Source organism: Lolium perenne, chromosome 1 (genome assembly GCF_019359855.2).
Source record: "Lolium perenne isolate Kyuss_39 chromosome 1, Kyuss_2.0, whole genome shotgun sequence".
Classification (NCBI taxonomy): domain Eukaryota; kingdom Viridiplantae; phylum Streptophyta; class Magnoliopsida; order Poales; family Poaceae; genus Lolium; species Lolium perenne.
The window spans coordinates 224,892,730-225,034,044 of record NC_067244.2 but is presented as its reverse complement, the minus strand read 5'-3'; the positions used below and the strand labels follow the sequence as shown (position 1 = coordinate 225,034,044).

The 141,315-nt window shown below is 47.5% G+C and overlaps 14 protein-coding genes across 14 annotated transcripts in view; 6 read left to right on the top strand and 8 right to left on the bottom strand.

The window, feature by feature from the left end:
* Positions 1 to 2,776, bottom strand: part of LOC139834230 (uncharacterized) — a 3,481-nt gene extending 705 nt beyond the window's left edge. The window contains exons 1-3 of the mRNA XM_071824704.1: positions 2,605 to 2,776; positions 1,292 to 2,511; positions 1 to 229 (exon numbers count right to left, since the gene is read on the bottom strand). The exon at positions 1 to 229 is cut by the window's left edge and continues 328 nt beyond it. Of these exons, the coding sequence (XP_071680805.1) occupies positions 1 to 229; positions 1,292 to 2,511; positions 2,605 to 2,776 (1,621 nt within the window). The remainder of the gene's footprint in view (positions 230 to 1,291; positions 2,512 to 2,604) is intronic.
* Positions 2,777 to 22,870: 20,094 nt separating this feature from the next.
* LOC127327237 (B3 domain-containing protein Os03g0212300-like) lies at positions 22,871 to 24,191 on the top strand. The gene is made up of 2 exons (XM_051354013.2): positions 22,871 to 23,319; positions 23,647 to 24,191. Exon 2 carries the CDS (start codon positions 23,648 to 23,650, stop codon positions 24,134 to 24,136), a length of 489 nt encoding a protein of 162 aa, XP_051209973.1. The 5' UTR covers positions 22,871 to 23,319; position 23,647; the 3' UTR covers positions 24,137 to 24,191.
* Positions 24,192 to 33,182: 8,991 nt separating this feature from the next.
* Positions 33,183 to 34,561, top strand: LOC127327240 (protein LURP-one-related 5-like). Its single transcript, XM_051354015.2, has one exon. The coding sequence runs from the start codon at positions 33,531 to 33,533 to the stop codon at positions 34,272 to 34,274; it is 744 nt and encodes a 247-aa protein (XP_051209975.1). The 5' UTR covers positions 33,183 to 33,530; the 3' UTR covers positions 34,275 to 34,561.
* Positions 34,562 to 35,254: 693 nt separating this feature from the next.
* LOC127327239 (outer envelope protein 39, chloroplastic) lies at positions 35,255 to 40,505 on the bottom strand. Its single transcript, XM_051354014.2, has 11 exons — positions 40,267 to 40,505; positions 40,094 to 40,160; positions 39,952 to 39,987; positions 39,445 to 39,589; positions 38,476 to 38,634; positions 38,324 to 38,394; positions 38,165 to 38,243; positions 37,972 to 38,087; positions 37,753 to 37,900; positions 36,369 to 36,438; positions 35,255 to 35,709 (listed from the first exon to the last, which is right to left on the bottom strand). The coding sequence occupies exons 1-11, from the start codon at positions 40,298 to 40,300 to the stop codon at positions 35,549 to 35,551; spliced, it is 1,086 nt and encodes a 361-aa protein (XP_051209974.1). The 5' UTR covers positions 40,301 to 40,505; the 3' UTR covers positions 35,255 to 35,548.
* Positions 40,506 to 42,654: 2,149 nt separating this feature from the next.
* LOC127327241 (ubiquitin carboxyl-terminal hydrolase 25) lies at positions 42,655 to 49,556 on the top strand. The gene is made up of 9 exons (XM_051354016.1): positions 42,655 to 43,176; positions 43,291 to 43,783; positions 44,376 to 44,451; positions 44,567 to 44,659; positions 46,505 to 46,591; positions 46,710 to 47,479; positions 47,969 to 48,097; positions 48,901 to 49,046; positions 49,222 to 49,556. Exons 1-8 carry the CDS (start codon positions 43,002 to 43,004, stop codon positions 49,007 to 49,009), a joined length of 1,932 nt encoding a protein of 643 aa, XP_051209976.1. The 5' UTR covers positions 42,655 to 43,001; the 3' UTR covers positions 49,010 to 49,046; positions 49,222 to 49,556.
* Positions 49,557 to 53,507: 3,951 nt separating this feature from the next.
* Positions 53,508 to 57,286, top strand: LOC127327242 (F-box protein At5g46170). Its single transcript, XM_051354018.2, has 2 exons — positions 53,508 to 54,867; positions 56,730 to 57,286. Exon 1 carries the CDS (start codon positions 53,617 to 53,619, stop codon positions 54,823 to 54,825), a length of 1,209 nt encoding a protein of 402 aa, XP_051209978.1. The 5' UTR covers positions 53,508 to 53,616; the 3' UTR covers positions 54,826 to 54,867; positions 56,730 to 57,286.
* A 1,352-nt stretch (positions 57,287 to 58,638) lies between these two features.
* Positions 58,639 to 60,368, bottom strand: LOC127327243 (3-ketoacyl-CoA synthase 5-like). Its single transcript, XM_051354019.2, has one exon. It carries the CDS (start codon positions 60,297 to 60,299, stop codon positions 58,860 to 58,862), a length of 1,440 nt encoding a protein of 479 aa, XP_051209979.1. The 5' UTR covers positions 60,300 to 60,368; the 3' UTR covers positions 58,639 to 58,859.
* A 3,633-nt stretch (positions 60,369 to 64,001) lies between these two features.
* Positions 64,002 to 69,772, bottom strand: LOC127327244 (protein BREAST CANCER SUSCEPTIBILITY 1 homolog). Its single transcript, XM_051354020.2, has 14 exons — positions 69,595 to 69,772; positions 69,391 to 69,444; positions 69,212 to 69,282; positions 68,268 to 68,381; positions 67,543 to 68,015; positions 67,355 to 67,453; positions 66,244 to 67,230; positions 66,058 to 66,158; positions 65,773 to 65,959; positions 65,530 to 65,630; positions 65,326 to 65,434; positions 65,067 to 65,232; positions 64,860 to 64,978; positions 64,002 to 64,657 (listed from the first exon to the last, which is right to left on the bottom strand). The coding sequence occupies exons 1-14, from the start codon at positions 69,648 to 69,650 to the stop codon at positions 64,325 to 64,327; spliced, it is 2,970 nt and encodes a 989-aa protein (XP_051209980.1). The 5' UTR covers positions 69,651 to 69,772; the 3' UTR covers positions 64,002 to 64,324.
* Positions 69,773 to 73,491: 3,719 nt separating this feature from the next.
* Positions 73,492 to 75,511, top strand: LOC127327245 (tRNA dimethylallyltransferase 9). The gene is made up of 2 exons (XM_051354021.2): positions 73,492 to 73,726; positions 73,966 to 75,511. The coding sequence occupies exon 2, from the start codon at positions 73,980 to 73,982 to the stop codon at positions 75,303 to 75,305; it is 1,326 nt and encodes a 441-aa protein (XP_051209981.1). The 5' UTR covers positions 73,492 to 73,726; positions 73,966 to 73,979; the 3' UTR covers positions 75,306 to 75,511.
* Positions 75,512 to 76,773: 1,262 nt separating this feature from the next.
* On the bottom strand, positions 76,774 to 79,206 carry LOC127327246 (tRNA (mnm(5)s(2)U34)-methyltransferase, chloroplastic). The gene is made up of 6 exons (XM_051354022.2): positions 78,922 to 79,206; positions 78,766 to 78,829; positions 78,264 to 78,456; positions 77,861 to 77,934; positions 77,594 to 77,749; positions 76,774 to 77,379 (listed from the first exon to the last, which is right to left on the bottom strand). Exons 1-6 carry the CDS (start codon positions 79,157 to 79,159, stop codon positions 77,256 to 77,258), a joined length of 849 nt encoding a protein of 282 aa, XP_051209982.1. The 5' UTR covers positions 79,160 to 79,206; the 3' UTR covers positions 76,774 to 77,255.
* Positions 79,207 to 80,110: 904 nt separating this feature from the next.
* On the top strand, positions 80,111 to 81,367 carry LOC127338402 (uncharacterized). The gene is made up of 2 exons (XM_051364522.2): positions 80,111 to 80,896; positions 80,972 to 81,367. Exons 1-2 carry the CDS (start codon positions 80,678 to 80,680, stop codon positions 81,350 to 81,352), a joined length of 600 nt encoding a protein of 199 aa, XP_051220482.2. The 5' UTR covers positions 80,111 to 80,677; the 3' UTR covers positions 81,353 to 81,367.
* Positions 81,368 to 86,259: 4,892 nt separating this feature from the next.
* On the bottom strand, positions 86,260 to 89,137 carry LOC127327247 (uncharacterized). Its single transcript, XM_051354023.2, has 2 exons — positions 88,938 to 89,137; positions 86,260 to 87,757 (listed from the first exon to the last, which is right to left on the bottom strand). Exon 2 carries the CDS (start codon positions 87,703 to 87,705, stop codon positions 86,470 to 86,472), a length of 1,236 nt encoding a protein of 411 aa, XP_051209983.1. The 5' UTR covers positions 87,706 to 87,757; positions 88,938 to 89,137; the 3' UTR covers positions 86,260 to 86,469.
* A 906-nt stretch (positions 89,138 to 90,043) lies between these two features.
* LOC127338414 (uncharacterized mitochondrial protein AtMg00810-like) lies at positions 90,044 to 90,791 on the bottom strand. The gene is made up of 2 exons (XM_051364529.1): positions 90,318 to 90,791; positions 90,044 to 90,070 (listed from the first exon to the last, which is right to left on the bottom strand). The coding sequence occupies exons 1-2, from the start codon at positions 90,789 to 90,791 to the stop codon at positions 90,044 to 90,046; spliced, it is 501 nt and encodes a 166-aa protein (XP_051220489.1).
* Positions 90,792 to 99,494: 8,703 nt separating this feature from the next.
* LOC139834227 (ethylene-responsive transcription factor RAP2-3-like) lies at positions 99,495 to 99,872 on the bottom strand. The gene has a single exon (XM_071824702.1). It carries the CDS (start codon positions 99,870 to 99,872, stop codon positions 99,495 to 99,497), a length of 378 nt encoding a protein of 125 aa, XP_071680803.1.
* Between the last annotated feature and the right edge of the window lie 41,443 nt (positions 99,873 to 141,315).

Genomic DNA, 141,315 nt, shown 5'->3' with positions numbered 1-141,315 from the left:
TCTGCCTCATGTTCAGCTCCCTCTGGGTGAAGATGTATTTCAAACTCTTGTGGTCGGTGTAGATTTCACAACGATTTCCCACTAGGTAGTGGCGCCAGGTCTTCAGGGCGTGAACTACTGCGGCAAGTTCTAAGTCATGAGTAGGGTAGTTCATCTCGTGCGGTCGAAGTTGCCTTGACAAATAGGCTATCACCTTTCCTTCTTGCATCAGCACACTTCCCAATCCAAGCTTTGATGCATCACAGTACACATCAAAATCCTTGGTAATATCGGGCATGGTCAAGACGGGGGCTGTGACTAACCTCTTCTTGAGTTCCTGAAAACTGGCCTCACATTTTTCGGTCCACTCGAACTTCTTATCCTTCTTCAATAGCTGTGTTAAGGGTCTCGCAATGCTGGAGAATCCCTCAACAAACTTGCGGTAATATCCCGCCAATCCTAAAAAGGCGCGGACTTCGGTCTGATTGGTAGGGGCTTTCTTCTCCATGATGGACTGAATTTTGGACGGGTCGACAGACACTCCTCCGGCAGATATGACATGACCTAAAAATCCTACCTCTTTCAGCCAAAATTCACACTTACTAAACTTGGCGTAAAGCTTATGGTCTCTGAGCGTCCCCAAAACTATTCGCAGATGTTCAGCATGCTCTTCTTCACTCTTGGAGTAGATCAGAATATCGTCGATGAAAACCACAACGAATTTGTCGAGGTACTTCATGAACACCTTATTCATGAGGTTCATGAAATAGGCAGGGGCATTGGTCAGTCCGAAAGACATCACGGTATATTCAAAAAGTCCATACCGTGTGGTGAAGGCAGTCTTGGGAATGTCTGACTCTCGAACCTTGAGTTGATGATAACCAGTTCGGAGGTCTATTTTAGAGAAAACGCGGGCGCCATTCATCTGGTCGAATAGATCTTCAATCTTCGGGAGGGGGTATTTGTTTTTGATGGTGACATCATTCAGTTTCCGGTAATCCACGCACAGGCGGATAGTACCGTCCCGCTTATCCACAAAGATAACGGGAGATCCCCAGGGAGATGCACTCGGGCGAATCAAACCTTTCCTCAACATATCATTCAACTGCTTCTTCAACTCAACTAATTCTTGGGGGTTCATCCGGTAAGGTCGCTGAGCGATGGGGGCGGTTCCGGGGACTAGTTCGATGATAAACTCGATATCCCGATCAGGGGGCATACCGGGTAGCTCATCGGGAAAAACCTCAGGATACTCACAAGCTATGGGTACTTCATGCAGGGCTGGACTGGCGACACTCGTCTTGCATAAGACCTTCGATGAAGGTATGGTCGCCACATGCTCAACTATTTCTCCGTCCTCAGCAGCCAATGTTATGGCTCGGCGAACACAATCTATGTGACCCTTGTACTTCACCATCCAATTCATCCCAAGGATAACTTCTAAACCTTGTTCTCCTAATACGATCAGATCCGCGTGGAAACGCTTCCCCTGAATATCTATAGGAACATCCTTGCAGGATAGATCCGTTTTGGTGGTGGATCCCGGAATTTGGACTAACATAGGACGTTGCATGATCGTAGGTCTCAAACCACTCTTCCTAGCAAACGGCTTGGTAACAAAAGAGTGGGATGCTCCGGAATCAAACAAGACAGCGGCGGGTATTGAGTTGACAGGGAACGTACCCAGGACAATATCCGGAGCTTCCTGAGCTTGTTCAGCATTGACGTGGTTGAGGTGTCCCCTAGTTGGTCCAGCTGGCTTCTTCTGATTCGGGTTCCTTCCAGTAGCAGTGCGAGCTTGTCCCGGATTAGGCTTGGGCGCATTGGGGCGCTGTCCGGAAGTGGCTCGGTTGGGGCACTCCTTGGAGAAATGACCCGGCTGACCGCAGGTATAGCATCCAGTGGTGGCGGGGCGAACAGTGTTGTTCTGGCGATTGTAGTTGGGGTTGTAGTTGCTTCCTCCAGAACGCTGAGGGTTGTAGTTGCGATTGGGGTTGTTGGGGCGAGGTGCAGGGGGTGGTGCCCTCTGCTGCTGGGGCGCCGGCCTTGGAGGAGGAAAGTTGCGGGGTCGCTGAGTGCTGGAGCTGCCTTGCTGCATCATCGCCTTGCGCTTGCGGTTCTCAAATGCACTCTTGCGCTTGCTCTCCACCATGATAGAGGCATCAACCAGCGACTCAAGGTCAGGGTATGGAACGGCCACCAAGATGCTCTGCATTTCATCATGTAGACCATTCAAGAAGCGATCTTTCTTCTTCTCTTCAGTGTCGGTGTCTTCTGGAGCATAACGGGACAGAGTGGTGAATTTGTCCATGTAGTCCACCACAGACATGCTCCCCTGCTTCAAATTCATGAACTTATCCTTCATGAGCTTGATCAGTCCTGAAGGGATGTGGGTCTTGCGGAACTTGGTCTTGAATTCTTCCCAGCCGATGACGTGTCCTTCGGCTTGAATAGCCTTGACATTTTCCCACCAAGCGCGGGCAGGTCCGGAGAGGTAATGAGTGGCAAACAGAACCTTCTCATCATTGCCGACTCCGGCAACCTCCAAGTTGTTCTCAATGGTGCGAAGCCAATCATCGGCGTCGAGGGGTTCAGTGCACTTGGAGAAGATAGGTGGGTTGGTGCTTTGAAAATCCTTCAGCTTGGAGCGGGGGTCTCCATTTCCATCCCCGCCATTATTGTTGTTGGCGTTACCAGTAGCAAGCTGAGTGAGGTGCTGAAGAGTAGCAAGATTAGCTTGACGCTCCGCACGGGCTGCCTCACGGTCTTCCAACATAATGCGCAGGAGTTGAGCCATAGTTGGTTCCGGAGGTGGAGGTGGAGGGGGGTCTCGGTTTGCCCCGCTATGGTCTCCTCTACGGGTTTCCACCATCCTGAAGAAGGGTGGATTCAGATTTACAAAAAGGAACAAGTAGATGGGCAGCTACTTAAAAGGGGAGGGATTGCAAATAAAAATGGAAATTCAAAAACGGGCGCAACAAATGCAAAGTAAGCAAACGGTAGCATAGCATAGTAGGGGTGCCGATGGCACAATGTAGCATACATCATCACACATAAGTCTCATACAACACAGCCAAAAGAATGGTTTCATAGAACCATCATCACAAGTCTACTCGCATCGCAAAAGGGGGCCTATCTCATCGCCCTAAGGTAAGGTGGTGCGAGTCCAAGGTGGTGCTCTAGAAGTCATCGAGGTCCACAACAGGAACCTCAGGTGCAGGTGGGGCGTCCTCCTCAACAAAGGCTGGCTCCTCGGGGTCCTCCTCGGACATCAGTGGCTCGGGCTCCTCATCTTCATCGTTGATGAAGGCCTCATCCTCAGTATCAGGCTCCATATCGAAGTCCTCGTCCTCGTAGTCATCGTCGTCACTAAGGAGAGCCTCGTTCTCCTTGCGGAGATCCTCACCGTCGTCCTCAAGCTCCTCAATAGTGGCCTCCATCTCAGGCGCCAGGGCCTCCAGCGAAGTCACCTTCGCCTTCAGGCGAGTAACCCTCCGGCGTGCGGCAACCCTCAGCTTGCGCTCACTGGCAAGGTCAGCCTGTGTAGCAGCAAGCTGAGCGCGAAGTGTAGCGATCTCATCCTCCTGCAGATCGCACCTCTCACGGGCGCGGTCCTGCTGAGTCTGAGTGTGGTGAAGCAGGTACTCCATGTGGTGCAGCTGGTGTGCGGTGTCGGCGTGTGGGGCGCCGGCCACGGGCTGGCCCGCGAGGTCGCGCTGGCCAAGGTACTGGTAGCCAGTGTCAGCGACAACCTCCGGGTGAAGAAAGGCAAGGCGTGCAAGTGCCTCCTGAGAGACTCGAATCATCCCGTCGAGCCACGTGCGCTCCATCACGTCGATGGTGAACTCCTCAGTAGCGGGGGAAATCCCGCTCCCCCTGACGACGCAGGTGACCAGCCAGGCCATCTCCGAGTCTGTGGACCTCTCAGTACGGACGCCCTTAATCTCGGGCACCATACGCCCGCAGCGAATAGCCAGGTCGGCTAAGGCCCGCTCGAAGAAGTAGAGGGGCGGCCTCACTCCAACCTGACGGACGTGCGTGTACTCGATCGGCATCTACACAAATTTTAAAGTAGATTAAGTTAGTGACCACAGTGTGCAAAATTTTAAGCATAATAAAACAGTAATGCAAGTAAAGTTTCTGGAAAATAGAAGGAGGTAAGGGACTTAAGCATTTTCAGCATTTAGTCAACCTTTTTTTGTTTAAGAAAATAATTTTTGTTCTATTTCTAACGCCCATGCTAACTAAGGTCTCCTACAGTCAGGATGGCTCTGATACCAGCTCTGTGGGGCCCCGGACTTACCAGTCCAGAACTCCTGTTATGCATACAATTTCACGATCCCAAGATCATTCCATCGTGAATACATAACCGAACTGATACCAGAATACATCATCCATTACAGTACCGAATTTAAGTAATACGAAGTCTTACATCATAGGCCATCAAGGCCGTAGTTCACCAAACAGCAATGAAACAACTTGACTCCAAAAGCGGTGGAACCCAAGTCAGGCCTTTACCCTACAAAGGCCGATCGGGAGAGCGTCCTAGTTCGCGTCTTCGGCGTCGTACTCCTCTTCTTCGAAGTACTCTTCTTCAAAGTCTGGTCAAGTAGATAACCAGGACAACAATGCCAGTGAGTACTTTTGAATGTACTCGCAAACCACCTTAGAGAGAAATAAAGGATATGCAATATGGCAGTAGCAAGGAAAAGGCACTATCTAGGGCGACAAGGAGCGAGAGGTGGTTCCTCTCGAGAACAAGACATTTCCATAACTTGGTTGAAAACTTTTTGGTAAACCATATCATTTGCAGACTAACAGGTAAGGGTGACCCAATTTAATTTCAGCCATCTCACATGGCCATTTCCTTTCCAACTTTCCACCGTACCTCGCAGGTACCTTTCCACCAGTCCCACTGGCATCACTTTCCCAAAACAATATTTGAGAAAACATTTTTAGAAACCAAAAACTCTTTAATGCCAAGCAGCTTCCATTCCCACGTCCGTAATCATGACACGGCTATTCGAATAGTTTCACACTCTGCAGAGGTTGTACACTTTCCCCACAAGATCCGAGTATTTAGCGTGTGGGCATCATCCCTGCATAATAACATATGCCACGACAAATACTCGATCGTAGTTTTTCGCCTGCTCGCCTTAGCCTAAGACATGCCGCCTAGAGTTGTACCTCCCAACACCAGAGTCCGAGGGGTCGTTTACCCAGGAGTAGCAAATTCCCCGACCAGCTCGACCCTCCGGAATGCCGCGACCAACTGCGGGGCATTATTCAATGGGAGCTCATAGGTTGTACCCCTGCCATCGATACGCAATGGAAAGGCGTTCCCCGTTCGTCGGGAAGGCCACGGTCGATAGGTGTCCATGCTCGGACTACCCCTTACATTTGCAGGACCCAAACTAAGGCGAGACAAACTACTACGCTACGCCCCGTCCCACAAAAGGGTAATGTGGTTGTACTGGCTAGGTCCGGTTCAGGTACTTAGTCACCAAAGTTTTTCGAAAACAAATTTTCTTCACTTGCCTCCAGCAAAACTTCTTTTCATAAACATCTTTCCTTCCATAAATTCACACTTGGGCAGGGCTACCCCATTCCAAGGTTTTCGAAACACTTCTTTTCTTGAAAACAATTTTCGTAAACATTTTTCCAGGGCTCCCGACCTATAGTCCACTTCTTCTTCGGAAAATGGCGACAAGGATGACAAGGTGATAAGCACCATATCACTAATTGAGATGTGTTCAGTAGGTACCAACGAGGGCTGCACCCTAAGGGTGGAATAATAAAACTCCAGGTGGCACTAACCACCGATAAAATAAATAGAAGACATGCACCTTTGTAAAACTTGTAATAATGCAAGAATAAGATGTATAGGATCAGAGATGCATCAAGAGGTGGCTTGCCTTGCTCAGCAAAGTGTCCCTGGTCTTCTTCTTCAAATCCCCCAAAGTCACCTCCTCCTTCGTCTCCGGCGGCGTTCGAATCTATCGTCGCAAAAATAAAAGAAACACACCATACCAATCAACAAACTATCTCCAGAATAATGCACACAAAAATTTGATAAAATCACAGTAGGTAGAGGTTGACAAATGCAAGCTACTGAAAGTGGTTTCACCCATTTATGATTTTTAAAACAAAAGATATGATTTTTGCAATTCCAGAATTGACTTATGCACCATTTAAATGACCTAAATGTTTCTGGAAGTCACAAAAATGCATGCAGCATATCTACAGAAAGCTATTGACATGGAGAACACACCTGCACAAGAATCATATGCAAATAAAATTTCTACTGTCCTAAACAATTCAATCAAGTCAGAAACCAGAGTGCTCCAAAACTTAAAACAGTGCTAATCAGAGCATCTCCTACAAAAACCAAACATACCCCTGGATAGCTAAGAACAAATGTGAACTAACCCCACTGGATTTGTATTTTTCTGATTTGTGAGTGATTTTATAAAAATCAAACACTAAAAAGGTATACTGTTTCAGTAATTAAATTCTTGGAAAAAAACTATAATTCTTAAAAATATTTCCTTTGGCACAGAATTAGCCTATAGGTATATCTACCAGTATAACTTGGTTTTGTTTCAAAAACATTATTATTTTTCAAATAAAAAAACATTTACTCTCCCTCTGGACAGATCTTGTTTTCTAAAACAGTTTAAATACATGAAGCTCCTACATGTGGGACTAGTGCCAAAATGAAGCTATCTACATACACTGCACAACCAGATTGACCTCATGCAGAAAGGTTGCATAAATATCACACAATAAATAAAGTACACAATCAGACACTTTTTAGGTTTATTTTCTTCAGCACATATCCAGAGCACAAAATGACATGCATGCAATTATTTGTGGTAGAGATTTCATTTGTGAGCATTTAGAACTTTGAACCAACTCATTTGGTTACTGGATGAATTTATGGAATTTCAAAAACGAGACAAAGGTTTACTGGCAGATTTATAAACGAAAAGAATTAAAAGGGGGTCGGGCCGGGAGGACTGGGCTTGGCCAGATCCGGCCCAGATCGGCTGAGATCTGGCGCTGGGCGGCCCAGCTCCATCCGCGACGCGCGGGAGCCGGGATTTGAACGGGGGGGGGGGGGGGGCGCGCGTGGAGGCCACGCTGGCGTGCGGGGCCAGGGGCGCATGCGGCCGTCCGATCAAGGGAGGATCGACGGCCGCTGTGCGTCGTCCTCCTCGCCCATGCACGAGTGCACGACGTGCACAGGCGGACTCTGGGAACTGGCGGAGTGGAGGGTGCTCACCTCGGGGCAAGGCCGACGACGGGATCTGGTGCGCTCGAAGCTGCGGAGCGAGGGCTTCCGAATGATGGTCGGGGCGGCCGAAACAGAGACGGGATTTCCGGCGGACGTCGACGGCGGCGGAAACGCTGTTCGGCGCGGCGTCGTCTACGGGCAACCCTGGGAAGAGAACGAAGGTGCGTTAGAACTAGGGGAGCAGGGTGCGCATATTTAACAAGGAGGGAGAGGCAACTGCGGCGGTTCCCGGCGTCAACCTTCACCGGAACCCGTGCGTGGTCGAGCTCGCGCACGAGCAGCAGGGAGGGGCGGGGCTCCTCTCCGCCCAGGGCGGTGAACTGGTGGTGTTCTGAGAGATGGTGGCGAGGAAATGAGAGAAGGGAGGGAGCGGTGCCCTCTTTATAGAGCTCAGGCCGGTGCACCGTGCGCTCGGTCTGCGCACCGACGGGGGAAAACGGGCGGCAGCGAGGGATTGGCCGCGTTGGGCGGCGTCGCTGCAGGGTTGCAAGGCGGTGCCGCGGCTTGGAAGCTAGCGCGCGGCTCGCAGTGGAACAGAGAGGAGGGATGCGACGGGGCGGGCGGCCTGCCAGATGCTCGACACGGGACAGGGCGGAGCGGCGTCGGCGGCAGCGTCGGTGGGTCAAGGGCGGGGTCCGCGGGCATGTCTCCGAGGCTCGGTCGAGCAGTGCACGTCCAGATGACAAGGCTAGCGCCACCGGGACGGATTGGTGGAGTGGGCGACGTGGCCGTGGTCGGTCAGACGTGGTCACCGGCCATTGGGGGTTGCCAAGCGGGTAAGAAGAGGAAGGGCGAACTGAGGGCGTGTACGCGGGGTCAAAGATGGAGAGGGTTTGCTGGGAGTCGTGCAGGACACCAGGAAGCTGCCAAAGATGGGGGAGGGAAGGAGATCCCATGGATCTTGTGTTGGTTCCCGAGGTGGTGATCATGGGAAGAGAAGGAGAGAGGGAGGTCGAATGCCAGGGATAGGGAGGGTGCAGAATGGTGCTGGGGTTTCCCTCTGGTCGTGGGTGAGTGTGGTGAGGAGATGGAGTGGGAAGAATGATCATATGAGAGGGGTTTGGGTCATGGCCGGCATGGCCATTTTCATCTACTCCCCATTTTCGAAAATTTTGGAGAAGCTCCATAAAGATGATCCAAGTAACTTCTTGGTACTCAATTTGACAGGTCAAAAGGGGTACTATCTTGGTGAATTTTCAGAGGTTAAAATTGAGAAGGGAACAAATTGATATGGAGGAGAGAGTTTTGAAGAAAACTTGATCTAAGAAGATCACATGTGAGCATGATCACATGCACTAGGGTGTGGGTGTGGAGAAGGGGGTGAAAAGAATGAACAAGAGAGAGGGAAAGATCATGGCCGGCATGACTCTTCACACCTAATCCTAATTTTTGAAAAAGAAATTAAATTGATCACATAGAATGATCCATGACAATTCTGGGTACAAAATGTGATGAGTCAAAGGTACTCATCCTTAGAAAGATTTCAGATTTAAAAATTGAGGAAAGAAGAAGAAAATATGGAGGAGGGAAATTTGAAAGGAACTTGATCTAGTAAGATCACATGCTCAAAGGGCTTATGGAAATTTAATTGCTCAACTAATAGGAAAAAGGGATTCTCAAAAAAAAATAATAGGTAGGTTTAGGGTTTTAAGGATCCACACACAACACAACATTCACAAGCAATTAACACACAATCTCTACAATGCATGAGCATGATGAACTATATGCATGCAACTTTGAGAAACAGAAAAAGTTTTTGTTAGCCCAAAATTTTGTATTTCAAAGATTAAAACAATGCACAAAAAGTTGGGTTGTTACATCCCCCGAGATGGGATTGGCGGCGGCGGTGTCTCAGTAAGGTTTTCCGTATCGTGGCTCTCGGTACTAGGGGTTTCGCGACGGAGGCTTTAAGTAGGCGGAAGGGCAGGTCAAAGGGCGTCACGGGGGCCCCACACAGCAGGGCCGCGTGGCCAGGGCCCAGGCCACGCCGCCCTGGCGTGTCGTCGCCCCGTGGCCCCACTTCGTCTTCTTTTCGGTCTTCTGGAAGCTTCGTGGCAAAATAGGCCCCTGGGCGTTGATTTCGTCCAATTCCGAGAATATTTCTTTTGTAGGATTTCTGAAACCAAAAACAGCAGAAAACAGCAACTGGCTCTTCGGCATCTTGTTAATAGGTTAGTGCTAGAAAATGCATAAATATGACATAAAGTATGCATAAAACATGTAGATATCATCAATAATGTGGCATGGAACATAAGAAATTATCGATACGTCGGAGACGTATCAATGACACTTATGCATTATGTTTTCTTCAGAGAAAAACAGAGAACTATGTCTCCTCTATACTAAACAAGCGACATTGACCGAAGAAAATGTTCGTTGCACTTAATGTAGATGCTGAGGCCCCAATTTTTTCAGATGGACAAAACTCATTTTGAATATTTGTTCAATATGTGAGCATGCTCAAAACAATGAAAACGAATCATTTACTGGTATTTTCTTTAGCTATGTAGAAAACCAGCTGCATTTTTCTATAAAAACGAAGCCATTTAGGCCGAACCGATATGCGCCGGTAGTTACAATTTCCCCAATTAAAGGAACAATCAGTGGTTGCTTGATATAAATTTCTATGTTAGATCCTTGAGGATGAATTCTAGGGCAAAAACAGTACTAATTTTGTTGGCGCCCTGCATATTCTAGTACATGTTAGAGGTTCTTTCCCGTAATACAATGTTTGGCGACGCGGTCAGGCATGCGTTAGCAACGAGATTAGCACACAAGTGATACTAATTTACACTGCAGTAGTATTGTTTTTTTGTACTCCAAGTGATCGTGTCACACACACATTCGTTTTGGGGCACTACCAGTTGGAGCTATCTGGAGTTCTGGACTGGGCACTTTCGACGGCTTCCTCTTCTCGCGTCTCAAGTTGGCGTGTCACTTACACGTCTCTCCCTACTCCTGGTGATCGTCGGGATTCCTCCTTCCTCGACGGAGTCCTTGTGGTGCATCAAAAAGCGTCGAGGCATCTCCTCCTTCTCGACGACAAAGAGAGGATTAGGGACTCGCGCCTGCTTAGGGGGGGCGGGGGGGGGGGGGGTGACGTTCCTTTATGATGATGCGTGTATTCTGGTGAGAGCTCTGCTGCCGGAGTCTCTTTTCAATAATGACAAGTATGGAGATTCTCCTTCGGCGGCACGACGTGGCACCCCCTGCGCCGTGGATTTCCAGGTCGGAACTCATCAGGTGCATTTAACAGCACCGCCGTTAGGTACTAGGGTAACGTCTCCCCCATATCCATTGTTGCGCCGTTAAGTGCTTCGACAGTGACAGTAACACCTACGGAGGGGAATATCCACGACATCTTCCTCGTCCCTTTTAGTCCCCAATTCCGATTTATGGGGAATATCCACGACATCTTCCGCTGTTTAGCCATTTCTGGTGGACTCCTAGGGTTCCACCTCCTCTCTACCGAGAGTCGTTTGGCTGGTGGCCAGGAAAAATCGACAGGATCGTCGCTCCTTTGCGTAGGTGGCGGCTACTCCACCCTTCGTGTCGCATCCGGATCGGGCTCGTTCGCCTGCTATGGGAGATCATGGCGGAGGGCGTGGCACAACCGGTGGAGGTGGGCGAGGGGCTCCTGCTGGAAGTTGTGTTGGTGGTCGATTTGGCAACGGAATCGCTCGTGAGGTGTGCTCCGGTGTCCCCCCCCTCTCTAAATTTTGAACCAAGTGAACGGCTAGGATCTTCTGATACCCTTTCGTGACTAACTTAGAAAAAAAATCTATATAACCCTAGATGTTTTATGTTTTCGACACATCGCTCCTTAAATTAAAAGTGGCATAACTTCAACAGCAGTGCCAGGCAAGACTAGTTGTGCTGCCCGTGTGGTATGATGTCCTTATCGTGGGAATGGCAAGCACCAGACCAGTAGCAGCGAGCGGCAGGCTTGGGTGGGGGACCGCGTCAAAGGCGTGCACTCGTCGCCGAACGTCATGGACCCGGAGCTCGCGTCTAGTATGAAGGTTACCTACCGTGGACCTGTGCGTGCAAGTTTCCGGCACCGCCACAGCCTATTAGCTCAGATCGGGTAGTACCTTCGCCAGGGCTTTCAGTGGAGTCGCGCGGGAAAAAACTAGGCAAACCTTCGGCAATACGCCACATATAAAATCTACCAAACTAGCAGACAACTTGATGATCAAAACCAGACGACAGATGCTAGCTAGCAAGTTCACGAATTAGTTACTAGGAACAAACGCACGCACGAGCCCTACGGCGCCACCAGCGTGGGACCTGCTGATGAAGGCCACTAAGCTGGCGTAGATGTCCAGACTGCCCGCTGCGATGCTCGCCGCCGTGCTCACGACCTCTCGTGGCGCTACAGAGCAACAAGTAGGAGTACGCCAGGCTCGAGCAGTGCTACTGTAGTCTCCACGTGCAGCTACATTGGCTGACGACGGGCGCCATTAGGTTGCGGATGCTGCATACTGAGATGGGAGATCCCATCGGCAAGGCGCTGGGCGAGGCGGCCGGGCTCATCGACTCCTACAAGAAACAAGCAGAGCATGCTCCGGTGCCACGTCCGGGCGACGGGAGCATGGCGATTTGCAGGACGCCATCAAATCCTACTGTAGCCTCCTGCTGTTCGCGCCGGCGACGGCATGTCGGAGCCGTGGCTACCTCTTTAACCTCCTCGTCCCCAGTGTGGCCGTTTTAAGTTGAGGGGTGTTGTGTCAAAACTTGAAACATCTGGACTTCTTTTGTTAACTTACCCATTCAACGAGGGGGGGACACCGGAGCACAGTCCATCGCTCGTACCCGGAACCACGTCTGGCAACGCGAACTCCAGGAGGGTTCTAGCCAGAACTCCTCCGTTGGTGGTGGCCAGCGCGCGTCTAACGAGCGCCGCGATGCTGCTGTTCAAGGTGGGCATGGTAATTAGGTTGCAAACCGTCAAATACTCCCTAATAAAAGGAGTGAAGGGCGTGATGATCCTAGTCCTTGTGCGAAGTGCAATTTAGCTGGACATCTTCCTGCTTATTGCCCTAAAATTTGTTGTGCTTGGTGTATGCCAAGTGCTCCTTCCTTGGCAGTGTGGGGCATCTATGTGCGCATTTCAGTCACCTGGGCAAGGATTCGTCTATTTCACTGATAGCAGTTCGCCTTAGCATGTGAAAGAGAAAGCAAGTACTGTAATCATAACTGTGAAAAGAGAAAGCAAGTATTGTGATCATGCATGTTCTTGTGTTGTACGGTTTTGGTGTGCGCTTTGCATATGTGTATTGTAACTCTTGATATAACTCCTAGACGGTTGACGATTTAGTTAATTTAAAACCGGAGCTTTCGTCTAAAAAAAGGTCCATATCTTCTTCCGGATTGCCTCGCGTGGAAACACCAGGATGAGCGCTCTCCTCCAGCGCCACGTTTGTCTCCTCCCGATGGCTGCCCTGCAATGACGATGGCATGCGCCACGTTTTCTTTCCATGCCCCTGGTTGGCGCCCCTCCTCGACACTACTAGCGTGTCGGCGTCCACCCCCATCATTGCCTCCGAAGATGTGTGCGCGGATGTGGGCACACCCTTCAACAACCACGCGCCCCTGATGTGCAACACCGTGTTGCTGTTGGTCTTGGACACGCAATGGTTGCACCGCCAACTCTTTTGGCTCCTCATCGATCACTGCGAGTTGTGGTTTCTTCGCCTTACAGGCCACCTCTCGCGTCATTGGGTAGATGCTTGTGTCTTGCCCAGTTGAGGACAATCTGAATCTTCTGTGAATTTTCGACAATCTCATGTCGGATTTCTTGTTGTATCCCTAAAATCTTGTGATGTTGTCACTTGCTTTTATTTTAAAAAAGTACAACAGGTGGGGGATTTCCCCACCGAGTCATTACAAAATAGATAACATTAATTTTGATGCATTTACATAACATGTCACTAGTAAGAAAAGTAACTTTTGCGTTTATAAGCTCAACTTGTCAAAGTCATTTGACCTATTGACTGTTAAAAGGATCTGGCCAATTAAGCTTGGCTCCAATAACAAGTGGTTGTGTGCCTGATGGTGTGTGTGAAATCGGTCATTTTTTCGAAATGGGGGATATATCACCCAGCTTCTGCATCTAAACGATGCACACGGTTTTTTTTTTAGAGTATGGATTTTGTACACGCAGGTATGAGTAAGAAAGCAATCTGTACCGTCCAGAATGGGTTTGCTTTAAGATCCGGAGAAGAGTAGGGGAAGAGGAATTCTTGTGCGTGCACTTGTTCCGTCGTGTGGGGTCGCTCCTTTCCCCTGCTTTTACTCCGGCAGACACAGAGATTCTGTCTCGGAGGAGACAAGAAAGAGCGACTACGGCGGATACAGTTGACTCTGTGGCCATTGCCCACATCGCCCTCGCAAATCTCTCGCTCAAAAAATCCCCCACTCCAGATCCTGTGTCGCCGCCGCCGCCGTGCCTGCTCCGTCGACGACCCTCTCCGCTACGCGCGCCCTTTCTTTTCTGGCCGGTAGCGGCTGATCTGCGAGCGGCGGCTGCTCTGTCTCCCGGCCTGTCCGCCACCAGTCGCCGTCGTCGGGGCTACCGGCGTTGCCTCCTCTTGCAGGCAATGTCAGGCGGGTCTAAGTCCAGGAAGAGTACCCTCCAATCCTTTGGTGGGGGCAGTATGCACAGATGATTTCTACCCCCTGCCCGAGTACGTTGCCTCTCTGATACCTCCCGCCGGCGAGCCGGTATCCTTTGGCCGTTCTGTGGCCGAGCATGGGCTTGAGGACGAGAGAGAGGAGGTCTCCTTCTTCATCGGGCCACAAGATGGCAGCAGCGGCGTCGATGAACGAGGCGACAAAGGAATTGGTAGCAGCGTCGAAGACGGCGGCGAACAAGAAAGGGGCAGCGACATCGACGACCGATGCGCCGAAGATTTGGGGAGCGTCGCCGGCGGCGCGCACAATTTGGACCAAATCCTCACTCGCCGCCGCCGGCAAGAAACAAGTTTTTCTCTCAAAGTTCCTCCACGGCAAGATCCCACCCCGATTCCTACATCGAGCCGAGCATTAAGTTGGAGAAGGAGTGGATCGACTTCACAGCGTGCCGCGGGGCGGTGAAGACGGGTAGGGTTGAGGCCGGAGACGTGGTCCAGCGAGGGACACGAGGGTGCGGCCAGAGTGGAGGCGCACCTCCATGGCCTGCTCGTCAAGAGTCCCGCAGCGAGGGAGCACTCGGCGGGGTCGAGCTCGGCGTCCTTGGCCCGCAGCTCCGCCTCCAGCTTCCGTGCCGTGATCTGGTATGTCTTGAGCAGATGCCGCTGCTCCTCCGCATGCGCGGCCGGAGGGGTCCTTCAGGAACCTCCGCTTGGTGTTGAAAAGTCTTGTGAGCTCCGCGACCACGGCGACGTCCGCGGACTGAATCGCCTTGGCGTCGTAGAGGATCTGCACGAGCTACATTTGCGCGTAAGACGCCATGGCGGACAGGTTGGCGTGGAGGGAGTCCGCGACTGCATCCGGCAAGATGACCGGCACCGCCCCTGGGACCCTCTTCGCAAAGTACCCAACGCCACCTCCCTGCTTCCTCTCTCTCTCTCTCTCTCTCTCTCTCTCTCTCTCTCTCTCCGCGTGTGTGCATGTGATTTATGAACTTTGTGCAATTTTGTCCGTGATCCTAAATTTTCAAGGATTTGTTTCACTACAAATGGTTGTCTTGCGTATATGATTTTTTTTGGGTGCATATAGCATCTTTTTTGGTTTGCAAATGTTTGTGGTGTTCTATACAAAACGTTGAGTATAGTGAAATTGTGTTCATAATCTCTTCCATTCTTTCTTGTTTCTTCCTCTGAAATGATAATGATATGTTGTTCTTGACCCAAAGTCTTCGTTGGAAAAATAATGGTGAAAATTTACAGTAAAGATGCATACTTAGAGTCACCCCGTCTAGTACTGTCGCATGAACCATGGTTGCAGAGAGCTCGTCGGACAACGGGTCTGTGAACAAGGGATTTTGCTATTGAACCTGACGAGGTGAGTTCGATTGTCCCAGGTTTTCAGTTTGAAAGAAATAGCAACTGTTCAAATATTGTCTTAATTCCAACACTGACCATTGCGTTGTGGTGGAGCATGTAGGTGGGAGAACATGATCACCGGCAGCGGCGAGCTTGCATCCGTGGTGGTGCGTCTCCAAGACGGTGACTCTTATTCTGGCTACCAAGCCGTCAACGAGGTGCTGAGCCGCCGCCACCAGTGACTGTGTCTTTGCGCTCGACGCGTGTAATAGATTGCAAGTCACATTTTATCCGGGTTATTCTTCTGATTTAGTCATCAATTGGCAATTAGTTAGTACGTAGCAGCAAGCAGATGTTTTGGGATCTTTTAGCCAGTCTCACTTTGTCAAATATCCGTCTTGTACAAACTTTGGCTGGTGTGTAAGCTGTTTCATGTAGTTTGGTCGTGTTTATCAATGTTAATACTCCCTTCGGTCTCTTTTAATTGACTCGGATTTAGTACAACTTTGTACTAAATTTAAGTCAATTAAAAAGGACCGGAGGGAGTAACCAAAAAGTTCCTTGTCGGAACCATATGGCCATATGGGGAAGCAAGCTGGGCCGTTGGGAGATGCAACGATGGAATCCTTGGCTATGCTGTAATGTCTGAAGTTGATGCAGACGAAGGGATACGACTGCCCTTCAGCTGTGCTAAATGTTGATTCGTGCGTCAGTCAACATGTCTAATTCCAGAGACATTGCTGCTGCTAATGCTGTGATTCCTGATTGTAAAGTGGTGAAAATAGGGAGAAACATCAATACGGTGGCGCCATAATCTTGCCTCCCAACTGACGGACTGGCGCAGGCCTGAGCAATGTACCGATGAAGTTTGTTCTGAAGTTGACGATGAACTGTAGCTGCCGCGGGTGCAGGGGCAAGGTCCGCGGCGCGATGCGCGAGCTGACGCTTGCGCCCGGCGTGGATGAGGTGGACAGCTCGGTGGCCGAGAGCAGCGGCGAGGTGCGCCTGCTGGCGACGGCCGACCCTGATCAGGCGCTGCCTCGCCAAGGACACCGGCAAGAAGGTCGAGCTGTTGCTACCTTCCTGCAAAGAGCAGGGCGCCGGCGGCGACCCGCTCGACGACGCCGCGTTCTATGCTCCACTCACCGAACTGCAGATGCAGCAAGCGTTGGCCCGTCAGCTGTAAAACAGATGCGGCTGCGGCGTGGGCGGCGAACCAGCAACAGCTGATGGGGCTGGGTCTCGGCGACGCCGGGGGCTATCGGCGGCGAGAACATATCTAGTGATACCACACCTTATTTGATACCATGATACCACTCTTTAAAATTTAAATTGTAAATGTCAAAAAATTCGGAACTAAAATTTTGGGTGTTCACAAGATGTGTGTTTACATACCTTGTAACTTTCATAACCAAATTCGAAATATCCTTAGAGAAACAAAAAAGAGAAATCTAGCATGAATAGTGTCACATAAAGACAAAAACTCAGAATGCCACTATTCACACAACATTTGTCTTTTTTGTTTCTCTGTGTGTATTTTAAATTTGGATCTGAAAATTTTAGACAATGTAAACACACATCTTGTGAACAGCCACAAATTTATTGTAATTTTTTTTATCACTTATAAATTTAAATTTTGTGAAGTGGTATCATGGTATCATGTGAGGTGTGGTATCACTAGATATTTGAGGAGAAGACGATGTGTACGTCAGGTCCAAAGGCTTAGGCACGATTTCTAGCAGCTACCGCCTAGTCGCCTACAGCGCTTAGACTTTGCGCCGCTCGACAGTGGTGGTGTGGGGCCTTGCCCACGTCTTTACATCGCATCACATCAGCACGTCTATGATTCTCGTCTCTGAAAATAGGAGAAACGAAAATAGCCGCTTCTTATCTTCTCCGAATCTCAAAGCTAGTGAACGGCAATGATAACTAGCATACCCATGCTTGTGTGTACATATGCATTTCCCTTTTTTTTATTAAATTATTCACAGAACCTTACAAGAACAATACAAAAGATCAACCTCGAAGCCACCTCACTAAATGAAGGGGGTGACAATACACCAACTCACATCATCCAAAAAACCAAATGCCTTTCCAAACCGCCCAATAGCAGGTGAGAAGCACATCCAGTCGAGCAGACTCTCAGCGCACGCCAACGCACACGCCACAGAAGTTGCTACCGCCGTCTTCCTCAACTCCATATTCAAGAGAGATCCTCACATTAACCTTGCAAGACCTGTCGTCGATGCCATCATGACGCCAGACAGCTCCACCATCCTGCACACATACATCATCCCGCATCCGTCGTCGATACCCTGCAGCACCATGCCACCGAGACTCAGCGCAAACAATGTGTGAAATCGGTCATATAGTTTCCTATCGCTTATTAGTTTTCCTTCACCACAACCAGCGAAATTAGGCAAGAAGATCGAGAGTAGTGTTTGTCCTGTGCACGAAATTAGTAGGTTTCTTTGCGTGCTAATTAGTTTCTGATTCTTGAACCTTGATAAAACTAAATAATATCTAGCAACACAGATTTCAAAGCATGGAACAGAGTGAATCGGACAGCAGAAACATGCATGAAACATTTGTTGCATAGGAGGACAAAGACATTTCTACAAGAAGATCCCTCCCCTGAAACAAGTGGATCGTCTGCCTTTCCAACCCCATTAAGAAAATAAATCAACCTGGAACGAATTGGAGAAATTGTAAAGAAAACCCGTTGTGGGCTTGAGGCCCAGGAATCCCACACCTCACCATTTTCAAAGGTGGCAACCTGCTTTTCTTCGGCGATTTGCACAAAAATAACAACTTAAAGAAAAGCACAGACTGACCCTCCGGCGAAACTATTTCACCCATCTAACCCTTTTGTGTAGCGTCCCTCCCATCGGCGCCACACATGCCAGTGTGGCGCCCCTCCTGCCGGCGCCACTCTCCCAGCCGACGTGGCGCCCTCGACGCTGAGCTGATGCGCTGATCCGACGTGGCAGCATGTGTGGCGCCCCTCCCAACGGCGCCACACATGCCCTTACAATTGCCCAAAACATACTGTGAGACAATTCGTCTGGGACTTAGTCGTTTTGGCGAGGCTCTATGTGTGGCGCCGACGCCACGGGCGCTGTACTAGCATGTGTGGCGCCGATGCCGCGGGCGCCACACAAAGAGCCTCGCCAAAACGGCTAAGGACTTATCGTCCGGAGCCCCTGGATGTTTTCAACCCAATAGTTGATATAGGTTGGCATGTGTGGCGCTGATGCCGCGGGCGCCACACAGTGCAGTGTGGCGCCACTGTGGAGGGCGCCACACATTGACTTGTGTTAAAAACCTGAAAAATCCTACCAAACTCCAACAGTTTTGAGTACAACATTGGACACAACAAGTAGCAATTTAAGAACATACACATATAACACTTCATAGCTCACATCGTAGCAAGTAGAACTTCCTGCTCCCAGTCCTGCGACAAGCTTTGTCCAACTGCGTACATAAGACATTTGGTTAGTACTTTGTCTAGCACACTACTATAGGAAAATAGTACATAGAACAAGTCATCACCTGCCGGTAGAGGTAGGCAAGTGCCGCTGTTCCCCAACTCCACCGGTGGTCCAACACCGTAAGCGCCTTCAGCCAACACCAATGGGCCAGCTTCCCCCCACTGTCAGGAAAGAGAGTCCTCGAAATCATGTACCACAAGTACACGCGGGTGTATGTCCTGCGAGTGTCCTCGTTGGCCCCGTCCGTGCATTCTCCAAAGTTAGTCCTGATCCAAGAGAAAGATGCGCCGGCGGGAACCCTCTCCTTTGGATTTGCTGGCGCCGGAGGAGCCATGCCAATAAGCGCCTCCATCTGCTGGCGCCACCCATCAGAAGCTGTGTTCATACACAGTGGCTCGCCCTGAATAGGTAGTCCAAGGATCATGGAAACATCCTGGAGAGTAGGGGCCATCTCGCCGGCCCTCAAGTGGAAGGTGTGCGTTTCCGGCCTCCACCGGTCGACAAGAGCGGTGAGTGCCGCGGCGTTCATGTTTGGCCCCCCACGGCTTACAAGGGATATGAACGGGAGAAGACCGGTAGGCTGGATGAACTCCGTGTACCTCTCGTCATACGGTATATCCACTGTGCCATGGTAACGAATCTTCAAAGGGTGAAGATCCGTTGTCCTCTCCGTCATATGAATAGCCCGGTGATCCCTGTCGTACTCTTGATCCAGGAGCCACACCATCCTACATGTTTACACAAATACAACATATTATGAGCAACACATACATGAGAATATATCCAAATAAACCATCACAAATACATCAAATACATACATATACATTCATATCTAGGGATAGAACACCATATGAGTTATTCCTTCACATACACATTCATGAAATTTGATGCCTAGGGTTCCTCCACAAATCTAGGAGACATACATATCTAGGGTTCCTACACATACACATTCAACACTTACATACCCATTTCAACACATACGTAGCCATTTCAAACATCTTTGGATACAATGCATACAATCTAGCAAAATTTAACATCTATGGTTCAAACACATGCATACAATCTATGGTTCCAACAAAACTATGGTTCAAATCTATGGTTCAAACACATGCATACAAATCTATGGTTCAAACACAACATTTCCAATCTAGGCAAAACGGCTAAATCGAATTAAACCGGAGCAAATCTTGGATGAATCGAAGGGGAACGAAGGGGAATACCTTGAGGATTGTATGTGGATGGATTTGGCCGGCTAGATCTGTCCAATCCGTGGAGGATTTGGTGGGGGCGGCGGAGAGGCGGCCGGCGGCGGCGGTTGGAGGAGAGAAAGAGAGGAGAGAAAGAAGAGAAAGAGAGGGTCGGGCTGGGGGCGGGCGCGGGCGCCACACTTATTTGGATGTGTGGCGCCCGTGGCATCGGCGCCACAAGTAGAGGCTCGCCAAAACGGCTAAGTCCCAGACGTCCGGAGCCCCTGGATGTTTTCGACCGAAAAGTTGATATAAGTTGGCATGTGTGGCGCCGTTGGGAGGGGCGCCACACATGCTGCCACGTCGGATCGGCGCACCAGCTCAGCGTCGAGGGCGCCACGTCGGCTGGGAGAGTGGCGCCGGCAGGAGGGGCGCCGCACTGGCATGTGTGGCGCCGATGGGAGGGGCGCCACACAAAAGGGTTAGATGGGTGAAATAGCTTCGCCGGAGGGTCAGTCTGTGCTTTTCTTTAAATTTTGGGTTATTTTTGTGCAAATCGCCCTTTTCTTCAGGCCCACAACAGAACAAACCTTGATATACGCAACGTCGCCTCCCCTCTGGCTCACCGTTACCTGACGACCACCACCGGCCCCTGCCTCCTCTCCGGCCACCTCCTCTGCGGCTGCCTGCCTGCCCTTACCTCCTCTTTGGCTGACTGCCTGCCCACCCCTGCCTCCTCCCTGGTTGGCCGCCCGCCCGCCCCTGCTTCCTCTTCGGCCACTACGAGGAAATCGCAAAACGAGCAAACAAATAATTTGCAAAATCAAAATTGAAAGCGAGGAAAAATTGCAAAAGGAATTTGAATTCTTTTTACCCGTGGCGCACCCTGACTAGTTACACGTGGCAGACTTCGTGGTGCGTCACGATTATCTGCGCTACGCATGGTGTACCGAACCATGCGTCGCAGGTACTAGTTAGGCGTGGGGCACCCAAGTGCGCCACAGGTAGCAAAAAAAACGGCTACGCCTAGCCTTTTATCTACACCCTCCGATCCAAGGCTTAGAGCATCTCCAGTCGCGTCCCTTAAAAAGCGTCCGGCATAAATGATTTGCGGCACGTTTGGGGCCGCGTCGGACAAAAAGAGACCAAAAATCTATACAAAAAAGAGGCCCTTCCCAGCAGCGTCCCTCAAACAGCGTCCGGATGCATGCATTTTAATAGAAGGGACCACCCCATGTGGGAAAAAGTAGGTGAGAGAAAGTGTGGGGAAAGAGACTAGCATGTGGAGACTGGGGGCTGCATGCATGCGTCCGGACGCTATTTTTGTGTCCGGCGTCCCCGGTAGAGACTCTATGCATAGAGTCTCTACCGGAGACGCCGGACACAAAATGAGACGCTAATTAGCTTTGGGGGACGCGACTGAACAGTTTTTTTCCCCATTTCTTGTCCGCGGTCCCCCAAACCTCATTTGGGGGACGCGACTGGAGATGTTCTTAGGCGTACTCCCACATTAAGCCTTGAGTGGCAAAACGATTAAGGGGAGTTTCGGGCCACCCGGACGTTTGGGACCTGGCAACACGCGAGGTTGATATCACAATCATTGAAACCTGCTCTATGATTCGGATGTAATATAGCACCTAATTAATACCCTTGCATTACCTTATCTATACTAGTTGGATACGGAAGGAAATACAAGACATAAATGCTATGCAAGGGCAGTGGCTTTATTGCTATACGTTTTCACCATTTAATAGTTGTACGTTTGCAGGGAGCATACTACTGATGGAACAATAACATGGTCATGAGCAGCGAGTTTCTTTTGGTAAGAACATATGATTATTTTTCATGACCAATATGAAAAGAACAATGCAGCTATAATGCATTGATTAACATCAATTAACAAGTTGACGGTTCTAATTTAGAGTTATCGCACAATAATTTAGGCATAAACAGTAAGATTATCTTTTGTTAATAAAATATTTTTTTCTTAGACAATGAACAGAACAATGCATTTTTCATGCACATGCTTCTCCATATTGACGCGTCCAGTTTAGAGGTTATCAAACAGTAAGATGGCCATGAATAATAAGAACATTTTTTTGTCAAGAATCTTTATATTTTTTCTGGGACCATATGAATAGAGCAGTACATTTTCAGGCATGCAATAACATCGATTAATAATAAGTTGATGCATCATCAAACCGCTGCTTCTAATTTAGAGCTTATCGAACAGTAAGATGGTCATGAAAAATAAGAAAATTTTCTTATCAGGAAAATAACATTATTTTTTCTTGGACCATGTGAACAGAGCACTGTTCCTATTACAGATTAATTAAAAAACATTTTTTCAACAAGGAAAAAATGCATGATTTTTTTCGTCAAGTATAACTTTTAAAAAATGCATACATAATCTGAAATCTAAAGCCGTAAGCCCGTAAGCATCTTGTCATTGCATTCTGAAACCGATCCATAGCTTTAAGAAGATAGGAAAATACATTTTCTCTTGCCAGATTAAACTAAAAATAGTTGTAGTAGAATCCACAAGAAATAAAGAACAAGCGCTACTTCTTCCCACAACATCCAACGTACAAAAAAAGAGTTAAAATAGAGCTCCTGGAGAAAAATATACACATTGATATCCCATCTAATCCGAAAAATAACCAGCAAATATCTCACTCGGAGGAAGCTTGCGTGGAAGAACAAGGCGGTGGAGGAGGTTGCTGCCTTGGAGCTCGGCCGGAGAAGCTCGTGCAGAGAGTAAGACGACTAGAGGAGCTCGCTAGCTGCCTTGGAGCTCAGGCGTACAAGGAAGGCAGCCGGAGCAGCTCGCTGTCTTGGAGCTTGGGCAGAGGAGGAGCACCAGGCATGTCGGGCGGATACTAGCTTGCTCTAGCTGGCTGGGGCATGGACATGGAGTTTCGTGGCGATTTGCACAAAAATAACCCTTTTGTCAAACTATAGCACAGACTGACCCTCCGGCGAAACTATTTCACGGATCTAACCCTTTTGTGTGGCGCCCCCCTCACGGGCGCCACACATGCCCATGTGGCGCCCCTGGCCCTGGCGCCACACACCCATCCGACGTGGCCCGTCGACGCTGAGCTGGTGACCCCGATCCGACGTGGCAGCACGAGTGGCGCCGCTGTCGCCGGCGCCACACTTTGAAAGTGTGGCGCCCGTGGCAAGGGCGCCACACATCCACTTAAGTTTGGCCGCGCGCGCCCAGCCCAGCCCGACCAGTTCTTTCTTTCTTTCTCTGTTCTTCTCCTCCCTCTCCCCCCATCCCGGTTCTCTCTCTCCTCCCTCTCCCCCCCACCAAATCCACCACCAAATCGTCAGATCTGTCCGTGGAGATCGTTCCCCATCCATTTGTCAAGGTAATCTCCTTCAAATCTTCTCCATTCATCCACTAATTTCATAGATCGGGCTAAATTTGGACATGAACCCTAGACATGTTTTTTTTTCTTTTGTGCACTCTATATTGTATTGTTTGTGTTGGAGATGGTAGCCTCATGTATGCATGTGTTTGAACCATAGATTTGTAGAAATCTACATATGAAATTTCACATGTATGTGTATGAACTCTATGTATGTATGTGTATGTATGTGTATGAACCCACATGTATGCCTAGTATTTGTGATAGAGTAACTCATATTTGTTAGTGGAATGGATCGTAATATGGTTCAAAAATGTAAACATGTAGGATGGCCGGTCCCGGTGGACGGGGAAGGGGCCGCCGCGGTCCTGGGCGCCCCCCGGGCCGGGGAAGGGGCCGCCGCGGTGGAGCAGCAAGGGCCCCACGGTCACCGTCACCTGCATCCTCCTCGTCTTCGCATGAGGAACGCTGCTTCGAGTTCCTCCTCCGCATCGACAACGACCCACTCGGCATCAAGCGGCTACCGGACAAGTTCGCCGAGTTCGTCGACGGCCACGAGCCGGCGCACTTGCAGCTACGGGAGGCTAGCTGCAACTTCTGCCGCTGGTCCGTGGAGGTCCTGTTCGACGGGCAGGGCAAGATGTACCTGCACACGGGGTGGGACAAGTTCGCCCGTGACCTCCACCTCGAGCCCGGCTGCCAGCTCACCTTCCTGTACGAGGGGGACGGCGAGATGATCGTCAAGGTGTTCGACGACACCGCCTGCCGTGTGCACTACCCCCACACCGGCGAATCCGGCTCCGACACCGATAGTTAGATCGTCGAGTGTTGTCAACTCTATCTTCGTTGCTTCGTGTTGTTTGAATGCTATCTTAAATTATATGAAACTATGTGCTACGATGTTAGGTATGATGATGTTATGTCCATGATGTGTGTACAAAATGGCTGTTGATATGATGTGTGTATGACATAGCTTTTCACATGATGGCAGTTTTGTTGGAATATGGTAGGATTATTCATGGTTTTAACACATGTCAATGTGTGGCGCCCTTCCCACTGGCGCCACATTGCACTGTGTGGCGCCCGTGCCACGGGCGCCACACATGCATGTCTAATTGCCCAAAACATACTGTAAGACAAATCGTCTGGGACTTAGCCGTTTTGGCGAGGCTCTTTGTGTGGCGCCGCTGCCACGGGCTCCACACAAGCATGTGTGGCGCCGATGCCACGGGCGCCACACAAAGAGGGTCGCCAAAACGGCTAAGGACTTATCGTCCAGAGCCCCTGGATGTTTTCGACCCAGTGGTTCATATAAGTTGGCACGTGTGGCGCCGATGCCACGGGCGCCACACTTGCATGTGTGGCGCCGGCGGGAAGGGCGCCACACATTGACTTGTGTTAAAACCATGAAAAATCCTACCATATTCCAACAGTTTTTTGACAACAAGAAGATTGCACTGAATATGTACCACACATTGACACAGCATAATGGTTCAAATGACAAATAAGGTTCGACGACATCAAGGTTTCAATTACAATAAGGTTCAACGACACGAAGGTTCGAGAAGATCAAGGTTCACACAACATAAAGGTTCGACAACAAGAACATAGCCAAAGGGACATCACTGCGTCGCAAAGGCTCCCTCCCCCCTTGCCTTCTTCTTCTTAGCTTCTTCAGCCAATTCTTCCTTCTCCCTTAAGTCACGAGCCAACTGAACGACCGAATCGAAGAAGTGGTGGCGCTCCTCCGTCTTTGCAGCTTCCGCTTGAGCTCTCTCCTCCTTGATGCGTTCAGCCTCCCTAGCCACCTCCTCTAGGTGCATCCTATTGGCCCTCTCCCTCGCAATTTGCTCAAGTTGACAGCTCCTCAGGAATTTTATCCGTGCCTCGCGGTCCCGTTCGGCCTTCAGCTTGGCATTCCTCCTCTTGTGGAACAATATGTATTCGTCATACTGTTTTTGCATACGGGCACGCTCCGCCATCTTGTTGTCTTCCTCCTCCTTCTTCTTCCTCTCTAGTTCTTCCTTCTCCTTCTTCCGCACCGTCCTTACCGCCTCCTCCCAAGCGGACTCCTCCTTCTCATTGCCCTCCCATGCTCCCTTCCCCTTGGTGGGTTGAGTTGCCATACCTGTAAACCAAATTGAAAAACCAAAGTTAGTCATGGAATATGAAAATAGAAAGTACAATGCAATTAGTAACTTGGAGACACATACGGATAAGGCCCCGCTAGGTATCGTAGCATACTAGCACCGCGACGGCCACCTCTACTAAGCCCTATGTGAATCCTTTGTTGCCTTGGAGCTTGTCGCCATTGTGGTTGATGCCTTGAGGCTTGTTGCCTTGGAGCTTGTTGCGTAGGAGCTTGTTGTCGTTGGGCTTGTGTGCTTGGAGCTTGTTGCCGTTGGGCTTGTGTGCTTGGGGTTTGTTGGCGTTGGGCTTGTGTGCTTGGAGCTTGTTGGCGTTGGGCTTGTGTGCTTGGAGCTTGTTGGCTTGGAGGAGGTTGTTGCCGTTCGGCTTGTGTGCTTGGAGCTTGTTGGCTTGGAGGAGGTTGACGAGTTTGGCTTGGAGGAGTTTGACGCGGTTGGCTTGGAGGTTGATTTGAAGCTTGTTGGCTACTTGATGCTTGACTTGTGCTAGCATCATTGCCCTTTGATTTTTTGCCGGATGTGCACTTCCTTTTATTGTGGCCCTTACTATTGCATGATCCACAATTACTTGGCTCACGAGCCTCTTGGAATAACTTGTTTCCCGAATGACCCCATCTATCCATATCTCCGTGATACCTCTTTGTCTTTCTTCTTCCACGTTTCACAACCTTCCATTCTGGATCTGGCCAAACTTGCACTCCATGATACTCCGGCCATTGTGATTGATCCAAGTAAGGAGAAAACCTTGGAGCCCATGTCCTCTTTGTGGCTTCGATTGAGAACTCGGACTCCCGAACGGTGAGCGGGTTATTGTAGTCGACACGTCTAGTGCGTGCCGCTGTGAGCAAGTGGGAGCAAGCCAAATGAAGCAAAGAGGGCCTCCTACATGTGCATTCACATGTCTTTAGGGACACACGGAAAGCCCGGCCTCCGTGTTGGACACCACCTTGTGTGGTGCCTCCCGGCTCATTCACTTGGTAAACCCATTCAACATTGTCATAACATGTAGCCGTTTGGGAGTCCGCCTTCCTCGCCTGAAATTCCATGAACTCTTCAACCTTCGTAGGGAACTCGCAATTCCTAGCTATTTCCTTCTCTGTTTCATCGGTGTAGTTCTGGAAATAGACATTCAACTTCTCGAATGTGTATTGAATGATTGCCGTCACGGGCAATGCACGGACACCCTTCAACACATTGTTGAAGCACTCGGCCATGTTGCTTGTCATTTGGCCATATCTCCTCCCATCCTCATCATAAGCTCTTGCCCACTTTGAGTTAAATATGAGGTGTCTATGAAGAAACTCTTGACCACCCGCGTTGAGGTCTTTGTGCTTCAGCAAGCCGTTGTATAGGTTTGCGAAGCGGCGCTCAGAGTAAGCGAGGCAACAATCTTGAAGGAGGTCAGACAACTCTTTGCTCTTGCATGCCCGGTAGAAGTTTGCACAAAAATGCCTCATGCACCATCGGTGATGCAAGGGAGCATGCCCGGGAATTGCAACCTCCACCGCATTGAGAATTCCTTGATGACGATCGGAGATGACACACACTTCCTTTGAGGGTGGTATGACCCTCGTCCTCAATATATGGAAAAACCATTGCCGCTATCATTGTTCTCAATCTCTACCAATGCAAAAGCCAATGGTACTAAACGGTTGCTCGCATCACTTGCTATTGCCACCAATAGTGTGCCCTTGTACCGCCCGGTCAAGAAGGTACCATCCACGGCTATGACGGGCCTACAATGTTCGAATGCCCTCGTGCATTGCTCGAATGACCAAAATGCACGGTGAAATACCCTCACTCTTTTACCATCATGCAATGTCATTTTGGTTGCGAAGGCTCCACCACATGCACCATGCCCGGGTTAGTTGCGGCCATCGCTAACAACAACCTAGGGATACGGTTGTATGCTTCCTCCCAATCACCGTACAACATCTTGAATGCGGCTTGTTTGGCCTTCCATGCCTTCCCGTACTTGACGTCGTATGCAAAGGTGGATTTGACCGTATCTTGCACGGACCTAATGCTCATGATAGGAAGTGATGAGATCTCCGCCGAGAGCTTGTATGCAATGAACTCGGATGTGAGTTGACGGTGGTCCGGCTGCGCATCCTTGCCATCAAGCTTCGGCCCCCGGCACATGTGAGTGGCTACACAACTTGTTATGTGCCAAGAGGGCCCTTTTTTGAAAGGTCGTGCACGGACAACCCATGGGCACCTTTTATCCACACATTTTAGCGTGTACCGCTTCTTCAAGTCCGAGTGAACAACGATGTAAGGGCGATGATGCTTAATGGAGAACTCCTTCAACCATATCTTCAATTCCAAGAATGTATCAAACGTTAGCCCTTTAGAGATCATAGCCGTCCTACCATCCACATCTCTCTTGGATTGTGGCCTAGCTCCAAGAAGTAAACTTTTGCCACCATCAACCACGGCTCCATCCGCAAGACTAACATCACGGAACAATGGTACCGGATATCCCGTCCGGTTACCTTCTTGAAGATCTCGGCTCTTTCGGCTTCCTTAGCCGTGAAGCCATCCTCGTCAACCTCCTCTTCGGGTCCATCATCATCCGAGTCCGACGCATAGCATCGGGAATAAGGAATGGAGTGGTCCATCTCCTCTTGCGTCCAATATTTATCCAAATCACCGATATTGTTGCAATTCATCTCGAAACCATCATCACCATCGTCATGCTCATCATACTCATTATCCAACGGAGGTTGTTGGGCAATGGGAGATTGGACAATGGGAGATTGGGTGGCCTCTTCTTGGCTCATGGGTGGAGGAGTCCTCTCTCGAACGGGGGAGGAGGGCCGGTTAAGGTCAAGCTCGATACAAGCCTCAACCGTCTTGGTTGCAAACAACTCCAAAGCCTTATCTTGTGACCCGGCCACCGTCTCCTTGTAAATGGACCAACGTTGCTCGGAGTTGATACGCATTATCTTCCAACGGGTGTGCATTCCAAACCCCACATTATGCCTTCCATCTAGCTCAACACCATCATTTGGCTCATTCCAATTCAACTCAACCCTAACTTGTGCTACCACCTCCGCAAAGCTAGGGCTAACGTCAAACACCAAGTCAACCTCTTCCGGGTCCGGCTCTATGTTTCCCTTCAAGAAAGCATCCTTCTCCACATGATGAACATGGACAATTCTATCCATCCCCCTAGCATAATATGAACAACACATACATACATGTGTTCATTAGTTACCATAATCAACATAATCTACCCATACAAACTAGCACACTACCATTTCTTCTACTTCAACAACCCTAACATCCAACCAAATCCATCTCCACCCTCAAATCAACCAAATCCACATCTAGGGTTTCATATATAGATTGGAGCAAATACACAAAATCAATGGATGAAAAGAGGGGAAACGGAGGAGATTACCTCAAGCAACGAGTTGGGAACGATCTCCACGGACAGATCTGACGATTTGGTGGTTGATTTGGTGGGGGGGAGAGAGGGGGAGAGAGAAAACCGGGCGCCTTTGAGGAAAGAACAAGAACAGAGGGAGGAGAAAGAAGAAGGGTCGGGCTGGGCTGGGCGCGCGCGGCCAAACTTAAGTGGATGTGTGGCGCCCTTGCCACGGGCGCCACACTTTCAAAGTGTGGCGCCGGCGACAGCGGCGCCACTCGTGCTGCCACGTCGGATCGGGGTCACCAGCTCAGCGTCGACGGGCCACGTCGGATGGGTGTGTGGCGCCAGGGCCAGGGGCGCCACATGGGTATGTGTGGCGCCCGTGAGGGGGGCGCCACACAAAAGGGTTAGATCCGTGAAATAGTTTCGCCGGAGGGTCAGTCTGTGCTATAGTTTGACAAAAGGGTTATTTTTGTGCAAATCGCCGAGTTTCGTTGGGAAAGTGAGAAGATTTGACGAAGGAGGACGAGATGCAGGTGGCCGGCAGGAATTAGTAGAACTCGTCTGGTCTCATCCTCTGCCCCATCCATTAATATCTGTGTCACTCAGCATGTGAGCGCTGGTAGAGTTCAAGGCCTGCCAGCAGTTATTGCTCTGTGCCTCTGCACATGAATTATTGCTCAACGCATGCATGGACTAAATACGACTAATACACGTCGACAGAAAAGCTGGACAAAGATAGAATACAACATTAGGAGTTAATACATTGCTAATCTCCAACCATGGGACGGAGATGATATCATCCTCGCCCGTTGCCGGGTTCCGTTGGGTATTTTCGCAGTTTCGCGGGGCTAAAATCTTTCAAGTATGTCCCTCATTAATTGCTCAATGATCTCTCCGGAAATTCCTCTCCACCGCACGCCCTGGAGCCTACACAACCAACTCCACCACGCCCTCCGGAAATTCCTCTCCCGCATCACGCCCAGCACCACCGAGAACACCAAGATCTCCAGATTTTAATCTCGCACTGGCGGATTGGGGCGGCGGCGGACGGGTGCGCGGCTACCTGCGCCGCCATGAGTTAGATCTTGAGCGGCAAGTGCTGGTTCTGGATGGTGGAGTTGGTGCCGGAGCCAACATGACTCTCGGGCTCGTTGGACCTGTAGAGAAGCGGCAGGCTGAGGGACGGCTCCTACTCCACCGTCCTAGGCGCTCTCCTTGCCCTTTCTCCCGAGGCGGCCAACGATCCCCTACCGCTCCCTCTCCAACTCCGGTCGTGCCACCACTATCGCCGAACACCAGTAGACACCTCCGCCGATGAGCAACGTGTCCTCGACCCCAACCACCAGGTCGAAGCTCGCCAGCCAGCGGCCATTGCAGAAGGGAGGCCGGAGCTCCCTCGGCGGCGCTGGAGCACACCTATGGGAGGGCTAGCGGCGGTGGCCGACACCCATCTGGTCGGAGCGCCCGGAGATTTTAGCCCCGCGAAACTCCCCTTATTCATTTTGCCAAAACTTATACGCTCTAAGCATTGGGTCGGAGGGAGTAGATAAAAGGGTAGGCGTAGCCGCCATGGTGCACTTGGGTGCCCCATGCCTAGCACGCCACGCCTAACAGGTACCAGTGGCTGGTCGGTGTAGAGGAGCTACTCATTGAGATTCTATCGATCAGTTGTATCGCAGATTTTCTTGCGATCAACATTCAGGCTTATGTTCAAAAAAAAATTATTCAGGCTGATTTTTTCTGGTCTGTTTTAGGTGAATAAGAGCTCTCTAAATTCCTCGCAAAAAAAAAACACACGCTAAATAGTTGTATTCGAGTAAGTCTCGTTCATACATATCAAAAAAAAAAGTCTCGTTCCTACTCCCACCGTTTAGAAACAAGTACTGCCCCGTGGTACTACTTCTTGCACGATACGGTAAGGTACGAGGAGGAGGAAAAACATTCCAACTCCTACTCTAATCAGCTACTACTATATCCAAAACGCGATAGAGCTAGTTTACAATCACACGAGCCCTCTTAATTACGTTATCTTCCATCTCGCCGACCGTGTCCATCCAAACCTCCATTATATTCCTTCCTTTCTAGAGTAGATCAGTTTCAGTGTCCCATCCCTTTCCCCTCCCCGAGTCTGATCCCTGCCAACCCACGCGGATTTTGACCCGATCCCGGCGGGGTTGGGACGAAACGAACAAGGCCCAAAGCAGCTCCGATAACGAACCCGTCCGCCGCACGGCGAGGGCGGAAATCCCTACCTTGCCATCCATCGCCTTCGCCTCCTCCCGCCGCTACCCGCTGGCCGGGTGTTGACAAACAGCCGCGGACGAGCGAGCACGTGCGAGCACGCCTCCCACCGAGAAGAACACGCCGACACCCACCGCCCACACGCTATTTACTACTACTACTAGTACCACCACCCCGTTCCGACCCAAACGCCAGCCAGCCAGCCAGCCAAGCGATGACGAATGGTGGACGCTGTACCACGCCCGATATCCAGTCCTGCCGCATGCGGCTGACAAGCAGCGACGGCTGGAAGATGGCCGTGAACGGCATCGGCGTCCCGCCGCCGCCGAAGCCGGACACGGACCAATGGAGGGACGACATCAAGGCCCGGCGGGCTCAACTCACTGCCGAGGAGCGGGCGGATCCGACATGGGCGGCCAACAACAACGACGACTGGTGGGCGACGTACTTCAAGGCCATGTACGACGTCGAGATGTACAGCACCCACGGGCTCGTCGGCGGGCCCAACAGCTGGAACAAGGACGGTCGCGCCCTGTTCTGGGGCGTTCTGGGGCGCACCCTCGAAAGCGTCATCCGCGACGACGCTCCAAGGTTGGAGACGCCGCCGTCACCGCCACCGTCTCCTCGAGGAGGACCACCGCAATGGCAGCCGAGGAGGACGACGTACTCGTCCTCCTCGAACTCTTCTTCCTCAGGACCGGCCCGATCGACGCCGTCCTCGTCGTACAGCTCGGCGCCCTACAGCGTCCCCAAACGCGTGGTGAAGGAGGAGCTGGCGACGCCCGTCAACACGAGGCGTGGCGGCAGCGGCAGCAAGAGAGGCGTAGCGGCGCCCTCCTCATCCCGAAGCCGGAGGTGAAGGAGGAGCCGGAGGAAGCGCTGCTGGCGGAGTACGAGCGGCAGCAGCGGCTCATCGCCAGCAGCGACGACCCCGAGGACTGCCCAGGGCTGTGGACGGCGTGCTTGACGTCGATGAACGACAAGGACGCCTGGAGGGGCGACCTCGACATGGCGATCGCCATGTCCATCCGCGACTCCGGCAAGCCGCTCGTGGACCTCACCGACGACGGCGAGGCAGGACCAAGCGGCTTGGTGAAGGACGAGCCCGTCGACGAGCGCGTCAAGCAGGAGGTCGTCACCGACGACATGTACAACTTCCACCAGTACTACGACTGCTCCGTCCGCCGCAAGTACTTCTAGATTAGGTTTAGTTTAAATTTAGTCAGATTTCGTTCGAATCTATGTGTTGGACGAATCTAATAGAATCTCGCTTAAGTTTAAAATTTCCGATATTTTGTTTGGGGGACGCGACTGGGAAGCGATGTCCCCCAAACGCGGCACGAACGAACACTTCCTTCAAACGCTCAATCCGACGCGGTTTGGGATCTCGCTTTGAAGAACGCGACTGGAGATGCTCGAAGTCTCGCTCCTACATCTTAAAAAAAAAGAAGTCTCGTTCCTACTCCCTCCGTTTAGAAACAAGTACTGCCTGGACAAAGCAGAGGTGGTACTACTTTTTGCACGATACGGTAAGGTACGAGGAGGAGGAAAAACATTCCAACTCCTACTCTAAGGCTGGTGCCAATGCATAGCCTCACTCTCACCCGCCACGTCAGCTTTTTTTCTCACTCTCACCCCATTCTCATCCCACTCTCACCCCACGGTGCCAGTGCACGGGCTATAGTCCCCACTCTCACTTCTCTCTCCTCCACATCAGCTTTTCTCTCTCCTCTACATCAGCATTTCTCTACCCCAACGACCAATCAGAGGGCACCACCTCAGCCCTTCACTCTCGCCCTGCCTCTCGCCCCCCTCTGCCAGCGCGCTGCCCCGCCTCTCGCCCCGCTGTCGCCTCGCTGTTGCCCCCAGCGCGGGTGGTAGCCGGGCGGCAGCGGGCAGTACCGCCCTGCGCCAGCCCCAGCGCCCCGCGCTCGCGTCCCGCCCGCCTCCCGCCCCGCCACGGGCGCTATCGCCATTGGCACCAGCCTAATCAGCTATCCAATACGCGATAGAGCTACAATCACAGCACGAGCCCTCTTATCAATAGTCCGTACTACGTAATCTTCCATCCCGCTGACCGTGTCCATCCAAACCTCCACTATATTCCTTCCTTTCTCGATCAGTTTCCGTGTCCAGTGTCCTATCCCTTTCTTCCCCCCGTCCAAAGCAGCTCCGATATAAACGAACCTCTCCGCCGCCGTCGGCCGCACGGCGAGGGCGGAAATCCCGATCTGGCCATCCATCGCCTTCGCCTCCTCCCGCCGCTACCCACTGGCCGGGTGTTGACAAACAGCCGCGGACGAGCGACCACGTGCGAGCGCGCGCGCCTCCCACCGAGAAGAACACGCCGACGCCCACCGCCCACACGCTATTTACTACTACTACTAGTACCACCACCACCCCGTTCCGACCCAAACGCCCGCCAGCCAGCCACCCAAGCGACGATGAAGGGGGGAGAAGCGGCGGCGGCGGCGGCGGCGGCGATGGTGGCGGGCGACGAGCGCTACTGCGAGGCGGAGGACAGGGAGCTGACGGTGCGCAAGACCACGCTCTTCTCCCCGGGGGACGGGCTGGAGGCCTACGACCACCGCACGGGGGAGCTGGCCTTCCGCGTCGAGACGTACGGCCGCGGGGGCGTCTGCGGCGGCGCGGCCGCGGCCGGGGACCTCGCGCTGCTGGGCGCCCAGGGGGAGCCCGTGCTCACGGTGCGCCGGCGCAGGCCCAGCCTGCACCACCGCTGGGACGGCTTCCTCGGGGACGGCGGCGCCGCGCAGCAGAAGCCGCTCTTCTCCGCGCGCCGCTCCTCCATCCTCGGCGGGGCCGGATCCGGGGTCCTCGTCGACCTCCTCGCCCCCGCCCCCGCCGCTGAGTTCCGGGTCGAGGGGTCCTTCCCCAGGCGCTGCTGCCGCGTGGTCGTGGTGGCTGGCGCCGACGACGAGGAGGGCGCGGAGGAGGTGGTGGTGGCGGAGGTGCGGAGGAAGGTGGACGAGGGCGCGCACGTGCTGCTCGGGCGCGACGTGTTCGTGCTATGGCTGCGCGCGGGATTCGACGCCGCCTTCGCCATGGGGATCGTGCTCGTGCTCGACCGGATCACCGGCGACGAGCTCGACGGCGTCCTCAGCGACGACCTGCTCGAGGCCACCTCGCCCGTCAGTGCTAGCCTAGCCTCATCCACGCGCGTCGCCTGAATGTAAGTCTGGTTTGTGCGTGCAGGATTGTTGCCCTGCTTGCTCGGCGATCTTGCGAACTCCTGGCATCGTTTGCGTTGCAGAGTTTGGATCTGATCTGGCCCTGTGGATTCACCTTGTACTAGCTTTGACGAGTGAAACATGGACAAGATCTCCTTTGCATCCTTTGGATGCTAGTTTTGCTGGCCATGTTTTCCAAAACATTTAGAGCAAATACAGTGCTGCGAAAACTTCTTCTATATCATCTACGGGCGACTTTGATGTGATAAATCCAAATACTTCGTGAATCTTGTGGTCACAATTTCAAAAAACTGTCTGGATGCTGAAACGATGGTGTGCTGCAGGGTACATCACCTTCGATCTCGATTGCTCCGTACAGTTTTGGTGGTCCACCTTAAACTGCCTCGCTACATGGTGCATTTTTTCAAAATTCCAAGTCAGCAACTTGGAAACCACAAACTCATTGTGTGGCTCTGACGTGAAGCTGGTGCTTTCAGCTGAGAAAACGGGCAATCTTTCTTCTTTTGTGGATTGTATGAACTTTGCAAAATCAAGTGGCCCTGCAATAACCTTTCACTCTCGATGTGAGCAGTGCACCGATAAAGACTTGTATAGCAACATCAACATATCCCAACAAAAAGGTAAGTCGAATTAGGGATGATCGTGACAGCACTGGGCCAATTAAAAATTGTAGCAGCAAATCAAACGGGTCCTCAGTCAGCAAATCAAGTGCGAAAATTTAGGCAGTTCAAGTAGATCACCAAAAATGTACTAATGTAAGAATGGCATTTTTTGTGATCTACCTGGACTGCATACATGACAAGGTGCATGTATATTCAGAGTCAACAAGTTATAAACCGCAGCCGGTTGCATATTTTCATAGTACAGAAGTTGGAAATTAGGAACCATTTTTTGTGGCAGTAACACGAAGCTGGTTCTTTCAGACCCAGAAAATTGCAATATTTGTTCTGTCGATAGTAAAGAACAAGTGGCGTTACAATATCTCTTTCCCTTTCAATGCAAGCATTGTACAATGTATAGCAAACGGCCCAAAAGGCAAGTCAAACTAGTGATGATTACGACAACATATCGGCAAAAATTGTAGCAGCAAATGAAACAGCTACTAAGTCCTAACTCTTTACAATTCATGAACAAAGAAGAGAAGAGAAAAACATATTCCTGCTCAGCTGGGGAGAGTTGTTCCATGTCATGCCACGAATCAAATAGGCGGTAACCCTATGCTATGTCAGATGTGTGCTTGTCTGCTTGAGAATCTATGTGCCAGAACCACTGTTGATGCTGAAGTAGAAGGTCTTGCGACTGAAGGCGTTCATCGCGTAGTCGACTCGGATTTGACCTAGGTCTGTGTTAAAGTGGACCCCATATCCAAATCCAACACCAAATCCCGGTTTCCCTTGCCGAAGAGCTGGATTGCCTGCCATATATTTAACGAATGATTATTGCAACAAAAAAATCACAGCAGGAAAGAATGAGTATGATCGCATTAATAAAAGAAGCATCAAGTGCAACTCAGCATTGATATATTGCGCTAAATGGCCCGTGACTGGGAGTGAGTATGCTTAACTGCTTCAGTCAAATGATGTGATGTATTGATTTACTTGGTTCAATCTTCATTCGGTAATTCATGCACACATAAAATATTTGGATAGTTTTCCACTGCAAAGACATCTTGTTATTGGTTATCCGATACAGAATGCCAGAATTAACTAGTTGAGCTTCTAGTGTACGGAGTATTACGCAATGTGTAATCTGTAACTGAATTTGTAATTCAAATTTTTGAACTAAAACCCCGACACTTAATATGGATCAGAGGGAGTAAGAAGCCTTGAGGAATGCGTACATTCTCTCCACACAAAAAAAAATCACAAATTTAATTCAGATGAGTAGTAAGTGGCTGCAAATTAAGCTGCCCATCTTTTACTTCATGAATTATACTGTTCATTTTCTAAAACATTAGAAAGCTTAAGTATATCAATCTCATTTTATCTAAGTGCAGTTAGAATTTTTAAAAACAAAAGAAAATATAAATTAGTAAATACTTATAAGTATACAAAGATGAAGTCAAACCCTTACCAGGAACATGACGAGCAGATCCTAAATCACTGCCACAGTCCATGAAAAGAGAACCTTCAAGATGCTTTGCCTTCACAGAAACAGATGTTTCAGTATTTTATGGATAATACAAATGGACAAGATTACCACAAGAAGATAAACACTATGAGCAGGTATGGATTTCCGTTGGTGCTGGATGCTTCAATAGCCAATACAACTCCAGGGAATATTTTAAGTGACAATGCCAAATGTGAGTTCACTTTCTACTAGAACCATCCCGTGACCAATCTTTCTTTATAGCATATATGTAAATTCAATGAAATATGTTACATCGTGCACAGTAGTTCCGGTCATCATCATTAGCTGCGCAAAATTTTGGCTAGAACGGAATTATTAACTGATAAATTAGAGGGATCGACATGCAAACTGCAACATGCACCTATTAACCCTCAACCTTTATTCAAGGGAACCTATCATTTGCTAACGGTCAACAACAAACAGTTTTAGTTCAAATACATAGCCACCTCCTTCCAAATAGGCAAAGGGAAGTGAAGTACTCCCATCTGTTGATTCCAACTCTTCCTATCACCACTTCAAGCGACTGATAATGATATATATTGTAAATTCGTAAGTGGTCTGAGCCAATATGGTGTAAGTCTATCCAGCAAAACGCTAGCACAACTTTAGCAACCACAGGAAATATCCACATTGCGCTGGATGCATTTTAAGATATGCAATCATGTTCCATTTAATGCAGATCTGGTGAAATTGCACCAGTCAACGACCATATAGAAATATAAATGGATAAAGTCATCTACTAAGTACTAAAAGAGATGTGAATTTATTTAAATGACAAGACTTGATAACTCTCTAAGAAGAACCAATAATCAACTGCAGGCCTAAATCTTATATAGTTGGGTAATATAGTTTTGTTTTCTCTTTCCTCCGGTATCGATAAAAAGTAGGTATTTTCAAAGAGAGAGGCCTTCCCATTTGCCTCCTGAATTCCAACTCTACTTGTATCCTTAGGTTATGAATTCTCATTACAGTCCTGGGCACTGAGCAATATCTGGAACTTTTTTTTTTTTTGCATGCAGACACCACCTATCATCCGATAACATGATCCATATGTGCACCAGGAGAAAAGGTATACAGACCAAGATGGGTAAAGGAGAAAATAAATAAAAAGTGAAAGTTGCATATAGCACATGACTCAATAATTATGACAAAACAGGAGAGAAGAAAATATGTTCAAGTAAATATGTACAGGTATATTTTATTTCATTTTGTAACCCATTCCAAGTTTGGGTGCAACTTCTAGTTACTTCTGTCCTGAGATTACCAAGTTTGACTTACAAACTGCATAAGTAGTTCGGGGGATTATGTTGGCTTGTTATCTACATACCAAAGGAACAGTATATTCGCAGTTACCAACTAGGCACAGTCTTCCTGAACCAACTGCACCCTCGCCATAACCCCGGACGCTACCAAGTCCACCTATTGCAAATGCTTGATATGGTGCCATATCACCCACAATAGAACCTCCTGTCAAGCTGCACCACAGGAAGAGATTAACTAATTTTCACAGAAGAGTTTACTGCAGAATAGTAGGCAGATGCAATACCTAGTAACCAAAAATGTTGGCCCCAATTTAATGCCTTTTGAAACAGCACATTTAACTCTGTTGAAAGTTAGTGATTTAGGTACCAGTGGCAATCCTTGTTCCATTTGGAAATTAACCTGTCATTGGGAACACTATAAGATAACATGGATGTTACAGTCAAGTAAAGATGGAGATGAAGTGAACATAAACTTACTCTTAAGAAGCTATTATCCTTAATATCTGCATAACCAGACTCTTGCTTCAAGATAATCATATTGTCATGGAGATTACCACTGCATCATAAAAGAACATTAATCGACGGAACTTCTTTTTACTACACCAAAGTGCAAATCTAAAAAAGTATAGTTATCACCTGCATGTTAGGGGAAAGCCATCATGGTCCCTGGCTATGGAGCGCCCATCATTATTAACAGGACGGATATGCTGGAGGGGAAGTACAACTGATAAAGAGAAGTTGTACAAAATGAAAATGATGCAAACAACTGGATTTGACTAGATGCTCACCTCAAACTTAACACTGGTTCCAGAAGTCCAGTTTGAAGTTGTTGGTTCATTAAGCTCCACACCAAGTGACAACCGGCTTAGATTTACCCCTCTGCTCCCTGACCGCGTGAAGTTGTCAGCCGGAAAACCATGAACAGCAATTTCTGGTGACATCGAGTGCTGATTGCTCAAACCAGAAGGCAAAAGAAAAGGTGTCAACAGAAAAGACAACTTAGAACTCCTAACCACTTTTCACATGCACATACTTACATATTCTATCAAAATAATTCAATTAACTTTCATGATAGCTAAACATTCATAATGGAAGTAATATGACCACGATCAAGCTAAGTGTATAGCACAAACCCATTAACAGGGTTTTGGTTTGAGGAACCAACAGTGAACGGACCATCCAATCTACTACTTAATCTACTTGTTCGGTTTGAAGAATGTAGTGGATTGGTCATTCGCCACCTCGTCCCTCACAAGCACAAGGTTAACACAAAATGAGGGTTCCTCCCAGGCTCCCATCAACACCAATAATCATGGGATGATCTCATGATGGCAAAACCATTCTAGGATAGATAATGTAGTCATCAAAACAACTACCTCGCAAAATATAGAACCATTAATTCCTCCAGTTAGTATGACTCTGCGTATTGCTTCCATTACAGGTTCAACCTCTGGCGGAGCCAGAGCTCGGGCATGCCATGGTGGGTACCTCGGATCAGTCGCATGCAACAAATATCCCCAACCACAGATGGATTGATGAAGTCCAACAAGATCGAGTCAGCTAGTCAGAACTAAGGCTGAAGATGAAGACACGTCCATTGCTTGGTGTATCTATACATCAATGCTCCATAAGGAAAAAGGTAAGGAAAAAAGGCATGGAGACATTGTAGTGTGTTTGCTATAGCACTGCAGCATTTATATTCAATTTCACGCAAAAATCCCAACAAGACATGAAAATACAATTAACATAATGCCAACCTGAATGACAAATGACTGCTGCGATAACCATTCGGGCCTTGGGCGTCTAAAGGCAACAACAACACTAGAGTCATTGATACCCTTATCCAGTATGACGTCCAACTTCTCGCTCCTCCCAAATAGGCTTGGATGTTTGAGGGAGATCCTGCAGAGCAAACTTCAGAACTCGCAGCAAAAAAATGGTGCAAAGCTCAAACAATGATCATTCCTAGACCTGGACACACATGCTGGCAGGAAGGCACATGAACCTAGGCACGCATGATCCCTGAATGACCGAATATTAATGTGCGACAGTGTGTGACACACCGAAGCACTCGTAGACACAGAGTCACATAGACGATACTACTAGAGACGCAATAGATGGGCCGTATATGTGTTGAGGGAATTCTGGAACGCGTGTGTGAACTACACCAACGCGTGCGCACAGAGATACAGGCAGAGAGGCACAGAGATACGCGTATGTGAAATGAAATTCAGGGGCGGAACGAGAACAACAAACACGCGTACCTCCCGACGATCTGCGAGATGTTGGCGCTGGAGCTACTGAAAAAACAAAAAACCAAGGAATCAGCAGGTGCGCGCGCGCGCGAGGCCCCAAAATCAGAGTAGGAATCGGGCGGGCGAGCGAGGGAGGCAAAAGAGCGAGCACCTCAGGGGCGGCAGCAGGAGCGCCTCGCAGAGCATGTGGGTGAGGTCGACGTGCACATCCACCTTGGCTGCGGCATTCCCACAAACACGTGAGCGACGCAGGCGGCAATTCAACAACCACAGACAGCCCCGTCAACGGAGCCGGGCGGCGAGGGTAGGAGGAGGGGCACCGACCTTTGCCGGCATTGACGCTCTGCTGGGCTCCCATGGCTGCGGACGGCGGCGGCGGGTGCCCGGGCTCATGCGGGGGAGAGGAGGGGAAGGGGGATTTTTGAGCGGGAGGTGGGATGCCTTGCGTGGGGCAGGGGGAGAGGTCACTGGGATTGCTTCGGGCTAGCCGCCCGCCCGCCTGGCTTTCGGCTCCTCCACGGGCTTTGGAGGTGCACGGCTTCTTGGTTCTCCACCCGGACGGCTCTACGAGCCAGCGGATTCACACATCTTTTGTTTTTTCCAAAACCCCTTCCTTTTACCTAACATCTCTTCTCCAAATCCCAATATCTGATCTAAAATCCAATACTATCCAAAGTTTGTTTTGTTGGTGTGATCCGTGTCATGGTTGGGCTCGAGGACGCCGACGGCGTGGCTGCCTCATCAGCGATGGAGCCGAGCAATCTAGGACGCTTCCCGTCAGGATCTTCGTCTTGCCATGTTGGCACCAAGCTATCCCGAGCGTCAAAGAGTTCTCCCTGGCAAGCGCCAGGATTGGAGAGCCCACTTTTCGATCCAGAGCTCCTCGCAGCCTCTGAGGGTGAGCTCTCGAAAGAAGACACACACAAGGATCTAATCTGCTAATGGTACAAGAACGTCGGCTATCGCCCATGGACAGTACCGTTGTCGCTCGGGTACCAAGATCCCACTTTCTCCGACACATGGGGTATATTAGTTGATGTGATTACCATGGTCCTGGTGGAGGTTGGTATGTTAAAAGGTTCGAAAGCCTGCAGATCTCCACGCTCATGTTGAGTGAGTTCTCTAGGTGTTGGTGGTGGCATGGATTGAAAAGGATGGGATGAAGACGTATGTGTGCTTGGCTATCATCATTTTGTTTGCAGCAGATCTCGATAGTGCTAGAGGCAATGACCATACTTCTTTCTTCTTGGCGGTGCTCTTTGATCGTCGTGCCTTATTCTCCGGGGTGAAAATCCTAGGTCTGACCATCTGTGGTTGTACCTCGCAAAGGTGTTTCCCCTATCATTTCCTTGTCGAATGCTTTGTCCGGAGATTGGACCTTCGCCAAGGTGAAAACTTGGGATCTGACCATGTTGGTTAGACAAGATGATGACAGTGTTTGAAGCGTTGTTACCATTGGTGGTAATTTTGCTGTTTCGAGCTTCTGTTTGCCTTGGTGGGTCTTTGTTTTTTCTACTTTTGTTCGGTTGTGTGCATTCTTAATATTTAGACTTGCTCTAACCATTATCTTGTTGTAGAGGTTGGATGTAATTGATACTTTTTAGTATTTATATATATTCTCTTTATCAAAAAAATCACACATTCTACTCGAATATATCCGGAAAGCAAGATCATACTTTTTTTAACAATCACTTTCCTTTAAGAAATGACTCATTTTCCACATCGGCTATTTACAAATTAATGTCGGTGCTATTTAGAAGTTATTCACAATAATTAGTCTTTGCTATTCGATGTTTTGGAATGAAAGATTAGCCTCTTGTTCAGATTTTATAATACATGTATTAAACATTACTATGTTGGTTGAAAATGGATTTTGAGTATTTATCATGCTGTTCCTAGAAAATTGAATGCATATTTATCGTAGTGTTTTGTAATATAAAGTCACATGAAACTCCGCATAAATGGCACAACAATAGTTTGCAATATATATGTATATGATAATTAGTTATTGTATTTGTAGGCGCTATCTCTAATATTGTAGATGTAATATAGTGTTTGCAAGCGTTGAGATGCTGCCAATGTAGAAAATCAAAGTACCCATCAATGAGTCATTTGCCCTAATAATGTACGGAGTAAGTAGTATATCTTGATCACATTTCAACATTTCGTGTTTTCTGATTACACGGTGTAAAATAAAAACTTTAGCTATCATAGCTAGCTCGATTTTGTGGTAACCAAAACCATAAAAATGCATATGTTTCTTTTTTGTTTGGAAGTGATTATTTCTCATTTGGCTTCAAAACATTTTTTCCCCTGTCAATTTTGACGGCTAGATCGATTTTGTGGTGACCAAAACCATATAAAAACATATGTTTATTTTTGTTTGGAATGATTATTTCTCATTTGGCTTCAAAATATTTATCTTTGTCAATTGTCGTAGTGGTTTGATGATGGTTTTCGCCTCTTTTCACATTTTCATGAACTAAATAACCAGGCGGATGGTTTTTGGTGTCAACCTAGAAACAACCGGGAAATAACAAAACTTTTCTTCATGTTTTTTACTTTGAAAAAACACAGCAAAGTTGTGGCAGCAAACAGTACTCATCATCAGAAAACAATTCAGAAAAGATCAAACTACGAGACGGCATCGGGAAACCGAGGCGAGGACGAAACGGAGTCTTTGACCGAAGTGGTCTACCGGCACCGCTCGCCAAACTCGGCCGCGCGAGCTCATCACCAAACGTCACTCGTTTGCTTGCAGGAAAAAAATCCGCCCCGTCTACCACCTCGTCGTCGTCCTCCTCCCGCCCCTCGATTCGAGCGGCGCTGCCCTTGCTCCCGCTCCAGCCGCCGCCCGCCGGCCGCGCCGACCCCCAGCGCTCGCCACAGGACGCGCCAGCACCACCACGGTGGCCAATCCTCCCCGGCGCGCGCTGCTGGCGGGCGATGCGATCGGATGAGGTGTGGGCGGCGGCGGCAGCGGTGCTACGTGGAGAGGAGGAGGAGCAGGACGTCGAGCTTCGCTGCGGAGGCGCCGCCCCCGCCCCTCGGAGCCGGTGATGGCCCCGACCGCGGAGCCGCTGGCCCCGCCGCCGCCGCGGCGCCCGCGCTCGGGCCCGCCACCGGGGCTGAAGAACCTCGGCAACACCTGCTACCTCAACAGCGTGGTCCAGTGCCTCGCCTCCACCCCGCCCCTCGCCAACTTCTGCCTCTCCTCCCGCCACTCCAATCTATGTACGAAACCCTAGCCCTCGCTTTCCCTTATAGCCTTACTCATATTATATTCGTGTAGTTCGTCGCACGCTAATGTTCTGCCTCGGTCCGTTTGTTCGATTGCTTTGCTTGCAGGCAAAAAGGTGTTCCCGAACAAGGACAAGGAGTGCCCATTCTGCGTGCTCGAGTGGCAGGTTGCACGGCTGCTCCGGGTGGAGGCAGGGGCGGTGGACTCGCCCGGGAAGATCATCCGCTGCCTGCCGCTCTTCGCCGAGCACTTCCGGCGTGGGCGCCAGGAGGACGCGCACGAGTTCCTGCGCTACGTCATCGATGCTTGCCACATGGCTTGCCTCCGCATACGCAAGCGCCTCCCTGCGGCAAGTGCCAACGGAGACTGTGGCCCGGAGGAGGGCCGGGGTCTGGGGGCCTGCATGTTGATGAGGGAGACATTTGGCGGGGCGCTGCTCAGCCAGGTGAAGTGCCTCGTGTGCAAAGGAGAATCAAACAAGACCGACGAGATCATGGACATCAGCCTCGACCTGCTCGGGACAAGCTCTGTTGCTGATGCCCTTGCCTGCTTCTTCCGGCCTGAGATATTAGAGGGTGCAAACAAGTACAGTTGCGAAAGGTATGATATACCGGCTTATCAATTGCTGAATTATATATATGTTCCTGAATTTCACCATGTTTTACCATTTACTTGGAATGTGATAATCTCTTTGATAGGTTCTATTCACTAGATTTTCAAATGAGATACGTAGTAAAGTTTCCATGCCAGGCAAGAATTTCATTATTCACATGTCTTGATTAAGCATCACCAAGTTGCCATGCCGGCTTTCTTGTAGATTCCTTCATGAGTAGTTGTCATATGTGTTTTTTCGGGTTTGGGCTCTTACCCGCTTAAAAGCCCCTTGAAAATTTTCTGTACAAACTCTACTTCTTTCTAATTGAAAGTTACTCCTCCTGTTGGCTACTCGAAAAAAAGAAGTCGCCGTGCACCTGGGGGCGGGAGCTAATTTGAGAAGACAGAGGGAGGAAGGAGAGTTTGTTCTTTTCAATTGGAGAGGGGACAAGTGTGATATGTTAAGCGTACATTGGTTTTAGTTCGCTAAAAAAATATGTAGAGGAAACGATTACAAATTTCCTGTGTTCTATTATGTTTTTTTTCCTTTGTCTCAACCATGCACTTAAATTCTTCGATTTGAATTTTTGTATTGCAGATGCAAGAAGCTCACCTCAGCGCGGAAGCAAATGTTCATAGTCAAAGCACCTAAGGTGCTTGTCATACAACTAAAGGTTCTCAATCTTCATTCTTTTTTTGGCGAAGAACTTACTTTTTATTTCACTTGTTTAAGAGTTAGTGATCATGATCATGATCTTTTTTTTTTCATTTTTGGTGGGCTGCTATTAGAGGTTCGAGGGAATAAATGGTGGGAAGATCAATAGGAACATAGAGTTCAAGGAAGGCCTCGTTCTTTCCAACTTCATGTATAACAAAACTCAGGTATAATTTGAACTTTTGATTGCCAATATTGCTAATGTAAAACTAGTCATGATAGCAATTTATGTCACATGTAATTGGTTGATCATGATCGCACATTAGTTTATTGATTGATATAGTTTTGCCAGCATGCCATCAATCTCTAGTTAGTTCAGGGACACTTTTTTGCAATTATGTGTTAAATCGATTCTCTGTTGTTCACCACACAAAAATACAAAATCATAAACACTAAATAACGTGGATGATTTTGAATTCCCAGTATGGAGAACGGGAGAAGGATGAAATAATATACTTTAGAACCAAGCTTCTCTTAACAGATGTGTTTGCTTATTTCTGATTTTTTTTGTCTGAGCAAGTCTAATTGTTGAAGCCACAGTTGCTTAGAGCTGGACACCTTGCTTCTATTTGTAAATAATCCTGACCTTGCTTCCATTAGTATATAATCCTGAGTGTGTAGAAGGGTAGAGGTATATCACTACACATAGAAATTTGCAAATTTTGGGTTCTGGTGCCTTTTTCCAATATGTATAGAGCCAAGTAAATTGTACAGAAGTAACTTTCTGCATCGTTTTTATACTACCCAGCTCTTGTCTTGTGTTTTAATTATGAGCTTTTCTTCTCCGATGAAACCAGGCTGCTGCTTCTGTGCCAGACAAAAAAGGAATATACCAATTAATAAGTAATTCTCTTTTAAGGTTGTAAGCTGTATGTATCTTAACTAAAGCATACAGTGTCTGTCAGCATGGTGATCTTATAAACTATATGTCTAAGCGGTACCTTAATTTTTTCTTAGTATGCATTAGCTATTTTTCTGTTTATTTCCTTCCGGTCATAAGATAACGTTTCCTGACTTTTTATGATTTTGCTGGTGTAGACAATTAGTTGGATTTATGAAGAACAATCGGATTTGGATACGAGTTAAATTTCATGGCTCAGAAAGGGAAACTACGGTGTAGAAGAGTTTTTATCTAGTTATATGTGGCTAGCTGGAAAACTGTGCCCAATTAAATAAAGTTTGAAGTATCCTGTAAAGTCTTCGAGGCACTACTTATTTAGTTATTTGTGGCCCATCCTGTCCAATCTTAGGTGATAAATACACTAAGTTCGAAAATTGCTTCTAGGTGAATGTCAGAGAGGGTCGCTGTCAGCTTAAAACCATTTGTTATGTCAGTACTTTTAAACTCTTAATGCATTAAGAGTAAAGTCATCTAATGAAATAGTTATATTTTTCCATGAAGCTTTGTGATTAGCAATGCTATATCTAGTGCCTAATAAATTATGACTTCACTAGTGCTTAGCATGCACCATATATAATTTTAAATACCTCACCAGAATGCCTTCCATAGTAGGTCTTGTAGTGATAGCTTATGTGAAGGTCTTGGAAACAATGGTAACAGGTTTGATGGCATGAAACTACAAAAGCACCAAAATAGGTGCCAGTAGCCAGTCCTGATTGGGTGTGAATTCCCCTGATTGGGTGTGAATACCATTTTAATAATGTTGTTAGTTCCAAGAAATTATGTTTTCAGTAGGTCATGTGGTCATCTTTGAGTGTCAACAAGATTAGCACAAAATTGCAAAAGCTAGCCTGATTCAGTCTGTGACACCCCTTATCGCAATTTCTCTTTACTTGGAACTTGCTGTCCCTTTATTTTATCATAGATCACTGTAATGCTGTCATGATAGGATAGCAGCTCACTTTGTACAGTCTCAAGTTCAGGATTACTCACACATCCAAATAGTAATTTGGATTTTCTAGTGTACTGTTTCGATTTATATTTGTTAGCAATATTTCATATCCTGAATCCATCGCTTTATTTTGATTTTATTTTTTGTATTGATTTGCAGGATTCACAGCCGGTATATAATCTTTTTGGCAGTATTGTCCATTCAGGGTTCTCCCCAGATTCTGGTCACTACTATGCATATGTTAAGGTAATAGGCTATTCATTCAGTATATAAACTTATTCAGTTCTGTTGCCCTAACATCTTGCTAGATAATTCTGCCAAAAAGCATCTTACTAAATGATCTGTGAACTTGCATGACATGCAGGATGCTTTTGGTCGCTGGTATTGTTGTAATGATTCTCATGTCTCCCTCTCAAGCTCTCAGGAAGTTTTGTCTGAGAAGGTCTATATCCTATTCTATATGCTGAGTTCCAAAACTCAAAAACATAGTACAAATGGTTACTCTTCTAGTGCAGTTAAATCTTCCAACACCAATGGAAATGGCTTATCAAGTGCTACATGTAGTGAGGCCCTGAAGATACCATTAGTGAAGCCGAACGGGACATGCTCTACTAAAGGTATTGCACCGGTACCCCTGACGAATGGCAAGATTGCACCAGGTCTACATATCAAGCCTATCCACTTGAAGAATTCAGGAGCAGAGAAGGTTGCATCAAATGACAAACAGCACCTCGCTTTGAGAAATAAGGCAGAAGTTAATGGGTCTATTACACCAGTGGAATCAAATGGTTGCGAGACTGAAAAATCTGCAGAACCCAACAAAACACATGGTAATGTCATTACTTGTGATAAGATGGACATTGGTTCACAAAAAGTGTTGCAAGATGCAGATGGAAATGGGCATCCAGTTCATTTCACTGACCTCCAAGAGACCAGTGGTGTTGTGGCCACATGTGCTGAAAAACCATTTAGCGTTGTGTCCTCAACACTGGACAAGGATATTTGTGCTTCGGAAAATTCTAAAAACCCAGTTTTACACCAAGGAGTATCTGCTGCAGTCAAAGAAGTGGCCACTTCAGTCAAGGATAGTACACGCGTAAAGCATCATCTCGATGAAGAGAAGTTTAAGGAAATGTAAGTCGAATTGACAGTTCATTCAGTTGCTTTGTTTTCCTATGTAGCTTTCAGACACTACACAACTTCCGTTGCTTGTTTTTACTTGTTTATGAATATGAACTGATCCCACTTTATATAACCAGTTAATATTGCATTTGAAATGTACAATTGGTGTATGTTGAACTAAATATGGTGTCTATTTTGAAACCAAAAGTATCAACTCAAGGGGCTAACGTCGGATGAAGCTTGGATGGACTAGATTCATATTTCAGGATAACATGGATTAGTACTTTGTGACTACCCCTCAGTAATTAAGAAATAATGCATGAATGCTTTCACACGTTTTGAGTGTCCTTAAACGTATTCAACAGAAACTAGCATATCTGCACTGTGCTTCTCCATTAATTTTTTTTCTCTATTATTACCTTTGGCCTTTTGTGTTGTTTATCCTCTCAGCTGTAGTAATTGCATGATGCTTACTGCATTTTTGTGAATTAAAATATCCAGGCTTGCTGAATCAGCATCTTCTGAGCTTCGGTCCTCTGTTTGGGCGGATGATGTCTGTAATTTCATGCGTTCTGCAAAGAGGCAGTGTATACAAAAGACAGGCACACCTGTAGATAGTGATGCAATCAGGTGAAGTGCTTTCTTTGCTCTGAATTTTCCGTTTCAGTTTTTTTTTTCTTGTGCTGTTTAATTTATAGGATACGTGGGAATAGTTCTTCTGCTCATGAGATAGATACGGAAATGTTTCACTAATGTTCTGGATGCAGTTGGTGTGGCATTATATGCATTTCTTATATTCTACTAAACCAGATACTTTGCTTGTTCCATTTTAGTGCTGCGTGGTTGCAGTATGACTGTTGTCACTCGGCAATGTTTTGTATTTTTATTCTATCGCTAGTCCTTACTTTTGCCGTATGCAGCAAATAGGTATGCATTTTGCATGATGTTTGCTTCTTAATTTTCTACAGCTGCCATTGTTAATTTACTTTTTATTAAGCTATTTTCGCAATGAGCTTTTTTTTTTTTTTGCTAAAATGCTTATAGAACAGTCTGAAGCCTGTGACCTGTCAGTAGGAGAAGGTTGCATCATGTGAGTGAAGCCGTTGTGAGCTGGCATTAAGTCTGCAATCATGAATTACAATCCTTTGCGCCACATCGAAATCCTGCTACCGAATTCTAAGCTTCCCTTCCCTAGAATCTGATTAATCCCAGCATCTGGCAGCCAGCTCATCGAGTAAAGGCTTCTGCCGGTCTTAGGAAATCTTATGTTTTCCTGGCTATGCTATTATTCAGAATCACCAGGACATAGCACATGCCAAATATGAGAATGCATTTTCCCTTGTGTTGTGTGTGATCATCTGTACACTTGTGGGTGGCTTGTCTACATCATTCAATATGTCTGATATTGTTTACTCTATTATTGTGTAATGCAGAAAACAGTTAATAAGTGATTCTGGAAGAGTATTTAGGTCAAAAATTCCGGAGTTACTAAGGGAAGATCTGATTCAATCCCTGAGATCATACTTTGAGGAGAAATTTTGATGGATGCTTAAAGCTTTTTGTGGAAGTTCTTTTACAGGTAATTAATTATTTTACCTTTTTTTTTCTTCCAACTGTTGCATAGATAATCTTATGGAATTTCATGACTTATGTGGAAAACATATGTTTGTGTTTATGTTGATGACCATATTGTCTGGCTGGCGTATTTACCATACCGTCATTGTTTCTAACAGACATTGTGCTTGCCAATGTAGGTGCCAGTGGAATTCTGTTGGTCTACTATGAGCTCCTTGTGCGGCTTATTTTGAAGCAAATTTTGTTTTCTGAGATGAGATTGAGAAGTAGACTGGCCAACTGACATGTACAACCTGCCTTTTTTTTTTTTTTGCTTCCGTTCTGTATGCTATAGGCTTGTAGCCCCACAGTCTCGTTCTACCCCCTTCTGTTTCTACTCTGTAGCAGATTATTTCCTCCTTTTGTACAATATAATAGCTGGTACTAGATTAGATCATGAATTTATTGAGTTTTGACCTCTTTGACAAATAAAACTGTGGTGATGACATAAATTATAATCGGATATTTTCAGCTACTGGGGGTTCACATTTCGCAGAATGACCGGTAGATTTTTAGATGCAATTTTTTTTTATCTCGGCAACATATTATCTTCTAAAAGCTGGTTGATTAGAAACTTTGCTTGCTATAACTGCTTTTTGTACTGTGTTGCGTCGCAGGTTTGGCCAGAAACGGAACAATGCAAACCCTGTCAAACTAAGTTCTTTTTTGTGTGTGAAGCGTGTTTTTGGATGATTACAAGGACGAACCTGGAATTTGCTTGCAGAATAGGCATCATATCATATCTAAATCTTGCTGTCAATTTGGATTGAGCACCAGCATCGCCACTTGACATTGGCCGATGACAGCGCACTCCTGTGCCTTCCATTTGGTATACTGCCCGCTAATCCCTCCATTATTATTGTTCAATGAGAGCACGCGCATGTTTGCATTAATTGTTCGTTCATCATGAAAGCAAGTTGCGTCGGGTATTCGGGTTTTCCTCAAGTGGTGTGTGACCTGATCCATGTCAACTGCTTAGCCATTTGGAAAAGCCAGATGTGTCCATGTCATACACAACCAATGCACCAAACACTGGAAAAGAAAATAGTACTCCTCGGCTCCTCGCGTGTCAAGTGGAAGCCTCTGAACTTGGGAAGTTGGACGTGCGGCGTCGCTACAGGTCGGACCAAACCATCCATCGACGTCGACGACGAAGGTGGCCTCGAACATTATCGAAGGATGAAGAGATGAGATGGGCGTGTGAGCTGGGGGAAGGGCAACCCCCAACCTAACCTATACAGCCTTGGGCATTTGCAGTGCCAGGGACGCGTCCCACCAGCAAGCAAGCCACCGTTGGGCACCATCGCTGTCACGCTACGTAACGCTGCCGCCGCTGTGGCGGTTGTTGTCACGAGAGCCACCGCACTACGCGGCAAAGACCTTTCTTTCTTTCTTCTTCGTCTAGTACAATCTACGGTGCACGCACGAGAGCCACCAACCAGCAAAGCGTGCAGAGAAGATGGATGGGTGTACGAGTACGACTGTACGTGTGTCTGCAAGTGCCTAGAAGTGAATGCCATGGGCAACATGTGCATCAGGTGAAAGGCTAAAGAGGGCATCGACGCGCATGACGTGACGGCCAGTTAATAATCATCACAAGATGGCTGCAGGTGACACTTGACATGGAAATGACCGTAATAAGTCCAGCACCATGGACTTTGCCCGGTAGAGATGGCGCAGTACCCAGACACTCCGCACGGACGGATCCTGTTTACCAACTATAGCTTCGCGTGGTTGCCATCCCATCAGCCATTTTCCCCTCGTGCGAAGATGATGGCATCTGCATCTTGCAGCTGGGCGGTGACCACCACCACCACCGGCCGGCCCTTTCAACAGAATCACGCCGAGAAAGACGAGAAAACCCAGACATTTTCCGCTCCTCCTCCCTAGGGATGCCAGAGCGAATCCGGTCCTAAACAAAAGGAGGAAGGGGAGAATCCAAGAAAAGGCCATGGGGCGCTCAGCCACTGTGCGTGCACCGCACCGCTGCCATCAGCCAATCTCTGGGGTCTACTTTACTTACTCATGGCCTGCCTGAAAAACATGACAAAAGAATAATGCTAGTTACCGGAATTCCGCATAGAATCGTTGATGTTGTCCACGGGAATGCGGACCACGGAAGAACGAATTTGTCTTGAGATGGGGCTAGTGACAGTTTTTATTCTTTCTGTGTCCTCTTTCGCGGGAGAATCCTATAAACGCCAAGTTATGTTTTTATTTCCGAAAAAGAAGTTGAAACCCGGAGCTCTGCATTAAAATGATGCACGCAACTTCTTTTTATAAATGCTAAACTATGTGGATTTGAATCTATTGTTTAATTTTAGCTTCATTTATTAATTTATGGTACCCACTTCTACTACCTCCATACCGGATTATAGGCCTATTACGCATTTCGAGAAAAACTTCAACTACTAATTTGATAAAAAAAAATGAAATATGTATCACAAAAATTATACTATTAGAAACTTCTTTTGAATACGAATCCAATGGTATAATTTTTGTATCATATATCTCATATTTTGTTGACCAAATTTATAGTTAAACTTCTTTCTTAAAATGCGTATTTGTGTATTAAACCGATATGGAGGTAGTATCTGTTGTCAATAGCCTCCGCCTCCACCATACGTTGGTTCCCCCTCCTTCGGTCGGTCTTGCTGGTGTCGGGATGGAAGGGGAATCCAATCTATGTGAGTGAAGCTTGTCAGAAAAATAGTGTTTTCAAAAGATCGTTTTAGGGTTTTCGTAGCCATCTTCTTTTGATCTCTTGTTAATGGAGATGACATTGTCTACAACAAGTAATCTCCATGCTCCCGTTGGGCGAGGTGATCTCCTTCTCGATGTCCATCGAGGTGTTGGGAGATTAAATTTCGGTGGGTATGCTCCTTTAGATTTTGCTCTGTCGGGTCGATTTTGGACTTCTTCTCATGAATGCCGCGAGGATTTTCCTCACAATATTTGCCCCGGCTGCTACGCAGTCGACAAGGATGATTTACCCTCTTTTACTAACCAGTGACGTCGATCAGGCTATTCGGTTGCTTCTCTTTGCAATATTGGTGTTACTCTTGCTGATGTTGGTCATTCTCGGATAACATGTGATGACTTTGATCATAATGAGTTGGGAACATGTATTAGTTAGCGTGGTTATAGGGACATCGTTGATGGAGGCGACAAGACGGTGTAGTCACCGTCGAGGCCGTTTAAGATGTGTTCCTTCAGTTCATGGTCATCAGCCTTCCGCCCGGCCGAATCAAGTCCAGATGCGAAGGCGTTCTTCGTAGCGACGAACTTGGCTCCAGACATATCCAACTTCTTCGTGTTGGAGAGAGCTCTTTGTAGCATAGTCACGCGAGCCATGGTTTGGAACGTGTGCAACCCCTCAACAATCGACCACACATTAAAGGTGTGTTCAAGATTGAGATATATCAGATCTTGTTGATCTCGTGCAAGCCACAGACCATAGGCAGGGTTGGGCATGGTTTGTTTCTTCTTCCACCTCCAGAGTTTCCTTTGGTGGCGCGTCGAAGCCATCTAGTAACCCCATGACTTGTGCACGACAGATCACATGGAGGGCTTTGCATCTTCTAGAACAGGAAGTTGTCCCTCGTCCATTTTTCTGTCGGTTGCGTCCCAAGGGCAGCTGAAAGAGCCATCCCAACAACGACTAAAGAAGACGACACCATCGGGAGAGAAGGATTGGGCCGCTGCCAATCTTGGTCATGCTGATCTTGGCGAGCAGACGTATTTTTTGTGTGTGAATCAGCCGATCTTGATCGACGATCTAGGGTTTGGGAGAATTGTCACTAAACGTCTGGAAGAGGTAGCTTTGATACCATGCCAATGTTAGCGAGAATGTTACCCTCTCCTTGGGCATAGTTGTGTGTTAGTATAGGAGTGGGAAAAGCCCCCACAATGAATATAATAAAGATAGATATGTATACACAGGGTATACGTGTATTACATGTTTAACAAATAACTTTACTAACTATGTCATGCACTAGCCTTGGCATTGCGGTTTAAAACATGGGAGAACTCGCATTAGTATTTACATGTTTGTGGTATGACAACTATAACATTTTTCTATAGCTGAATTTAGAAAAAGTATAAAATTATATTGTGGGAGCAGAAAGAGTTTGAAAGCCTGAAAGATTTTCGTGTTTTTTAAAATTTTATTTTATAATCGATGAAGACCTCAATTATCTCTACATGTAGTACCATTTACTAATATAAAATATATGGTGGTATGGATTATGGAAAAAGTTTTATGATGGCAGTGGTGCCTGCATATGCTTGGCACCGACGAAAGCAAGATAAAGCTCTCTCACAAAACTGACAAAATCGATTATAATAAGTGTATTTGGCCATGATTTCGGGGAGGATCAGGGGCTCCACTGCATTTTGTCCCGAGCAAAAAAAGCAACAACAGGAGAGTGCACGCCGTCCACCTCCTGTCCTGTCTCAGACCTCCTCGTGGCCTCCCACCCACGTCCCTCCCCTTCCCCTCACCCTCCAGATCCGCTCTCCCTCGCCGCCGGCCGATGGCCGAATACGACGCCGTCGAGTCCCGCCGCTGGCGCTGCGACCCCGGCGACGACCACCACCCGGGGGAGGACCACTTCGACGACCTCCCCGACCCGCTCCTCCTCGTCATCTTCAACCGCATCGGCGACGTCAAGGCGCTCGGCCGCTGCGCGCTCGTCTCGCGCCGCTTCCACGCCCTCGTCCCGCTCGTCGACTCCGTGCTCGTCCGCGTCGACTGCGTCATCCCCGACGACCCCGCCTCCCTCTCCTCCGCCGCGCCCTCCTCCCCCACCGCCTCCGCCCGCGCGCGCAACGTCTTCTCCCAGATCGCGCGCATGGTCATCGGCGGCATCGTCAAGCCCATCCAGGCGCTCGGCCAGATCCTCTCCCACGCCAACTCCGCCGCCGACTTCCCGCCCTCCTCCGCGTCCCTCTCCTCCTTCCGCCGCTCCTCCTCCTCCCCCTCCTCCTCGCTGCCCCCCGGCGGCGACGTCTCGCACCACTCGCCCTCCGAGGTGCTCCGCTCCTTCAAGGAGCTCCGCACCCTGCACATCGAGCTCCCCGCGGGCGAGCTCGGCATGGACGACGGCGTGCTGCTCAAGTGGAAGGCCGACTTCGGCTCCACGCTCGGCAGCTGCGTCATCCTCGGCGCCGCATCCGCCTCACCATCCTCTACCGCCAAGGACGGTGCGACCACACCCCCTTCTACCGAGTCTGACGATCTAGGAAGCATACCGGAGTCCTTCTACACGAACGGGGGCCTCAAGCTGCGGGTGCTGTGGACCATCAGCTCGCTGATCGCGGCGTCGGCCCGGCATTACCTGCTGCAGCCCATCATCTCCGACCACGCCATGCTCGAGAGCCTGGACCTCACGGACGCCGATGGCCAGGGCGTGCTCACCATGGACAAGTGCCAGCTGCAGGAGCTGCGGGTCAGGCCGGTGTCTGCTTCCGGTGACTCGCACCGCACGCTCATGCCGGCGCTTAGCATGCGGCTGTGGTACGCACCACACATTGAGCTTCCTGGAGGCACGGTCTTGAATGGAGCAACGCTGGTGGCCATCAAGCCGAGCGAGGAGGCGATGAGGGACGCCGTTGGGACTGGGGCTGCTGGGTCGGCGGCATGTGGACCCTGGGTTTCAGATGCCTTCGAGGAGCCGTATCGGACAGCCGTCAGGTTGCTCCTCAAGCGGAGGATGTATACCCTTGAGATGAACTCCTTCTAAATTATGGATGGAGCGCCATTCCAGATGCTTCATCTGTGAGAGGTAAATTTCACATCACCATTCACTCAAATGTTTGTCTGGTTAGTTTTCTTCAACTGTCTTCTTTGCTTCTAGGATTAGTTCAACCCTATCCACTGTTCCACACAATCGTGAGTTCTGCCACTACCATCACCAGCCTCAACGCTTTTAGGATGCATTTTAGATTTGTACTGAACAAAATATTTAAAATTCCGGAGATTGGGTGTGTGTAGTCAGATATGGGTTTAGCTCATGGTTATTTGTCGTAACCCTTTAAGAAGCAAACTATTTGTAAACTATAATCACTGGATTGGCTAACTGCTAACTCTTTTCTTGGATTTTGCCATTGTTTGTGTATATAGTAGTAGTTTATACCAAACTCAGTTTTTACTTGAAGTACATTGCTTGACTGGCCGTGCAACCATAAAGTTGATTTCAATTTAAAGTCCTATCATTCATGAACGTATGAACTTTGGTAATACGTTATTGCACAAATTGTCCGGACAGAGTATTGGACTTTACACAGGCGCTCGATTCCTGATCCAGCAGTGAGCTGTTCAGTGTTAACTTTGTTTTTTTGGTGATATTCAAATATTGATAATCAAACCTTAATGTGAACATAACTGAAACACTACAATGGATAACAAATTGGAGTAACACCAAATTTGGCAAATCACGATTTCTGTTTTTGTTTGTGGCATTGGAAAATTATGTTGACACTGATCATTGATCAGTTATACATGAATTCAATAATTTTAGTTGGTTTGCCTGTGGTACTTATGAGGCGTGAATTATTCTTTTTAGTTAAGACTCTTTAAAATCTGAGTGACCTGTGACCAAGTTGAAATCCAAAAACAGGAATGTTCAGGTGCATTGTTCCCTCCTTGTAGCAAGAAGCAAACAGGTTTAGGTGTCGAACCTTCTTTACTATGCCTAATATCTTGCACTGGCATATTTACGCACACCAATATCTGCCCCAGTCAGTCCTTTTCAGCTGTTATACCATTCTGATAAGAGCTGTACTGTGCCCTTTGCTAAGGGTCATCTTTTCCATTATTACTTCTGACTTGTGCGATTAAGGTATAGGAAATGGAGAGGGGGGCTGAAGAGATATCAGAAAGGCTCTTGGCAGGCTAGTGTAAGGCAAGAGTGGTTTGAGGGAAGAACGATTTTGCGCCCCAACCGAAGTAGTAACGTTTGGGCTGTAACTTTTGCTCATTCTGATAAGAGCTGTACTTCCCACTCTTTAAGGGTCATCTGTAACATTACTACTTCAGTATCATGCAATTAAGGGATATAGGAAAGAAAGGAGAACTATTAAAAAGTCTTTATACTAGGCTAGTCAAAGGCAAGTGCAATTTTTCAGATAAAAAAGTACCAACTTACCATCAGTGGCATCTGCCGGTGTGGCCCCACATGCTGTGTACTTTAGTTCTAGAATCAAGTACTTGCTATGCATAGCCCAAATACGTACGAGGAATCTTCCACATTCATCCATCTACTTTTTTAGATCCACTTCAAGGGCTGATCCGAGCTGTGCCATAGTGAGGGGATTGTTGTTCAAGAGAAGTGCAGGGTGAACCGGTGAAGGGCCTACCTAAATGTAGGATCCACTAGTTATGTAGGATGTAGATTTCAAGCCCTCGAAAAACAGATGTCATAAAACATGTTCAACGCAATCTGCACTAATTAACTAATATGCTTCTGATACAGTTAGAAGGCTATGTGAAAAGCAGGAGTTGAGAAAAATCTGTTAGATATCTCAATTGTGTATAGTAAATGAAACTGTTATAAGCTTTTTAACTGTGGAAGCTCTTTGTTCCTTTTCTGAAAACAGTGTTCTTAGCATTTTGCTGAAGTCTTATCCATTCATGTCTCTGTTTCAGGATCTAATTGTATTCTCAGGAGATGCAACTTGAAGCCCAGTGTAACTTGAGCCAATGGAGTAGAAGTTCTCTGGCTGACTATTTTACTCCAGCCTGCGCCTACCTTGCTCAGAGGGGCTGCAAGTAGTTATTAAAGTATGAACACGAAGGAAAGCTGTGCATCCGTTGTAGATGTTGGAGCCGCTAGACAAGTTGTCGTGGAGCCTGCTGGTGGTCAGTCCCTCCCAGGAAGCCCTTATCTTCATCAGACGTGGCAGTGTTGGATAGATTTCCTACACATCCGTGTCGAGCTGCTGTTACCACTGTTAATTTTTGTGTTGGATTGTAGCTCTTTTTGGAGAGAAGTTACACTCTGTACATGAATCTGCAAGTTCGATTGTGTATGAATTTGCAGAACCTGCGTATATACTTTGAAGCGAGAGCTAGTGTAGTAGTAGTATGATGATGTGAACCTAAGCGCTGAAGCATTTTTATGTGGACATGCTGATTGCTGCGTGTTTGTTTTTCGCAGTCAGATCAAATAATCTTTACCTGGATATTTGTTCTGCTCCTTGTTATGACCATGAGCATCGGATGCTGTGTATGCCTACCTGTACAGAGTTGCTGGAGACTGATTGTCTCACTGCTGCTCGTGCGGTTTATATGCTTTTCACTGGCAATAGTGAAATGGACATGTGTTGTGTAATAGCAGTGGACAATTTACCGATGTCTGTCGATCTGAACGTGCAGGGAAAAGAGGTCATATATAGCATATCTGCATATGTGGTCTGAACATGCAAGCAAGTGAGGTCATATAGCAGATATATGGTCTTTGATTGCTTGGATTGAGTAGCTCTTAACCCCTAAGAACAGGGGGCGCGCATTCATATACTACGAACATCATAGTACCGTAGAATTCTCTATTTAGTTATGACTAAGCTAGACATTCATATACTACAAATATCCATAAGTGCATGCATATACTACAAGTACCTTCAACCGCTAGGATGGCGCACTATTAATAGAATCCATGATGCTTAGGAGCTTTATGTTCTTTCTATTTTTCACTGGGCCAAACAGAGAAGTTACGCATTGTATTCATCTCAATAAACCTATGAGCTCAAACTAAGTAATACATGGTGCTAAGTAGCAATTTCCTTTTTTGAAAGGAACACCACAGCATTCCATTACGATAACTGGAAGAATCCGCAGCAACAGTGTCTTTTACAAACTGTGGAATTGGTCAAGCCAAGTCTCATAGTGGCTAACTTCCATAATTACATCATGCGCAGCTAAAGAGTGTGCAGCACCATTACACGCCCTTGGAAAATATACTACTTTTATATCATTGAAACCAACACAGATGGGATTTTATCTCTCTAAACATGGCAGCTAGAGGAGACAGATTATAATCTTCAATAGTAACGGCCTCCTTAAGCAGGGCAGAGTCAGTTTAAAACATCACAATTTGGGATCCCATCTGTGAGGTGATGATTGTTGTTCTTTGTCGAAAAAAAGGCGATGATTGTTGGATATAGCATAGCTTGCGCTTCAGCATATAGAGCATCTGAAACACGCTCCAGGTTGCCTGCTCCAGCAACAATAAGATTACCATCTGCGTTGTGGATCATGAACCCCCATCCTCCTGTATGAGATGTCTCCCTGAAAGAGCCATCTGTGTTGATCTTCAGAAGCTCGTCCGGGGAAGGAGACCATCTTTGAGCCTTCACACAACTCAGTTCCTTGGGCTTTTGTTTTTCCTTCATACAGTTGGACAAATGAAAGTTAATAGAAGAGCATATATCATAATAACCTCTAATTACTTCTCCTCTATTTGCCCTATTCCTCTGTTGCCACCAAAGCCAGAGTAACAAGATTACTCTTCGGCAAACATCCTCGTTCAGCTTTAGAATTTCTTGAAGTATGGTAGCATCAACAAACAAAGGATATTTGTAATATTTTGTCATACAATGCCATGAGTACAGCAAAAAAAAACACATTCTTGAAGTATGGTAGCATCAACAAACAAAGGATATTTGTAATATTTTTTCATACAATGCCATGAGTACAGCAAAAAGAACACATTCTTGAAGTATGGCAGCATCAACAAACAAAGGATATGATTGCCTGGACTCGAATCACACCCTTAGCCTACTCTTTACTTATCTTGACAGGATAATGATGGATGGAATCGGCCCACGGAGCGCCAAGAATACTGGTGTCGCTGGGCGACGTGATGCACTCCCACACGGCGCTGTTGCACTTGAAGCCAGACCCGAAGCCGACCATCCACACCCGGTCACCCTTACGCGCCCGTCCCTTGGCCTCGATGTACGCCAGCTCGTACCACAGCGAGCTGCTCGACGTGTTCCCGAACCTGTGAAGCGTCATCCGCGACGGCTCCACGTTCTCGTCCGACAGCCGCAAGCTGGCCTGCACCGCGTCGATCACCGCCCGGCCGCCGGAGTGCACGCAGAAGTGCTCGAAGGCCGTGCGGAAGTCCGGCATGTACAGCTTGATCCTCCTGCCCAGCGCCTTCCGGGCGATGAAGGAGAGCACGAAGAGCAGCTTCTCAGACGGCGGGAGGACGACGGACCCCAGCGCGGCGATGTTGGCCTTGAGCGTCTCTCCGGCGACGGGCACCAGGTCCTTGGACAGGTATATCCCCGTCTCCCCGTGCTCGTCCTCCTTGAGCGACGCGCACAGGTACGCCTTGTCCTGCGCGGCGGTGAGCGTCCGCACGATGTGCGTGAGACGGAACCGGGACTTGCTGGACCTCGACGTCGACAGCAGCACCGCCGCCGCGCCCATCCGGAACAGCGCGCCTGGCAGCAGCATCGTCCGGTCCGGTCCCGTGTAGTAGATGAAGGAGGTGATCTCCGTGGACACCACCAGCGCGTGTGCACCCCGCCGCGCCGCCTGCAGGAGGTTCCTCGCCACCTCCACGGACACCACCCCGGCGCTGCACCCCATCCCGGACATGTTCACGTGCCGGATGTCACTTCGGAGCTTGTACCTGTTCACCATCATGTCCGTGAAGTTCGGCGTCGGGGTAAAGCCGCTGCAGTTGGTGACGAGGATGTCGATCGCGCCGGGGCTTATGCCCGTCTTGGCGAGCAGGTCGTCGACGGTCCCGAAGACCACCTGCTCCGCCTCGTCGCGGCTCTCGCTCAGGCAGCAGCGCGGCGGGATATGGTGCAGCGAAGGGTGGAGGTAGGTCTGGTCGCCGAGCCCCGACCGCCGCAGCATGCGCGTGATGAAACGGAAGGTTCCCTCGTCGATGTACGGCGACAGGCGAGCGCTCTCGGTGAAGGAGCCTAGGGAGACGCGGCAGTTGGAGTTCGGCCGGCAGCAAGCGTAGTCCACCAGGTACACGCTACGAGGGCGACGCAGGAGGTAGAGGGTGGCCATGGCGAACGGCACGAAGACGGCTAGGAAGACGTGGACCTGCCGCAGGCCATGGAGCCGGGAGAGGACCTCGTCGGGGCCGAGCTGTGCCGCTTTGCGGACAAGGACGACGGCTGTGACAGGTATCACCACCACGATGAGGAAGTTGTTCACGACCACCTGGTAGAGCCGCTTGCTGACCATGTTGCTGATGAGGTGCTTGCGCTCGTCGTTTTGAGACGTTGGTTCATGTGTTGAGGACTTGAGGTGGCCGATCGAACTTGCGACATTTTAAAAGCACTCGAGACCCTTCCAATGCAACTGTTTTGGGTCGTGCTATTTTGCGCTGGCAGCCGGCACCGTCTTTACACCGTCATGGAGAAAATATTCTGATCCGAAATAACTGTACTACTGCTGCACTTGTCATGGTCCACTTAGAAATAAATGAACCACATGCTCCATTATTTCCAAATATTCCATCTTGCCAGAGTTTCTTTTGAAAAATTCCACTTATTATCTATTAATAAGAGTGAATTCCACTTTTTTTATCTGTAATTGTGTATTTGTGACACATATTACCCCATTTAATGGAGGTTCTACCAAAATATCCCATGGAGAATTTGAACACAGTTTTATTTCATTTTGCATTTTGCTTGTTTTTGTTAGATATATGATCGACGTGTTAGGTCAACCTGGCGCGGCAAAATGCGCAACACCGAAGGGCGTCATCGACAATCATCTCCAAACTCCTTTTGTCCATATGTTCCATACTCGTTGTTGTCCCAATATTTTTGAATCTTGGTCATAACCTCACACCTTGCTAACTGGACTCGCATAAGAAACTAGCATCAGAAGCTTCTAAAAGATAGACATTTTTTTACTCTATGAATAATTAGTGTCACAACTGCATACTAGGGGTAGAAGGTGGAAATAGCTCTACGAATATCATTGAGAGCAGTATAAGGAGCCCAAAATAATAAAATAGAAATAGGTCTATGAACAACCTAGTGACCACTACAAGCATAGAGCAAGTCCGAATGTGCACTGCCAGCATCAGTGTAGTAGACAGATATGAAATCGTCACTAAGACTCCAAAATACTAGTGTAACAGAGCAGCAACCATCACCAATGATGAGAATCGTAGATCAGGAGAGCTAGATCTACAATCACACCAACGAACATGAAAACTAACCGGATCCTAGGAGATTCGCCGGACACAAAGCTCCATACGCCTTTTCTACGGGATGTCGTCGCTGCCTTACCATCCCAAAGAAGACAAAGAAAAAACTAAAAAAAAAGAAACGTGAATCCTCCTACTGAGGAGATATCGGGGTCTGCTGCACCTCCAAGGCCTACAAGGCCATCGGAGGCGGGACGGACCGGTGGTAGCATCGCCATCTTTGCTTGAGACTTTCGTCAGGGACATTGTAGCAACAATTTTTTACTACAATCTAACAAATTTTTTACTACAATCTTTTTGTGCTACAATCTTTATGGAGTATTACAATCTAACAAATCGGAGTTTTTTGTGCTACAATCTTTATGTGATTTTACGGGATCTGCTAGAATTTGCTTGAGACTTTAGTCAGGGAGTATTGTAGTAAAATCACATAAATATTGTAGCACAAAAAACCCATTTGTTAGAGCAACTCTAGCAGATCTCGTAAATTCGCCGACTGTAAAATAACCGCTTTTTATGGTTTTCGTTCGGTTCCATGCGCCGATCAGATCCCGTATATCGATGATTTGATGCGAACCAAAAAAAGTACAGGCCTCCGAAAAAATCCCCTCCCAAACGGCGAATACACGGTTTGCGCGGCCGAACCGATGCGGCATGCCCTACACATCGCATTTTGGCGGGACGGAACATTCATCTCCCTTCCTTCCCACTCTTGCGACCTCGCCAACGACGAGTTGTGTCCCCACCACCTCCTCACCGATGCCCCAGGCCAGATTTGCCCCCATGTACCTCTCGGAGCACCCAGCGGCCGCTGGCCAGGTCTCGTGGCCTCAGCATCCGCCTCCTACTACTCCACCCGTGGTCGCCCATCCACCACCAACAGGAAGCGCATGGGCAAGCACCTCATCGCCTTTGGTGTGGCCCTGACTTCCCCGGCCGACCATGTTGATGCTGCCCCGGAGGGCGCGAAGAAGCCACGGGAAGGCGTGAAGAAGCCGGGGGAGGGTTCGAAGAAGATGCGGGAGGCGCGAAGAGGAAGCCGACCACTGTTCCGATGGCCCTGACTCTGCCAGCTAACGGGATCGTCAGGTCGCATGAGCATGGCGACGCCGCCTTCAACATGTTTGGCGCGCAGTAGGTATGATGCCGCCGTCGTTCATGGAAATTCTAAACGATTCCAAGATGAATATTACGGCCTCCAAGGGGAGATCATTTACCCTACAACATTGTTGGAAGCTACTAGAGCATACGGAGAAGTGGAAACTGAGGGACCAAGAGGCACCACCAAAGAAGGGAGCTTTGCTTCTTTTGGTTGATGAAAGTGATGAAGAAGGAGGTAGGAACAAGGGAAAGCCGGAAGGGAACAAGAAGGCAAAACAGAGGATCAAGCTTGAAGCTGATGCGGCAAACTTGATCGAAGAGTTCGTGAAGTCAAAGGAAAGCATGACGCTAAAGACTTTGGAAGCCAAGGCTATCATGACTGACAAGAAGAATGCGATGAAGCAGTAAAGGTGGTAAGCAATTCATGATTTGGAAGAGAGAAAGCTAGGACTTGAGGAGAAGAAGGCGTTGAATAATCTCATTGCTGAGGCGAATAGGACGATGATGATGGATCATTCCACCATGGATGAGTTCACTACAGAATGGTGCCATATGAGGAGGCTTGAGATCATTTCAAAGAGGAGGCAAACCCGTGCTGCCTCGCCAGCTACATTGACTCCAGGTGGAGGGGGAGGCGGAGGAGATAGTTCTTTGGCTACGACGACTGCCGGCGTCGATGGAGGTGCTACCGGTGACGTCGGACTTGCTTGAGCTTCCTTCTATATCGTGATGGTTGATGAGTGCGTAAAAACATGTTTTCGCATATTTTGGATCATTTTCTTTGTGATTTGTGAAATAGTCTCTTTTGTTGTCGAAACTGTCAAAAATCTCCGATGTTTACAGATGATTTAGTGCACGGCGGCTCCGATCTTCCTTTTTTTACAGTTCCGTTATACGGGATCTGATCGGCGCTGTCGTGCATGCGCTCGGAGATCGTGTGACCGTGCCCCTTACTCGCGAGTTTATGGGCCGAGAAGTAAGGGATCCACTAGAGTTGCTCTTAAGTGAGATTGTTCCAATTCCTAATTTTGTGCCCAAATTTTGTTCTTGCCCTCCAAGATGGTGTATGAAAGCCTCTAGTCACTAGAAAACAACTTATAAATCTAATAATCGTGGAAGAAGATTTTGGTGGCTTCAACCCATGATTATTTTTCCTGAAGTTAAGGGCTTTTTCACCTAAAAGCATTTGTGTCGATGTATGTTGATCTTCTACTGCAGTTCCGGGAATCTCTCTCCCTAAGTTAGACATTGTTTCAGACTAGGCTTAAACTTACATCTCACAGAGACAATGTAGCTGAGAAGTGTGGTGTTCTTCCATAATGTTGTTGCATATGTTTTCTTTCAACACGAGCAACAATCCCTCAGTATAGTGGTGCTATAATTAAACAATATTTCCATTGCGTTTTTTAGTTCAAAATGTGTGCTAATGTCCAAATAGGGAAATCCAGCACTAGTTTCCCCAACATTTTCTCTTTTGAAGGTATTAACTCGGTTTAAATGTCACTTTCTTGACATTGCCGATCTTAAACTCGGTTGTGCTTCAAGATATCATTACGCCCAGTATTATTCTTTGATCATCACTGTTAAACCCCTTTTACTAGTTGAAACTAGATAACAGCATAACATGCCATCATATTTGCTTAAAAATAAAACATGACATCACATTATCCCAGCAATCTTTGGGCACAGCGAAGCGCACAGATCCTTCTAGTACAATACCTATCTTCAAGGAAAAAGTGGCTCAGACATGGTCCTCGCTTGGAAGTTGGAACAATTACCCAAGGAGCATTTTCGGATTAAGTATGTTCTATTTAAGTTGGAGTTTGTGGATGCCAAATAGAAAATCTTTATTACAAGGGAACGATTTCTGGATAGAAAATTCATAAAGAGAAGTCTAGCTCTTATATATAATTACATTACACATGTAGACAGAAAGCCTTCTTCGAGCTCACAGAGGCTGCAGGTTGCAAGCTGCCACGGAGTCGATTATCCAAGCACTTGTCGCAGCTTTGCCACCGGAGGCGCATGCCAGCACCTGGGCATCATCGGCCTGTCTGCGGCACTGGTCAGCATCAAACTTCACCTTCTCCTGATTCTCGAGGCTGTACACAACAATGACAGGGGAGCTGTCATCAAGCAACTTCTGCTGGTCTCTTGAGACAGGCTTCCGATGCAGAACAGTGCCACCGGCTGCAATGACGAGGTCTTGCAGGAAGCCTCTGTAGGACTTTGTGTAGTCTCCATGGAGGTAAAACCGCATGCCATCGAACAGCTTTGGTTGCTGTATAATAAATGGACAGTTAACTGAATGTTGTAGCATATACCCATGAGCAATCATGCTCAATAGCTCAAGCAGACAAACAACTTTATTCTGGTCCTTGAAGCTACGATCATGCTGAATTGGCAGTTTCAGGTATATATACAACAAATTACTTCCACTACACATATAACAGTACAGTATATATAACAGTGAAAGAAATTACCTTCTTGATTACTCTCTGTCTTCCTAATCTGGGACCTCCTGTAACCCCATGAACATCAGTAGCGACTTCAAATTTCGTCTCATCAACAGGTTCCATGTGATCCATGCAGGCCTTAACCCCTACATTATAAACTCACCAGTCAGCAACAAAGGTCATCAATACCAATTCTGCTCAGATAGGGCAGTCATGAGTCTGCTATCCACTTACAATCGATGGAGACGATCCATTTGCCGTTCAAGATTGCCATCAGAAATTTTAGTGTGCGCTTGCAAGCACCAGAGAGGTCAGTTGATGCAATAACATGGGTAACACTAGGACCCCAGCTTGTGGAAATAGGCAGGCCGGCTAATTTCGCGAATTCAGATACAACTCCCTGAGTAATTTGACCATTTTGTTTCAGTTAAAACTCATACGGAGATAATATCATGTATCTGATCAGGGAAATAAGATAAACATCATAAAGTACCTTCTCGGCAGCAGAAAGAGCTGAACAGCAGAGAACCCACTTCTGTGTTGAACCAGATGGCCATTTCCAGTTATTTTTGCAATCTTGACTAGATTTTACCTGAGATGGACTGCAAAAACAATTGTGCCTCAGTAAGTATAATAATATATTTGACAGTCTTACACCATTACTTGACTATGTTTCATAAGCATGTTCCAGACATACCATTTTGGTGCTATTATCCTTTTGGATTGCTTTTGTGGCTCAGAAATTTCATTAGGCAACTTGGAGGACTGATGCAAAGGGCATAGCATCACAAAGTTTTCCTGACAGTGAAAGTAATACATTGGAGCTATAAGGTGCCAATTTCAAACTTTGAAAAATGTCAAGGAATTATTCTGGTAAACTTGAAATTACTAGTTCCAGGACACAATATACTTGTTTCCTAAAGAAACATAATATACTTACATTATCCCATCTACATTCTGGGATCAATTTAGCACATGTGAAGTGGAAGCTTTTCCGACAACTCTTGTCAAAGCATCCAAGCGCTGCACCTTTAACTCCACAGCAAGCACATTTGATCCTTTTACTTCTAGTTAACTCAGCCATAAGATTAAACACGGAGTCATCTTCAAAGTAAACATCTGGAGCCCTGTGGAGATTAAAAAGGTATAATATAAATTAGCTAAATATACCGAGAATAAAAATATTTTGCTACAATATAATCATGTGCTAGAAAGGATGACAAACCACTCCGTGCAGTTCTTGTGAGAATGTATGACATTAGCCCCTCCACTAAGCTCTGTGGGAACTTGTTTTCCATTATGGTAGTGAACCATCTCACCAGACACCTTCAAGAAAATAGAGACATTCGCCGTCAGTAGACCAAGGATTTGGAACTTCAAGAAAAGGCATTTGAAAATTATCTGAACATACCTCAGTGATATCAACAGACTGGCAGAAAGCACAGCAAACCTTAGAGACAGCACCGTTACATTTCTTCAGGAAAGTATTGCGCACAGGGCAGGCTTGGAGCTTTCCAAAGTTAGTAATCACTGAACAATCTATTTGTTGAATGCCTTCTGCACAATTGTTCTTAGCAGATACATCCATTACTGAAGGAGCTACATGTATTGCCTCATTACTTTGGCATCTACCACGTAAAATGCTTGATGTACTTCCACCAATGTTTGATTTCATGCTAGTTCCAATCTGACTGTTCATTTCTCCAATGGACTTGCTCTTTTTACTTTTACCATCTAAAAGTTTGTGTTGGGTGCAACTTCTCATGAAACCATGGAGTACTGGTGTTTCAGTTTCGTTTCTAGAACCATTAATAACTCTTATCTTTTCAGCATTGACACCATTGGGCATTTTTCTAACTCGCTTACTACTTGGCTCATAGTTAGTTTCTGTAGTCTCAACTGTACTCATCCCTGTTGTTCCCAGCTTCCTTGCACTTTTCTTCTGCTGACTATTTTTTCCCTTTCTCTGGTATCTTTCTGTAAGTTGTTCATCATGTGCTTCAGTCTCCGGACCATCTTGAGGGAGAAATGTCTCTGAAGAGTTATAATTAGAGCAAGGAAATAGATTGATGTTGTTAAAAGCCTTGCTTCTTCTACTTGAAGTATTATTCTCTGTGGTACTGTTTTTCTCACATGACTTTGCAGCAAGATGTTTAGTACTATTTGAATCTTGTTGATTGGGATCAACTTCTTTTATGCTGACCTTCAGATGATCGGGCAACTTTGCCTTCTTGCTGTTCCTACCTTGTGCCTTCTTTCTCTTCTGCTTAATTTCCTTAGCATGGACAAGCTGAGCTGCATTACTTGCGTGATCTAACCTTTCAAATGAACAACTAAGCTGTATATCTTCCTCATCATGTGTTTCTGATATGTGATCTAGTATATCCTTACATTTACCCTATAAAGTCAAAATTGTTGAATAAAATACATGCTCAAAATAAAAGAGGTGCAAATCATAAGATTATCAAGAAAGAAAGAATTGATTAAAGGTAATAGTCTCTGGCCTCATGTAGCAAAAATACCTGCTTTTTCGATGGAGTAGAACACAGCTCCGGAGAGCAAGGTCTCTGGGTCCATTCGAAGATTTCACTATCAAAAATTTGTGGAACCCCAACTTTGCTCTGCAACTCAAGTAGCTTATGGTAAGGAAAAGTTCTTTAAGGCTGGTCAGCATGAAATTTAAAAATAAAAATATGTTCAGAAAACATACATTTGGAGTCGTATTAAGAGGTGTTTCATCTTCAGAATCTTTAATATCACTATAACAAGGTGCATTGTGGCGCAAGGGTGTGGCCAGCGATAGAGGTTCACTTAACGTTTCAACAGTGCCAATTACTTCATCCTCTCTTTCCCTCAGCCAAAAAAACGGTGACAATGAAATGCCTTCAGATTTATCAGAAGCCAATGCTTTATCTTTGCCTTGAGCATCTTGATTCAAATTATTCGTTGGCTCTTCAGGCTTCATGATCTTCCGAGGCCTCACTGGTGTCTCAGATTCAGGGAACGGCGTCACATGTATTCTCTTGTTTGTAGAGAAAGAGGACTTTTTAGTAGGACGAGATGCAGAAGCCACAGTAGGTTTCGTTGTGTTTGCTTCCTTCTTTGATGTTATCTTCTTCATTTGCACCGCTGATTTTTTAGACCTTTTGGGCCCTTTCTTGCTGTCGGCAGGTTTCGATCCATCTTCAAAATCAAGTAAGAATAAGACTGTAAGCTTTAAGATTGTAGAACAATTGTCCATTTTTTCCAAAAGTTGATTTCAGTTTTAGAGACAGATGCCCAGCCATACAGCAGACAGCATGCTGAAATTAATACAACATGTGTGGTACGACCCAACAGGTGGAAAATATATACATAACTAATAACCTGTGTCACTGTTGACCACTTCCACATATGCTAGCAAACAAAAGAACTGATGCTGCGTCGCAAAATTACCTGCAACTTCCACCGCAGAAGTCACCTGTGTTGAGACCACATTAGTTCCTGTTGCAGCCTCCATGCTTTTCAAAATGCCAACCAAATTGTCCATGTGTGGTGATGGCCGTATTTCTACAAGCAAAACCAAAGCTTTGTTATAATGCTTCTGTGCCAGATAAAAATAAGGCGATTACATCAGAACTTCCAGAGTTACAGTAAACACCAGTGCATCAATATCGTGGTGGAAAAAGAGTATACTTTTGGTTTTTATATAGCTATAGAAATATTGAACTTCGGCAAAGTAAGCATTCCATCCATTTTTACATTACATAATTCTCAGAGCATGGCAAAACAATCCCGTATCGGATATAGGTAGGTCCATTAATTCAGAACTTCTAGAGTTACAGTAAACAGCCAGTTCATTACTTTCTGTGGCAACCAAGCTTTCCATAAGATTAGTTGTAGCGATGTTAGTCATGAACCCAAAAAAATCCCTAAAATCAGATGAGTTGAGGAAAAATAGTACTCCATCCATTCCATAATTCTTGTTGTGGTTTTAGTTTAAAAAATTAATATTTATTAAGTATAAAATTTAAAAGTTCAGTACTCCCTCTGTTCCATAATCCATGTCGTGGTTTTAGTACCCATGAACTAAAACACGACAAGAATTATGGATCAGAGGGAGTACTGAACTTTTGAATTGTATAGTTACATAAATATTGATTTTTTTTATTAAGTAGGCATTTCATCCGTGATTCCGTGTTAACATTACACAATTCTCAATGAGAAGGTTAAGCATCCGTGATTCCGTGTTAACATTAGACAATTCTCAGTCAGAAGGTAAAGCAGTTTTTTGCAAGCGCAGCAAAACAATCCCACTCATTTGCGGTCCAGCAATTTCTACGCAACACATAACTAATATAACAACTGAAGCAGGGTCAGGCGACAACTATGCCACTAACCTCTTCGGCGGAACGGGACCTTGCACACAGGGCAGCTGGAGGAGGATTTCATCGACTCCATGAGGCAATCGCTGCAGCAAGGAGGGGAGGGGACATATGAATCAAGATCGGAGAGAACCATCCATGTTATAACTTTAAAGCGAGGTCGAGACGGATGGGGGCAGGGAGAAGGGACTCACTTGCAGAAGATGTGATTGCAGCTGACGGATACCGCGGATTTGAGCAAGCTCAGACTGCCAATACAAAACAGATATACCAGTTAATTCACAAGGAAAAAATCAGTCAAGGTGGACAAGAAAATGGATGGATCGAAGAACTGATGGGGACAGATCCAGGTGTAGAGCGCCGGTGAAAAGAGGTAAGAAAGGCGGCGGGCGGCGTACCAGATCGGACACTTGAGCTCCCGCCCCATCTTCTCGAGGCTGCCCATGTCGGCCATTCCGATCGCTCGGTCTCCTCGGGTCTGGACTATGGAGTTTGTGCGGGGCTGGGGTGTTCCGGATTTGTGAGGACGAATCACGAATGGGGGGAGGAGATTTCGGGGGAGATTTATGTTGGCGGGAGTTTTCCCTCCAAGGTTTCTTTTCAATTTGGTTTCGTGCGTATCTTCTCCCGGAAGGAGCCGGGCCACCGGCTTCGCGCCGCGGATAGACTCGCCTTGGTCCCACGTGTGCCTCACGTGGCCTTGCCTAACTGGATTTGTTTTCTCTCAACCGCTTACTTTGAAAAAAATAAATCTTATAGCATCTCCACTCCAAACTCGAAACACCGACATGAGATTCGGCGTTTGATCTCCACTCCAAACTCGAAACACCGACATGAGATTCGGCGTTTGCTCGTATGGAGGACACCGGCCATTCTTTTAATTATAGGGAGGAGTATGGAACCAGTTATAGCCTCTATTTTACTCCCTCCATTCCGTGCCTATAGTTTTTTGGCACGGAAATTAGCACAAGAGTGTTCTTTACACAAGACCCCCTAGATTAACGATTTGAGATCAGAGTAAAATGAGAGAAATCAGTAACTTCCTAAATTAACATAACAAAATCCCACAAATCTCTCTGGTTGACTCTCCATATATGTGCAGCCAGGTTATATTAAGGAAATAAAAACATTGCCTCCTAAATCTAAGAAATCTTTGGGATCATGCATTAGGAATATCAATTAATTGTTTTCTTTTTGTATGGATTTTTTTCACGCATGTCGTGTGGGAGCTGACCGGTAGAGGGGGGCAATTGAAAAAAAACCAAGGTACGACCTTATATTTTGAAACAAATGCCAAAAATCTATAGGCATTATAGAAAGGAACGGAAGGAGTATCATTTTTTGGTGTCTCGTAGGATGTGTGACTTGTTTTCGTTGGGTGCGGTGTTAGCCGCCGCACTCGGTTGCCCTTATAGGTTGGGGTTGTCCTGGAGGTACCAGATAAATAAAATTTTACGCCAGCGCAAAAAATGTTTGTAGGAAACACAGCTAGGGACGTTTTCTGTCTTTGGCGTTCCTGTTTTGGCTATTTAGGCTCCTGGGAAGTACGAGTGAAGATGCTCTTAGCTAAACTAAGTCACTACGGTCCAAGAGCCCCACCATAGTGCACACGGGACAGGAGGAATAATTGGGGCGGATTTGAGACAAAACTACAAAGCTAACCTTCTTTTGACAAAACATTTCAGATCGGATATATGATACTCCCTCCCTTCTCTTAAATACAAGGCCATTATTAAAAATACAATTTTCAAGGTCATTACTTTTTCTTGAGAAGAACCGATTAGATTTCTCCCTCGTGCAACGTTCTTAGTAATAGTTGCATGTAGCCATAGAGACATAGACAACCACAAGCAACAAGTTTAATTAGCTCGGAACACAAAAAGTCCCCAACACAATTAGTCGTGTTATTTATTACTTAATTTTATTTTCTTTGTATTTGGAAATTGAGATAGTGGTCTTATATACAAGAAGAGAGGAAGTACTAGCAAGCTTCGACACATTCTCAAAAAAAAAAAAAGCTTTGCGCCATTGCTATGAGAGGCTTATGGTGTCAGTGCGGGGTAACGTTGAGCGTTCCTCGTGGGATAGATCATTGCGGCCCCTTCCACCTCGACCGATCGATCACGTTGAGGATGTTTGTATGATCAAAATAAGGGCCACGAGCCCGATGTTCACCTCACCCTTATCCTCAGAAGAATTGCCCCGCCTCCATTCACACCCGCGTAGCGGAGAAAGCACCAACAACACCGGAAGCCTCTACCGCACCATGTCCCCATCACTCGAGCCAGGGGACTAGGAGGAGTCCTCCACCACGAGGCACCAGCAAGGAGAACATTGCAACAGAGTCGCTGGACAAGACGTCGGTCGCATCATCACCATGAGCTTCCAACAATGCATTCACCCTTTGCACCTCCGACGACACGAGCGTGTCTTGCATCTTTAGGGCCCCATTTGCAGCTCCATCGATGGCATTTGAATCTCGTAGTGGCACCGCCGATGACTAATTATAGCATCGTAGTCCTCCATTCGTAGCTCCGACTGACAAAGGGTTAACCTTGTTAATGCCCATGATGATGGATTTGTGTTTCTAGGAAGGAGGACACTGGCGAATCAACAAACCAGTCAGCCAAACTAGGTAGCCGACGAATATTATTATTTAGGGCGAATCGTCGAGATTGTATGATGTAGAACTAGGATTACAAGGTGTCTCGTATGATCTAATCTGTGCCCTCTCGGTGGCTCCTCACAGTTCTCATATAGCGGGCTAGGTATCAGAGTTCACCTGGAGATCGAGTTACAGTATAAGTCGGTTCACCCGATATGAGCTTAACCTTCCTAACATGATATCTTCTTATTCTTCTGGATTTCTTCGTGGGCTTTCTTCTATTCCTTCCTCAGCTTTGTACCAGGGATGACAATAATTAGGACCCGATATGGCATACCTATGTCAGTAGCCCCCGAGACTCTACTCGAGTCGTAGACTCGGGTGGAGTCTCGAAACATTCGACTTCTTCTTTCTTTGAATTTATTTCTTTGACCTCTTCTTTCTTTGATTATTTGAAAAGCAATATTTCATTATTTCTTTTGTAGACGAATATTTTAATCATATGGATATTGGTAAACCAACTTGATGCATCCGAACGGATCGGGAATTAGTTAATTGCCTGAGCAAACGCGGGAAACCTACTTCAAACTCGCGTCCCCGGACACGAATTAGAAACCTAGTGTAACTCAGCTCGTGCCGTGGAGGACTTATCACTCGCCGATCGCCCAAATCCGTTCATTCGTAGCTCCAGCGACCTTCGCTCGGGCCGCAGAGGACTTATCACTCGCTGAGGCATACCCATGTCACTGACGATCTTCGCTTGCAACAACATGGAACTTCATTCGTAGCTCCAGCGACCAACCGAGCACCACCACAGCGAGGGCAGGCAAAAGGCGGTGGGGCGGCAACGGGTGCATGCGTTGGTGGTTACATGATCTGAAGGCAATGGGGAAGAAGAGTAAAAAAAATAGGACGACAACGATGGCGCAACATCTTGCGTAGAGGGATGCGGCGCGGTCGCAAGTGCGGGCATCGGCCCCGCCATGGATTTAGCTGAGGCGGAGGCACTAAAGAAGAAACATTGGAAGGGGATTTTTTACGAGCAAGGATAAGAGGGTGAGACGAGCGAAGGAAGTTGTGGTGGTCCTAGGGAAAGTGTTGGCCTTATCATCTCCTCTAGAAACTGGCAGGATGCATGTCGCACACTAAGCCCCAAGGAGACGTGAGATGGGAACATTCGGAGGGATTGGAGTATTTTCTGTGCTAAATTATGTTGTTAAGTTGCAATAATAGTAAACGAGGATCATTAATTAGGTCAGCAAGATATAAGATGTATGTCGAAAACGAGGATCATTACCGGTTTATTAGGTAATATGCACTTCAAGAATAACTTTAAACATTAATTTGGTCAGCAAGATATAAGATATATGTCGAAAAAATCATACCATTGGAAATATCTTTTAAATATGAATCCAATGGTATTTTTCGTGACTTTTATCTCATATTTTGTCGACTAAATTAATAAAAAAAATCTCTAAGTGCATATTATCCTTGTCCTAATAAACTAGAATCTCAAAGCACAATGGCCGGTGATAAAAACATCCACATGCATACGTGTAAGTATAAAATCCACTCTTAAAATGAAATTCTCTTGCATTGTCGTTTAAATCATCTTTTTATTGTATGTACCCGAACGGTGTAGCTTTCTGGAAACAGAGAAACAACACATTCAGCCCCGTTCGTTCCCGGCCCATCCATTTTGGCCCATATCCAACGCTGTTGCCATCGCCATATCCTTTGGCGTCGTCTCCCTTCTGGCAATGGCCGTCGCCGTCGTCGCAGGCCGGCGAGACCAGTCCTTGAGCTTCCCGGTCTCCACTCCAGCTGCCTTCCTCGCACTCTAATTTCCCGCGCCTCCTCGCGCCCTGCTACTGTTTACATACTAGCTGCAGCGGAGCGGAGGGAATCCATCACATCTTCTCTCGGTAAGCGGTGAACCCACTGTCCTTATTGCTAGTATTCCGAATTGGATATATATTAGCACATCTTCCATTGCATCCTCCTTGATGTGGCAGTACAACTGATCTGTCTTTAATTGGATATATATTATGTATGGGCTGCTGGTTCCGTTTGCGCACTAGGTGCTCGGCAGAATGACGCCAACGAACTCTGCCTCTTTTTTCAGTCCTGGCAGTCTCATCCTGAATGAATTCCACTCGTGCAGGTGCTCGCTGTACCATGTGCTGTGAAATGAGGCCGCGGTTCGGGTTCGGGTCCACCGCACGGCGCCGCATCTGGCCTGCCCTCTGCTCCTCCGCCAAGAAGCTGCATGCCGCGGTGCCGCCAGCTCCACTGGTTGCGAGGAAGAAGAGCAAGGTCATCGTGATATCGGGCCCAACGGGCGCCGGGAAGAGTAGGCTGGCGCTGGAGGTAGCCAGGAGGCTCGGGGGTGAGATCGTCAGCGCAGACTCGGTGCAGGTCTACCACGGCCTTGACGTTGGCTCCGCCAAGCCATCCGCCGAGGAGAGGAGTCTGGTACCGCACCACCTGATCGACATCGTGCACCCGAGTGAGGATTACTCGGCCGGGACGTTCTTTGACGATGCGAGGAGGGCTACTCAAGATGTTCTTGACAGGGGCTGCGTGCCCGTCGTTGCGGGAGGGACCGGGCTGTACCTGCGGTGGTTTATGTACGGCAAGCCGGATGTTCCGCGGTCATCCGTGGAGATTGCGTCAAGTGTGCGGTCTGAGCTTGCTGGCTTACGGTGGGAAGATGCTGTGGAGCTGGTGCTCCAGGCTGGGGACCCCAAAGCTCGGGACTTGGACACAAATAACTGGGTCAGGTTGAGCAGAAGGCTTGAGATCATCAGGTCATCAGGTTCCCCTCCATCTGCATTCGCCTTACCGTACAGCTCATTCCAGGAACAGCAGCACAATACAAAGCTGGCTGATTCCCCGATGGACTGCCAAGTGAAGGAACTGGATTACGATTTCCTATGCATTTTCCTCGCGTGCCCACGTGTCGAACTCTACAGATCAATTGATTTGAGGTGCGAGGAAATGCTGGCTGACACAGGACGAGGCCTTCTTTCAGAAGCCTCATGGCTTCTTGATATCGGTTTGCAACCAAATATGGACTTCGCAAGCCGTGCGATGGGCTACTCCGCAAGCCGTGCAATAGGTTACAGGCAGACCATGGAGTACTTGTTGCAGTGCAGAGAGAACGGAGGCAGCAGCTCCCCACAAGAGTTCTTGGAGTTCCTGACCAAGTTTCAGCAAATGTCTAGGAACTTCTCAAAGAGGCAGATGACATGGTTCCGCAACGAGAAGATTTACCAGTGGGTTGACGCTTCACAGCCTTTTGAGGCGATTGTTCAGTTTATCTGTGATGCTTACAATGGCGTTGAAGAGATGGTGGTTCCTGAATCACTTGAAATGAAAAGGGAAAGTTGCGTGCACAAAAGCAATGATCTCAAAACCTATCGTTCAGAGAACAGGGTGTTCCTTGGGGAGGAAGATTGCCGTCAAGTTTTGGACTGGATTAGAAGCACACAGGGAAAGTGAGGTTCTAGTTCTGCTCACTTGTCATACCTTTTTGTTATTCGACCAGGAAATTTTCCGGCTATAGGAAATTAATATTTTAGAGATTGCCACAGGAATTTCAGTTCATACTTTTAAATTCTGTCTTCATCATAGATCAATAAAAAAAGGTTATTTCAGACTGTATGGAATGGAATTATAAATTGATAGCCCAATGGCGTTTCTTGGAAGTCTCTCTCTCTTTGTAGTTTGGATGTATCTTGAAAGTCCTTCTATGTGGCAGATTGCATATCAAATAATACTATATAACTCATGACAACTGGTCAAAGAGTCATAAGGTTTAATGAAGACATGTGCTCTTGAACCCTTTCATTAGATCTTTCAGTCACAAACTATTTATATAATTAGTTCTTTTGACTGATGATTAGACATTAATCAAATTGCAGCAGTTTCTGTTAGTACCGCATAAGTTTGACAATGGTGTATCTGTGCCTACATTTGCACATAGCTAATTTTCAGTTCTGCGCATTAGAAAAGATACAAGTGGAGGCGCACTAAAGTTTGAAGTTTGAAGAAACACAAATAATGTTAGCTGCAGGTGTTTTGGGCTCAAACTGAGGAGAATGATGGGGACACGCCGCTAACTTTAACTTGATGGAAGTACCAACTTCTGCCTTTAGAAATGATGATGCAAATCCTTTAAGAGCAAGCAGAGTACTTGCTGCTTCACATACCTTTCTTGAAACAAATGTTTTACTTATCTTGGAAGGAAAAAAAGAGGGGATCATACTGTGTACCTAAGATAGTACAACATTGCATGCCATATAGACCATATAGCTGCATGATTAGCTGAACTTGAAGACATATTGATTTCTTTTTCCAACAAACATGATACTGCCAGATATGGCTTTTCTCAAGTCAAAAAAGATATGGCTTTTCTATGAAGTGCTGAAGAAGGAAACTTCTCTTATGTACTACTACCTCCATCCTAAAGCTTAAGGCTTATATTATTTTTAGAAAGTCAAACTATGTCAAGTTTGATTAAGCTTTTACCAAAACCATTAACATGCAAAATAAAAAATTAATATCATTAAATAGATAATGAAATATATTTTTGCATGGTATCTACAAAATATTATATTTGTTGATAGATTGTTCTAAAAGTTTGGTCAAACTTTACTTGGTTTGACTTTTCAAAAAAATATAAGCCTTAAGCTTTGGGATGGAGGTAGTATATGCATGTTTTTTTTTTGGCTTTTTCTATTGTTGCTCTGTTACTTGGATCTGATTCCAGGGGGTTGTTCATTGACTGCCTGGCTAGTTAAACCAGGTCCAAGTGCAGCCTTTACAGAAAAATGTACGACCGACAACAAATTTCATTTGGCTGAAGCTAAAGGCAGCCTTTGCAGCTTTCTCTTAACTCAAAACCGCAATCATTAGTATTTCAGCATCACATGATTCTCATAATATTCTGTGGCACTTAGTTTGATCAGAAACAGGAACATGAAGCCCCGAAAATGTAGAGCTATCGTTTCATTAAAAGCCGAGATAACTTGGAAGTTTGTACAGCCATAGTTCACAGAGGATACAAAGGAGAGAAAAAAGAGCAAATGCAACAAAGAAAGAGCAACATGACTGCAGCAAATGGACCTAGCACAGGAACTCAACAGAATTCAGTCTGGCCACTCCTTGAGCCTTCTCTTCCCTTTTCGTTCTGTTGTTTGACAATTTCTGTACAATTTCTCATAACTGAAAACCTCAATGAGCAAGTCAGAATCACAGGGCTCCAGAACAAGATTCGCATCAAGAAAATTGTACAATTGACAAAAATCATTCGGTTACATAGCCTTTATAGAATTCCTTCCTCATTCATTCACTGGTGCGATCAGCATCACATGATTCACATCATGCATTGTAGCACTTAATTCTATCAATATGGAGTCCCAAAATTGTAGATCCTCACTGGAACTCCGATCATTTCTTGTGCAGCAGAACAAGTACTGGAGCAACTGGTCTGTTAATCATTTCAAACTTGCAACTCACCCATGTATCAACAGGCAAGCTTGATGCAAATGATTCGACAATGGCGAGTTCATCCCTACACGCAAGAAAGCAGAAAAGGTAAATGGATCTAGTCTTAAAATGATATTTGATTAGAGTGTACTGTTGAATGATAAGTTTCTGCTTGACATGTACAAACAGGTATATAATAGATAAGACATTTTAGCAATTATCAATCACTGAAAAAGCTAACAAAGAGCGCACACTTCAACATATTATTAGCAGTTGCCAACTGAATATTACAGTATTACCTTCCACCTAGATGCCCAATGTAGACAAGGACACTTATGAGTCCCCCTGAGCTAACAATTCTGCTGGCAGCTTGCAATGCCAGCTCAGTTGTCTTAGGTACTGTGACTATTGTTTTATCTCCTCCTGGAAGGTATCCCAGATTGAATGCTACAAGACTAGAAATACATGGTCAGGATCATAGCTACTTGAACTGCCGATTTCAGGATACTGTTTTGCTGAACCACAGAACTGAAATACCAATGAAGTAAAAGGAAAAACTTGATCACCTGACAGGAGAATCTTTCGGAACAATCTCCTCCATTCTACTGTGACATATCGGAAACAACTTGACTAGCTCCATCTGCAGAAAAAATATATAGGATTCAGTCAGCACACAGCACAAAGTGAGGTTTCATGATAATGCTGGCAGCGGGACTTTTTTCCCTCTTCCTCTTCTTCAAAATGGTAAGGTCTAGGTAGAATATCACAGTGAGAACATTTAGACCGAGAATATCGGCAAACTTATGTGAGTATTGCTACAAAATCATTTCCACTGCTGTTCATATTTTTTTTTGAATCTCATTTCTCAAAGGGGATGGATAAAACAAGCCACATTCAGTAGTCCAGATTACTCCAGAATCAAACCAGAAATTCTTATTTACGTTTCCTGCAGTTGCTTCAAATGCATACCTCTTGGCTATCAACAGCCATTTTCAGAAAAGAGGAGGTGCTATCTATCGCGGTATCTTGGATGTCCATCCCATAGACACGCCCCCACCCACTTTCATCGGCCACCATCTTAAGCAAAGCAAGCGTGTCGTTGCCATTCCCGCAGGTGGCATCAACCACTGTATCTCCTTTCCGAACAATACTTCTCCAGACCCTAATCAGACAGAAACGTAACAGTAAGTAACACCAAGTAACTCCAGAGCTGTAAACACCGGTATATACTTATCATCGGAACAAATTCTAGTAGTACAAAGAAATCCACACGGACCGAGTACTTCGAGAGCTGTAAACAGGTATATACATATCACTAACACGGCACTGAGAATGGCACAGTCCTGGAAGGTGACTGATTCAGCTTGAAAACCTCATGGACTGAGACTCATGCGCGTAATTTCAGCAACGGGAATAAATCGGGAGTTAGTTTAAGCAGTAGGCCGAGAATGGGGGGATTAGTAGTACCTACGCGTGGGCTACCTCGGTGGCCTTGCGCTTGCCGGTGACGAAGCCCGCCACCGCCTCGTCCACCCCTGCAGGAGAAAATCCCGTCCCTTCCATGGTTACTTCTGTCTCGCCGTCACAAGGCACGCATCAAGAAAAGGGGGAGGATGCGATGCTAAACCTGGGGCGACGAGCGGGTCGGCGAGCTGCGCGGACGCAGTGCAGAGGCGGCGCCGCCTGGGCAGAGCGAGCGGAGGCGGTGGATTGGTGCGTAGGAGGAGAGGAGGTGGAGTTCTGGGGCGGCGGAGGAGGAGCAGGGAGAGGGGTGAGCGCAGCAGCAGCGGCGGCATGGCGGCGGCGGCGGCGTCTGAAGCCCGTGAGGATTGGTGGTGGTGGCCTGGTACTGCACACGCGGGCATTCTAGCCGGTTGGAACTGCAGGGCGCCCGGTGCGATCGTGTTCGTTGGATCGGAAATCGGCGTTCCGGATTACGTTAGCGGAGCGCCTTGGCATCATAAGAAAAAACGGAGAAACAAGGTTCAGACTTCAGAGAGAGAATGCTCAAATGAGCTGATGATTCCTGGTCGCGTCAGCAAATTTGTACCGTCAGAGATTGGACGTCGTCCTACATTCAATTTTAGAAATTCCCTGACCACATTCATTGGAGGACTTGGTTAGCCTCCTCCCCGTTTTCCCAAATTCGGCAAGTTACTGTGAAGAATCATAACCAAACAGCCTCAGAGGTAGTTTGGAAGCCAGGCTTTCATTTCGTTTGTATCATTTGAAATGAATACATGTATTCATTTCATTTACATTGTAATTTCAGAAATATATACTTGTTTGGTTGCCACAGGAATTGCAAATGACAGCAAAATTCAATATTGAATGTGTAGAGGCTTCCATAGAGAATTGCAAATGACAGGTTTCAGCTTGGAATCATGTTTACCCATGGAGTCATTTTGCTGGAATTCCTAAATGAAATGACAGCACAATTCTGTGGCAACCAAACAGCCCACCTATAGAATTCCAAAATGAATTCCAGGATTCCAGACCAAATGATGGATACCAAACGACCTCTCACTGATATTTAGCAAGCACACCGCCCGTGTTGAATGAAATCTACAAGCGTGCACGGCAAATTAAGCAAAAAAAAAAAGATGGACAGAGTTCAGAGTTGCTCAATTTCACCTGATGAATCAGATGTTAGAACTAAACAAAAAAAAAAGATAGACAGAGTTCAGAGTTGCTCAATTTCACCTGATGAATCAGATGTTAGCGACGACCCAAAATTGTCACTGAGCGTTTCATCATCACAATGTGGGGTGAGAGAGGCTCGAACTCTCGACCTCAGGATCACGCGAATTTTTTTTAAATAATACACTTTTTAATATTAATTCCAGGAATAATAGCCGTTTTGAGCTAATTTCAGAAATAATACACCGTCCGGGTGGGGGAACCCGAATTTACAAAATCGGGTTTGAGGAACCCGAAATTAGGAAATCGGGGTTGGGGAACCCGAAAAATAGATTCTTCTGCGCCTTCTGCGCCGTGATGGAAAAAAGAAAAATAAAAAAAGCATAAATCGGGGTACTAGAACCCGAATTCTAAAAATCGGGCAAGATGAACCCGATATATAATAATCGGGCAACTTGAACCCGAGTTCAAAAAATCGGGTTTATTGAACCCGATTTTCTGCCCAGCACGAAATTTTCCCGCCTTTTCGCGTTCGCACCGCCGTGTTTTCCTCCCGCCTTTGCCGCCACCCTTCCCGCCACTTCTTCCCGCCACTCTTTCCCGCCATCATCTCCCGCCACTATCTCCCGCTAAATTTTCCCGCCACACTGTTGAATTTTTGCCTATAAAAGCAGGCATCGCTACTCTGGATTGCACAAGTTCTTGTATCTCTATTTTATCCCGTTTGCTCACTCTTAGCCATCATGAGTGTGCCGTGCTCTGACCAGGAGTTTAGGCCGGTGAAGGCGAAGGCTGCAAGTTTACCCCCGGGTGTGACTGCGGAGCGTTGTTGGTGCGGCCGTGTTGCTAAGGTTAAGCAGGTGGAGGATTTCTCCGACTGGTTCGGCATGAAATTTTTCATGTGTGCGAGCTATGAGCATGATCCACCCCGTAGTTCAGCTTCGTCGTCCACCAGGCCGCCGGTATGTTTCGACATAATTGTATGTTGGCTTAAATTTGTTTGTGAATTTGATTTAATCTTACTGTTTGTGTTGTAGTCTCCCCCGCCCCTATGCAAATGGTTTCACTGGATAGACACGGAGCAGCCGGATTGGGCGCGCGAGGAGGTTGAGGAGAAACAGCGCCGTGCGTGGGCAACGTTCTTTGAGGAGGAGCGTTGGGAAAAGGTTCGTGCTAATGAGAAAGCAGAGCGAGAGAGGCAGATACAGAAACTAAGGGCGGAACAAGCTCGTAACCGAGAGGTGAATCAGAAGAGGATGGATGATGAGGCTGCACGTAGGTTTGCAGACGAAGAGGTTCGCAGGGAGGCTCGTGAAGCGGAAAGGAAGAGACTAAGGGAAAGAGCTGCTGAAGCGCAAGCGGCAGAAGAACGCGGCGACAAGTCTGGAAAATGGCCACGATGGACGCAGGGAAAGTAGTGTGATGTGTCGTATTACAAATATTACTATCTCCCTCTATTTCTTCCCCTCCCACGCCTTCCTCGGTTGCCTCGCCCACGGTTAGCCGCCGCCGCTGCAGCTGCTGGGTAGAAAGTGGGACATAGGGGGTCCCTGTGTCCAAATTGGTTGCACAGAAAACATTGCCTAGTTGGACCACCCGCTTCTGCTTCATCCATATCATTTCTAATGCGCCTTGTCTCCCGTCGACCTCTGTTCGTCCGCAATGATCTTGGGTCAGGGATGTACCGTCTTTCATTTGGTATCACCGTAGTAAAATTTCCCACAACTCTGTATCCGACCATCTCGCCGGTCCAGGTGTGCAGCACAGCCTCTTTCGCGTAATATGGAGAGACGAAAGAGATTGAGTCCAGCCCTAGTTGCCTGGTAGCTGCCAGCACATGGGAGCATGGAAGGTGAAGCAACCTCGGTTTGTTGCATGTGCAATCACACGATGGCCATTCTTCATTTCCAATTCTGACCTCATGTGTTCTCACCGCATTCACACAACCAAACTTGTCGGTTGGTAAGCGCACCTCAAACCTCCTTTCCTGATTACCGATGGCCGTAATCAGTGTGTGACATACCCTTCTCCATCTTGACATCCATATATTCCATAATGGCCTTACGAGAAGGAGTGTTTGGATTTTCAAGCATATGCTTCAAAGCCAACGCCCGTCTCTCTTTGAAATAATTCATAGTGCCATATAAAATACCCTCCACAAGGGCTGTCAGCGGCAATGCCCTATTTCCCCTAAGCACGAAGTTGTATGACTCAGCTAGGTTGGTAGTCATCACACCATACCTAGCTCCATGTGTGTCATGCAGCAAAGACCACCTTTCTAATGGCTCGTGCTCTATCCACTCTGCAAAAATTTTAATCCGTCGTCCGTGCCTCCTTCTAGTATTGGGTGGGTCAAATCCGGGCAGGTCACATAGCCCAATAGGATCCGGCTCGGGGCCTCTGGAACCTGTGTACCCCTGTGCCACAGCTGCATGAGCTGCTACTAATGCGGCTCGGGCGGCTAACTTTGTGCCGCACATGGTCCTTAGTGAACTCATCCAGCTTGCCGCGGAGAAAAGTGTACTTGCATGCTTGATTCTCGCTTGCACAACTTCTTGAACAGATTCATAAGACCCTTGCTCCTAAACTGCGAGAAGAAATTGGCCCCAGTGGCGCATGCACCACCTACTCGCATATCCTGCCATGGCGTCTCTTCATCAGGTCCGGCTTCTACCGTAGTCTTGATAGCCGCAAGTATACCGCATGCCTGTCATGTAGCACGCACACATTTTCGCGATCTTTCACTATCGATTTTTTAATCGCTCGAAGAACCATAACCAGCTAGCGGTGTTCTCGCTCTCAACAAATGCAAATGCGAGAGGCACACATCGATTGTTGCCATCCACTCCAATTGCTGTCGTAATCTGTCCCTTGTACCTCCCAGCTAGAAAAGTTCCATCTACACACATCACCGACGACGGTGCATGAAAGCCTCGATGCATATGCTTTGAATACGAAAAACACCCTCTGCGAACCACGACATTAGGGAACTCGGTATCACAAAGTCTTGTATGTCCACATGGGTGCCGGATTCCGGTCCTTCAATGTGTGCGGAGACGGACGACACCGTCATAAGCATCATAGAAGGTCCCGAATCTGTTCTCCAAGGCCGTCTCTGTTTAGCCCTCCATGCCTTGCCATATTCAATTACATACTTATATTGAAGGTGAACTCTATTCTGGATGGCTTTAACCCCCATTGTCGTATTCTCTACAATCTCCTTGTAGAACAAAGCGAGCAATAAGAGTGGATGTAAGGTTTCGGTGATCCTTCAACATACTCTTACGGACACATGTGTGCGGCACGAAGTCGCTCACCACCCATGTTGTGTCATACTTCGGACAGTACCCATGCACCCTTGATGGACATCTAGCATCGCTGCAGACCAATGTCAAGAATTTCGACTTGAAACGGTGGTTACTAATACCCTTTGCGTGTTCATTGCCCACCGAGTGATTGCTTCCTGCAGATGTCTCTTGTCGGCATATCTAGCACCAACCGAGATGGTGTTCATGCTGTACTCCCGTGCGAGAATCGTGCCGATCATCGACTATCATTGCCTCCGACAAATCATGGTTCCAAGAAGAGGGGATCGGATCCGCCTCTTCGTTATCATCTGAAGTATCGGATCCACCGGATTCATCTCGAGTCAACCTCATTGTCCACTCCATCCTCGTCTTCCTCGTCCATCATGTTCTGCATCTGTTCTTCTTCTTCGTCCACGCTTTCAAGCTCAACGATATCGTCATGACCACCCTGCCGCATGGCTACTCGCCCGGATTGGAAATCGCTGCCGCCAAAGATCAAAACTTTGATCGCTCTGGCACGGATGGAACGCACCCTCGCCTTCTTGGAAATTCACCACCTTCGCCTCGGGAAGCATTAAGGCGATGGGGTGAGTTCCCTGCGCTCGCACGCTTCCAACCAAGTGCACCCACCGAGAGGTCCGCTCAATCGGCTTCAACCGCCGTAAAATGCGGGTACTAGAGCTGCTCCACAAAGCATGCACACCAACAAGTGTATGCTTCGGGATTAAGCCCGAAATTCACGGTCAACCACTCCTTCAACTGACTAACTCGCCATGTTTTTGGGTTTGTCAGATGCAAATCCTCACACTGAAACTCGCTCAGATCAGCTCCCATCGGAGTTGTTCGGACCGTGCCATGACCGAAGTAAACAACGAATTTTACTCTATCTGACATATCTGCTCACCTATACAAATTACAGACTCGTCAAAAAAATCGAGCACCTACGCTCTAAAATATATAAAAATCTAGCACCTGCAGTCCTAAATAAATACTATCTACCGGTACATATTACACTAACTAATGTGCGAAGCTAACGAACGCAACATGCATTATGATTACACCATCTAATACCAGGAATTAGGGTTTACCCTTGAAGCGTGCCAAACACCTCTGCCACAAGAAACTCGGCTTCTCCACCTCCGCAGCCTCCACCACCACGCAGCGGCACACCACCACCACCAGCTCCACCACCACCACCACCAGCTCCACCACCACCACCACCTCCACCACCACCAACACCACCTCCACCAAAACGCCTCAAAAACTAACCCATATATAGATCAGCTGATTCTACCGCATTTGGTGGTCAAACTACAACAAATGGCTGGATAAATCGCTCAGAAATGAGATAAAACGTTGCTGGTCTGAGAGCAAACGAGAGAGAGAGCTGAGATGAACTGAGAGAGCAGCAGGAGGAAGAAGAGAGGTGCGTCGGCCACCCACGAGAGCGCGCGTCGGCCGAATTAAAAACTCCACGCTTCGGGCGCGGCCAGCCCGACTCGGGGTCAGGGACGCCGAAGTTTGCGCCTCGGGATGGCGCACCCCGACACCGGCTGCTCCTGCGGAGGAGACAGACCGACAACGGCCCGGCGTGGCCGACAGCCTCGCTTCGGGCGCGCTGACCCCGACTTTGGCCATCCCCACCAGATTCCCTCCACTTCGGGTTCGCCGTCCCCGATTTTGTAATTTCGGGTTAGCGGACCCCGACGGTGTATTATTTCTGAAATTAGCCAAAAACGAATATTATTTCTGGAATTAATATTAAAAAGTGTATTATTTAAAAAAAATTCGCCAGGATCACTCACGGTTTAGCTATGAGACCTACGCGCTAGCCAACTGCGCCACCACCCCTTGGTGCTAGGGAAGCGAAACAAAGTTATCTGTTCACCATGCAGCAGCGAAGGACTAGAACCTTTGACGCATACAAATACCGGAGTTTATGGACGTGGCTCTTACGATTTTCAAACTAACTGAAGATGGTCAGTAATACTAGCTGCAACACGAGTGGCCTAAATGTATTTGTTTCTTCCCGTTCAATTAAACAGAACTCTCTGAAACATCTGGATGAGACGGTTAACACAACCGAACTCCCTCACAGTGGCGATGAGATTCAGGTTACAAAACCCATAACACAGAGCGTGAATACGGCAGCTTGAGGCATGTAGAAGATGAAGGCGATGTTCACTGTTCAGATTTCAGAGGCGACTGAACTTTTAGTCACCGTCGACATAGAGGAGGGTGGACGAAGATGACGCCCACTACACACCACAGGATCCACCCCGGGTTCAGAGCCCTCGACAGCCACCGGAGCCTCGTGTCCTCCGTGTCCATCAGCTGCCGGAGTTTTGGTTTCCAGGCACCGTATTTATGTATTGTATGATCATGGACGCAAGGGGCATGCGCTTGCCACCCTTACATCACAGATTCTCCAGGGAAAGAGCCAAAACAGGCGATCTCAGCCGATTGGGACTAAAGGAAAGGCAACAGACCAAGCCATAGGAATCAGAGGTTTGCAAGCCATGGGTAATCAGAGGATTCAGGATCACACGATAAACGACAAGGGCTGTACCTAGGTAGCGACAAAGAATGAAGAAATACAAATGGAATGTGCATTTTGGCCGATGCAACACAGACGTAATAGAACCTTCTGCATGCACTAGATGGCTAGATAGTATACCAGAGTGACAAGGAGACGAAGCAGTCCTGGAAAGCCTTGAGCCACCATTCCCGCAGGGAGCATCGACCTCTGCAGAGGTGATGGGCTGAAGGAAGCTGGGCATCCGTCCGAGCACAGCAAATTTCTCTGTCAGAGATCACATACAAGCCTGAACAATATGCATCTTTCTTGCACCATCTTATCAGAGAGAGTGAATCACTACATCAACATCAGCAAAACTAGCACGGGATTAACAGCAAGGAATGCGGAACCAAGAGTCAGGTAATCATATTCAAATTCATAATGCTGAAACTGAATAAAGTTCAATGTCATGCAATAGAATCATAGTGTCAGGCAATCATATCGAATTGTGCTTAAATTAATAATCTCGAGACCAACATAAAATCCTTCCTATTGTAGATTACGAGGTTCAAAGATCAATAGCTACCAAAGCTGAAGAGATGCTTACACATCATTACAATACAACAGTGGCGGAGCTAGCATGTATTTGTCGGTGTCAAATGGCACCAATGGATTTTTACCATTCCCCTTTGCAGATGAATACATGCTCTTAGAAATCGAAATCGACACCAATAAATTTAGATGAATGGCGCCAATATTTCTTCTTTTTGACTTCGACCCTGCAATATAAGCTCCTAAAAACAAGATACATCAGCCATCCATCATGGACCTCACCATCACTGCCGCAAAGAGAGAGCATGCTTGGGACCAACCACATAGGTTGCATCCTCCTGTCACAACCCATGTAGGTAAAAATGTTTGAATTGGATTCTGAGCCATCTCCCTGCAGTGGCTTGTCCATCTCAAGAGCAATACAACTTTTAGACTCATGGTTATAGCAATATATGTGGTTGCTCTTCCCTCCCCATATCTGTGGGTTTTTGCAAGACAATGCCTGGCTTCTCTTGTCAGTGCTGATGAATATTGCCCAATTGTCTAGCTTCTCCATCTTCAGCCATAATGCAGGCTCAGTTGATAGGTCAAGCCGGAAGACTTCAAAGGTTATCCCCGATACGACAGTAGGTACCGACCAGCCAACCAAGAGGAGCATATCGCCACATGCCACAAGCCATGCATTGGATAGTTGACATATACTGGTCATGCTCGACTGCATGACTAGCACTTCATGTATGCTTATCTCCGGTGTCAACCCCACTTTGAAGAGTCTGCAATCAGAATCCATACCAAAGACCTGCCCTTTGAAGACCACGATTTGCTTGACTGTTCCATACCGAGTAGAACAACTGGCCCAAGATTTGCTACCAACACGCCAAAACAGATTCTGTTCTCCAGTGTCAACAATAAGACATGAATTGGGTGATCTAGTAGGAGCAGTGAGGGCACCGTAGTTGAGCTCAGCACCATTTGGTAGTTGTGGAGAAGAGAGGGTAAAACCTGCGAACATATCCATGACGCTACACTTTCTACCACTGGACCAAATGAGATGCCCATACGAAGCACCTATGAAACATTCCTGACGACCTAATGGAGGAATTTCATGGCAGAGGTGGGCAATTTTGTTGGGTTTGGTTATATCTGTGACAAGACATTGGCAGTTGGGCACCTTTTTGTTACCCAAGTAGGGTTGAGGAAGAGGGCACGGAGGGATATCAAGTTGGAAAAGGAGAGGTGGGAATGTTGCTAAGGAGGCAGAGAAGGCAGAATTCCAGGAGTGGCAGGTGGCAGCGAAGGAAAGAAGATCCTCAGCGGATGCCAGGCCCAGCTGAGCAAGGATAGAGCAAAGGAGGCCTTCTGGGAGATCTTTCCAGCCGTCAAGTCCAGACATGGCTTGGACGCAAATAGAGCAGCCCTTGCACCGGGAAGTAAATGCAGCTTCTCTGCGGCACAATACAAATAAATGACACACATTGAACAACTTGAATAACAAAAAAGGAAGTAAGTCATAGGCATAAAGGGTTCTTAAAGAAATGATATGAAGTGCTACAAAAAATGGCCAGTGCATGCATGGCTCACTATACTCTTGAGATACAAGTAGCACGCACAGAGATGTATATATTAGAACACACACACACACACTTCTAATGACAAAATGAACCAGGAAATGATAATAAGATTCAATATGTCTTGCCTATTTTACTGCGAGAGTCTAGTTGATATGTGATCTACTCAAGGGTTATGTTTTCGTTTTTCCACCACATGCAATTTACTCCTTCAAAGCAGGTAACGCACACACTAGGTGGCGCTCTAGACATAGAAGGGGCCCAGCTGTTTTTGCAATTTTAATGTAAGACCATTTTAGCAGCTACTTCCGACCACAAGCCAGTAGTCCAGTACTGTTCGGCACGGCGACAATCGCAAATCAGCGAATTTAATTCCAGTTTGAGAACCACTGGTGCCATCTGGAAGTAGTTCAGCTAACAAAGTGTAAGCTGAATAGGTGCACACGGCTGAGTCGCAAGCTACTAGGGAATGGATCAGGAGGCAAATTAAGGTCAGAGTTAACCATCCAATCCAACATTAACACACACTTGAGTACATTGATGTGATCTGATTTGGTGTTGATTTTTCGGAAGAATTGCACTGTCAAGCGGAAGAATCAGCTTAACTCCTTTATTTTGCAATATAAAGGAAGCGAAGGGCAAAAATCAAATGGTGCAAATTAGGTGACGGGGACCCCATCTTTCTTCATACATTCGCCTAGCCACAGAGCTCAGATTCGCAATCCAGAACCAGGTACATGTCAAAAAGTTTGATAGACGCTCGTACTAATTCCGATATTTTAAAATCCAGGGGAAGATAATTTCAGCCAACCCCAAATCGGAGTCGACCAACCGAATCGATGCTCCATGTTCTAGGGTTAGTTCGTCCGCTCGGGTATCAACAACAACGCATCTTTCCCCCGCGATCCGAGCTACTCCCTTAGACGAGAGCAAGCAGGCGGAAATTCTGCTAATCGGAGGCTCGGTGCAGCAGCGCGGAAACACAGAAAGTAGCTAGGGTTGGAGCACGATCGCGCGCGCGCCTTTGTGGAAAAAGGAAGGGGGAGAGAGAGCATGCCTTGCGGAGTTGGAGGTGGCGACGGAATCCGGCGGGCGAGCGTCGAGGCGACGGCTGGTTGGTTGCTGCCGCCGTCTCCTCCGGCGGTGATCTGAGGTGCGCTCAGTGAGTCAGTGTACTTTTTGAGGAACGGCAGTCTCGATAGTCAGTGTACTCGCTTTCCCCACCTCAGCCCACTTGGGAGTGGGAGTAGAAAGTAGAGTAACTCCGTGGCAGTCTCGATAGTCTTTTTTTTAGGAACGGCAGTCTCGATAGTCAGGCCGGCGTCTTCGGAAGCCTAAATAGAGGATGGACCGGCCCATAATGACTATGGACGCGTCTAGGGAGCACACACGTGCTCTTTGCTAGAATCTGGCATACCCCTATTTATGGTAATATTTTGTATGATCGAGTTTCATAAAAGTTAAAAGAGAAAACTCCAACGCATGTGGTCACATCAACGCAAAAGAAAAAACAGCCTGTCCGAACCTGATGCACGGATGCCTGATAATTACTTTTCAAAATAAATTTAAAAATCTATAACTTTTGTGTCGAATCTTGAAATTATGATCCATTTTCACTTTTGGGATCCTGACGATGGGATCTTTGAAACTAGTTCTCATTTCCATATGTTCTGATGAAATTTGTTAAGAAGCAACTTTGCTATGTGACAGAGTAACCAAATTTGCTAGAATCTACAATGAAAATACATTACATTTCTGTGTGTTAAAGCTAAGCATTCGTTTGCTCCTTCTTCAGTTAATATGCAGTCTTTAGCCATAGTTATGTAGTAAAACAATATCATCCTGTGTAAATAGTTTTTCTCATGGGTGGAGATTATCACTAAGCGTTTCATCACCACAGTATCGTTTTAGTGGGGTGAGAGCACTACCCCGGCCCGTTGCGTAATCACCCCGAAGCAACAACTTTTGCTTCACGGCAGAAGCGAATGTCTGTTATTGTAGACTATTGTTAAACAATGATTTGGTGGAAACTGGCTCAACGCATCTGGTGCGTGGCCTATCACTTTATATATGGGTACCAAGAGGTACAATACAGGTACAGATATAGTTGTACAAATATACAGTCTAACACCCTCCCTCAATCTTAACTGTGGCCTGAGGTACTCAGTAAGTTAAGATTGCGTCTACAACCTATGAACAAAGGGAGAGACAGAGGTTTAGTGAAGATATCAGCAAGTTGATCTTTGGAGGAGATGAACTTGATCTGCAGAAACCTCTTTGCAACACGCTCTCTCACAAAATGATAATCAACTTCGATGTGCTTTGTTCGGGCATGAAATACCGGATTCGATGAAAGGTATGTAGCGCCGATGTTGTCACACCAAAGGACAGGAGGCTGTCTGTGAGAGATCTTCAACTCTCGAAGAAGAGCTTGTACCCAAATAAGCTCAGCAGTAGCATCAGCAACGGCCTTGTACTCAGCTTCAGTGCTACTCCGAGAGACAGTGGCCTGTTTGCGAGCACTCCAGGCGATCAGATTTGGACCAAAGAACACAGCATATCCCCCCGTGGATCGCCAGTCATCAGGGTTACCAGCCCAATCCGCATCACTGAATGCCGAGAGCACACCAGAGGGAGCCGGCCGCAGATGAAGGCCATAGGTAGCAGTAGAGCGTACGTAACGCAGAATACGCTTGACAGCTGTCAGGTGAGGCTCGCGAGGAGCATGGAGATACTGGCAGACACGGTTAACTGCATAAGAAATATCAGGGCGGGTGATGGTAAGATACTGAAGGGCACCAACAAGGCTTCTGTAGTCAGTAGCACCATCAGTAGACAGAAGGATCCCATTAGTAGCAGAAATAGTCTCAGTGGAAGACATGGGAGTAGTAGCAGCCTTGCACTCCAACATGCCCGCACGACGCAAGAGATCCTAAGAGTACTTCTGCTGAGACAGAGCAAGACCATCCTGAGGATAAGTGACCTCCAAGCCAAGAAAATAGTGAAGTTTGCCCAGGTCCTTGACAGCAAAATCAGAACTGAGAGCCAGAACCAAACGATTAGTCGCCGCAACAGAGGAGCTGACAAGGATGATATCATCAACATAGACCAGAATATACATAGTGTAAGGGTATATTGCCCCTATGTGCGGTTTTGGTAATCAATGACAACCCCTATGGACTAATGTTTTCATTGAGTTTATATGAAGGAATATTCCATAGGTTCTACTTGTATTCCATGTGTTGGATTCAAGTATGGATGCCATGAAGATAAAGATACACCTTGTGTATTGGCATCAAGATCATCGGTATGAAGACATATATGTGATATGATCAAGAAGAAGAAATGAAGATGGAGTTCTTATGTGGAACTCAATATTAGCCATGCTCTATCTTATGTGAGTATAAGAAGATACAAGGTTGAGTTGGGAAAGTTCAAGATGAGCATCTTGAGTGGATCACATGCTTGAAGCTTGTCGTCCATTTGGTGATAATGGACATGTGAAGATGTGCATCAATGGGGCTTTCCCATCATAGTGTATGGGGGAGCATTTGTGAGTCTTCACGAAGCAACATTGATCAAGTGAGTCATTCCGGCTTGAGTGAAGCTTGAAGAGTTATCATCAAGATCAAGCGGGATGCGCAAGGCAAAGGTATGGCCTTGCTAGGTTTTCCTTTTACCGGTCTCAAGGTGGATGTTGGGAGACCGGATTATAGGATAGATAGCCGCACTATTAAGAGGGGCTTTCGGTTGAGTAACTTGATCACATCGTCTTAGGGAGCTCAATCCTTTGCATACTTTGCATATCCTTATTGCTTCTTGGTGTTTCTCTGTGTGAGGTTCTTGAGCTTGTTGGTAGCTTTACAACAAGCCCAAGTTCATCGAAAACGGAATCCGCATGCATCTTCTATTGCGTTTTCGAGTTTGGATGTCTTCACCGTTTCTTGACGGTGGGAGACTCCCTCTCTAAAATCATCTAAAAATATTCTGTGAGGAGTCTTCATATTTCCAGTTTTTGTTGGGGTTCTATTCGTCATTATCTTTTCAACGAAATTGGTTTCATATCAATCGGAGTTCGGGAGCATTAGTTATTAAAGAAAAAAGGAAAAGGAGTAAATATAAAAAGGAAAAAGAAAAAAAGGGGGGAGGGGCAGCCGGTCGGCCGGCCGGCCTGCCGGGCCACACGCCGGCCCACCCGGCCGTGACCGGCCCGGCGCTGTGCCATCCGGGAGGCATCCGGTGGGCTTGGCCTCCCCATCCGGCCCAGCGCCGGTCACCAACCGCCCGCCCGCTGCCACTCCGGCCGGACCGGCCTCTGGCCGGACCGGGCCTCACCGCCCGCGGCCCACCCCGCAGCCTGCGCCCCCGCACGACCAGTCGCTCGCCCTGTGCGGCGCGCTCGCCCTGCCCGGTTGCTGGGCCGGTCCGGCCGGACCCCCAGCTGGGCTGGTCAGCGCCAAATCCGGTTGACCGGCCTGGCAACCGGCTGGGCCACTTTTTTGGGCGTTTTTCCTTTGTTTTTTTTCTGTCTTTTCCCCCAACGGTTCTATTTCCACCTTAGCTATAAATAGGCTTCTTCCATCTTGAGCTGGACTAGTTCTTCCCATTCTCTCACCTCCATTGTTGCTATTTGAAGAACTTGCTCTCCCCCTTGATTCCTCCAACCATTCTTGCTCATATTTGAGGATTTGAGAGAGGAGATCTAGATCTACACTTCCACCAAACCATTTCTTCTCTAAGTGAGGGAATCTCTTGGGATCTAGATCTTGGAGTCTTTGGTTGACTTTCCCCCTTGTTCTTCCTCTCCAATCTCATCCTAGCATTCGTTGCTTTGGTGGGATTTGAGTGTGAAGGACTTGAACACCTCCGGTGTTCTTGCTTTGCATCATTGCATAGTGTTGAGCTCTCCACCACGATTTGTTCGAGTGAGAGACCGTGAGCTTGTTACTCTTGGAGGGTGACCTCCTAGTTGGCTTGGTGATTGGTGCTCCGGTGATCTCTTCAAGAAGATTGTGAAGAGGCCCGGGCTTCTCCTTCGTGGAGCTTGTGAAGTGGTTGTGGAGCTTGCCATCTCCGGAGCGGAGGAAAAGCTAACCATAAGGAAAGGGCCATTATCCTTCGTGGGTGTGGTTCGGAGAATAGGGTGAGCCTTCGTGGCGCGGGGAATCCTTCGTGGGACCTCCACTCCTCCAAACGTGACGTACCTTGTTGCAAAGCAAGGGAACACGGGAATACATCCTCGTCTCCGTGTGCCTCGGTTATTTCTATACCCGAGCTCTCTTTCCTTGTGATAGCCATCGTGCTTGAAGTACATATATCTTGCTATCACTTGTGCTACATATATCTTGTGCCTATCTTGCTTAGCTCTAGTTGCTATTGTTACACTTAGTTGAGCTTAGCATATTTAGGGTTTGTGCTTGTAAACTAAACGATAGTTTAATTCCGCATTCATACAAGACAAATCCGCAAGAGTTTGTAATTGCCTATTCACCCCCCCTCTAGGCGACATCTCGATCTTTCACATAGTGACTTCCGGTCTCTGGAGAATAAACAGTGACGTATCAGCAGTAGAGGGCACAAAACCATGAGCACGAAGTGCAGAACCCAGACGAGCATACCAAGCACGGGGAGCCTGTTTGAGCCCATACAGTGCTTTCACCAAGCGACAGAGATGCTGAGGACGGTCAGGATCAACAAACCCAGGAGGCTGGCGCATATAGACCTCCTCCTCAAGGACACCATGCAAAAATGCATTCTGAACATCAAGCTGGCGAAGGGACCAGCCACGGGTGACAGCAAGGGACAACAGTAACCGAATAGTGGTCGGCTTAACAACAGGACTGAAGGTATCCTCGTAGTCAAGGCTGTACCGTTGTTTGAAACCCTTAGCAACGAGTCTGGCCTTGTACCGCTCAATAGAGCCATCTGCATGCCGTTTGACCTTGAAGACCCATTTGGAATCAATGACGTTGAGACCGGAGCGAGGAGAGACCAGCTGCCAAGTACCATTGTCACGGAGAGCCTTAATCTCAAGGTCCATGGCAGCACGCCAGTGAGGAATACCCAATGCAGCCTGATAATGTCGCGGTTCCGCAGTTGGATCAGACTGCGCATGAGCAACAGATGCAGCAATCCAAGCCACAGTGCCATCCGTGCGTTCCTTGGGCCGATGAATGCCGCTGCGACTGCGCGTATGCGGGCGATGGATGGCCGGGGCTGGAGGTGGAGCAGCACGTGCCTCGGCGAGAGAGGCAGGTGATGGTGCAGGAGGCGGGCTCCCTGGTTCCGTCGAGGTAGACGGTGGCGTAGCAGAGCCAGGGACCGACCCAGGCGAGGCCGACCCAGGTGAGGACGGCGAGGGCGACGCGGGCGGTGACGACCGCTCAGGCGACGCGAGCGGTGAAGACCGCGCAGGCGACGCGGGCGGTGACGACCGCTCAGGCGACGCGGAAGGCGAGGACGGCCCAGGGTCAGCCGACTACGCGGGCGACAGGCCAACTGAACCAGGGGAGGCCGAGGAGGAGCCCTCGGGGCGCGTGCCCGCTGCATGGGGCATGCAGCGATCGACGTCGCAGTCGGCAGTAGCAGATGCCGGTGACGCAGGGGCGTGAAGGAGCTCAAGACGAGCACCGCGTCCAGTACCTGCACCGTTATTAGGCAATAATACAGGCGAATATGCAACATCCTCAAGTTGGTCAGGCGAAATAATAGAGGTGGGAGATGAGGAGGACAACGAAGTAGAGGATGGCATAGTCGAAAAAGGAAACAGATTCTCGTCGAATACAACATCGCGAGAAATGTAGACTCTATTTGTGGGAACATGAAGGCACTTGTAGCCTTTGTGAAGAGCACTATACCCAAGGAAGACACATTTTTTGGAGCGAAACTCAAGTTTGCGACTGTTGTAGGGACGAAGGTGTGGCCAACATGCACAGCCAAACACTTTAAGGAAAGTATAGTCTGGAAACTCATGAAACAACAATTCAAGTGGTGTCTTCATATTTAGTACTCGAGTAGGAAGCCTATTGATCAAGAAGCAAGCAGTGGTGAATGCATCACTCCAAAACCGAAAGGGCACAGAGGCATGAGCAAGGAGTGTAAGACCAGTTTCTACTATGTGACGGTGCTTGCGCTCAACAGCACCATTCTGCTGATGTGTATGTGGGCATGAAACACGGTGAGATATCCCAAGTTTAGTAAAGAAGGAATTAAGGTTGCGATATTCACCCCCCCAATCCGACTGAACATGAATGATTTTATGCTTTAGGAGTCTCTCAACATGCAATTAGAACTGAATAAACACATTAAACACATCAGCTTTTGTTTTCAGCAGGTAAAGCCATGTAAAGCGACTATATGCATCAATGAAACTGACATAGTATTTATGACCACTGACTGAGGTTTGGGCAGGGCCCCATACATCAGAAAAAATAAGCTCTAATGGTGTAGTAACAACTCGAGATGAAGACACAAATGGTAACTGATGACTTTTGCCCTGTTGACAGGCATCACAAACTGCTAAAGTTTTATTACTAGACGACATAGGAAGCGCATGTCGATGCAAAACATGGCTAACAATGGGGGACGCAGGATGACCAAGCCGAGCATGCCAATGAGAAGCCGAGCATGCCAATGAAACCTCCGGAAGGGATGGCGCCTCCAACGCGTACAGGCCCTGGTGGATGCGGCCTCTAAGCGTAACCTCCCGTGTGGCCCGATCCTTAACGAACAGATGAAAGGGGTGAAATTCACAAAACACATCATTGTCATAAGTAAACTTACGAACAGATAATAAGGGTCTAGTGACATGTGGAACACGAAGGACATTACGAAGATGAAGCCTACGGGAGGAACTAGACAGAAGTGAGGCCTGACCAACATGAGTAATGGGCATACCTGAACCATCAGCGGTACGGACCTGGTCACGGCCGCGGTAGGGCTCCTGCGCATGGAGTCGGCCAGCCTCGTTGGTCATGTGATCGGTGGCCCCTGTGTCGAAGTACCAAGCGGGGTCGATCGGGTAGGACGGGGTGTACCCGCCTCCACCGTGAGAGGCAGCGCCAGGGTAGCCCGTGGAGCTCTGCTCGGCGATGGCAGCTTGCTTCTCATTGCCGCGTCCGTCGTTGCCGATGCCGAGAAAATCTCGTTTGAAGCGACGGTGGCAGCGAGAGGCGTAGTGACCATGGATGCCACAAAGCTGGCAGTCAACATTAGGGCGGCCACGACGGTCGGTGCGGGGCGGTGGTGATGGAGAGGGTGGACGACCACCACCTCCCATAGGCGGCGGAGCCGGCGGGCCGGCAGGAGGTCGAGGGGGACGATAGCCACCACCAGGGGCCCCACGGTAGGCAGCGTGGGCGTGCGGATCAGCCGCATGTAGCTCGGCATGACGGGCGTTGACACGCTGCTTAGTGGAGAGAAGGCGCGAGTAGAGGTCCCGAGGGGACATAGTCTCACGACCCCGCACCGCCTCGACCAGATCGGTGACGCCCTCCGTCAAGGAGGACTGGAGCGCCGAGAGGATGGCCTGGTCCTGTGCGACCCAGATGCGGTACGCCGGGTTCTCAGCGGAGACCTGGGCGCCGGTGGCGGTGACCGCGGGGACGAGGCGAGGCGGGCACGGGTGGCTCCCATCGACGAAGCCTTCGAGATGACGACTGCGAAGGAGCGGCAGAATTTGCGCCCGCCAAAACAGGTAGTTGTCCTGTGTGAGACGCACCGTGATGAGGTGCGTGAGCTGGTAAGGACCAGTGCCCGGGCCATCAGCAGCCAGGGAAGCCGTAGGTACGGCGGGATGCACCGTAGTGGTGACGATGGGCGAGGCCATCGCATCGAGCGCAGCCAGGACGGTGTCGCGCGAAGCCGGGGGCGCCGCAGCGGGCGCCGCAGCGGGCGCAGCCAGGGCATTGTCGAGCGAAGCCGGGGGTGCCGACGGAAGCTGCGGTGGCGCGATCGGAGTCGGCGCGTAGGGCGGCGGCGTGGGGAAGAATCCCGAGGCAAACTGCGACGAGCCAAGGTAGAAAGGGCGCGACGTGGTAGACGCAGCCATCTGGCTCGCGTTGTGGCTGGCGGCGAGGATGGCCGCAAGTTGGGGCGGGATGAAGGGCGGCGGCGCGGTGGGAACCGCGGAGGCAGGCAGAGCAGCGGAAGAGGACGAGGAATCACCAGAGGAGCTCATGGCGATGATGATCGTGGCGGCGGCGCGGCAACCAAGATTGGCGGCGGCGGCGGCGGCTAGGGTTTCGAAACCTAGTCTGATACCATGTTAAACAATGATTTGGTGGAAACTGGCTCAACGCATCTGGTGCGTGGCCTATCACTTTATATATGGGTACCAAGAGGTACAATACAGGTACAGATACAGTTGTACAAATATACAGTCTAACAACTATACATACACGTACACCGGAATGAGTTCATGGATGTGGCTGATAAGATTTTCTGAAATCCAAATCACTGAAGATGGTGAGTAATACTAGCTGCAACACGAGTGGCCTAAATGTACTAGTTTCGTCCCATCCAGCGAAACAAAACCCATAACAAAGAGCTTGAATTCGCCGGACTTCAGGCAGGCATACGAAGAAACATGGTTGTGGAGGGTGGGTGTTGAGAGCGCGCGTGAGACTGCCGTGTGCCGGACTTGCAGTCTCATCATCGACGTCGAGGGTTGAAGAAGATGTAGCCAACCAGACACGCGATGAGCCACTGTGACTCCGGGTTCAGAGCCCTTGAGAGCCGCCGGATCCTCGTGTCTTCCGTGTCCGTCCGCTCCTTGACAAGCCCCGGGCTGCATGGCCTCGACGATCGCCGCTGTTCCATAGCCTGCATGTGTTTGAGGAGCGCCAGGGATAGATTCATGGCCGAACACGCCTTCACTCCTTTCTCGGAGTAGGCGCACCTGAACGTCTTGGCCCTGGCCACCCGCAGCTGAGGCCGCGGCCTGGCGATGGATGCAATGCCGACGGCGGTGGCGCCGAACGTCGCCATTGCTGGTGTGTGCTTTCGGGGAGGTGCAGCGAGGAGCGAGCCTACGATGGAAGCAGGAGGGTATGTGGGCGTGTGAGGAATTTGGGTATCGAGGCACCGTATATATACTCCCGATCATAGGTACGTGCGACGGGCATATGCACTTGCCACCTGTACATCACACAGATTCCTCTTGCGATATTTGCCAGGGGTCTTGCTGGGGGACAAGGAACGAACGAGGCCAAGCGGTCGATCGCAATCAACTTTGATAAAGGAAAGACAGTAGACCAAGCCATAGGAATAAGAGGGCTGCAAGCAATATAGGTACCAGAAGATTCAAGATCCCATGGTACACGACAAGAACCATAGCTAGCGACAAAGGATTGACGAATATAAGTGAATAAAGACAAATGAAATATGCATTTTGGCTGAAGCCACACAGGTACCCGATCCTTTTGCACTACAAAAAAAAATCTAGCTTGATATTAACGTAATATACTACCCTAAAAAAACAAAATCTAGCTAGCAAGATATACTTCCCCACCATGAAAAAACTAGCTAGATATCATATACTAGAGCACACAACAAGACAGAACAATCCAGGAAAGCCTTGGGGTCGCCATTCTCGCAGGTGGCATCAACCTCACCTCTGGGATGGAGCACGGCCATTGATTCAGAGATACAACCAGTAAAAAGGAGTTACCAGATTTAGGCTTGTGGAATTTTGTTTATAGTTGGATGAACTGCATTAATGATATTGATGTATAGCTAGTCCGTGAATAGCCAGCCATCGCACCATAAAAATAGGATAGGTTCGATCTATGGTCATTGAGGACCACCTAAAAGAATCTACTAAATTCATCGATTTGTTCTAAAAAATTAAAATGGCCGGTTATTAACGGAATTCCTTGTCGTCTTTCCATGAAATATCCGTTTGGCCAAGGATTTCCAAACACATCAACTGAAGTGTGGTGTGACCGTGGCTGTGGGTGTGAACTGTGAAGAGTTTGGGTATCCAGGCACCGTATATATACTCCGCGATCATGTGTGCGATGGGCATGCACTTGCCATCCGTACATCACACAGATTTCTCATGCGATGTTTGCTAGGGGTCTTGCATGGGGGCCAATGAGCCCAAGTGGACGATCGCAAACAGCTTTGATTAAGGAAATCCAACAGACCAAGTCATAGAAATCAGAGGGCTGCAAGCGCTATAGGTACCAGAAGATTCAGGATCCCATGGTACACGAACGGCTAGTTTGATCGTATTTCGTTCGAAACGAATCAAACAAATTAAATAAAACACGAAAATTTAACCGAAACTTACGAATAATATTAAAAGTTCGACAGACACCGACATTTTATTTAAACTAAACTAAATCTACTCGGAGTCCTCCCACTCGAAGTCCGACGATCCACTAGTCGGAGTCGTGTCGGAGACTGGAGTGGTCGTCCACTCGAAGGAGGAGGAGGAGGTGGGCATGTTTGTCGACGGCCCGACGCCTCTCTTCTTCTCCTCCGCCCTCCTTGCCCTCCGCGCCGCCTTCTCCGCCCTCTCCGCCTTCCTCGCCGCCGACTCAGCCTGGCGCTTCTCGCGGTCGGCCTTCTTCTTCGCCGCCGCCTTCGCCTTCTGCTCCTTCTTCTGCGCTTAGAACGCCTCCATCGCGGCGACGTCCTCCGGGAACGCGCACACCCACTCGAGGCGGAGGCGCTCGTCCTGCTCCGCAACGCGCAGGCGTTGCTCGAGCTCGCGGGCTCGCCGCCGCTGCTCGGTCGTGATAGCCAGCGATGGCGGCGTGAGCATCTCCGCCTGCTCGCGCGTCCAAACGTCGTCGAAGTTCATGTGCCGGCGGGGGCGGCCGAGGCGCCAGGCGACGGTGTCGTAGGAGCACGCCGCCTCGTGCGCCGTGTCGAAGGTGCCGAGGCGGATGCGCTCCTCGCCGGAGCGGATCTCGACGTCGAAGCGTCCGCTCGGCCGCGCGCGAACACCGTGGTAGCCGGAGGAGGAGCGGCGGTGCGGATGCATTGTCGTCGGAGACGGAGCGTCGGCGCGCCGTGGCAGGCAGAGCGGCGAGAAGCGGAGGAGAAGCGACACGCGGAGGAGAAACTGAACTTTCCAGGCGGTTGGCTCCACGCCCGCGTGGTGTTTTATAGCGCGCGCACCAGCCGAAGCGCCAACTTTCCCTCGCGGGATAGCGCAAAAGCGCGGGCGCGACAATTTTTTTAGCGCGCGCTCATTTTTCGCGCGTCCGCTGGAGGTATGCGCGGGCGCCCTCGCGCGCCAAACAGGCGTTTTTTTTGCGCGCTAGGGTTTTGTCGCGCCTGTTGGAGATGCTCATACAACGTTGCTTGAAGCCGGCGCCATGGTGCCATCGGAGGAGAATACGTGGAAAGATGGTGCCATCAGCAGAGAAGATGGAGTCGGTGAGGCAGATCTGCATAGTACGACCTGCTGGTGCCACAGGTCTAAATCGCCGCCGCCTTCCCTCTCCAACAGCGAAAATGGGACCTGGTATCTTTTCCAACTGAGGTGACCCACTATGGGGGGCGGGGGAGGGCGGTGAGCCTACTTTTCCCGCCATACTAGCCGACAAATTTCCCCCTCCTGCCATCTTCCTCTGCACCTGCGCGCGCCCGACTTCCCTCCATTTGTGCCCGCCAGCATCTGTCAAGCGACAACGGACGAAACATGTGTGCCTAGCGGGCATGTCCCAACACTGCTTTAAAGTTTGTGCATGCCAACAACGCGGAAAAGGGTTGCCAATTAAACGCACGATTTTTTACATCCGTAGAGCCGGAAAACAACTTTCTGAGCAACCAAACAGACCCCTTATGTTTGGAGAAAATTTAGTATGCGTTTTTGCTTCCGTACGCACCCACCACAAACAAGCCAAATCGCGAGAACACATGGACGGTTAGGATTCGTTCATACCGCTTCAGGTCTGGGGGCAAGATCGTCATTTCCTGTGTACTTCGGGTTTGGCTGGGTTCGTATCAGCCCACGTACAAGCCCGTATATGACCCATACCGCAATGTATTATACGCCTACGTGTCCACGCGCGGCCACGCGGAACCGCCGAGATATATAACGCTTTTCTCCCCTGTCCTCTTCACACTTCAGCGCATCCATCCAAAGCAATCCCCAAATCGGGAAAAAACCCTAGGTCAAGAACAGCTCGCTCTCGCTCGTGCTCGCTCGCGCTCGTCCATGGAGAGGGGGAAGGGGAAGGAGGGGAAGGGCAAGGAGGCGGTGGTTGACGACACGCAGTTGGCGGCACCATCGGCGGCCGGAGCTGCCCCAGATCTGAGCTCCGGTTGGGGCCAGACGGCAAGATACGGCTGGCCGGTGGCTGCACCGGCGAGCAAGAAGCGTGCGCACGAGACGGAGGCGCAGATGCGGCGGCGGAAGAAGAAGAACCAGAAGACCCGAGAGGCAGGAGAGGAAGGCGGCGGGGCTCAAGATCAACAGCCCCGACGACGTGCCCACCTTCGAAGAATTCGACTCCGCCGACCCGTCCGAGGTAAATTTCTCAACCTCTCAACCTTTTTTTTTTGCTTTACATACCATTTTTTTTGCACATTTGGGATTGTTGGCAAAGAAAACAGGGCATCATGGTCATGGTTTCTCAATCAGGCCATGGTTCAGAGCGGTTGCCTTCCGCTTCGATTGTGGCCTAAGCACATGCATTTGCATAATTCCCTAGAGAAACTAAGCAAGATGTAAATGGTAATCTGACAAGTCGTCCATATGTACCGGTGCCTTTTGGCTCATCCAATTAGTAACAAGAGAAATTCAATGATCTTTAATCACACCCCTTGGAACATTGGTGTTGTTTGCTTCCATACTCTTGGTTGCATCAAAATAGAGTGATTTCAGATTTGACTTATGTTGCCTCCATCGTTCTCCAATTGTTTTTAATATATACTTTTCCAATCGAGGAGGGTAAAGAAACCTCATCTACATATCCAACAAAAGTAATATTATCATAACATGAAATGTAAATCATAAGAACTGTAGCAAAATATTTTTAGTGAACTCTGGATCTACCTTTACTGCGCCAATATATCCATTTTTTTGCACATTTGGGGTTGTTGGCAAAGAAAACAAAGCATCATGGTCATGGTTTCTCAATCAGGCCATGGTTTAGAGCGGTTGCCTGTGTTTCTCTGCTCCTTGCTCAACGCATTGATGCTATGCTAATTTGATTAGCTCTTGCTTAGCTGCTTGCTACTCCAAGATCGCTTAGCTCGAAGAGCGGAGGACGACCCAAGATTATGGTGTGGTGAAGATGATAGCTTAGAGGAAAAATTGATACCACAAGCCAAGATTAAGCGCTAGTTCTAGCATAAAATCTGCTCAAGTAATAGTCTATTAGTATTAATTGCCAATGCTAGCTATTGCATATGCTAGACCTTGCCAGAATGGGAGATCCGCCACTGGCTTAGCTGCTTGTTTGTGTTTGGTACATTGTTTGCTTAGCTGCTTGTGTGTATAAGAAAATTGGAGTAAAACCGAGGCTAACCAGGTATTAATCCTCGTATTCCTCAGAAATGTAGCATTACATGCTTAGGTTACAAATTTACAACATATTATAGGGTTATATGTGCCCATCTTGACTTCCTGTTTCATGCTGTTTACTTGAATTACATAATTGCGTGTTTCAAATGGAGCTTAAATCCTGGTTAGTAATTTGTATGAATGTGTTAAACTTTTATTTAACCGTGTGATTAAGAGATGCTTGTCATATTAATTTAACACTTATTTCCATCAATTCGAACAACATTTGTTAACTGGTTAATTCACACTATTGCTATAATGTCTTATTTATACAAGTTTTAAATTGCAGATGCTATCTACAGTTAATAACTAATTTGCATTATTGATTTACTTATTTATGCAAGCTTTAAATTAGATATGGTATGTATAGTTACTAACTAATGTGCATTTATACAAATAAATACTTTGCATTGTTTTCATTCCTTTTCTATTTATAGTCATTACATTGTTTGTACACCATAGCAGCTAATTAACCTAATTTACTTCATTTAACAGGAGGATCCTTCGGATGAAGTCTGTTCTGACCGGGAGGATAGGGACGTGAAGAGTAGGCATGTTCTCCGCAGGCTTAGGTCTGGGGAGATTCGTTACCTTCTTGGCCCAGGGAGGTTCAAGTGCCCCTGGTGCAGCCGCAAGGAAATGCCGACGGACTTCCTCGGCATGTACCAGCATGCCACCTACACTGGTGTTGGCAGCGGGCAGACACCCGCACACATCAGGGCCAAGCATGCCGCCTACGGCCTCTTCCTCAAGAAGTACGCCCCCAGGCAGTAGGAGCATGCGGAGGATGCTGCCGACCTGCTCGCCTACTGCCTCGCCGACTGCCTGCCTACCTGATGCCTACCTGCTATCATGTTCCTTTAGTTGTGTGTTTATGTTAAACTCTGTCGTACTTATGGTGTTGAAACTTGGTTAATGCTGTGTTGAACTATGTTTCTAATTAAGTATGCTTAGTGTTTAAGCATGTGTATGTTGTGCTTACTACATATGCTTATGTGTTGTGCATGCTTGGCCCTGTTGTGTGCTTGGATGCTAGGTAAGCATGTTCTATTTGCTGCTGTTGATCTAGCCTGTTAGCATGATGTAGTGACAAAGATTTATTTTTTTAGATCAACACGGGTTGCCCCCCAGCCCCAATTTCATTGAAAAAGAAGCCAAGTCTATTACAGGATTAAAACTAGACACCAACAAAATAAAAGGAAAACATGGTTTACTGGGGAGATTGGCTGCCATCCCAACCAACTCCGATGTACCAGGAAAGCCTGGAACAGGTTTAGAGCAGTGATCACACACTGAAAACAACCGCCATCTAAATCCATTACATGGGGTCAAACAGATAGGTAGGACACACTAGCACAACTGCCATGCTTCAATTCACCAAGTGACAAAGATTTTGCCAAAGTAAGCGTTTGATTATAGGAAATGTATTGTCAGTTTTGCTCAGTTGTGTTGCAGACGATTTGTACATAATTGATAAGGTATTTTCCAGTGGAAATGGGGGAAAACCTCTGGTAATCTAAAATAAAGACGGCGTGTTGGCAGTAGGGTGGAGTTGTTATCTTATGTGATACTTGACAGCAACAAATCTCTCAGTCAACAACAACAAATAGCTCATTTCACAGCTACAACACTCACAGCAGACAGCAGCCCAATCTAGACTTGACTAATGGGCCAACTCCATCCAATTAGGCCCATTAGGCTACATATAAAACATGAACAACTATCTTATTTAACAGCAACAATAATCGCAGCGGATAGAACAATCTAGATTTGACTAATGGGCCATCTCCAACCAAATTAGGCCCATTAGGCTAGTTGAGGTGGTACATATTAAATATAAAAAAAAATGAAGCAAAAAATGGGTGTTGCCGCGACTCGAACTGCACACCTAGTGGGAAGTCGTCTCGCGAGGGCGATGCAGTAACCAGTGGGACGGATAGATACATATTGACACTCACAAGTAATAAAGGTATCTATAGTCATTTTATCACTTCCGTTAGGTTATTAAATGCATGTTTGTACATTTTTCAACACACAGATCTTTGTGTAGTCTATTATATACAATTCACTAATTCACTAATTGAATATGAAATAGATAATTCAATATGAATCTTAACACTAAATTTGTAATATATATGAATAACAACTTAAAAAATTGAAAATAGCTAAAATTCTAGTCTTAGTGGATTAGAATTTTTTTGATTTTTTGTTGGGTTTTGTAAACAATTTGGTACAAGAAATAGTAGTCATTTGAGGACGAACAGGTTTGAACACACATAGAGACTCACTTAGATTACATAAATATGTCACTTACATAAATAATGATGTAAACAAGTACCACCGTAGTTACATAGATAAGTCCAGGGACACGACACGGTACAATATATAAAAACACGACATTTTAAATAAACACGATAAAACTAAAAAGTAGAGAAACGTGCATGACAAGCTTCACGAAATTCCTCCTCAACTTTCTTCCACCCTGGCCGCGCTACTCGACCACCGTACGTCATCAACACCTCACTCCTCGTAGGGGAGGCAGTGCATCTGGTTTTCGGTGGGGAAGATGCACTCGCAGTTGGTGAAGATGTTGTACGTCGTGAAGAAGATTGACTCGCATCCGCACCAGAACACTTGGCCGAGGAGCTCGTACGCGTCCCACGGGTTGGTGAGGGTGACCGTGAGCAACTTGAGGGTGACGCCGTCACGAACCTCCTCGAGGTGGAACATCGGCGGCGAGCCCGGTGGGAGGTGGGCGAAGCCGGCGGTGAAGAATGCGTCAGCGAGCTCGACGGGGCTCCTCCACCTGGATTGCGCCCACACACGGAGCGTGCACTCGACGAGGACGCCCGGCGGGTAGCGCAGCTCTGGCACGGTAGGCGGCCGAACGAAGGTTGGTCCGACGTACTACATCTTCTGGTGGTGCTTTGGCGTTCTAGGAAAGGATGAAGGGCGTCGTGTCTGGAGTGGAGCTGGGTGGTGTGTGGGAGAGGAATGTAGACGTATAAATAGGCTAGAAAAATGTGGTGTGGGAGACGAAGATTGTTGTTTGGCGATGAAACGACGCGAGTGACGCGTGCATGTAGCCGTTGCCGTTTCGCACATTAATCGAGGGGGTGTCCCGTGTCGTTGTCGTTTTACACTGAAACGGGGCGGCGCGTCTGCTATCAGCTGAATCGACCGCACTGAAACGGGGCGGCGCGTCTGCTATCAGCTGAATCGACCGCACTGAAACGGGGCTTGCTGGCTCATTCATGGCGACGTCGTGGCGATGCATGCATAGCTGAGTCACTGCTGCGGGGCGCATGCATGCCGTCGTCGTCGCTTCCCGCGCATGCAGGCCTAGGCCGGCGCATTGCACAACGGGCACAAGGCCAGACCGCAACACGGCCCAACAGTCCATCTAGCGTGCCCGCTCGGAACCCCCACCCGTGTTCAGGAAAAAAAAAGGAGTTCAGCCAATCAGATTGCTGTATATTCAAATATTCCTAAAAATTTCAGAGAAAATCTAAAAAAATAAAATCTTCAAAAACAGTGTATACATATCAAGTAGATGTCTAGGAAATTTATTTGGGTCGTTTAGACAAGGTCGAAAAAAAACATGCTTAGAAATGAGGCCGTTTACCCTACCTTTGGAGCCTGTTTCTGGCACTTTTTTGACCAACCCTGGGATGACCCCATATTGTCGGCAGTGGTGCACCATGTCATTTAACACACTTCAAGCCATGAGTTTTGCAATTTGCATGAGTGAATGCACTTGTTCATGTGGTGTACACCCCTCAAATACGGTGTCAAAACAGTGGATCGTCCGACGGCGCGTGTGCATGGTGGTCCCATCTTTTGGGATCTGCTTCACCATGGCATCCAAACACCACTTACATCACCATACATGTAAGAAATCATGTGCTCCTTGCCTAGCTACCTCACGGGAGCCCGCACACATGGTTTACGTGCAAAACGGCTCTACCCAGGCCACAAAGTGGGCCCACAACCCTTGGGTGACCCCATGTGGTGGGCACTGGTGCACCATGTCACCCCACCCACTTCTAGCCATGGGTTTAGGGTTGTGCATGTGTGAATGCCCATGTTCATGTGGTGTAGACCCCTGAAATATAGGGTTCTCGTCAGAACGAGGTGTCAAAACAGTGGATCGTCTGACGGCGCGTGTGCATGGTGGTCCCATCCTTTGGGATCTGCTTCACCATGGCATCCAAACACCACTTACATCACCATCCATGTAAGAAATCATGTGCTCCTTGCCTAGCTACCTCACGGGAGCCCGCACACATGGTTTACGTGCAAAACGGCTCTACCAGTGCCACAAAATGGGCCCACAACCCTTGGGTGACCCCATGTGGCGGGCACTGGTGCACCATGTCACCCCACCCACTCCTAGCCATGGGTTTAGGGTTGTGCATGTGTGAATGCCCATGTTCATGTGGTGTAGACCCCACGAAATATAGGGTTCTCGTCGTAACGAGGTGTCAAAACAGTGGATCGTCTGACGGCGCGTGTGCATGGTGGTCCCATCTTTTGGGATCTGCTTCATCATGGCATCCAAACACCACTTACATCACCATCCATGTAAGAAATCATGTGCTCCTTGCCTAGCTACCTCACGGGAGCCCGCACACATGGTTTACGTGCAAAACGGCTCTACCCAGGCCACAAAGTGGGCCCACAACCCTTGGGTGACCCCATGTGGTGGGCACTGGTGCACCATGTCACCCCACCCACTCCTAGCCATGGGTTTAGGGTTGTGCATGTGTGAATGCCCATGTTCATGTGGTGTAGACCCCTGAAATATAGGGTTCTCGTCAGAACGAGGTGTCAAAACAGTGGATCGTCCGTGGGGGAGTGTGCATGGTGGTCCCATCTTTTGGGATCTGCTTCACCATGGCATCCAAACACCACTTACATCACCATCCATGTAAGAAATCATGTGCTCCTTGCCTAGCTACCTCACGGGAGCCCGCACACATGGTTTACGTGCAAAACGGCTCTACCCAGGCCACAAAGTGGGCCCACAACCCTTGGGTGACCCCATGTGGCGGGCACTGGTGCACCATGTCACCCCACCCACTCCTAGCCATGGGTTTAGGGTTGTGCATGTGTGAATGCCCATGTTCATGTGGTGTAGACCCCTGAAATATAGGGTTCTCGTCAGAACGAGGTGTCAAAACAGTGGATCGTCTGACGGCGCGTGTGCATGGTGGTCCCATCTTTTGGGATCTGCTTCACCATGGCATCCAAACACCACTTACATCACCATACATGTAAGAAATCATGTGCTCCTTGCCTAGCTACCTCACGGGAGCCCGCACACATGGTTTACGTGCAAAACGGCTCTACCCAGGCCACAAAGTGGGCCCACAACCCTTGGGTGACCCCATGTGGTGGGCACTGGTGCACCATGTCACCCCACCCACTCCTAGCCATGGGTTTAGGGTTGTGCATGTGTGAATGCCCATGTTCATGTGGTGTAGACCCCTGAAATATAGGGTTCTCGTCAGAACGAGGTGTCAAAACAAGGATCGTCGACGGCGCGTGTGCATGGTGGTCCCATCTTTTGGGATCTGCTTCACCATGGCATCCAAACACCACTTACATCACCATCCATGTAAGAAATCATGTGCTCCTTGCCTAGCTACCTCACGGGAGCCCGCACACATGGTTTACGTGCAAAACGGCTCTACCCAGGCCACAAAGTGGGCCCACAACCCTTGGGTGACCCCATGTGGTGGGCACTGGTGCACCATGTCACCCCACCCACTCCTAGCCATGGGTTTAGGGTTGTGCATGTGTGAATGCCCATGTTCATGTGGTGTAGACCCCTGAAATATAGGGTTCTCGTCAGAACGAGGTGTCAAAACAAGGATCGTCTGACGGCGCGTGTGCATGGTGGTCCCATCTTTTGGGATCTGCTTCACCATGGCATCCAAACACCACTTACATCACCATCCATGTAAGAAATCATGTGCTCCTTGCCTAGCTACCTCACGGGAGCCCGCACACATGGTTTACGTGCAAAACGGCTCTACCCAGGCCACAAAGTGGGCCCACAACCCTTGGGTGACCCCATGTGGCGGGCACTGGTGCACCATGTCACCCCACCCACTCCTAGCCATGGGTTTAGGGTTGTGCATGTGTGAATGCCCATGTTCATGTGGTGTAGACCCCTGAAATATAGGGTTCTCGTCAGAACGAGGTGTCAAAACAGTGGATCGTCTGACGGCGCGTGTGCATGGTGGTCCCATCTTTTGGGATCTGCTTCACCATGGCATCCAAACACCACTTACATCACCATACATGTAAGAAATCATGTGCTCCTTGCCTAGCTACCTCACGGGAGCCCGCACACATGGTTTACGTGCAAAACGGCTCTACCCAGGCCACAAAGTGGGCCCACAACCCTTGGGTGACCCCATGTGGTGGGCACTGGTGCACCATGTCACCCCACCCACTCCTAGCCATGGGTTTAGGGTTGTGCATGTGTGAATGCCCATGTTCATGTGGTGTAGACCCCTGAAATATAGGGTTCTCGTCAGAACGAGGTGTCAAAACAGTGGATCGTCTGACGGCGCGTGTGCATGGTGGTCCCATCTTTTGGGATCTGCTTCACCATGGCATCCAAACACCACTTACATCACCATCCATGTAAGAAATCATGTGCTCCTTGCCTAGCTACCTCACGGGAGCCCGCACACATGGTTTACGTGCAAAACGGCTCTACCTGTGCCACAAAGTGGGCCCACAACCCTTGGGTGACCCCATGTGGTGGGCACTGGTGCACCATGTCACCCCACCCACTCCTAGCCATGGGTTTAGGGTTGTGCATGTGTGAATGCCCATGTTCATGTGGTGTAGACCCCTGAAATATAGGGTTCTCGTCAGAACGAGGTGTCAAAACAAAGGATCGTCCGACGGCGCGTGTGCATGGTGGTCCCATCTTTTGGGATCTGCTTCACCATGGCATCCAAACACCACTTACATCACCATCCATGTAAGAAATCATGTGCTCCTTGCCTAGCTACCTCACGGGAGCCCGCACACATGGTTTACGTGCAAAACGGCTCTACCCAGGCCACAAAGTGGGCCCACAACCCTTGGGTGACCCCATGTGGTGGGCACTGGTGCACCATGTCACCCCACCCACTCCTAGCCATGGGTTTAGGGTTGTGCATGTGTGAATGCCCATGTTCATGTGGTGTAGACCCCTGAAATATAGGGTTCTCGTCAGAACGAGGTGTCAAAACAGTGGATCGTCTGACGGCGCGTGTGCATGGTGGTCCCATCTTTTGGGATCTGCTTCACCATGGCATCCAAACACCACTTACATCACCATCCATGTAAGAAATCATGTGCCCCTTGCCTAGCTACCTCACGGGAGCCCGCACACATGGTTTACGTGCAAAACGGCTCTACCCAGGCCACAAAGTTGGCCCACAACCCTTGGGTGACCCCATGTGGTGGGCACTGGTGCACCATGTCACCCCACCCACTCCTAGCCATGGGTTTAGGGTTGTGCATGTGTGAATGCCCATGTTCATGTGGTGTAGACCCCTGAAATATAGGGTTCTCGTCAGAACGAGGTGTCAAAACAGTGGATCGTCTGACGGCGCGTGTGCATGGTCGTCCCATCTTTTGGGATCTGCTTCACCATGGCATCCAAACACCACTTACATCACCATCCATGTAAGAAATCATGTGCTCCTTGCCTAGCTACCTCACGGGAGCCCGCACACATGGTTTACGTGCAAAACGGCTCTACCCAGGCCACAAAGTGGGCCCACAACCCTTGGGTGAAACCAACAAAAAGATGACTACCAAAAACCTAACACAATCATCTGAAAACACTACTTTTTTAAAAAACTCCACGCATAGATCGGGTTCCCCACTCCTCCCGACACCGACGAAGCCGGCCGGAAGAGGGGGAACCCAATCTATGGAGGAGACTGAGGTGGAGGCGGCGGCTGTACCTAGGAAAAAGTTTATGTTCTTCTTACTTTCTGACTATTTTTAATTCAGACAATTATTTGTAATTCAGACTATCGGCTTCGGCGTAGGGTATACGGGAGTCACTTATACTGTATTCTGTACGTATACGGGGATGACGTGGCGTGTAACGTGGCAAGAAAGGGAAGGCGTCGGTGACGTGTAGAAAGACGTGGCGAGGGAGCGGAGGCGTCGGGGCATATAAAAGTCCTGGAACCGCTCGTCCGCTTCCATTTCCCCCCCTTCCCCACTTCTTCGAGCTCCATCTCTCCCCCAAAAAACCCTCGTCTCTCTCCCTCCGCCCGTAGGTTAGGCAGTGGATCGTCCGCCGTTGAGTAGATCTGCGGCGATGGAACCTGGTAGAGCTACCGCGGAAGAAGTGAAGATGCTGGCGGTCGTGGAAGGGGATGCGCGGCCGGAGGCGGTTGGAGGGGATGGCGGAGCTGGAGAGGAGAAGAAGACGGCGGACGGTGCAAGCAAGACCGCCGTGGAGACCTCCGTCATCGGCTCTCCCGCCGTCGGCCCGTTGGTGGCGGCAACGGCGGATGTGGACGGCGACGAATCTGCTACAGGGAAGGGCGATGCGGGTGATGCTGCGGGTGATGGTGCCGCAGCCGTCACGGTGGTGGCGGATCTGGTGGATCAGGCTGAACCGTCCGCGGCCTTGAAGGTGGTGGCGGATCTAATCGGTGCGGAGGCGTCCGGCCATGTCTGCGAGGTCAAGGACGACATGCAGATGGAGGTTAGTTCGTTGTCGGCTTTTTTTTGATTTCGATTAACTGGTTTGAGAGGAAAGAATGGGTGCACAGATTATCGCATATTGATAGTTTCAAATGTTTTCACACAATATGTTCATATACAGATTATAGCATATTTATAGTAGTATTTATACACAGACATGCATCAAGTGGTTTGAAACGTTGATGATGATTAAACACCAGGACGTAGATGACATCAAACATTATATGTTAGTTAAACCTTAGTGATTTCAAAATACTATAGTATTGGAGCGGCCTAGCTAGAGCAGAGAACAGAACAAAAGAAACTGTAGTTTAGGAGGATGCTTCATTGTTGTTCTGATTCATCAAATTTGTCATGGAAGTGATGTGAAGATAAGCTGCTAGGTGCAATGGTTGCATTGCTGCTGGTTCTCATTTCATAGTTACTAGCTTACCATGCTAGCTGTTTCTTTAAGCTCATGTTGGTCGAATTAATGATGTTGCACATCCCATCTTTGCTAAGTTGGAAAGCCTCGAAGGAGTTATCAGTTATTATTTAAGATTGTAATTAATTATCAATAAATCCCATGAAAATAATGACTACAGGTGATATAGTTACTTGCTTGTTGACTTATTGCAGTTCTGATGCATTGCTTAACAGAGCAGACAGTAAATTATTTAGTATGTGCTGATTATATTGCAAAATTAGAATGTAAGCATCCAGCTAATTTTGATGACCTAGAATAATGTGAGAATATTAACCTTTTGAGATTAATGTGGGGATTTATCATGGGATTAATGTGCTATCATTGAAAGGGTCCTGTAATGTATAGTATAATGAAAGCATGATCAGGGTAGGTGCTAGCATAATGTAACTATAAATATAATTCCCTTAGACTTGGTAGTTTGGAGTATACATAAGATATAATGAAAGAATAATTAAGATGATCTATTTGGTATGCATAGTATTTGGATGTTATTTTCCTATAGGTGATTACTGTGGTGACTTTTCATATTTGTATGTAGGCTGGTGAAGGTTCCAGGAAGCGGAAGCGCGAGGAGGAGGAGCCTGTGCCTCCTCCAATCCAGGAGCTAGGACCTGTCCCTCCTCCAATCCAGGAGGAGGAAGTACCTGTCCCTCCTCCAATCCAGGAGGAGGAAGAACCTGTGCCTGCTCCACCAGTGCCTGCTCCACATGTCCCTGCTCCATATGAGGAGTTGCAGGATTCAGATGGCTCCCTGGAGGTGAGCTATACAAGTTGTTCTGTACCATTGCATGTATTTCATTGTGTTTGGTTTGTATCTGTAATCATAACTTGTACATTTTGTTGTTGTGCAGTATGACTCCCAGGATTCATCCGAGTCCGTGGACAGCAGGAACATTGGATCCTTCAAGACCAAGCTGATGCAGAAGCTGGATGCTGGGGCCTTCCCTTTCAAGAAGAGGGGGAAGTACTTCTGTCCATGGCACAAGGTGAAGCCCAGGGATGGCAAGCTTAATAGCCTGAGGCAGCACTGCGAGGAGCTAGCCCATACTGGCACCTCCAAGCAGATTAGAGCAGAGCATCATGGGCTTCTCTTGGTGCTTGCTATGGAGGATGCTTGAAGCCTAGTTCCTGTGGATGGTGGTTGCTGTCGATGCTTTTGTAGATATGCTTTTGGTTTATGATGTTGGAACTACTGCTTCGTGTTGTGTTGAACAGTGTTTGGTTAGCTTTTGAACTGAGTTGTCAGACCATCTACTATAGTGATGGTCTTAATTACTGAGTACAACGGCTCTTCGGAGTACTCCTCATCTGCTTTTCACTGTCGAAAAAGAAATTTTTATTTCTGGACATGATCACATTACAGAATTCACTGTTGCCCAACCATAACATCTAGGCCGAGCATTTTAAAAGCCCTGACATCGCGATTATAACAGCTACTAGAATAATTATAGCACACAAGGCGTACTGAAGAAACAATTCCCGTTGGAGAGCATATTTTTTGACCTTATTTATCTTCAACCTTGTTGTCGCCCTTGTTTCGTTTTTACTAATGTTGTGTTCATCGATGATATCAGCCATCATCATCTCGATTCGGCCTTTCTCTTCCAGAAGTGTTTCTATTTTTTTGTTGGTAGTCATCAATGCTTGTTCCATCTTCCGAATTGTCTCATGAGCCACCCCGAGCTTCTCTTTGACAATCCTCAATTCTTCATCAATCTTCATTTTCTCCTCTCTTTTAAAATTTAGTTCTTCTAGGAGAACAATTTTTGCTTGTAGACAATGTTGAAACTGGGCACATCCATCCCGAATACCACACTCACATATTGATTCCTACAATAAAACGTGAAAACATATTAAATTCGACATAACTTATGAACTGCACATACCGATGACTCTTCAAGATATTTAGAATCCCATGAGATGAAGACGTTAACTTAGAATCATACCTCATCCGATGAGTTGTGCATGGGTTCGACGCGGTCGATGTCGTCCATAGCCGAAATCACCATGGCGGCGGCGACCTGTAGGTGGAGGCAGGATGGAGATGCTGATGAGATAACGGGCCGAGGGATCCATCTTTTCGTTTGTGGTATGCTTCTTTATGCTCCTCGTGGGCCGCAATTGAGGCCCATCCTGGCCCAGCCTTTTATTTAGGTATTTAACTGCCGTACTAATCCTCAAATCTAATTCCCAAACGATCTATCTCCTCAACGCCTCCTCTGATCTACGACTGGACGCCGACTGCGTCCTCGAAGACGTTGGTTACGAGCTGACTCGGATCTCATCGCCATGGATGTAAGTATAGTTCGCTCACCTCGTGCCATGCACCTAATTTTTTTTATGAACTCTTGCCTGACAACATATGTAGACGCGGTAGATCGTCTTTACTTTGATCTGCCCAAGTTAGATCTGGTCGTCTAATCTTACTTCCCTTGGTTGGGTCGCTTGGGAAAAAAATATCGGCCGACTTAATTAGATCTAGTGGTTAATTTGATCGTACGTATATGACATATGAGAACATTGACATTGATCAGCCATTCCTTGCTACACCTGCCCAGCTTCGTGCTTTACCGAATTGGAGGAAAAGGCCTATTATAAGGGGTAAGTCTGTTTATGTCACTCAATGAGAACACAGTGTTATGAACAACTTAATTTAGAATTAATTGATGTCCCTTATGTTTTTTAATATTACATGTAGGTCCTGGAGAAGAGGAAGAGTATGATTTTGAAGCTTTCATAGAGTATGCAAATCGAGTTAAGATGAATTATGACGATTTTGATGCACTCGAACGACTAGTTGCGAAAACCCTACCAGTAATTCCATTGTACATGTGCACCATCAAGAAATCACACATCGTGAAGAATAAAGCAAAGATGGTAATTAATTTTGATTTCCATCATTTCTTACTACTAACCAAGATATGCCGATAATTGACTGTCAAATTTATGTGTAGTACTTCTCAAGGAGGTTCACCCTCAAGCACATTCTGCCCAATATTCAGCTACCAAAGAACAATAAAGCTGTACTCACCAGGTGCCAATGTTACAGAAGTTACGATGGTGATGAACATGTCAACGGTGAAAGGAGTACCAAAAGGAGGTGCCATGATAACATCACACTGGATGGATGTGGTGAGGCAGAATGGCATGAAGAAAAATCAGAAATACGTGTTCTGGTTCCGTAAGCAAGGAGAAGGTGGTCTGAAGATTATGCTTGACTGTGTGTGAGAGCAGCCCGGTTTAGACTTCGCTCGTGAAGACTACTATAGCTATCTAAATTTTTTGTTTATGTCATGTCCGTTGGTACACTTTTAGTATGGTGCAAATTTATGTCATTTTTAATGGTTTCACACTTTTATGACAATGTGTGAAGAGTTCGATCGTGAATGCTTATTAATTATATCCAGCTTATTTCTCTACAAGTGTTGTATGAGGGTTGTAGCATTGTGAAATTTGTTGATGCCCCACTCGACAGTGGCACTATAGATATGTCAATTATGTACATTGCAGATCTAGTAATGTGCAAAAAAGACCATATTTTTTAAAAAATTCTTCGTTACAAACAATTGAAATCGTAATTAAAAAATATTTTGCACCGTCGTACTAGCTACAAGCCATTGTTGTGTGGTGCCATGCGGAACCATGGTATGCTTGTAGGTGATCAGCACCTTTGAACATGTATATATTGTTGCTCCAAAAGAGATAGGGAGAAGTAAGTTATCGATGCGTCTGCCGAATGCAAAGCAGTGTCTTATCACATGCATAGAGTGCTGTCGTTGCCTAATCGACGGTACCCCGGAGGAGGGATCCTCACGAGGGGGAGAAGAAGTAGGGGCCATAGGGCGGAGTGCTCTCGGGACGGTGGTACGCGATTTACCCAGCTTCGGAACACCTGCACGATGACAGGGCCTACTGCTGCTTGTCTGGAATTATCTGGGCGCTTTCGCGTTGTTACAATGAGTTGTGGTTGTTCTGAACGTGCACGTGAACGTGAACGTGAACGTGCCTCTAGGGCTCCCAGGATCCGGCTTATAAAGGCGCACGGATCTAGGGTTTACATGGAGAGTCCTAGCCGGATTACAGGTCGCCTAACTACGGTACAAGGTCTTGCCGTGTACGTCAAGGATCTGCCTTCCTCCCTACGTCGTAAATCGGATCCGGGTTCCACATGGGCCTCCATGGATCCGGGTTACTCCTGGGCCTCCATGGATCCGGGTTACTCCTGGGCCTCCATGGATCCGGGTTACTCCTGGGCCTCCATGGATCCGGGTTACTCCTGGGCCTCCATGGATCCGGGTTCCACATGGACCTTCACGGATCCGACTTCCTCCGATGGTCGGCTGGGATCCGGCTTCCCTATCCTGGGCTGGACTTCATCCTTTAGGATCAACAGCAACTGGGCTGCCCGGTGGGTCACAAGCCATCACCACCATCTGTGAGCCACCCGGGCTTGCCGGAATCGGACCATGTCGATGGTATACCTATGAAGTATATCCACAACAGTAGCCCCCGGAGTTCTCCAAGATTCACCGTTCTTCCATCCAGCTCAGCTTGCGCATGTATCTTCATCCTTTGGCTGGAACGAATAATAGAGAATCTTGAAGGACTCCAAACTTCGTATCTCCAACCAAGTATTGGTCGGAAACTTCATGATCCAATGGTCAGATTCTTCGGAGACACCATCCAACGTAATCTTCGGTATGGATCCGACTAGCCAAATGTAGGTTCGGATCGACTAGCCAAAATATAGGTGTGGATCCGACTACCCAAAATATAGGTGCGGATCCGACTAACAAAAGATTAGGTGCGGATCCGGCTACCGAAAATTGAGGTGCGGATCCGACTACCAAAAATTAGGTGCGGATCCGGCTACCAAAAATAGTTGCGGATCCAGCTACCAAATATATAGGTGCGGATCCGGCTACCGAAAATTGAGGTGCGGATCCGACTACCAAAAAATAGGTGCGGATCCGACTACCAAAAAATTAGGTGCGGATCCGACTAGTTAGCCAGATTTTCGCCATCTTTGAAATTTTTCTTGACATAACCATATGTATGTAGCCCCCGAGCGTTGAGTCGGCTTGCTCCAAGGAGACTCGATGCTCAGAAACTTAGCCCCCAAGCGTCAAGGTGGAAAATTTCCGGCCTATTGCTCCAAAGAGAACTTCATCGGTGTAGCCCCCGAGCGCCAAGGTGAATTTACTTGAAAATCCGGCTTGGTGCTCTTAGAGTAGCTTTATCTTTATATGTGACTTAGGAATAGCGTAAATCCCAAGCATCTAGGCGGAAATTTCCAGCACTGATACCCGAAAGGAAACACACTTTTCACCTAAGATCAAACCGCAGCCCCCGAGGGTTGGTTCCGGCAAAGCATAGCGGAATCAAGACTCAAGTTGCTTTTCCAGCTGTGCACGCCATGGATCCGCCTAACCTCGGGAGACTGTTGTACGTCCAAGTGTCATGTACCTGATACATAAACATAAAAACATATTTGTATTAAATTGTTTCTTTGATCATGTTCAACGAACAAATGTAAGGCGGAACAAAACGGCCTTTGAACAAATGTTTTAAAGCTGAAACTATGCAGCGGTTGAACAACATAAAACCGTCAAGGCGGAAACAACTCGACTATCTTGAACAGCTTAATGTAATTTATATGTTTTAAGCAAGTGCTGGTTTATCCGTTCTTGGTTTATATGCTTGACTTTTCGTGAGACGACAAACTTTAAACACGTAACATCTCTGAGGCGATAGCGCTTAATAGCGAAACAATCAAGAACCTCGTAAACAGAGGCCGGTTTTAAGTACCGAAATGTCACTACTAAGGAATCCACATATAAACAACGAGAAAACGTGTAGGCCGTAAAACTCAAGCTAACGCCCGAAGGCGGAAATTTTGCGCAGATCGAGCCTTAAGCGGCAAAAACAGTACAAAGTTTTTCACGAGCGCAAGGCAAATCGTGGGAAAGATATGACCAACAGCGAAAGCGGTAAAAGACTCAGGATATGAGTGAACCAATCTTAATCTCATGATCATAAAATTTTAAAATTTAAATATAAATAGGGACTTAGCTGTTTGGAGCGGAGTCAACGTCGGTCGTGGCGGTTTTTCTTCAGCGTTCCGTCGAGCCGGTGCGAGATTGATTGTCGCAGTAGTCCTGTCGGTGCGGATCCACCTACCAAAATTTAGGTGTGGATCCGACTTCCAAAAATTTAGGTGCGGATCCACCTACCAAAACTTTGGCATGGATCCGGCTACAAAAAACAGGTGCGGATCCACCTACCAAAACTTTGGCATGGATCCGGCTACAAAAAACAGGTGCGGATCCACCTACCAAAATTTTGGTATGGATCCGGCTGCCAAAAACATAGGCGCGGATCCGGCAACCAAAAACATAGGTGCGGATCCGACTACCAAAAACGTAGGCGTGGATCCGGCAACCAAAAACATAGGTGCGGATCCGACTACCAAAAACGTAGGCGCGGATCCGGCAACCAGAAACATAGGTGCGGATCCGACTACCAAAAATAGAAATTCCGGATCTAAGGCAGATTCTTCTGTGGAAAGCTCCAGCGACTCGGATCGGATCTTTGCAGCTGCGTCCTGCTCGGCGGCGGTCGTAGCTACATTACTTACCAGTGCGTTTCCGTCGAAATCAACGATTTCGCCGATGAAGATGTGTATGCCGCCAATTGGGACGATGGAGAGCTTGACGGGGTTTGTCCTAGCCGGAATCCAGCACTCATCCGGAGGGACGATCGGCAGATTCCCGGCGTAAAGGACGCGCCCCACAGCGATGGTGTCGTCGTAGCTTCCCATGGCGGAACCCTCCCGGTTCCGGCCTCCAGACGCCACAGGCCCCACGGTGGGCGCCAACTGTCGTTGCCTAATCGACGGTACCCCGGAGGAGGGATCCTCACGAGGGGGAGAAGAAGTAGGGGCCATAGGGCGGAGTGCTCTCGGGACGGTGGTACGCGATTTACCCAGCTTCGGAACACCTGCACGATGACAGGGCCTACTTCTGCTTGTCTGGAATTATCTGGGCGCTTTCGCGTTGTTACAATGAGTTGTGGTTGTTCTGAACGTGCACGTGAACGTGAACGTGAACGTGCCTCTAGGGCTCCCAGGATCCGGCTTATAAAGGCGCACGGATCTAGGGTTTACATGGAGAGTCCTAGCCGGATTACAGGTCGCCTAACTACGGTACAAGGTCTTGCCGTGTACGTCAAGGATCTGCCTTCCTCCCTACGTCGTACTGGATCCGGGTTCCACATGGGCCTCCATGGATCCGGGTTACTCCTGGGCCTCCATGGATCCGGGTTACTCCTGGGCCTCCATGGATCCGGGTTACTCCTGGGCCTCCATGGATCCGGGTTACTCCTGGGCCTCCATGGATCCGGGTTACTCCTGGGCCTCCATGGATCCGGGTTCCACATGGACCTTCACGGATCCGACTTCCTCCGATGGTCGGCTGGGATCCGGCTTCCCTATCCTGGGCTGGACTTCATCCTTTAGGATCAACAGCAACTGGGCTGCCCGGTGGGTCACAAGCCATCACCACCATCTGTGAGCCACCCGGGCTTGCCGGAATCGGACCATGTCGATGGTATACCTATGAAGTATATCCACAACAAGTGCCCTCCGTGTATGGGCTGGGTACTAACGGGCTGGCCCAGATATCCATCGAGAGCTTGCCTAATTATAGTATTAACAACAGATGCCCTAGTTAGCGGCACGTCCGACGCACAACGTCTAACTACCCACGATTTCTTCTTCAAGTCAACGTCGCCTTCCATCGCCGTCTGGAGAAGATAGGAGTCCTTTCGTCGGCGGAGCCTACAGCTCAATCTAACGACGGCAACATCCGTGTTCCAGCCTTCCAGGTGCGCGCGTTTGCAATCTCGTTTATCATCGATCCTTTCGCCCACTTGATCTAGAGTGCGCTTGATCTAAACCTTCATTCTTTGCCGGACGTGTAAGTTTTAGGTTGACATTTACGCTGTAGATGGTTAGGAGATTTTCTATGTCGGCAATAATTGTTGTTTGTATATGTTATTTGCAGAATGGATGAATTAGATGGCCCGGTCTATTGTGACTACACATTGTGGACGGATCTCGTAGCCACTTTCTCAGGACCTCAACGTGCGAGGTTTAGCTCTACTACTTTGCGGACGATGTTGCAACTGCCAGCCTTCGCCACGCGCACAAATATGATTAGATTTATGATAGAGCTATATGATCCTAAAACTGAGACATTCGTCGTACAAGACAAGGCAGAAGCGATAACTGCAACCTCTGTAGACATAGAATGCATTTATGGTCTACGTAATGAGGGTTATTTCGCTTTTGATATAATTGATCAAGAATGTCTAACAAGTAGAAGGAAAATACCGCCTAGTTATCTCAGCAAGTCTAGTGGAAATCTAGTTATTGAAGACTTGATTGCTGACATACAGAGAGAGAAAGCTTCCGATGATGACTTTGTGCGGAAAGCAGTGCTTGTGCTAATTGGCACGGTTCTTGCGCCATCTGGCCCAAAAACAGTCGATAGAGATCACTACTGTTTAGTGGAGGATGTTCCTAGACTGTTTAACATTAACTGGAATCACTTCACATTGCGATACCTCCTTGATCCGGTGAGTCTTAAGATTGACAAAGGCACCACCGACGCCTCGCAGTCGACAGAAATGTCGCCTCCCACTGAATAATATTCCGTCTTTATTAGGCATCAAAAGTGTTAAATCTGAGATTTAAACTCTGATGAGCTGGGGTGTCACTGTCCTCCTAACCACCCAACTACATGTTAGTTCTCCGTACGAGAGGATTAAAAATCTCATGGTACACGACAAGAACCATAGCTGGCGACAAAACATGGACGAATATAAGTGAATAAAGACAAAGAAAATATGCATTTTGGCTGAAGCCACACAGGTACCCGATCCTTTTGCAATATCTAGCTAGACATACTACCCTACAAAAAAATCTAGCTAGCAGATATACTTTCCCGCCATGAAAAATCTAGCTAGATATCATATACTAGAGCACACACCGAGACAGAGCAGTCCAGGAAAGCCTTGCGTCGCCATTCCCGCAGGTGGCATCGACCTCACCTCTGGGATGGAGCACGGCCAATGATTCAGAGATACAGACACCTATAAAAAAGAGTAACCAGATTCAGGCTTGTGGAATTTTGTTTATCGTTGGATGAACTGTATTGCTGATATTGATGTATAGCTATAGTCCGTGAATAGCTAGCCATCGCACCGTAAAAATATGATAGGAGGTCCTACTAAATTTATCGAGTTGTTCTAAATAATCAAAACGATCGGTTATTAACGGAATTCATGGTCGCCTTTCCATGAAATACTCGTTTAGCGGAGGATTTCCAAACACGTCAACTGAAGTGTGGTCTGACTGTGGCTGTGGGTGTGAACCGTGAAGAGTTTGGGTATCCAAGCACTGTATATATACTCCACGATCATGTGTGCGATGGGCATGCATTTGCCATCCGTACATCACACCGATTCCTTATGCGATGTTTGCTAGGGGTCTTGCATATGGGGGCCAACGAGTCCAAGCATATGATCGCAAACCAACTTTGCTTAAGGGTGTGTTTGGTTTTAGAACAAAGTGAAATGGAATGAAATGATTCCATTTCAGTTCCATCCTAGTGTTTGGTTGGGATAAATAGTTAGAATGGAATGGTTCCATATTGTGTTTGGTTAGGGAATTGGACAATAAAATGTAACGTCATATACTAAGCAAATCCATGGTATTAAGTCCAAATCTGATTATTTGTCATAAGTTGGAGTTGACGGGGGCAAATGAAAGGCAAAATCATGTAGACAGAGAGCCAAATCGAACTAGATAAGGCAAAAGTTGGAGTGGAGAGGGTCAACATCTCGTGTCGCCACCGAGCCTAGCTCCCGCTGTTGTCGAGCCTAGCACCCGCCACCGTCGAGCCTAGCACCTGCCAAACCTGCCGTCGTCGCGCCTGGCAAACCTCCCACGGCCGCCGCCCTGGCTCCCGTGGCCTCCGCGCCTGCGAGCCTGCTGGCCACGACCGCGTCTGACACCCGTCGCCGCGCTGGCTCCCGCGGCCTCCGCGCCTGCGGAGTCCTACTCCGGTGCTCCCCCTAACACAAGTTGACGGGTTATATTCTTTTTTTTTAGTTTTCCAACCTTAGGCCCGCTGATCCATATCCAGCCAATGTATGCGCGTATGTATACATACGGTATTTTTGTTTCTGATTTGGTGGGAAAATTGGTGGGGTGACGTACGCAGAGACGTCTACGACCCGTTTTTATGTGTCCTGCCTATTCGGTACACGCACGTCACCGTAGTAGTACACTATACTTACAAAAAATAATCGTACAAGATAACGCGGGCCATACGGGCCTCTAGATGGTAGTACTTTAAATTTTACGATCATGATCCCGCTTACGAAGGGGTATTGGAAGATCTCAACCATTATTATTTTTTATGCAGCCTGACATTTGCCAAGGGGGAGCACCGGAGTAGAAGTGGCGCATGCGAGCCTGTTGGCCGCCGCCTTGGCTCCCGCCGCGTCCACGCCTACTAGCCGCCGCCGCGCCGTTGTTGGGGGAGACAGACGAGGGAGAGGAGAGGATTCGGTTCTGTTGTCGATAGGGTGGTTGTCGATGTGTTTTCTTTTCCCTTGACACTGGCATGATGGCATCGTTAGCCCTCCGTTCCACTAGGTTACACCGATTTGGTGGAATGGGTGAATTCCAGATATATGGGTTATATTCCTTTTTGGAGAATGTGTTGGTTCCATTCCTCCTCTCTAACCTAACACTAGAACATGCTCTAGGCATGGAACGGTTCCATACATTTCACCTCGTTTCAGAACCAAACACACCCTAAAAGAAAGCCAACAGACCAAGCTATAGGAATAAGAGGGGCGCAAGCGATATAGGTACCAGAGGATTCAGTTTCCCATGGTACACGTCAAGAACCATAGCTAGCGACAAAGGATGGACAGATATAAGTGAATAAAGACAAAGGAAATATGCATTTTGGCTGAAGCCACACACAGGTACCAGATCCTGTGGCACTATCTAGCTAGGTGTGCTTCGGTGCGCACCCTCTCCAAACTCGCGACTTATCGCCGAAGGGTACGGTGGTCCCGATTTTGTTTTTTTTGTGCTGCCCGCCGAAACCCATATCCAAGCCCAGTGCAAGACTCGTATGGGTATACAGGGCCTGGGCGTATCTATACGGACGACCCCACGTGGGTGGGTCCCACGTGCTAAGCTAATCACCGTGATTAGCTCCCATTGCATGCATCGTTTTCATCGGCACTGGAGATCTGATCGAGCTGTTCCACGCCGTCGCTAGGTTGAACGCAAGCGGTTGTTGCCGGCCCGGCCGTCGGCGGTTGTTGCCGGCACGTCCGTCGCCGCCGGTGGTTGTTTTGCATGTCGACGCCGCCGACCGCGCGCGAAGCCCCCCCGCAGATCGACGACCTTGGAAAGGCGCGCCACCGGCTCGGCATCTTCCCCGCTAGGGTTTAAAATTACAGGTACCATGACTTCATCTTGTAGCATAGTAAGAGGACGCAATTCTGCCGGTTTTTCAATTCTAATTATGGTCCAATACTACAGAATATGGAGAACTCTATATCTGGTATGATTGAGGAACAAAACGAGTACGTCGGCTATAATTCCGATGACTCTGAAATGGAGGAAAATTTGCAGCACGAAGCCGGCTGGAGCGAAGACGAGTTTGATGTGAGCCACTATTTTTCATTTCGATTACCAGCAGTCCAGCATCATCAAATTATATATGGTTCCTCATGTCATAATTTATGCAGATTGCGTACGATGAATTTGATAATGATGACAACCATGGCGAACACACAGACGATCAAAATGATGAGAACCATGGTGAACACACAGACAGTCTAAATACTAGTGAGGTATGTGTAGTGACTCATACAGTGACATAAAATGATGCATGAAATGATGGCAACTGTAAAATTTACGGTTACTAAATTTCGAAATGCATTAATAAATTTCAGGCACAATTTGACACGCAGCTTGAGTACGACTATTACGGTGAATCTGACTTGGACACGGGCCACACTGATGATGTGGAAGGTGCATCAGTTCCTGAGGATTCTGTTGACATGAGCCAGGTTGTTATCTCTCTTTTATCAGTCTTATATAGCTGGAACACATAAATTTATAGTTTTAATTAATGCCTACGTTTTCTACTTGCAGGCGACGCCAGGCGCTAGTCAGCCTGAGAAACCACACAAAGGTAGCAATGGCAATGAATATCCTGATAGTGATCGGGATTTATACTGGATGATAAAAGAGATGACTTTTATTTCTGAAGCAGCAGCATATTCTTTCTACAACAGATATGCTAAAGATTATGGGTTCAGCGTCCGGCTTGACCAGGTTAAGCGGTTTGATGATGGCGTAATTCGGTTAAGGCGTTTTGTGTGTTCCAGACAGGGCAGACGTCCCAAAAACCAACTGACCACGGAAGGCCGTGTATATAGGCACAGACCTGAGTCTCGCTGCGGCTGCAAGGCACGTTTGGTGGTCAAGTTTGATGGAAGAACTGGTTTCTGGGTTGTTGAAGATTTTCGTGACAAACATAACCATGAGACCATGTCAGACTCCGTTTCTTCGGTCCCATAGGACGATCAACGACGCGCAGAGACCTGAGATATTATCAATGGGATCCATGGGAATCAGGAAGCACCTCATTATGAGAAAATTCATTGCAGGCTCCGGTTCATTTGCTGGTGTTGGATTCACAAGAAAGGATTTGTACAACATGTGCTCTAGGGAGAGGAGGAGGCTGCTTTTCGACGGTGACGCTACCACAGCCATCCGCATTATGTCAAAGAGGAGAAAGAGGGACCCTGAATTTTTCTTTGAATATGACGTTGATGAAAAAGGCCGTCTGAAGCACATGTTCTGGTGTGATTCCCAGTCACGTAGGGATTACCAGGACTACGGAGATGTGCTGGTGTTTGATAGCACATACAAGATGAATAAATATAAGATGCCATTTGTTCCTTTTGTGGGCTTGAACAACCACCGTAGGACAACGGTTTTTGGGTGTGCCATCCTTTCAAGTGAGAATGAACAAACATATGTTTGGCTTCTAAAGACTTTCCTCAAAGCGATGTGTCAACAGAAGCCAAAGGCAGTAATCACGGATGCAGATGCCGCGATGATCGCCGCAATCGGCGAAGTATTTTCTGGTGTGCCGCATCGCATCTGCAGCTTCCACATTGAAAAAAATATGGAGATGCATCTACCTAACAAGTCACTGAACGAGTTCAGGACTCTTTTGTATTACACCACCTCAGAGCAAGTATTTGAGGAGCGATGGCATGCATTTTACAGAAAATGGCAATCCCCAAAAACCAGAACATGGATGAAGAGGATGTACACCAAGAGGAAACTTTGGGCTGCAGCGTATCTCTCTCAAGGATTCTGGCTGGGTATGAAAAGTAACCAGCGGAGTGAAAGTTTAAACTCTTGTCTGCACCTGCACCTAGATGGGGAAATGACAATTGTTGACATGATTATGCACTACGATAACGCAATTGTCCGTCTCCGTGAGAACGAAGCCCACGACGACTGCACGGCTTCACAGACTACACCAGTGGCAATTACTAATTTCAGAGAACTAGAGGTTGCTGCTGCAAAAATCTTCACTCCTGCTGTGTTCTATATTATTCAAGGTGAGCTTTCAAAGATTGGCGGCATAGAGATCTCAGAAAAAATGCAGGCAGGAGACTCAAACATCTTCATTGTGGCATGGAGGAATAATGTAAGGACCAGGTTCTACGTGGAATATAGACCCAAGGACGCAGAAATTATAAGGTGCAGCTGTCAAAGGATGATTAGAAAGGGGATCCCTTGCAAGCACATACTGCATGTGCTGCATTTCTTGAAATTTACTGAAATTCCACAATGTTGTGCTCTACGACGATTCACAAAAAATGCCAGGTTAGGGTTGCCAGCTAAACGCACCAGCGACATGTTTGGGTGGGGTTGGTCTGGGGCAGAGGAGCGGATGAAATACAGCAGGATGAATATTAAGGTATCACAGGCTATGCATATTGCATTAAACAATTCAGAGGAATATGATCTGCTGAACAGTACCATTGATGGCATAATTTCTAGAAGAGAGGGGTATGCTAAAGGTAAAGCATATGGTCCCCTCAGGTCAGTGCATGAAAATGAAGATGCTAGTGGACCATGCGATATTGTTGTTGGTGATCCTTTGAAAGTGTCCACTAAGGGTGCACCTAGGCAAGAAGCGCAGAAATCTCCAATGACTAAAAATGGAAGACCACTAGGACACAAGGAACGCAGGGTGCAGGTGTGCGGGGCATGCCAAGGAGAAGGGCATAACAGAAGAAACCCAATATGCATATTTCATCCGAAGTAAGTTTTTCTGCCATTTTGTTTCATATACTTTAAAAGATTCATATGAGTTGTTGTGTAATTTTATGTCTGTGAACATGTGCAGGAATGTGCTGCAGCAGGAAGGGTAGTTCTTTCATAGTTATCTAAAGGGCAGTAAATTTCCTTAATTATGAATGGGACGACTATAGCTTTGTATTTCATGGAGTTGTTAATGTTTGCAACGTACTGATGTTTTTATTTTGTACTGATGTTCTTAATTCTCTGGTGTTCTTATGTAAAAATGGCAAAAGACATTATATATTGTGAAGTAGGCATTTCCTTATAATCATCATAGCATGCATGTACAAAGATAAAAATAATTGCATACTTTCGATAATGGGAAATAAAACCAATGTTACAAAATTTTGTAGATAATCTTAACCGAATAAATATTGTTTACAACCGAAGACAATTAAAAATTCAATATTACATGTGTCCGGAAACCTTCTGCGGGAGCAAACCAAACAGTCACACTATCAAATTTATATTTTCCTGGTCTTTGCTAGCAATCTCACTTTGTTTTTCACCCTGTCAAGAATGTTGTGTGGTGATAAAACAATGTTTGCAACTGTACTTTCTCTCGATTCATCGACTGTGGCCTGCCAAAACATTATAATGTGTTATACACATGGCTTGTTAACATTGTTAAAATTAACCGAGTGCATGGAACATAGTATAACCAACCTGAGAAACCGGGCAAGTCATCTGATCTCCGTCCCAGTGCTCCATACATTGCAATACCCATAATCCGCATGAATTGCTGGTATATAATGTGACAAAATTTAAAAGTCTCCGCATGTACAAAACCGACTTTCTTTATGTGTAATGCAATATAGGTACTTACGTATCGGTTTGCTTAGGGATGTCATAGCTTTTAATAGGCCATTCTTCGACATCAGGATATTCTGTGTCACAAGTATTGTTTGCTTGTTGTATGTCCTCTGAAATTTGCCCAATCTACGAAACAACAAATATATTACTGCACAGACATGAGAAAGTACACAAAGACATATATGTAGAGAGTGTAATACCAAGTCTTCCACAACTGATTTTGACACCCCTAAACGAAACAGAGGATCAAGGACCTGGAATTCCTTCTTCTTTGTATGCATGACAACAGTTACGTAATGAGTTTTCCGTATGTTCAGTGCGAAAAATGTCTACAAGAGAAGGAAAAAACTTTGTCAATTATCATATTATTTTATTCTAATTTCGCATGAAACATTGAAAGAAACTGCTGTTACCTTCTCACGCTTGAAATATTCATCCATAACCCTACCTAAGGCTCCTGGTCTTATAACTACCTCATCTATATTTCTAATATTGTATTTTTTCTGTATTGTTTTTCTGCTTGTTCAAGGAGATAGTTTGTCCTCCACGCAGGACATAACATTCGATCAGACCCAACACGGAGAGACAAATATCCAATAGCAGCATCAATAATCTGATAGCAACAACAATATTTTCAAATTCAAATAGTTTAATTACGAGTATAACGCAAACTTTTGGTTTTGAAGACTTACATCATCAGATAGCCATTCGTGCGCAAGAATGACGTTAAGCTTTTCTGAAGACAAGCTGGCGCCATATTCATTCTTGTACACTCCTTTAGATGCTTCTTTTGGTAGCTTGGATATTGTTTTAACATATAAAGTGGCAGCTTCTATTTCCTGCTGTGTTGGTACTGCCGAAGATACCCCAACTTCATGTTCTGCAAACAACCCTGATGCACATAATAGTAATAACATATGTGTTACAGGTTGCAGCATCATTTATTTGCCAACAAAGAAATAACGAATAAATGGTGTTACCTTTCTTTACACGGCTTTGACGTTTTGCTCTAGGTTTCACGACCACATATGGTGATCCATATTTTTGATTCGTCGTCCGTTTCCTTTTCCCTCCAACTTGTACCGCCGCTGCGTTTCTCCTTCTTCCATTACTATTTGCACACTTTGCTGTATTGCCCTTCTTCCTACTAGCCTGTCGTCCCATTGTTTCACCACTATGAGTACTCATAACTTCATGTTCACCGTCATGTAGGTCATCCTTCTGTCCAGCATTCACCTTGGTGGTAGATCTTGCGAAAATGTCATCCGGTATACGTATATCCGAGGATGATGCCGATTTTGTGGTATCATTTAAGATAAAAGGATTATCTTGTGTACCCTCCGTGTTACCGAGGTTTCCTGGTGTGACGTACACATTATCTCCTGCCTCCGGCACCCCATTATGCTTAGGAGGTGTCACAAACTTACCAGAATTCTTTGTTAAATTGCTAATTATAGCATCTAACTCGTCAGAACTGTTCTTGTACATGAATTCTTTCTTAGATGAATCATTGATGTGATTAGAAGTCTCTTCTTCCTCATCTCCTCCTTTCCCTGACTCTGATCCTTCAACCGGTTTGTACATGACACCATTCTTATTTAGCATTTTTAGGACTTCCTGCAAAACAAGTAGTACCATAATTATTCATTACTGATAATGTAATACTTTCGTGTTTGTAAAATGAATGGCTCCTCACCTCTGCACATCTCTTTGGTACAAGTGCTAATTGTTTGTCAATGTGATCCGTCAGTTCCTTCTTCAAACTTTCCAATATTATGTCCTTGTTACTAAGCCTCTGTCTCGAACGTGTCGAACGTGACTGTTCACCATTCTGCGATGTGTTTTGCTTTGTTTGCGCTCTGGCATTGGCTTGAGTTGTAAGATCATTAATAATCTGCATGTCAAATTAGAAAATAAATGTCATAAATTAATATAACAACACAACGTCGACTATGATATAATGTAGCTAGAAGTAGTGATAAAAACAAAACCTTCACTTTGCCTCTCCCACGACCATTTGCATAGTCGTACTGCGACCTCCTTTCCGCTTCCGCTTCAGTCCAGTTTTTCATTAGTGGCCGAATAGACTTGTGTGAAATATACGTAGGATCATCGACAACTACCACCTTTTCCCAGTATAGTAGCTACAAACAACACATTTTAAATGAAATAAGTTTCAAATTGTCACATACATCAAATATAGTGCTAATCATGTTTGCATACCTGAGTGAGACAAAGATTTCCAACCGGCCATCCCCTACCTTTTCCTGCTGATCTTGTGTAAGCAGACAAATTATCAAGGAGGTATCGCAATGTGAAGTGATTCCAGTTAATGTTAAACAGTCTAGGAACATCCTCCACTAAACAGTAGTGATCTCTATCGACTGTTTTTGGGCCAGATGGCGCAAGAACCGTGCCAATTAGCACAAGCACTGCTTTCCGCACAAAGTCATCATCGGAAGCTTTCTCTCTCTGTATGTCAGCAATCAAGTCTTCAATAACTAGATTTCCACTAGACTTGCTGAGATAACTAGGCGGTATTTTCCTTCTACTTGTTAGACATTCTTGATCAATTATATCAAAAGCGGAATAACCCTCATTACGTAGACCATAAATGCATTCTATGTCTACAGAGGTTGCAGTTATCGCTCCTGCCTTGTCTTGTACGACGAATGTCTCAGTTTTAGGATCATATAGCTCTATCATAAATCTAATCATATTTGTGCGCGTGGCGAAGGCTGGCAGTTGCAACATCGTCCGCAAAGTAGTAGAGCTAAACCTCGCACGTTGAGGTCCTGAGAAAGTGGCTACGAGATCCGTCCACAATGTGTAGTCACAATAGACCGGGCCATCTAATTCATCCATTCTGCAAATAACATATACAAACAACAATTATTGCCGACATAGAAAATCTCCTAACCATCTACAGCGTAAATGTCAACCTAAAACTTACACGTCCGGCAAAGAATGAAGGTTTAGATCAAGCGCACTCTAGATCAAGTGGGCGAAAGGATCGATGATAAACGAGATTGCAAACGCGCGCACCTGGAAGGCTGGAACACGGATGTTGCCGTCGTTAGATTGAGCTGTAGGCTCCGCCAACGAAAGGACTCCTATCTTCTCCAGACGGCGATGGAAGGCGACGTTGACTTGAAGAAGAAATCGTGGGTAGTTAGACGTTGTGCGTCGGACGTGCCGCTAACTAGGGCATCTGCTGTTAATACTATAATTAGGCAAGCTCTCGATGGATATCTGGGCCAGCCCGTTAGTACCCAGCCCATACACGGAGGGCACTCTATGCATGTGATAAGACACTGCTTTGCATTCGGCAGACGCATCGATAACTTACTTCTCCCTATCTCTTTTGGAGCAACAATATATACATGTTCAAAGGTGCTGATCACCTACAAGCATACCATGGTTCCGCATGGCACCACACAACAATGGCTTGTAGCTAGTACGATGGTGCAAAATATTTTTTAATTACGATTTCAATTGTTTGTAACGAAGAATTTTTTAAAAAATATGGTCTTTTTTGCACATTACTAGATCTGCAATGTACATAATTGACATATCTATAGTGCCACTGTCGAGTGGGGCATCAACAAATTTCACAATGCTACAACCCTCATACAACACTTGTAGAGAAATAAGCTGGATATAATTAATAAGCATTCACGATCGAACTCTTCACACATTGTCATAAAAGTGTGAAACCATTAAAAATGACATAAATTTGCACCATACTAAAACTGTACCAACGGACATGACATAAACAAAAAATTTAGATAGCTATAGTAGTCTTCACGAGCGAAGTCTGAACCGGGCTGCTCTCACACACAGTCAAGCATAATCTTCAGACCACCTTCTCCTTGCTTACGGAACCAGAACACGTATTTCTGATTTTTCTTCATGCCATTCTGCCTCACCACATCTATCCAGTGTGATGTTATCATGGCACCTCCTTTTGGTACTCCTTTCACCGTTGACATGTTCATCACCATCGTAACTTCTGTAACATTCGCACCTGGTGAGTACAGCTTTATTGTTGCTGGTAGCTGAATATTGGGCAGAATGTGCTTGAGGGTGAACCTCCTTGAGAAGTACTACACATAAATTTGACAGTCAATTATCGGCATATCTTGGTTAGTAGTAAGAAATGATGGAAATCAAAATTAATTACCATCTTTGCTTTATTCTTCACGATGTGTGATTTCTTGATGGTGCACACGTACAATGGAATTACTGGTAGGGTTTTCGCAACTAGTCGTTCGAGTGCATCAAAATCGTCATAATTCATCTTAACTCGATTTGCATACTCTATGAAAGCTTCAAAATCATACTCTTCCTCTTCTCCAGGACCTACATGTAATATTAAAAAACATAAGGGACATCAATTAATTCTAAATTAAGTTGTTCATAACACTGTGTTCTCATTGAGTGACATAAACAGACTTACCCCTTATAATAGGCCTTTTCCTCCAATTCGGTAAAGCACGAAGCTGGGCAGGCGTAGCAAGGAATGGCTGATCAATGTCAATGTTCTCATATGTCATATACGTACGATCAAATTAACCACTAGATCTAATTAAGTCGGCCGATATTTTTTTCCCAAGCGACCCAACCAAGGGAAGTAAGATTAGACGACCAGATCTAACTTGGGCAGATCAAAGTAAAGACGATCTACCGCGTCTACATATGTTGTCAGGCAAGAGTTCATAAAAAAAATTAGGTGCATGGCACGAGGTGAGCGAACTATACTTACATCCATGGCGATGAGATCCGAGTCAGCTCGTAACCAACGTCTTCGAGGACGCAGTCGGCGTCCAGTCGTAGATCAGAGGAGGCGTTGAGGAGATAGATCGTTTGGGAATTAGATTTGAGGATTAGTACGGCAGTTAAATACCTAAATAAAAGGCTGGGCCAGGATGGGCCTCAATTGCGGCCCACGAGGAGCATAAAGAAGCATACCACAAACGAAAAGATGGATCCCTCGGCCCGTTATCTCATCAGCATCTCCATCCTGCCTCCACCTACAGGTCGCCGCCGCCATGGTGATTTCGGCTATGGACGACATCGACCGCGTCGAACCCATGCACAACTCATCGGATGAGGTATGATTCTAAGTTAACGTCTTCATCTCATGGGATTCTAAATATCTTGAAGAGTCATCGGTATGTGCAGTTCATAAGTAATGTCGAATTTAATATGTTTTCACGTTTTATTGTAGGAATCAATATGTGAGTGTGGTATTCGGGATGGCTGTGCCCAGTTTCAACATTGTCTACAAGCAAAAATTGTTCTCCTAGAAGAACTAAATTTTAAAAGAGAGGAGAAAACGAAGATTGATGAAGAATTGAGGATTGTCAAAGAGAAGCTCGGGGTGGCTCATGAGACAATTCGGAAGATGGAACAAGCATTGATGACTACCAACAAAAAATAGAAACACTTCTGGAAGAGAAAGACCGAATCGAGTTGATGATGGCTGATATCATCGATGAACACAACATTAGTAAAAACGAAACAAGGGCGACAACAAGGTTGAAGATAAATAAGGTCAAAAAAATGCTCTCCAACGGGAATTGTTTCTTCAGTACGCCTTGTGTGCTATAATTATTCTAGTAGCTGTTATAATCGCGATGTCAGGGCTTTTAAAATGCTCGGCCTAGATGTTATGGTTGGGCAACAGTGAATTCTGTAATGTGATCATGTCCAGAAATAAAAATTTCTTTTTCGACAGTGAAAAGCTGATGAGGAGTACTCCGAAGAGCCGTTGTACTCAGTAATTAAGACCATCACTATAGTAGATGGTCTGACAACTCAGTTCAAAAGCTAACCAAACACTGTTCAACACAACACGAAGCAGTAGTTCCAACATCATAAACCAAAAGCATATCTACAAAAGCATCGACAAAGAACCACCATCCACGGGAACTAGGCTTCAAGCATCCTCCATAGCAAGCACCAAGAGAAGCCCATGATGCTCTGCCCTAATCTGCTTGGAGGTGCCGCATGGGCTAGCTCCTCGCAGTCTTTGCCTCGTGCTATTAAGCTTGCCATCCCTGGGCTTCACCTTGTGCCATGGACAGAAGTACTTCCCCCTCTTCTTGAAAGGGAAGGCCCCAGCATCCAGCTTCTGCATCAGCTTGGTCTTGAAGGATCCAATGTTCCTGCTGTCCACGGACTCGGATGAATCCTGGGAGTCATACTGCACAACAACAAAATGTACAAGTTATGATTACAGATACAAACCAAACACAATGAAATACATGCAATGGTACAGAACAACTTGTATAGCTCACCTCCAGGGAGCCATCTGAATCCTGCAACTCCTCATATGGAGCAGGGACATGTGGAGCAGGCACTGGTGGAGCAGGCACTGGTGGAGCAGGCAATGCTGGAGCAGGCACAGGTTCTTCCTCCTCCTGGATTGGAGGAGGGACAGGTACTTCCTCCTCCTGGATTGGAGGAGGGACAGGTCCTAGCTCCTGGATTGGAGGAGGCACAGGCTCCTCCTCCTCGCGCTTCCGCTTCCTGGAACCTTCACCAGCCTACATACAAATATGAAAAGTCACCACAGTAATCACCTATAGGAAAATAACATCCAAATACTATGCATACCAAATAGATCATCTTAATTATTCTTTCATTATATCTTATGTATACTCCAAACTACCAAGTCTAAGGGAATTATATTTATAGTTACATTATGCTAGCACCTACCCTGATCATGCTTTCATTATACTATACATTACAGGACCCTTTCAATGATAGCACATTAATCCCATGATAAATCCCCACATTAATCTCAAAAGGTTAATATTCTCACATTATTCTAGGTCATCAAAATTAGCTGGATGCTTACATTCTAATTTTGCAATATAATCAGCACATACTAAATAATTTACTGTCTGCTCTGTTAAGCAATGCATCAGAACTGCAATAAGTCAACAAGCAAGTAACTATATCACCTGTAGTCATTATTTTCATGGGATTTATTGATAATTAATTACAATCTTAAATAATAACTGATAACTCCTTCGAGGCTTTCCAACTTAGCAAAGATGGGATGTGCAACATCATTAATTCGACCAACATGAGCTTAAAGAAACAGCTAGCATGGTAAGCTAGTAACTATGAAATGAGAACCAGCAGCAATGCAACCATTGCACCTAGCAGCTTATCTTCACATCACTTCCACGACAAATTTGATGAATCAGAACAACAATGAAGCATCCTCCTAAACTACAGTTTCTTTTGTTCTGTTCTCTGCTCTAGCTAGGCCGCTCCAATACTATAGTATTTTGAAATCACTAAGGTTTAACTAACATATAATGTTTGATGTCATCTACGTCCTGGTGTTTAATCATCATCAACGTTTCAAACCACTTGATGCATGTCTGTGTATAAATACTACTATCAATATGCGATAATCTGTATATGAACATATTGTGTGAAAACATTTGAAACTATCAATATGCGATAATCTGTGCACCCATTCTTTCCTCTCAGACCAGTTAATCGAAATCAAAAAAAGCCGACAACGAACTAACCTCCATCTGCATGTCGTCCTTGACCTCGCAGACATGGCCGGACGCCTCCGCACCGATCAGATCCGCCACCACCTTCAAGGCCGCGGACGGTTCAGCCTGATCCACCAGATCCGCCACCACCGTGACGGCTGCGGCACCATCACCCGCAGCATCACCCGCATCGCCCTTCCCTGTAGCAGATTCGTCGCCGTCCACATCCTCCGTTGCCGCCACCAACGGGCCGACGGCGGGAGAGCCGATGACGGAGGTCTCCACGGCGGTCTTGCTTGCACCGTCCGCCGTCTTCTTCTCCTCTCCAGCTCCGCCATCCCCTCCAACCGCCTCCGGCCGCGCATCCCCTTCCACGACCGCCAGCATCTTCACTTCTTCCGCGGCAGCTCTACCAGGTTCCATCGCCGCCAGATCTACTCAACGGCGGACGATCCACTGCCTAACCTACGGGCGGAGGGAGAGAGACGAGGGTTTTTTGGGGGAGAGATGGAGCTCGAAGAAGTGGGGAAGGGGGGGAAATGGAAGCAGACGAGCGGTTCCAGGACTTTTATATGCCTCGACGCCTCCGCTCCCTCGCCACGTCTTTCTACACGTCACCGACGCCTTCCCTTCCTTGCCACGTTACACGCCACGTCATCCCCGTATACGCACAGAATACAGTATAAGTGACTCCCGTATACCCTACGCCGAAGCCGATAGTCTGAATTACAAATAATTGTCTGAATTAAAAATAGTCAGAAAGTAAGAAGAACATAAACTTTTTCCTAGGTACAGCCGCCGCCTCCACCTCAGTCTCCTCCATAGATTGGGTTCCCCCTCTTCCGGCCGGCTTCGTCGGTGTCGGGAGGAGTGGGGAACCCGATCTATGCGTGGAGTTTTTTAAAAAAGTAGTGTTTTCAGTTGATTATGTTAGGTTTTTCGTAGTCATCTTTTTGTTGGTTTCACCCAAGGGTTGTGGGCCCACTTTGTGACCTGGGTAGAGCCGTTTTGCACGTAAACCATGTGTGCGGGCTCCCGTGAGGTAGCTAGGCAAGGAGCACATGATTTCTTACATGGATGGTGATGTAAGTGGTGTTTGGATGCCATGGTGAAGCAGATCCCAAAAGATGGGACCACCATGCACACGCGTCGTCAGACGATCCACTGTTTTGACACCTCGTTCTGACGAGAACCCTATATTTCAGGGGTCTACACCACATGAACATGGGCATTCACACATGCACAACCCTAAACCCATGGCTAGGAGTGGGTGGGGTGACATGGTGCACCAGTGCCCACCACATGGGGTCACCCAAGGGTTGTGGGCCAACTTTGTGGCCTGGGTAGAGCCGTTTTGCACGTAAACCATGTGTGCGGGCTCCCGTGAGGTAGCTAGGCAAGGAGCACATGATTTCTTACATGGATGGTGATGTAAGTGGTGTTTGGATGCCATGGTGAAGCAGATCCCAAAAGATGGGACCACCATGCACACGCGCCGTCAGACGATCCACTGTTTTGACACCTCGTTCTGACGAGAACCCTATATTTCAGGGGTCTACACCACATGAACATGGGCATTCACACATGCACAACCCTAAACCCATGGCTAGGAGTGGGTGGGGTGACATGGTGCACCAGTGCCCACCACATGGGGTCACCCAAGGGTTGTGGGCCCACTTTCCGCCTCGGGTAGAGCCGTTTTGCACGTAAACCATGTGTGCGGGCTCCCGTGAGGTAGCTAGGCAAGGAGCACATGATTTCTTACATGGATGGTGATGTAAGTGGTGTTTGGATGCCATGGTGAAGCAGATCCCAAAAGATGGGACCACCATGCACACGCGCCGTCAGACGATCCACTGTTTTGACACCTCGTTCTGACGAGAACCCTATATTTCAGGGGTCTACACCACATGAACATGGGCATTCACACATGCACAACCCTAAACCCATGGCTAGGAGTGGGTGGGGTGACATGGTGCACCAGTGCCCACCACATGGGGTCACCCAAGGGTTGTGGGCCCACTTTGTGGCCTGGGTAGAGCCGTTTTGCACGTAAACCATGTGTGCGGGCTCCCGTGAGGTAGCTAGGCAAGGAGCACATGATTTCTTACATGGATGGTGATGTAAGTGGTGTTTGGATGCCATGGTAAAGCAGATCCCAAAAGATGGGACCACCATGCACACGCGCCGTCAGAGGATCCACTGTTTTGACACCTCGTTCTGACGAGAACCCTATATTTCAGGGGTCTACACCACATGAACATGGGCATTCACACATGCACAACCCTAAACCCATGGCTAGGAGTGGGTGGGGTGACATGGTGCACCAGTGCCCACCACATGGGGTCACCCAAGGGTTGTGGGCCCACTTTGTGGCCTGGGTAGAGCCGTTTTGCACGTAAACCATGTGTGCGGGCTCCCGTGAGGTAGCTAGGCAAGGAGCACATGATTTCTTACATGGATGGTGATGTAAGTGGTGTTTGGATGCCATGGTGAAGCAGATCCCAAAAGATGGGACCACCATGCACACGCGCCGTCAGACGATCCACTGTTTTGACACCTCGTTCTGACGAGAACCCTATATTTCAGGGGTCTACACCACATGAACATGGGCATTCACAGATGCACAACCCTAAACCCATGGCTAGGAGTGGGTGGGGTGACATGGTGCACCAGTGCCCACCACATGGGGTCACCCAAGGGTTGTGGGCCCACTTTGTGGCCTGGGTAGAGCCGTTTTGCACGTAAACCATGTGTGCGGGCTCCCGTAAGGTAGCTAGGCAAGGAGCACATGATTTCTTACATGGATGGTGATGTAAGTGGTGTTTGGATGCCATGGTGAAGCAGATCCCAAAAGATGGGACCACCATGCACACGCGCCGTTAGACGATCCACTGTTTTGACACCTCGTTCTGACGAGAACCCTATATTTCAGGGGTCTACACCACATGAACATGGGCATTAACACATGCACAACCCTAAACCCATGGCTAGGAGTGGGTGGGGTGACATGGTGCACCAGTGCCCACCACATGGGGTCACCCAAGGGTTGTGGGCCCACTTTGTGGCCTGGGTAGAGCCGTTTTGCACGTAAACCATGTGTGCGGGCTCCCGTGAGGTAGCTAGGCAAGGAGCACATGATTTCTTACATGGATGGTGATGTAAGTGGTGTTTGGATGCCATGGTGAAGCAGATCCCAAAAGATGGGACCACCATGCACACGCGCCGTCGACGATCCACTGTTTTGACACCTCGTTCTGACGAGAACCCTATATTTCAGGGGTCTACACCACATGAACATGGGCATTCACACATGCACAACCCTAAACCCATGGCTAGGAGTGGGTGGGGTGACATGGTGCACCAGTGCCCACCACATGGGGTCACCCAAGGGTTGTGGGCCCACTTTGTGGCCTGGTAGAGCCGTTTTGCATGTAAACCATGTGTGCGGGCTCCCGTGAGGTAGCTAGGCAAGGAGCACATGATTTCTTACATGGATGGTGATGTAAGTGGTGTTTGGATGCCATGGTGAAGCAGATCCCAAAAGATGGGACCACCATGCACACGCGCCGTCAGACGATCCACTGTTTTGACACCTCGTTCTGACGAGAACCCTATATTTCAGGGGTCTACACCACATGAACATGAGCATTCACACATGCACAACCCTAAACCCATGGCTAGGAGTGGGTGGGGTGACATGGTGCACCAGTGCCCACCACATGGGGTCACCCAAGGGTTGTGGGCCCACTTTGTGGCCTGGGTAGAGCCGTTTTGCACGTAAACCATGTGTGCGGGCTCCCGTGAGGTAGCTAGGCAAGGAGCACATGATTTCTTACATGGATGGTGATGTAAGTGGTGTTTGGATGCCATGGTGAAGCAGATCCCAAAAGATGGGACCACCATGCACACGCGCCGTCAGACGATCCACTGTTTTGACACCTCGTTCTGACGAGAACCCTATATTTCAGGGGTCTACACCACATGAACATGGGCATTCACACATGCACAACCCTAAACCCATGGCTAGGAGTGGGTGGGGTGACATGGTGCACCAGTGCCCACCACATGGGGTCACCCAAGGGTTGTGGGCCCACTTTGTGGCCTGGGTAGAGCCGTTTTGCACGTAAATCATGTGTGCGGGCTCCCGTGAGGTAGCTAGGCAAGGAGCACATGATTTCTTACATGGATGGTGATGTAAGTGGTGTTTGGATGCCATGGTGAAGCAGATCCCAAAAGATGGGACCACCATGCACACGCGCCGTCAGACGATCCACTGCTTTTGACACCTCGTTCTGACGAGAACCCTATATTTCAGGGGTCTACACCACATGAACATGGGCATTCACACATGCACAACCCTAAACCCATGGCTAGGAGTGGGTGGGGTGACATGGTGCACCAGTGCCCACCACATGGGGTCACCCAAGGGTTGTGGGCCCACTTTGTGGCCTGGGTAGAGCCGTTTTGCACGTAAACCATGTGTGCGGGCTCCCGTGAGGTAGCTAGGCAAGGAGCACATGATTTCTTACATGGATGGTGATGTAAGTGGTGTTTGGATGCCATGGTGAAGCAGATCCCAAAAGATGGGACCACCATGCACACGCGCCGTCAGACGATCCACTGTTTTGACACCGTATTTGAGGGGTGTACACCACATGAACAAGTGCATTCACTCATGCAAATTGCAAAACTCATGGCTTGAAGTGTGTTAAATGACATGGTGCACCACTGCCGACAATATGGGGTCATCCCAGGGTTGGTCAAAAAAGTGCCAGAAACAGGCTCCAAAGGTAGGGTAAACGGCCTCATTTCTAAGCATGTTTTTTTCCGACCTTGTCTAAACGACCCAAATAAATTTCCTAGACATCTACTTGATATGTATACACTATTTTTGAAGATTTTTTTTTTTTAGATTTTCTCTGAAATTTTTAGGAATATTTGAATATACAGCAATCTGATTGGATGAACTCCTTTTTTTTTCCTGAACACGGGTGGGGGTTCCGAGCGGGCACGCTAGATGGACTGTTGGGCCGTGTTGCGGTCTGGCCTTGTGCCCGTTGTGCAATGCGCCGGCCTAGGCCTGCATGCGCGGGAAGCGACGACGACGGCATGCATGCGCCCCGCAGCAGTGACTCAGCTATGCATGCATCGCCACGACGTCGCCATGAATGAGCCAGCAAGCCCCGTTTCAGTGCGGTCGATTCAGCTGATAGCAGACGCGCCGCCCCGTTTCAGTGCGGTCGATTCAGCTGATAGCAGACGCGCCGCCCCGTTTCAGTGTAAAACGACAACGACACGGGACACCCCCTCGATTAATGTGCGAAATGGCAACGGCTACATGCACGCGTCACTCGCGTCGTTTCATCGCCAAACAACAATCTTTGTCTCCCACACCACATTTTTCTAGCCTATTTATACGTCTACATTCCTCTCCCACACACCACCCAGCTCCACTCCAGACACGACGCCCTTCATCCTTTCCTAGAACGCCAAAGCACCACCAGAAGATGCAGTACGTCGGACCGACCTTCGTTCGGCCGCCTACCGTGCCAGAGCTGCGCTACCCGCCGGGCGTCCTCGTCGAGCGCACGCTCCGTGTGTGGGCGCAATCCAGGTGGAGGAGCCCCGTCGAGCTCGCCGACGCATTCTTCACCGCCGGCTTCGCCCACCTCCCACCGGGCTCGCCACCGATGTTCCACCTCGAGGAGGTTCGTGACGGCGTCACCCTCAAGTTGCTCACGGTCACCCTCACCAACCCGTGGGACGCGTACGAGCTCCTCGGCCAAGTGTTCTGGTGCGGCTGCGAGTCAATCTTCTTCACGACGTACAACATCTTCACCAACTGCGAGTGCATCTTCCCCAACGAAAACCAGATGCACTGCCTCCCCTACGAGGAGTGAGGTGTTGATGACGTACGGTGGTCGAGTAGCGCGGCCAGGGTGGAAGAAAGTTGAGGAGGAATTTCGTGAAGCTTGTCATGCACGTTTCTCTACTTTTTAGTTTTATCGTGTTTATTTAAAATGCCGTGTTTTTATATATTGTACCGTGTCGTGTCCCTGGACTTATCTATGTAACGACGGTGGTACTTGTTTACATCCTTATTTATGTAAGTGACATATTTATGTAATCTAAGTGAGTCTCTATGTGTGTTCAAACCTGTTCGTCCTCAAATGACTACTATTTTTTGTACCAAATTGTTTACAAAACCCAACAAAAAATCAAAAAAATTCTAATCCACTAAGACTAGAATTTTAGCTATTTTCAATTTTTTAAGTTGTTATTCATATATATTACAAATTTAGTGTTAAGATTCATATTGAATTATCTATTTCATATTCAATTAGTGAATTAGTGAATTGTATATAATAGACTACACAAAGATCTCTGTGTTGAAAAATGTACAAACATGCATTTAATAACCTAACGGAAGTGATAAAATGACTATAGATACCTTTATTACTTGTGAGTGTCAATATGTATCTATCCGTCCCACTGGTTACCAGACTACCCCTGCGAGACGACTTCCCACTAGGTGTGCGGTTCGAGTCGCGGCAACACCCATTTTTTGCTTCATTTTTTTGATATTTAATATGTACCACCTCAACTAGCCTAATGGGCCTAATTTGGTTGGAGATGGCCCATTAGTCAAATCTAGATTGGGCTATCCGCTGCGATTATTGTTGCTGTTAAATGAGATAGTTGTTCCTGTTTTATATGTAGTCTAATGGGCCTAATTGGATGGAGTTGGCCCATTAGTCAAGTCTAGATTGGGCTGCTGTCTGCTGTGAGTGTTGTAGCTGTGAAATGAGCTATTTGTTGTTGTTGACTGAGAGATTTGTTGCTATCAAGTATCACATAAGATAACAACTCCACCCTACTGCCAACACG

Coding starts and splice junctions, on each gene's coding strand:
- LOC127327245 (XM_051354021.2), top strand. CDS start 73,980: ATGTGCTGTGAAATGAGGCCGCGGTTCGGGTTCGGGTCCACCGCACGG.
- LOC127327246 (XM_051354022.2), bottom strand. CDS start 79,159: ATGCCCGCGTGTGCAGTACCAGGCCACCACCACCAATCCTCACGGGCT. Junction 77,935..78,263: donor TGGCTGTTGATAGCCAAGAG/GTATGCATTTGA, acceptor TTTTTTCTGCAG/ATGGAGCTAGTCAAGTTGTT. Junction 77,380..77,593: donor ATTGGGCATCTAGGTGGAAG/GTAATACTGTAA, acceptor TCTTGCGTGTAG/GGATGAACTCGCCATTGTCG.
- LOC127327239 (XM_051354014.2), bottom strand. CDS start 40,300: ATGGGAGCCCAGCAGAGCGTCAATGCCGGCAAAG. Junction 39,988..40,093: donor CTCCTGCTGCCGCCCCTGAG/GTGCTCGCTCTT, acceptor TTGTTTTTTCAG/TAGCTCCAGCGCCAACATCT. Junction 38,088..38,164: donor AGGATAATAGCTTCTTAAGA/GTAAGTTTATGT, acceptor TCCCAATGACAG/GTTAATTTCCAAATGGAACA.
- LOC127327240 (XM_051354015.2), top strand. CDS start 33,531: ATGAAGGGGGGAGAAGCGGCGGCGGCGGCGGCGGCGGCGATGGTGGCG.
- LOC127327237 (XM_051354013.2), top strand. CDS start 23,648: ATGGCCGGTCCCGGTGGACGGGGAAGGGGCCGCCGCGGTCCTGGGCGC.
- LOC127327243 (XM_051354019.2), bottom strand. CDS start 60,299: ATGGTCAGCAAGCGGCTCTACCAGGTGGTCGTGAACAACTTCCTCATC.
- LOC127327242 (XM_051354018.2), top strand. CDS start 53,617: ATGGCCGAATACGACGCCGTCGAGTCCCGCCGCTGGCGCTGCGACCCC.
- LOC127338414 (XM_051364529.1), bottom strand. CDS start 90,791: ATGTTGGAGTGCAAGGCTGCTACTACTCCCATGTCTTCCACTGAGACT. Junction 90,071..90,317: donor CTACTGCTGAGCTTATTTGG/GTACAAGCTCTT, acceptor CTTTGTTCATAG/GTTGTAGACGCAATCTTAAC.
- LOC127338402 (XM_051364522.2), top strand. CDS start 80,678: ATGAGTGTGCCGTGCTCTGACCAGGAGTTTAGGCCGGTGAAGGCGAAG. Junction 80,897..80,971: donor CGTCGTCCACCAGGCCGCCG/GTATGTTTCGAC, acceptor TTTGTGTTGTAG/TCTCCCCCGCCCCTATGCAA.
- LOC127327241 (XM_051354016.1), top strand. CDS start 43,002: ATGGCCCCGACCGCGGAGCCGCTGGCCCCGCCGCCGCCGCGGCGCCCG. Junction 47,480..47,968: donor GAAGAGAAGTTTAAGGAAAT/GTAAGTCGAATT, acceptor TAAAATATCCAG/GCTTGCTGAATCAGCATCTT. Junction 48,098..48,900: donor GTAGATAGTGATGCAATCAG/GTGAAGTGCTTT, acceptor TGTGTAATGCAG/AAAACAGTTAATAAGTGATT.
- LOC127327247 (XM_051354023.2), bottom strand. CDS start 87,705: ATGTCTGGACTTGACGGCTGGAAAGATCTCCCAGAAGGCCTCCTTTGC.
- LOC127327244 (XM_051354020.2), bottom strand. CDS start 69,650: ATGGCCGACATGGGCAGCCTCGAGAAGATGGGGCGGGAGCTCAAGTGT. Junction 66,159..66,243: donor AGTCTGTTGATATCACTGAG/GTATGTTCAGAT, acceptor ATTTTCTTGAAG/GTGTCTGGTGAGATGGTTCA. Junction 64,979..65,066: donor ATGGATCGTCTCCATCGATT/GTAAGTGGATAG, acceptor TTTATAATGTAG/GGGTTAAGGCCTGCATGGAT.
- LOC139834227 (XM_071824702.1), bottom strand. CDS start 99,872: ATGCATCCGCACCGCCGCTCCTCCTCCGGCTACCACGGTGTTCGCGCG.